The 112,214-nt window shown below is 43.5% G+C and overlaps 10 protein-coding genes, 3 long non-coding RNA genes and 3 pseudogenes across 24 annotated transcripts; 7 read left to right on the forward strand and 9 right to left on the reverse strand.

Annotated features, from left to right (window-relative positions):
- Positions 1–8,368: 8,368 nt before the first annotated feature.
- Positions 8,369–10,531, forward strand: LOC117191613. Its single transcript, XM_033396432.1, has 4 exons — positions 8,369–8,640; positions 8,705–8,841; positions 9,235–9,386; positions 10,480–10,531. The coding sequence occupies exons 1-4, from the start codon at positions 8,382–8,384 to the stop codon at positions 10,529–10,531; spliced, it is 600 nt and encodes a 199-aa protein (XP_033252323.1). The 5' UTR covers positions 8,369–8,381.
- Positions 10,532–10,774: 243 nt separating this feature from the next.
- On the reverse strand, positions 10,775–12,735 carry LOC117191356 (transient receptor potential cation channel protein painless-like; the record flags this gene model as incomplete). Its single annotated transcript, XM_033396249.1, has 2 exons — positions 10,775–10,846; positions 10,912–12,735. Coding segments are annotated over 2 exons (1,896 nt in total), but the record flags the coding sequence as incomplete, so codon positions are not given.
- A 120-nt stretch (positions 12,736–12,855) lies between these two features.
- Positions 12,856–28,741, reverse strand: LOC117191360 (myosin heavy chain, non-muscle-like). 7 transcript variants are annotated; one of them, XR_004474026.1, is made up of 3 exons: positions 27,533–28,741; positions 26,853–27,137; positions 12,856–12,895 (listed from the first exon to the last, which is right to left on the reverse strand). XR_004474026.1 is itself a non-coding variant. In XM_033396256.1 (2 exons), the coding sequence occupies exons 1-2, from the start codon at positions 26,982–26,984 to the stop codon at positions 24,554–24,556; spliced, it is 186 nt and encodes a 61-aa protein (XP_033252147.1). In that variant the 5' UTR covers positions 26,985–27,034; the 3' UTR covers positions 24,513–24,553. The 7 variants fall into 7 exon arrangements, 2 of the variants coding, with proteins under 2 accessions (XP_033252147.1, XP_033252146.1); XR_004474027.1 differs by lacking the exon at positions 12,856–12,895 and adding an exon at positions 25,319–25,713 and having other exon boundaries at positions 28,031–28,741; XR_004474023.1 differs by lacking the exon at positions 12,856–12,895 and adding an exon at positions 25,319–25,713.
- Positions 28,742–30,225: 1,484 nt separating this feature from the next.
- LOC117191364 lies at positions 30,226–33,194 on the forward strand (annotated as a pseudogene).
- A 476-nt stretch (positions 33,195–33,670) lies between these two features.
- LOC117191614 (cyclin-dependent kinase 6-like) lies at positions 33,671–34,007 on the reverse strand (the record flags this gene model as incomplete). The annotated part of the gene is made up of 2 exons (XM_033396433.1): positions 33,671–33,925; positions 33,987–34,007. Coding segments are annotated over 2 exons (276 nt in total), but the record flags the coding sequence as incomplete, so codon positions are not given.
- A 6,486-nt stretch (positions 34,008–40,493) lies between these two features.
- Positions 40,494–42,309, reverse strand: LOC117191367. Its single transcript, XR_004474033.1, has 2 exons — positions 41,536–42,309; positions 40,494–40,691 (listed from the first exon to the last, which is right to left on the reverse strand). It is a non-coding gene; the product is annotated as an uncharacterized LOC117191367 (long non-coding RNA).
- A 5,549-nt stretch (positions 42,310–47,858) lies between these two features.
- On the reverse strand, positions 47,859–48,557 carry LOC117191368. Its single transcript, XR_004474034.1, has 2 exons — positions 48,361–48,557; positions 47,859–48,229 (listed from the first exon to the last, which is right to left on the reverse strand). It is a non-coding gene; the product is annotated as an uncharacterized LOC117191368 (long non-coding RNA).
- Positions 48,558–49,260: 703 nt separating this feature from the next.
- Positions 49,261–51,571, forward strand: LOC117191359 (myosin heavy chain, non-muscle-like). Of its 2 annotated transcripts, none has more exons than XM_033396254.1 (2): positions 49,261–50,074; positions 51,284–51,571. In XM_033396254.1, exons 1-2 carry the CDS (start codon positions 49,943–49,945, stop codon positions 51,344–51,346), a joined length of 195 nt encoding a protein of 64 aa, XP_033252145.1. In that variant the 5' UTR covers positions 49,261–49,942; the 3' UTR covers positions 51,347–51,571. The 2 variants fall into 2 exon arrangements, 1 of the variants encoding a protein (XP_033252145.1); XR_004474022.1 differs by having other exon boundaries at positions 49,985–50,074; positions 51,221–51,571.
- A 674-nt stretch (positions 51,572–52,245) lies between these two features.
- LOC117191615 (cyclin-dependent kinase 6-like) lies at positions 52,246–57,421 on the forward strand. Its single transcript, XM_033396434.1, has 6 exons — positions 52,246–52,356; positions 52,438–52,505; positions 56,436–56,571; positions 56,632–56,960; positions 57,030–57,165; positions 57,239–57,421. The coding sequence occupies exons 1-6, from the start codon at positions 52,246–52,248 to the stop codon at positions 57,320–57,322; spliced, it is 864 nt and encodes a 287-aa protein (XP_033252325.1). The 3' UTR covers positions 57,323–57,421.
- Positions 57,422–57,846: 425 nt separating this feature from the next.
- Positions 57,847–59,930, reverse strand: LOC117191354 (annotated as a pseudogene).
- Positions 59,931–61,571: 1,641 nt separating this feature from the next.
- LOC117191369 lies at positions 61,572–62,070 on the reverse strand. The gene is made up of 2 exons (XR_004474035.1): positions 61,979–62,070; positions 61,572–61,847 (listed from the first exon to the last, which is right to left on the reverse strand). It is a non-coding gene; the product is annotated as an uncharacterized LOC117191369 (long non-coding RNA).
- On the forward strand, positions 61,836–77,733 carry LOC117191358 (myosin heavy chain, non-muscle-like). 5 transcript variants are annotated; one of them, XR_004474021.1, is made up of 3 exons: positions 61,836–62,581; positions 63,432–63,717; positions 64,527–64,733. XR_004474021.1 is itself a non-coding variant. In XM_033396253.1 (2 exons), the coding sequence occupies exons 1-2, from the start codon at positions 63,586–63,588 to the stop codon at positions 66,020–66,022; spliced, it is 186 nt and encodes a 61-aa protein (XP_033252144.1). In that variant the 5' UTR covers positions 63,225–63,585; the 3' UTR covers positions 66,023–66,063. The 5 variants fall into 5 exon arrangements, 2 of the variants coding, with proteins under 2 accessions (XP_033252144.1, XP_033252143.1); XR_004474020.1 differs by lacking the exons at positions 61,836–62,581; positions 64,527–64,733 and adding an exon at positions 77,694–77,733 and having other exon boundaries at positions 63,225–63,717; XR_004474019.1 differs by lacking the exons at positions 61,836–62,581; positions 64,527–64,733 and adding an exon at positions 64,863–65,292 and having other exon boundaries at positions 63,225–63,717.
- A 120-nt stretch (positions 77,734–77,853) lies between these two features.
- Positions 77,854–79,814, forward strand: LOC117191355 (transient receptor potential cation channel protein painless-like; the record flags this gene model as incomplete). The annotated part of the gene is made up of 2 exons (XM_033396248.1): positions 77,854–79,680; positions 79,743–79,814. Coding segments are annotated over 2 exons (1,899 nt in total), but the record flags the coding sequence as incomplete, so codon positions are not given.
- Positions 79,815–81,153: 1,339 nt separating this feature from the next.
- Positions 81,154–82,312, reverse strand: LOC117191357. Its single transcript, XM_033396251.1, has 3 exons — positions 82,278–82,312; positions 81,951–82,223; positions 81,154–81,885 (listed from the first exon to the last, which is right to left on the reverse strand). Exons 2-3 carry the CDS (start codon positions 82,208–82,210, stop codon positions 81,168–81,170), a joined length of 978 nt encoding a protein of 325 aa, XP_033252142.1. The 5' UTR covers positions 82,211–82,223; positions 82,278–82,312; the 3' UTR covers positions 81,154–81,167.
- Positions 82,313–98,146: 15,834 nt separating this feature from the next.
- LOC117191616 (proteoglycan 4-like) lies at positions 98,147–103,598 on the forward strand. The gene is made up of 3 exons (XM_033396435.1): positions 98,147–98,202; positions 98,273–98,982; positions 103,552–103,598. The coding sequence occupies exons 1-3, from the start codon at positions 98,147–98,149 to the stop codon at positions 103,596–103,598; spliced, it is 813 nt and encodes a 270-aa protein (XP_033252326.1).
- Positions 103,599–103,750: 152 nt separating this feature from the next.
- On the reverse strand, positions 103,751–105,440 carry LOC117191365 (annotated as a pseudogene).
- Between the last annotated feature and the right edge of the window lie 6,774 nt (positions 105,441–112,214).

The following is a 112,214-nucleotide window of genomic DNA, read 5'->3' on the forward strand; positions in this document are numbered from 1 at the left end:
ATTATACCCGATACTCAAAATGAGTATTGGGGTATATTAGATTTGTGGTAGAAGTGGATGTGTGTAACGTCCAGAAGGAATCGTTTCCGACCCATAAAGTATATATATTCTTGATCAGCATCAATAGCCGAGTCGATTGAGGGTCGATATGTTCTAGAGTGTAAAATCTCTACCAGATCGTATAACTATTATAGCCAGAATCAAGAAACAATTTCATTCTTTCTCGCTCTGTCTCTCTCTAACACACAGGTTTCATGGTCGGTTTTGTCAATTGCAAAATATGAGTTCAAGGATCTCAGAACCCATAAGAGCTAGAGCAACCAAATTTGGTATCCACACTCCTAATATATTGGACCTTGACCGTTTTGTGTCAAAATTTCGCCAGACCCCTTCCGCCCCCGCAAAGGACGAAAATCTGTGGCATCCACAAATCCCAAAGACTATTAAGGCTAGAGTAACCAAATTTTGGTATCCGCACTTCTGTTAGATCTCACTATAAAACGTATATCTCAGAATTTCGTCCCACCCCTTCTGCCCCACAAAGGACGAAAATCTGTTGCATCCACAATATTGCACATTCGAGAAAACTAAAAACGCAGAATCATAGATAACGACCATATCTATCAGATTGCTGAATCTGGTTTAGATCAGATAATTTTTATAGCCAAAAGGAACAAATCAATTTACAGTGGCTACGCAGCGCCGACATCACGCTCAGACTGATTTTCTGTAGAGGCGTCTGCCGGAGGAGAGCCATACTGACTTAGTATCGGGTATAACTGTAGAGTTGCGGTGTCCGCAGCAACTCACAACGTTCCCCTCGTTTTTTTAGTTTTGCCGCATGGTTTGCATAAATTTCCATTTGGATTTCATTGCCATTGCCATTGACTGCCTCGTTAGCTAGCCCCTTAGACCCATCAACTTTTGATTGATTTGATCGGTACGCTACGCTCCTCAGCTTAGCTAAAGATTAATTTATAAAACAAAAGATATACAAAAAGGGTAATAAAAGAGTAACGAACAAGATTAAGAACCATTAACCATAATATGTGCGTAAACAACACACACATTTTGAACCGAATCATATCAGATGCAAAAAAAAAACGAGGGGGAACGTTGTGAGTTGCTGCGGACACCGCAACTCTACAGTTATACCCGATACTAAGTCAGTATGGCTCTTCTCCGGCAGACGCAGCTAATGTTAAACGACACGACAAAGAGTGCGTGCGAGAGAGACAGAAAATCAGTCTGAGCGTGACGTCGGGCGCTGCGAAGCCAGTGCAAATTGATTTGTTCCTTTTGGCTATAAAAATTATCTGATCTAAACCAGATTCAGCAATCTGATAGATATGGTCATTATCTATGATTCTGCGTTTTTAGTTTTCTCAAATGTGCAATATTGTGGATGCAACAGATTTTCGTCCTTTGTGTGGGCGGAAAGGGGTGGGGCGAAATTCTGAGATAAAAGTTTTATAGTGAGATCTAACAGAAGTGGCGGATACCAAATTTGGTTACTCTAGCCCTAACAGTCTCTAAGATTTGTGGATGCCCCAGTTTTTCGTCCTTTGCGGGGGCGGAAGGGGGTGTGGCGAAATTTGGACACAAAACGGTCAAGGTCCGATATCACAGGAATGTGAATACCAAATTTGGTTGCTCTGGCTCTTATAGGTTCTGAGATCCTTGAACTCATATTTTGCAATTGGCAAAACCGACCATGAAACCTGTGTGTTAGAGAGAGACAGAGCGAGAAAGAATGAAATTGTTTTTCTTGATTCTGGCTATAATAACTATACGATCTGGTTGAGATCTTACATTCTAAAACATATAGTCATCCTCTACGATTCTGCGTTTTTGGTTTTATCGTATCTTTAAAAATGTGGATGCCACAGATTTTCGTCTTTTGTGGGGGCGGAAGTGGGCGGGGCGAAGTTTTGAATTATTTTTGTAGCAGTGACATATCACAGAAGTCTGGATCCAAAACATCGTTGCTCTAGCTCTTATAGTCTTTGAGCACTAGGCGCTGAAGGGACGGACAGACGGACGGACGGACAGACGGACAGACGGACAGACAGACAGGGCTCAATCGACTCGGCTATTGATGCTGATCAAGAATATATATACTTTATGGGGTCGGAAACGATTCCTTCTGGACGTTACACACATCACTTTTACCACAAATCTAGTATACCCCAATACTCATTTTGAGTATCGGGTATAAAAACTAAACTAACGAGGTGGAACGTTGTGAGTTGCTGTGGACACCGCAACTCTACAGTTATACCCGATACTAAGTCAGAATGGCTTACGGCAGACGCCGCTATATTGAACGACACGACAAAGAGTGCGTGCGAGAGAGACAGAAAATCAGTCTGAGCGTGACGTCGGCGCTGCGTAGCCACTGCAAAATTGATTTGTTCCTATTGGCTATAAAAATGATCTGATCTGATCCAGATTCAGGAATCTGATAGATATGGTCATTATCTATGATTCTGCGTTTTAGGTTTTCTCGAATTTTGAGATACACGTTTTATAGTAAGATCTAACAGGAGTGCGGATACCAAATTTGGTTACTCTAGCCTTAATAGTCTCTGAGATTTTTGAATATCCCCAGATTTTCGTCCTTTGCGGGGCGGAAGGGGGTGTGGCGAAATTTTGAAACAAACTCGTCTCGGTCCGATATATTAGGAGTGTGGATACCAAATTTGGTTGCTCTAGCTTTTGTAGTCTCTAAGATCTAGGCGCTAATGTTTTACTCTAAGCAAAGCCGCCTATGCTACGTGTGTGTTAGAGAGAGACAGGGCGAGAAAAAATGAAATTGTTTTCTTGATGCTGGCTATAATAATGATACGATCCAATTCAAATTCCGCAGTCTTAAAGATATGGTCATTCTGTCTGTCCGTCCGTCCGTCTGTCCGTCCCCTTCAGCGCCTAATGCTCAAAGACTATAGGAGCTAGAGCAACGATGGTTTGGATCCAGACTTCTGTGATATGTCACTGCTACAAGAATATTTTAAAACATCAAAACAACTTCCTCCCCCCACAAAGGACGAAAATCTGTGGCATCCACAATTTTAAAGATACGATAAAACCAAAAACGCAGAATCGTAGAGGATGACTATATGTTTCTAGAGTGCAAAATTTGAACCAGATCGTATAATTATTATAGCCAGAATCAAGAAAACATAAGAGCTAGAGCAACCAAATTTGGTATCCACACTCCTAATATATCGGACCTTGACCGTTTTGTGTCAAAATTTCGCCACACCCCCTTCCGCCCCCGCAAAGGACGAAAATCTGGGGCATCCACAAATCTCAGAGACTATTAAGGCTAGAGTAACCAAATTTGGTATCCGCACTTCTGTTAGATCTCACCATAAAACGTATATCTCAGAATTTCATCCCACCCCCTTCTGCCCCCACAAAGGACGAAAATCTGTTGCATCCACAATATTGCACATTCGAGAAAACTAAAAACGCAGAATCATAGATAACGACCATATCTATCAGATTGCTGAATCTGGTTTAGATCAGATAATTTTTTATAGCCAAAAGGAACAAATCAATTTACAGTGGCTACGCAGCGCCCGACGTCACGTCTCAGACTGATTTTCTGTAGAGGCGTCTGCCGGAGGAGAGCCATACTGACTTAGTATCGGGTATAACTGTAGAGTTGCGGTGTCCGCAGCAACTCACAACGTTCCCCTCGTTTTTTTTAGTTTTGCCGCACGGTTTGCATAAATTTCCATTTGGATTTCCATTGCATTGCCATTGACTGCCTCGTTAGCTAGCCCCTTAGACCCATCAACTTTTGATTGATTTGATCCGATACGCTACGCTCCTCAGCTTAGCTAAAGATTAATTTATAAAACAAAAGATATACAAAAAGGGTAATAAAGAGTAACGAACAAGATTAAGAACCATTAACCATAATATGTGCGTAAACAACACACACATTTTGAACCGAATCATATCAAATGCAAAAAAAAAACAAAACGAAAACAGAAAACCAAATAAAGATAATAAAACTATTATAACGAAAAGAAAAAGAAATGAAAATTCAAGAATGCATAAATCTAACATTTGCAATTCAAAATATTTACTCTGGTACAAAATGGTACATACAGTAAAGATATTCGTTTATACAATATTTACCCTCTATATAACCATTATATACTACTTACTTACTGACAACAAATTATTAAGGGTTTTGTTCAATTTCATTATTCGTATGTTAATAAAAACAATTTCAGACTAACTTAAACTTACAGTCTTGCTCTGAATACGGGTTAAATGCTAGTGCTGTGCTAGTTGATTATTACTCGTACAATAAATACTATAGCTTAGAGCCATCCTGCGTCCCTGGTCACCGGTGGATCAAGCCTTCAGAACAACAAAATCAATCAAACAATAACAATCAATTCAAAAATCTTGTACAGGCTTCTACAGCTGAAAATCTTGTACAGGCTGAAATATTCTACATTCTACAGCTGAAAATCTTGTACAGGCTGAAAATATTCTACATTCTACAGATGAAAATACATTAATTATGTAAAGTACATGTATAATACATACTACATAAAATAAATAAAAATAAAAAACAAATTATTATTATTATTATTATTGTTATTATTATTAAAACTACTACATACTACAAAATATTTTCTAACGTCTTATTTAATAATTTAATTTTTTGGTCCATTATTTGGAGAGCCATGAACACTACAGTTGTAGCATAATATACTGGGTTTCTGTTGAAATCTTCTTTAAACGATACTTTCATTATGTTTATACAAATTGTTGATAAATGCTTGCCACGTTCCTCGATGGTATTGCTGTTCATGTTGTTAAAACATATTGGTTCGTTTCTAAATTCGAAATTTTTTTCAACAGCGCGTAATAAGTTCATTATTTCATTTTTAATGATTTCTTTAACTTTATCAGACATTAGGTAGTCGGGCAAGTTGTCTACCGACTTCGTAGCCTCAAAGATAGTCTTGTAATTTTCTTTCCTGTATTCCTTGACTTACATATTTGACAACAGCACATCCTCATGTATATCATTTTTTAGGATAACCTTTTTGAGGTGGGGCAGATCCCACAATATGGGGAATTTTCCCCTTACACTTTTGCACGGCATGAAATTTGCCAAGCAGTGGTCGGATCCAACTGCCAACAGTTGACTTGACAAGCCCCCACTCTCAACCTCCCTCAATACTAAATCGAGTCCTTCCTTGACCGCATTCCTGGCTAGTGCAGATGTTTTTGGAAACGGGACAAATGTGGAAATACAAATAATGAGTTTCATTCCCGTTAATTGGGATTGCAGCGACTGCAAGAATTTTCCATTTATGTACCGGTCCTTTTTTTGCATATTGGTACCACGGCATGTGATACTCATCCATGTAATATGGAAAATTCTGAGTCGCTTAGTTTCTGTAAATTTACAGTCATGTAAATGCGTCCATTCATTATGTTTCCTTGCATTTTCAGTTCTTCCAATGCGTCCGTTACCAGATTTTCGGGGGCCTGTACCTTTGTACAATTCATTGCTCGCTTGAAGGCGACCAATATCGTTGACCAGATCATCGTTACCGACGATACCTGGAGGAAGAAAAGTCTGATTCACCTGCTCCAATGTAATTGCCACAATCTACTCACCTTCAGTGTCGTCGTCAACATCCATAGGCAATGTACTAACCAGCCGGTCCAGCGGTCCACACGGCAGATGTTCCTCTGCCTCTTTGTCCTGATACGGCTCGAACAGATTGAGTTCATTTATGTCCTCATCGAAACACGACAATTGCGACGGGCTCCAACAGATTGAGTTCATTTTATGTCCTCATCGAAACACGACAATTGCGACGTCTCGAACATATCTTCCTCTATGTCCTGATAAGGCTCGAACAGATTGAGTTCCTTTATGTCCTCATCGAAACACGACAATTTATGCATTTTTGAATCTATCTTTTTATCCATCTTGGCGCGGTTCTTGGTTACTCTTATTAACTTATTTCACTCTTTCTCTATTTTTGTCGATCGTCGAATAACTCGCCTCAGACTTATCGCAAGTATAATATCGCATAAAACCTATCGCAGTATCATATCGCAGTATAATATCGCATAAAACTAATTGCAGTATAATATCTCGATCGGTTAGGGTTAATATATGTTGCCTTACAATTATTTTATTTTTATTTTTATACATGTTGAAATCAGGAAACTAGACGCCGACTTATGTTATATTTATCGGTACGTATCGAATAGCAACAAAATATCTGTAAACGTTCTTCCTTCTTGATCGTCGTATTCGAATAAATGTGTGTTGGCTTATAGAGTAGATTGGTATTTCTTATATTACAATCGATGAGTAAATACCAAAACCATACATGCCCCGTTATTTAAAACATAAATAAAGAACACAAAATAAGACAAAGATGTACATTAATTTGGGAGGTGTAAGAATTGACGGGGTGGACAGTGCCCTTGTTAATGTATTATGCGGGATATGCTGGGACCATCTGCAAGGCCGGAAAGTGCAAAGCCCGAAAGCACAGGAAATTGCCAACATGACGTTGTCGTTCGGTGGAGCCCAAGCTTGCGACATAAGTGCAGCAGGAGTGATTAATTTGTACTTTTTTTTCTGGGACCATCAACGTAAGGGTAAGTAAATTAGTTACAATTATATTATATTCTTCTAATAATGTATTCCATTCAGCGGGGACGACGCACGCCGAAGTATGCTGAGGCCTGTTACTCCGGTGCAGAATATTTCTGTTCTGATGATATCTCAGGATATTTGAGGATATTGACAACAATATGAACGGTGATACGGAGGAGTCGGCCACAACTCAGGATATTGAGGTGACAAATATGCACGGTGATACGGAGGAGTCGGCCACAACTCAGGATATTGAGGATATTGACAACAATATGCACGGTCATACGGAGGAGTCGGCCACAACACAACGATATTGAGGAGAATATTGACAACATTTCTGACAATATTCACAATATTTCTGGTTATACAGTCAATGATATGGAGTGTACTATTTCTGATGAAATATATGATTCGTCTGAGCCAGTGCACCACGTGGAGGAGAAGCAGGAGCAGGAGGTTCGGGAGGATCCGGACTTAAGTAAGTAAATAAGTAAAATTTTTAAAAAATACATATAATAACTTCTGAAAGTTAGTACTGAAAGTGGAAAGGACAATTTGAAAACACCGATTTCCCCTAAGGCTTCGCCCCCCGTGCATGGCTGCAAGTTCAAACTATGCGGCAAAATGATTGGAAGGTTGAGCACCTTGGGAAACCACGTAATGAACCAACATTACACAGCAATAAGAGGTATGGTTTCAAGGAATTCGAAGACAATGTAAAAAATTGCTGCCGTTTTTAAGGAAAAAAAAAGTGACCGTGTTAAGACTATCAGTGGAAACTGGGGTGCCGGCCGAGTATTTGAGGGCGATAGTCATGTGCAGCGATGACTATAAAAAAAATTGGGTGCCGCTTGTGGGCCGCCAAGACAGATGCAGAGAAGCTGAAGGACATCAACCAATAACTGTTTCGTTTTTTCATTTTAATATTTTGATTTGGCTTGAGTAGACTGAACCAGAGAAGCTGAAGGACATCAACCAATAACTGTTTCGTTTTTTAATTTTAATATTTGATTTGAGTAGAAAAACTCGCCTGTTATTCGTAAATGTAACGACTGAAAATAAACTTATTGACAAAAAAGGGAGGAGTATTTATATTGTGTGGGCGCCTTTGGGCCAAGAAATCATCAAAGTTATTCACGTCGCACAGTTTTGGGAAAAAACTGGACTGGAGTGGAGTCGAACTGGAGGGACTGCAATGACACTTGCCGGCTGGCGGCCTCTTGGAAGCAGCAATTCAATGTACAAATGACAGGTTGGCTGTGAAACAAAACAGCAGATTAAGGAAGATTGTAAAAGCCAAGGCAAAAATATACCCCCCCCCCCCCCTCCACCACTCTCCTTAACCCTTAACCCTTAACTCCTTAATCCCAGAATGGTAGCCAACATTTCGGCCACACCAAGGAGTATGGTGGCATGGTATTAATCGCAAGTCCTATCCCAAACCAACAAAGCCGATCAACTATTGCAAGTCGCAGCTCTGCCCAGGGAAAGTACGTCACCTGACTGTGATTTCGAAACACAACATCGAAGTGGGCCCTGAACTATCACTTGGAGCCGTTCAGAACTGGCTCTGGAAATCATTCAGTACGAATATCTGGAGAGAGCGGCACAACACAGAGAACGGCCAGCAAATATCGAAAGCACAGGGAACATAAAGTAAATAAAAATACAAATACAAAACAAAGCCCATGAACGAATATTTCCTCACAGGTGCTGGAATAAGATGAATCCAACTATTAACAATCACGTTCCCCATTCACCCGCTCGCGGGGTATTTTCGGATCATGGATTCTTCGTCTTTACCGACCAGCAGCAGCAGCAGCCGGGGCTGCAGGTCCCCCCCGAAGGTTCCGCCGACAAGAATGGACTCAATGCGATGCCCTTCCTAGGCCAAATCCACACCAGTCCTCTGCTGTCCCGCCCAATGGGTCCAATAGGTCACGCTCACCCCCCACCATCCCTCCGATGGGGGATTCAGATGGGTGAGCGGCAGCAGCCCAGACTCCCCATCCCCCAGGACATAACTTACCCCCGGCTCCCCTGCAGATTCAATGCTGTGCCACAGATGGCTTCGATGGGACCACCGCCGTGTTGAGCTCCCTCTGGACAGGCGGCGCTTCTCCGGACAGCGCGGAGACTACTACGACGACCCCCACGAAGAGTACTCCGACTGCCGCTACGAGGTCGACTACTCGATGCCCACCGAGGAGGACCAAGAGGAGGAGTCGTGCTCCTGTCAGAGCCAGACCTGTCAGAGCCAGAGCGAGTTCAGCTCGATAGAGCGCACCGAGTCGGACTCGGAGTGGAAGGAGCTCTCCGACGGCCTTCCCCCAGGGTCTCCCCGCTGGAGTCCCTCGCGCAGTCGTGCTCTCCACAATGCAGCCGGAGCACCGTCAGCGCATGGTGGCCTTGTACCATCTTGGAGACCGCTGTGGTCAAGGTCGTGCTGGCTGGTGCTGCAACTGCTGTGCTGCGCGGTGTTCTGGCTGGTCGAGAAGACCGTGGGCTTCAACGAAACCGTCGGCTCGAAGCGCCACCGATTGTGGAACAGCAAGTTCAAGCTGCGCACCATCCAGCGCCAGTTGCTGTGGCGCATGGCCAATGCCCGGGGCGACGAGACGCTCGTCTTCTTTGCCGTGCTCATGACCACGCCCTGGCTGTTCTCTCTCAGCCTCCTGGGATTCATCCTGTCCCTGGCGGCGCTCCTGAGAAGACCGTCGAGCAGCTGGTGTTCCAGATACGCCTGCACCTCGTGCTCTAGGGGCAGCCATCGAGCAGAAAGCAGCAAGCAGTATCCAATCACACACTGACAGAAGACACACGGCACACGCCCGACACTCCACCCCTCCCCTCAGATGTTTGCACTTCCATTTGGGCATCTATTTTCGTTGATGCTGGCATCGCAATACACGGAATCGTCTCTCCGTTTTTGGCCGCAATGAAAATAGATACCGAAATATTCGAAATTCAAAGTCAATTCCCACGAGAGAGCGAGACAGGCCTTCTTCTTTTGGTTTACGGCCTTTCTTTCTTCTGCCTTTGCATCGCCCACTCCACTCTTTATTTTTCTTGCATTAAATTGGCAATAATATGAACTCGCCTTCTCTTTCTGCTTAGTAGTATTCCCCTGTCGCCGATAGCCCGCATCCTCTGCGTTCCAGAATCTGCGGAAGTTTCCAGCGGGGGCTACTGGCGTGCATCAGCCGTCGAGTAGATTGAATGGGAACGCTGCCAGCCTATATGTACTATGTGTGTGTGTGCCCAACTAACGCAGACAACTGCGTTCTAGAATGAAATATTAATTCATTGGATACGCACACACAGATCCCCCTTCATCGCTCTCTGTTTCCCTCGGAGGGTGGCAGGGTACTGGGTGTCTACGCTGCTCGGCGCTGGCCTGTATCTAATCGCGCCTGCCTTGCTGTGTACCCACTGTAGATGCATATGTACATACAGTTGTTAATCAATGTCCGTTGATTGTCGCATCGTTGCTTGGGAGGGGAATCCATCTAATATTAAAGCTGGATCATATGCCAGAGCAGAACGCAATACTTTTCATATCCCACCTTGGGTTTCCTTAACCAATCCCATAAACTTTCGACATTGACAATGAGGCTTCATCAGCATTCGTTCGCTCACAGTCATTATCATAATGATGATGATAATGATAATAATGTGCATGTGTGTGGTGTGTGACTCTCGTTTAGGACCTGAAGCTCAAAAGTGCAATGCACGGCAGAAAAATCAACACGAGCTGATTCAAGGGGATTCAAGATACATATCTTTGGCACACCGAAGTGCCGACACTCTTTCAATTCAAGCTTGTTCACAGCCCAGCGATTCGCAAGTGCGGCCAATGAGTATGTGTTGTGAGTATATAACAGCCCATCCGATCCGATCAGGCGATTCATCAGTGAAGATTTTCTCTCCTTTCGCTTTTCTGCCTAGTGGGGTCCCAAGTCTGGGAAAAGCCACGAGGGCGTGAGACTCAAGAAAAGCATGAAGAAAATTACGATTTGAACCGGTGACTAGTTCATGGTCTTCCTCGAGCGAAACCGACTGCCTTTGTTCAACTGGGGACGATGAGGTCTGAGCGTGTCCATCTCGGCCAGTGAGAACTTGCTCGTAGCGGGTCAGCAGATTGGTGCGGACAATGGCGCCGTTCAGTTCCGCCTGGGCCTTGATGGCCTGTGGGAAAAGAGGGGAGAAAACAGTTGGATAAAGCCGAGGTAGAAAAGGAAATATAAACCCACCTGAGTATCGCTGACAGCCAGACCATTCAGGAGATTGAACAGCACAATGGTCATGAAGAACGCAAAGAGCAGGAAGATCAGGTAAGTGTAGACGCTGTCAAACTTTATGTCACCGGCATAAAATTTTCCTGTGAGCATCACAATCGTCTTGATGAGCGCCTCGATGGGCACGGAGAATGTGTTGAAGTGACCATCATCTTCTCCCTCCTTTGCTGGCTCTGGCGTGCTGTCCTTCGGAGAGGAGGAATCCACCTGGGGCTTGCCAAACAGTATGTAGAAGCACAGACTAAACGTAAGCACAAAGATCGAGTAGAGAGCAAAGCTCTTGATGAAGCTGCTGGAGACGGCGCGCAGCATGAGCATGTGCGTCGAAATTGAGAGTACTGGCAGGGAGCCAACCAGCAGGCAGAACTCCACGAACACCAGCAGAATGGTGAAGACGGCCAGTATGCGCTGCGTCTCCCTGTCGTAGCTGGCTTCCATGCAGGTTAGGATCGACAAGACAATGAGAGCCACCTCCATCAGGTTCGTGATGGACCTGAAGTACAGCAGCGGCGACATGGCAAGCTGTATGACCTCTCGGATCATGAGATACACAATCCCTATCCAAGAGAACTGGCCGAAGAGGGCAGTCAGGCCCGTGTGGTCGATTTCGTGGAACTTAAGGAGCGTATGCGTGATAATGGAGGCAGTGAAGAGAGAGTAAAGTAGAAAGTTCAGATAGAAGATCACCGAGAGGCGGTGCCAATTGAGGAAGAGGAAAGTCGAGATTAGCGGGTGCTGCAGCAGGTAACGCAGCTCCTTGGAATCGGCGATGTATGCCATTGGAGTCATCTCGTCCTCCAATTGGTGAGGATGGCCAATGCTCCGCTTGTCCGACTGCCCGGGCTCTCGCTGGCGTCTCATCAGATTCTTGTAGTTGATGATGATCTCGAAACTCTGGTCACCGGGCTTCTCCCCGTTGGTGGTGATGCAGGAATCGAAGTGCTCCTCCAGCACTTTCGGGTCCATCTCCTGTATGGGAAGATCTCCGAACGCGCTTCTCGCCCCGATGTACGCTCCCTGCCGTAGAAGCTCCTGTGCCACCTTTGTGTTGCGATACTTGACCGCATAGGAGAGTGGCACCAGGCCAGCCTTGTCCGCCTCATTGATGTCGACACGATCGCTCTCGAGCAGCAGCTGAAAGCAGCGCTGGTGGTCACAGAAGTCGTCCAGCGGCTGCTCACCCAGGCGACTGATAACCGCGATCAGCAGCTTGGAATGCGATGTCAGCCTCAGCTGCGGATGCTTCAACAGCTTCTCTAGCGCCCTGTGGTTGCCCCAGATTACGGCCAACTCCACGGGGCTGATGTCGCTCAATTTTGAAGGATTAATGTTGATGCCCGTCTCGAGGATGGCCTCAAAGGCTCGCTGCTTGCCCCGCTTGATACTCTCCGCCAGCAGGGACTGATACTCCTCCTGGTTGGCATTGCATTGGTTGTCTGCGTTTCCGCTGACGTTCTGGTGGTACTCCGCGAACTGTTGCTCGAACTGGTTCTCGTCTCCGTCCCGCAGCGTGCGGAGGAGTCGCTCGCAGTCGATCTCTGCTCCGGCCTCGCGCAGCTCCGGCAACGGCAGTTCCGGATACTGATCCCTCAGCATCTGGCGTACCTGCCCGTTTCGATAGCTGTCAATGTCCAACTGTGGTTGTTTTAGGAAAAGTCGGATCAGCTCCAGCTTAGTGCCTGCCTCAATCTTTCTATTCTTCAGCACATGGTGGAGGGGCGTGAACTCGCCCTGATCCACCAAATTCGGAGAGGCTCCGTACTCGAGCAGCAGCTGAATGCAGGAGCCCACCTGAGAGGCATTCGATTGTCCTGGCGATTGGCCTGGGCACCGCTGTCCAGGGCAGTGTGGAATTCCCGTATGTCCCGATTAGCGAGGGCTGCGCTCAACTGGCCCTGCGGATCGATGAAACCGCAGTTGTTAGAGCTCATTCTGCTGTCTGCAAAGAGTCAAGTGAGAATGGGGAGGATGAGCTATGTCTATGTGGGCTTTCGTTAATCTTATCCAACCCACGCTGCGTATGAGTAACTTCTAATGCCGTTTCTATGAAAATGATGCCAGAACCCGCATTGTTAGAGCTCTGCTCTGGTCAATGGAGGGAGGTCTGACCCAACAGACCTTGAAATGGCCGAAACAAAAGCATGAGAGTGGACCGACCCCCGCAACAAACGGTATTTGACAAAGCTTCATGCTACGATGATTTTCACACAGATGACTGTCTGTCCATGGAGCTGGCCAGCAGCTGGAGGCAGAGCCACAGTCAGAGCCACAGTCACAGCCACATCCGCAGCCGAAAGCTACCCCACAGGTTTCTCGAAAAATAAAAACCAAATCTTCGTTTTGGGGGCAATTAAAGAAAGCGTCTTTAAGTGGTTTTTGTGGTACTACAGACTTAATTTGCCCTCCCGTGTAGTTATTAAATTATAACAATCCAACTGAAGACAAGGTAAGACAAGGCCTGAGAAGTACTCAGGGAGTGGCTTGATTGTTCAAAGTGATCTACAAATTTGAATCAAGTTTGGTGTTCGATCTCGCTCGCTTTTTGGTATATCAAAATTTAACGATCATAAAGAAAAATCATAAAATAATCGACACATCAATATCAATTAGCAATCAATTGGTTACGCTTTATGCTTTGAATACTGTTCCGAATGGAGCTTTAGATAAAGCCCTGGGCAGTGCTGAAATCTTGCGATTTATAGGCGGCTCTTTTCGTAAATTTCAAGGCGGCTTCTTCTGTGGGATCTGATCCCTCCAGCCGTCAGCTCAACGTCTTCTCCGCTCTGTTGTGTTCTGTTCTGTTCTGTTCCGTTCTGTCTGCTGTCTGCTTTGATGCTTGAAATGTGTGAGAAATCGGCTAATCACACATGAGACCTGGCTAATTTGAATATTCCCCCACTGATTGTTTATCAATAGCCTACGAATTGGGAATCAGGAAACATCGTCTTCTCTTTTGTAGGTAGCTCTTCGGCTAATGTTGCTTTAGTATGCAAACAAATTGAGGATTGTAAATGACGCCCATGGGGTCAAAATTTGTCGTTGATAAGATAAACAGAATCGCACAATCACCTTCCTTAATTGGCCCTTTTTCCCCATTCTGGTATTTGTTTTTCCACCTGCGTACGAGTATTTGCCCAAGCAATTGACAAACAACTTCATTGTTTGTCCAAGCTGATGCTCGACCCAAAGTCTTACTAAGACATCGGTTGACAGAATGGCGTAATATCACAATAATTAACAGAAAACTTAACAGCAAACGATTTCAAAAGTGAGCAACTCCTCTCTCAGTCGCATCTGACCCTAGCAATTAAGAGCACTACTTTCAGAAATATTGATGTAGTCAAGGTAATCTATACTTATTGCGAAAAGGTTCGGAAAACACAAATTGCCCTTAAACTCTTAAACATTTGCTTCATCTACGGAAACCAGTCGAAATCACAGAGTATACGGAGTCTGGAGTGGAATTTTATTCCCCCTTCTCTTGGAGCTCACATATGTATATACTATAACACTGGTAAAAAAAAAAGTACTCGTATCACTCTGGAATTTGAGAATAAAGTGTGTCACAAAGGAAAGGGAGTCCAACGACATTATTACTAGTTTTAAAAGAAAAATAATAATGAGATTATCTTCATTCGCGATTCGAAAACTGTTTCGACTTCTCATTTTTTCTTTGAGTGAATTTATATTTATAAACCTTTCAGCCCTGTTCTTCTTTCTGTCTGTGGGAACATCTGGAATTTGGAGACTGAGAGAGCTGGAGCCTAGGAAATTGCCCAACAAAATTGGCTCTGAGTTGCACACCGAATCCTCTACTAAAGTTCTTTGTGTTGGTGCAGCTGCAAAAGTGAAATCAGCAAATGACAACACTTCGGAAAGAGTAAGTAGAAGGGGGACAGACGTGATTAATGTAAAGTTTTTAACGCGATAAACTGAATATGTATATGTCCAGCTGCACAGGATCAGCCGCGTTTCTCCGATCGTCTGTCAATAATTTATACTATATACGTACTTTCTTACACTGCTATAACATTCTCACATGATATTTTACCATACCCTTCCCTTCGAGAGACCCTCTAGCTGCGTGGGAGGAGGAGAGCAGAGTAAACACTAAACTTAATTGCTTGTCCATAAAGTCTGTTTTTTGGCAAACTGTGCTTGGATTGTTTATCCAATTTATGGCATTATTATACCCGATACTCAAAATCAGTATTGGGGTATATTAGATTTGTGGTAAAAGTGGATGTGTGTAACGTCCAGAAGGAATCGTTTCCGACCCCATAAAGTATATATATTCTTGATCAGCATCAATAGCCAAGTCGATTGAGCCATGTCTGTCTGTCCGTCTGTCCGTCCGTCCGTCTGTCCGTCCCCTTCAGCACCTAGTGCACAAAGACTATAAGAGCTATAGCAACGATGTTTTGGATCCAGACTTCTGTGATATGTCACTGCTACAAGAAAATTTCAAACTTTGCCCCGCCCACTTCCGCCCCCACAAAGGGCGAAAATCTGTGGCATCCACAATTTCGACGATACGAGAAAACCAAAAACGCAGAATTCGTAGAAGATGACTATATCTTCTAGAGGGCAAATTCTGAACCAGATCGTATAATTATTATAGCCAGAATCAAGAAACAATTTCATTCTTTCCCGCTCTGTCTCTCTCTAACACACAGGTTTCATGGTCGGTTTTGCCAATTGCAAAATATGAGTTCAAGGATCTCAGAACCCATTCATTCGCTTCTAGCTCTTGCTTAAGCCGGTTGTGTTTTTTTTTCTTGCTCCCGCATTCTCCGCCCTTTGCCTAAATATCATACAACATTGTTGTGTCTTTGTTTTGATTTATTATCGCATCTCTTTAATTTGATTCTACTTTGTTGTTAACCACCAGTGTTTTGTTTGTAAACAAGTGTTTAATATAAATTTCAATATTGCAACGTAACACATCGACTCGTGCAGGCAATTTGTTATTGTTTTTTGCCCAGTCTGCTATTCGTTATCGCTTCTTCGGTGTGCACTGTTCTCGCGCATCAGCGCTTGCATCGCCCACACTCTCGTGAGCATAAGCGGGCTGCTCGCATTGTTGCTCTCACTCTCTCTGGATTGCCTATACTCTCCCTCTCTGTGGACTTTTCTTTTGTGTCTCTGCTTTGGTGAGTTTACTGCTCGTTTTCTGCACTTAGTTGGATCATCTGCTTTGAATTATTGCCGCTGCAGCTGATTGTCTGGCTCGCTCTGCTTTCTGCTCTCCTACTTTACCTGCGATCTCACTCCGTTCTCTTATTATTCGTGCACAGTGATTCTACTGCTGTCAATAATGGCAATCGTTTGTAGTGTAAAGAAATCTGAATTCGGTGGTGTTATCATTGGTGATTCATTCTTAGCTGCTGGCTGTGCGACAATTTTGCCCACATAAAATGTGCTGGTGGTGAAATTTTGGCCGGTCTGAATGATCTGATCTCGAAACGCATGGGCCTGTCTTGGTCATGTCTGGCTTGTCGGGAGATTGAGGCCGAAATGCGCACATTTATGAGACAGACTCGAACTGGTTTCTGGATGTCCGGAAACAATTTGTGGCTCTCAACGAGAAATTTCTTGCCCTAGAATCACAGTTTCTTGGGCTCAAACTCTTGAGCGAATCGCCTGGACGGAAAATTCCGCATAATGATACCAATCTCTTGCAACCTAATCCGATTGGTACGCCTGCTCCCACCTTCATCCATCGGAAGCATTTCCGTGTAGTCATGCCACGCCGTTGTCTGTAAATCCGCCAACGGTGGCTCCGGAGTTCTTTACACCGAGCAATGTGCTTTCCTTCGAGCACCCAACTCCCCCAACAGCATCAATCCCATCCCTGCAGTTTCTGTGGCCGTCACTTTCTGACGCGGTGAGTGCTCCTAGTGCGGGTGTGCTGGTGCTGACGACGTGTTGCCAATTCCTGCTCCAAATTCCTACTCCAATTCCTGCTACAGCCATTGCTGCCAATTCCTCTGCCCTTGTACCGAGATCTCTTTTAGGAGTGGCTCCACCATCTCGATCTCGCTCGGGACTTCAACTTAAAGCAGTGGTCCCTCGGAAAGCAATATTTGTTTCTCGTCTTATTCCTGAGGCTACAACGGAGGATGTTAAACAACATCTTGCCGCTAAACTTAACACTTCGCCTGTAGATATAGTTGTGACTAAATTTACATTTAAACAATAGCGCAACATATCATCCTTTAAAAATTTCTTCTCCCTGATTCTTTACTATCCTGTTCTCTAGAACCGTCAATAAGGCCTGAGCATACAATTGTGCATGAGTTCCTTCTCAAAGGAATTCGAACTCGAATCCAAGAATTACCGAACATGCTCCAAAAAAACTGATGTACTATTTTGATGCACTATCAGAACGTTCGCAGTTTGCTGGGAAAATTGCGTCAAATTCATACTAATAGCGCGTCCTTTGATTTCGATGCCATCGCGTTTACCGAAACCTGGCTTAACTCCTCTGTCAATGATCACGAAATTTTCATTGATAGTTACACTATTTATAGAATGGACCGCCCATCTTTAGCAGGTGGGGTTCTGATTGCAGTTAAATCTGTTTTCTCATCTGAGTTATTCCCATTCAATAACATTCATGGAATTGAATTTGTTGCAGTCAAAGTTCGTGTTGGCTCCGCATTTTTCTATTTAACCTGCTCTTACATTCCTCCCAGGTCTGATGATGAGCTTTAATTACACCACCTTTCAGCAATTAATAATGTTGTTTCTACACTAGGGTGCAATGATCGAATTATTGTCATGGGGGACTTTAACCTCCCATTTCTTTCTTGGCTGCCTTGTAATGACGCTAACCTGTTGTTTCCCAATTGCCATAATGACTTTATCAATGGGCTAACGGATATTTCCCTTGTCCAAATTAATGCCGCTAAAAACATTAGGGACAGACTTCTTGACCTCGTTTTTGTTAACGATGGTTCTCTTGCTACTGTATCTAGAGCAAGCCCAATATCTCTCCCTGAAGATCCTTACCATCCAACTTTGTTGATATCACTGGAGTGTACACAATCTGGAGGTGCTGACAGTTCCATGGCTCCTTGTCACATAAAGTGTTTTAGCAAAACAAACTTTATTGATTTAGATCTACATCTCTCGCGTGTTGATTGGTCGTTTCTTTATTCATTACCGAACATAGATGCAACTGTTAACTCGTTTTATAGTTCTATTTACTCCGCCCTTAATACGTTTGTTCCAGATATCACTGTACCTGTATCGTCCAAGCCTCCCTGGTTCTCCAAGTATTTGTCATACTTAAAAAATAATAAATCCCGGCTCTATAAAAAGTACCAGAACTCGGGTCCACTTGCCTTAGCTCTATACTCCTCCGCTCGCTCTCTGTTCCTTGCCGTCAATAGTCAGTGTTATAATCATTACCTTTCACAATGTAGTAGAAACTTTCGTAGTGATCCTAAAAAATTCTATTCGTTCGTTAATTCTAAGCGCAAGTCAAACGTTTTTCCTCCGTCCCTTCATTACCAGAACAAAACAGAACCTTCTGCTGTTGGTATTGCAAATTTATTCGCTAACTTTTTCCAAACAACGTACTCGTCTCATATTTACAACGCATCCACTCCGTATCCGTACCAGCTACCTCAAGCTAGCAGCATTTTTCTGCCCTTTTTCGAGGAAAGCGTTGTTCTGGAAGGTTTGTCATCTATGGACATATCGTTTTATGCGGGTCCAGATAAGGTACCAAGTTTCATCTTAAAACACTGTGCCCAGTCCCTTTGCAAACCCTTGACCTTTCTCTTCAACCTCTCCTTGGAACAGTCTTGTCTCCCAGTAATTTGGAATGAGTCCTACATCATTCCGCTTCACAAAAAAGGTTCAAGATCAAACATTGAAAACTATCGTGGTATCGCAAAGCTTTCCGCCATCCCGAAGCTTCTTGAGTTCCTGGTCACCCGGCAACTGCAACATTTTGTTGCAGCTTGATATCTCCGTCGCAACACGGTTTTTTCAGACATCGTTCAACATCGACTAACCTTCTTGAGTTTTCTAACCTAATCCACCGGTGTTTTCAAATTGGTTTGCAGACGGATGTAGTTTTTACGGACTTCAGCAAGGCATTCGATTCTGTGAACCACGCTCTGCTTATTCAAAGCTCTCTTTATTAGGGTTCCCAACGAATCTTCTAGATTGGATTTTGTCCTATCTCTCTAACCGTACTCAACGTGTTTTGTTTTCTAACGTGTTGTCAAATACTGTTAATGTTACTTCAGGTGTGCCACAGGGAAGTCATCTGGGCCCGCTTCTGTTTATTTTATTTGTGAACGACCTTCCTCAAGTTATAACATACTCTACTACACTAATGTATGCTGATGCTGTCAAAATCTGTCTTTCTTACTCTGATTGGTATTTGCACACACGCCTTCAACTTGATCTAAGTGAACTACTATTGTGGTGTTTAACTAATCTTCTTTTTCTGAACCTTTCCAAATGCAAACTTATGACATTTTATCGTCGCGCTCCTCATTTTGTCTCATATGTTCTAGGAAATCATGTCCTTGAGCGAATTTCGAGTTCAAATGACCTCGGAGTCCTTTTTGATCATAAGATGTGTTTCAACACCCATATAGCTGCAACTGTAAATAAAGCTAAGGGTGTTTAGCGTTCATCAAGCGTTGGTCCAAGGAGTTTGACGACCCGTACGTTACGAAACAACTGTACATCTCGTTAGTACGTCCTTTATTGGAGTATTGTTCTTGTGTGTGGAGCCCGCAGTATAAAGAGCAGCAGGCTGTTATTGAATCCGTGCAAAGCAATTTTTAATTTTTGCCCTTCGGAACTTTAACTGGGACTCGGGTAGAATCTTGCCACCCTACCGGTCTAGGCTAAATCTTATTGACCTGCCGTCGTTGCACCATCGCAGAAATATGCAATGGCGTAATGTTCGTGCACAAGCTCCTTCTTGGGACTGTGATCCCAAACTGTCTTGGGTCAGATTGACTTGGCCGTTCCATCCAGACCTACCGCTACTTTTAGGCCTATCGTCTACCCATATGTAGGTCTAATTACGCTGATCATGAACCTTTTAGGGTTTTATGCCATAATTATAACTCCCTCTGTCAAACCCTATCCCTGAACTGTCTCTTAAACTAATTGCATGCAATATTTATAATCATTTAAATTTTAGCTAACTTTTAACTTATCTTTTTCCGCCTTTAGTAACTAAGTACCATTATTAACAGATAATTTGTTAATTTAATAAATAAATAAATAAATTAGAGCTAAAGCAACCAAATTTGGTATCCACACTCCTGTGATATCGGACCTTGACCGTTTTGTGTCAAAATTTCGCCACACCGCCTTCCGTCCCCACAAAGGACGAAAATCTGTGGCAATCCACAAATCTCAGAGACTATTAAGGCTAGAGTAACCAAATTTGGGTATCCGCACTTCTGTTAGATCTCACTATAAAACGTATATCTCAGAATTTCGCGCCCACCCCTTCCGCCCCCACAGAGACGAAAATCTGTTGCATCCACAATATTACACATTCGAGAAAACTAAAAACGCAGAATCATAGATAACGACCATATCTATCAGATGCTGAATCTGGTTTAGATCAGATAAATTTTTATAGCAAAAGGAACAAATCAATTTGCAGTGGCTACGCAGCGCCCGCAGGTCACACTCAGACTGATTTTCTGTAGAGGCGTCTGCCGAGGGGAGCCATACTGACTTAGTATCGGGTATAACTGTAGAGTTGCGGTGTCCGCAGCAACTCACAACGTTCCCCTCGTCTATGATTCTGCGTTTTTTAGTTTAGTTTTTTTTTTAGTTTTGCCGCTATGATTTTCATAAATTTCCATTTGGATTTCCATTGCCATTGCCATTGACTGCCTCGTAGCTAGCCCTTAGACCCATCAACTTTTGATTGATTTGATCCGATACGCTACGCTCCTCAGCTTAGCTAAAGATTAATTTATAAAACAAAAGATATACAAAAGGTAATAAAAGAGTAACGAACAAGATTAAGAACCATTAACCATAATATGTGCGTAAACAACACACACATTTTGAGCCAAATCATATCAAATGCAAAAAAAAGCAAAACGAAAACAGAAAACAGAAAAACCAATTAAAGATAATAAAACTATTAAAATGAAAAGAAAAAGAAATGAAAATTCAAGAATGCATAAATCTAACATTTGCAATTACAAAATATTTACTCTGGTACAAATGGTACATACAGTAAAGATATTCGTTTATACAATATTTACTGTCTATATAACCATTATATACTACTTACTTACTGACAACAAATTATTAAGGGTTTTGTTCAATTTCATTATTCGTATGTTAATAAAAACAATTTCAGACTAACTTAAACTTACAGTCTGCTCTGAATACGGTTAAATGCTAGTGCTGTGCTAGTTGATTATTACTCGTACAATAAATACTATAGCTTAGAGCCATCCTGCGTCCCTGGTCACCGGTGGATCAAGCCTTCAGAACAACAAAATCAATCAAACAACAACAATCAATTCAAAAATCAATCAAACAAACAAACAAAAATTGAAACACTACAGCTAAAAATCTTGTACAGGCTTCTACAGCTGAAAATCTTGTACAGGCTGAAATTTTCTACATTCTACAGCTGAAAATCTTGTACAGCTGAAAATATTCTACATTCTACAGCTGAAAATCTTTTACAGGCTTCTACAGCTGAAAATCTTGTACAGGCTGAAATATTCAACATTCTACAGCTGAAAATCTTGTACAGGCTGAAATATTCTACATTCTTACAGCTGAAAAATACATTAATTATGTATAGTAACATGTATAATACATACTACATAAAATAAATAAAATAAAAAACAAATTATTATCATTATTATTTTATTATTATTAAAATTAATATAATTATACTACATACTACAAAATATTTTCTAACGTCTTATTTAATAATTAATTTTTGTCCATTATTAGGAGAGCCATGAACACTACAGTTGTAGCATAATATACTGGGTTTCTGTTGAAATCTTCTTTAAACGATACTTTCATTATGTTTATAAAAATTGTTGATAAATGCTTGCCACGTTCCTCGAAGTATTGCTGTTCATGTTGTTAAAACATATTGGTTCGTTTCTAAATTCGAAATGTTTTTCAACAGCGCGTAATAAGTTCATTATTTCATTTTTAATGATTGCTTTAACTTTATCAGACATTAGGTAGTCGGCAATTGTCTACCGACTTCGTAGCCTCAAAGGTACTCTTGTAATTTTCTTTCCTGTATTCCTAGACATACATATTTGACAACAACACATCCTCATGTATATCATTTTTTAGGATAACCTTTTGAGGTGGGCAGATCCCCAATATGGGAATTTTCTCCCTTACACTTTTGCACGCATGAAATTTGCCAAGCAGTGGTCGCGATCCAACTGCCAACAGTTGACTTGACAAGCCCCACTCTCAACCTCCCTCAATACTAAATCGAGTCCTTCCTTGACCGCATTCCTGCCTAGTGCAGATGTTTTGGAAACGGGACAAATGTGGAAATACAAATAATGAATTTCATTCCCGTTAATTGGGATTGCAGCGACTGCAAGAATTTCCATTTATGTACCGGTACTTTTTTTGCATATTGGTACCACGGCATGTGATACTCATCCATGTAAATGGAAAATTCTGAGTCGCTTAGTTTCTGTAAATTTACAGTCATGTTAATGCGTCCATTCATTATGTTCCTTGCATTTTTCAGTTCTTCCAATGCGTCCGTTACAGATTTTCGGGGGCCTGTACCTTTGTACAATTCATTGCTCGCTTGAAGGCGACCAAATATCGTTGACCAGATCATCGTTACCGACGATACCTGGAGGAAGAAAAGTCTGATTCACCTGCTCTAATGTAATTGCCACAATCTACTCACCTTCAGTGTCGTCGTCAACATCCATAGGCAATGTACTAACCAGCCGGTCCAGCGGTCCACACGGCAGATGTTCCTCTGCCTCTTTGTCCTGATACGGCTCGAACAGATTGAGTTCATTTATGTCCTCATCGAAACACGACAATTGCGACGGCTCCAACAGATTAAGTTCATTTATGTCCTCATCGAAACACGACAATTGTGACGGCTCGAACATATCTCCTCTATGTCCTGATTAAGGCTCGAACAGATTGAGTTCCTTTATTCCTCATCGAAACACGACAATTTATGCATTTCTGAATCTATCTTTTTATCCATCTTGGCGCGATTCTTGGGTTACTCTTATTAACTTATTCTCTCTTTTCTCTATTTTTGTCGATCGTCGAATAACTCGCCTCAGACTTATCGCAGTATAATATCGCATTAAAACCTATCGCAGTATAGATATCGCATAAAACTAATTGCAGATATAATATCTCGATCGGTTAGGGTTAATATATGTTGCCTTACAATTATTTTATTTTTATTTTTATACATGTTGAAATCAGGAAACTAGACGCGGAATTATGTGATATTTATCGGTCCGTATCGTATAGCAACAAAATATCTGTAAACGTTCTTCCTTCTTGATCGTCGTATTCGAATAAATGTGTTTGGCATATCGAGTACATGGTATTTCTTATTAATACTATCGGTGAGTAAATACCAAAACCATACAAGTTAACGTACCCAATTCTATTGAGCTCTTATAAGAGTGTAAACAATCTTTGGCTTTCCAAAACGAAAACCAATTTCAATCATGGGCCTCCGCCTAATTGATTTCTAAGATGTACAATCTCATGGGCTCCCGCCGCAATCCCAATCTTTGACACTCGCCTAAATGGAAAACCGATGTTTGCCCACACCCGGCTTCTCATAAACAATCTCACTCCCGGCTTCCTGCAGATCCTGCACTTTAGGCATTTTACAGTTCTCTCTTTGGATGACGAAATCCAATACTCGGGATGGCGAAATCAATTGAAATGTTTATAGAAAAACTATTCCCGAAAGGGATCAACGATGCAAAGATCAGAAAGTTCAAGTGAGTCTTGATCCAGAAGCGACACCGCAAAGTCGAGCTAAAAATTAAGATCGCGCAAACCCTTTGCCCGGAATCCTTTGTGACCCTCTACTTAAATCTATATCAGTGAAGTTAGAAGTAAAATAAAAACTTTTTAAAAACACAATCCGCTACCGCAGTTATTTAATTGGCGCCCAACGTGGGGCGACGTTGTATAAAAAGCACCGAATAATAAAAGTGTTGCGTCGTGTTGAAACCCGAAGGACAATTAATTAATGGAATAAATCCTTCAGATATAAAAACGCGGAGTGACTGTGAGCTATAAGATAAGAAAAAGTGAGATAAAAAGGAAACAAACCGGAGCTTAGGGTGTGCAAAAATAAATACAATATACAATACAATAACAAATACAAATACAATACAAAATACAAATAAATACAAAAAGCTAATCAAGACAATTTCAAAAATACAAAAAAAACCAAAACAACCAAAGTTTTTAAACAAAACCAACCAAACCAAAACACAAAGAAAGTGAAACTATCAGCTAAACCAAAGAAGGAAGACCCCCAGAAGACCCAGTTAAAATTCTATAAACATTTATAATCTGCACCGAGCCAACACTAGCTGACGGTACAGACGAGGGCGAACTGACGAAGTAGACGGTGGAAAACGGTCTGGAAAAAATAGAATAGAATATTGACCGTACTTTCTACCCATTCCCAGGTTGTAGATATCGTGCACTTCGTAGTTTTCATTTTGGAGCTGTTTCAGCACAATAACCTTTTTTCACCTAGTGGTGATAGCTTTTTCCACGAACGCAGGTGTCTTATTTGGGATTGTTTCTGACATCTGTCAAAAGTTAAATAGAGTTGTGTGTCAATCTTTTTGCACTTGTGACTTTTCTTGTGAAACGTATATACACGTTCCGCCGACCCACCTTCTCATCGTACTGAGCTAATCATTACAACAAAATTTTAGTTGCTTTACTTCGCATCGCATCCACATCTCGCATCATGTCTTTCCATTTTGATCAAGTTTTATATTCATATAAAGCAATGCAAAATCAGCAATATGATAATAAAGATATAAAAGGGTCATTCGTTATATAGAGCGGCTATACCACGATGCATAGTTTTGGCAATTGCGGTCAGCGTACTTTTGGGCGCACAGATTAGAACGAAGAAGGATAGATTCGAATCTGGCGGGCTAGGCCGATAGATCGACCATGGTTGCAAGTGTGTACACACAATTTTTGTACAAACACATTATATAGATAATCTCTTACGTTTTATTTGTTTGACCTTTGGGCAAAATCAAATAAAAGCAAGTATTTAAAATAAACCAGTCGAGTAGAAAATTTATTCATTAGTCGGATAAAATTATGTGGGCAGGCCTGAGTGTTCTATTTAGCTAGTAATATTCGCCAGAATATCAAAAATACGTCGGTATATTTTGAAAATAATACCGTATATTTCAGTATTTATTTGAATCGGTAATAACCGGTTGACAACAATGAGTCCCATTCCATACTTTTAAATTATGTTCTTAAATTACTATATTTGGACATCGACTTAGGGTGAATATTACCAATTATTGGGGAATATTAACACGACGCATCCTGACATTCTGTCGCAGCCGTTTCCTGCCATAATTTTCATTGGCGGAAAGCAATAATCGCGTTCCATGTTGCGGAAAAATGCAAGCAACAATGCATACCCTAGGAAAGGATATTATAGAATTGAGAAAATGTTTGTCATCCCAGGCAAAAATTTAGTCTCTGCTGCAAAAGCAAGTATTTAGAGTAAGCCAGTTAGTAAAAAAATTGATGCATAAATCGTATAAATTATGTGGGTAGGGCTGAGAGATATAGATAGCTATTAATATTCCACGGAATATCAAAAACGAGGAATATGGATTATAGAGCTGAGTTCGTCAGTAAATTTACGGTATATTTTGAAAATGCGGTATATTTTGGTATATTCCGAGGGTAAAAAATTTATAAAATAATAAAAAATTATTTCAAGCGGCGGTGAAGATGAAAATACCCGACGAGCCAGCAGAAAAAGTGATTCGGAAGGCTTTTCACAACATTAAGAATAGTCATTTTCAGAAGACCTCAAGAGAAAAAAAAATACAAAGCAGACAATAATGAATAATAATAAATAAAAATAATTGGAAAAATAAACAATTACAATGTATTACTTTTATATTAAATGCATGATTTTACGTGACAAATCATCACTTATTAAGTGCATGATATTTAGTAAAAATCATCACCTATAAAATGCATGATTTTAGTAAAAATCATCGCTTATTATGTGCATGATCTTTAGGCAAAAATCATGCATTTAATAAGCGATGATTTAAGCCAAAAAATCGTGAAAAATCATCGCTTATTAAGTCATGATTTTTTTCGGCAATGCTCGATGACAATGTCATCGATTATGCCTAGACATCTCCATGTTAATGTCATCAGCTCAGCGTATGGCCGGTCATCGACTATGTCATCGGGGGAGTGACGCGGTCATCGACGTGTCAGCAGCTGAGTCATTAATGACCCGTACTGCAGGGTAGCTAGAGCAGTACCACACACACACACAAACACACCACATGCAGAACATATTCAACACTAATACAGGGACAGAGATTACAAACTTGTTTTGCCTCGCTCTCGCTGGATCCCTGACCCTGCTCTCCCCGCTCTTTCGTTCTCTTTTGTTTGGTGTGAGTGAGTCAGAGTGTGGCTGCGATATGCAAATTGGAAAATGTTGTGCAAAACCCTTTTAGCGGCAAATTGATTTGGTTTTTGACCAACTTGAAGAACTGTGGCATCTTTTAACGCTGATGATTTCAGCAGAGAAATGAATGTGCGAATATGCAGGAGGAATATGTGGGCAAGGGTTCTTCAGTAGAACTCACTTGATTCTCGTGGGGCACCCAGACCAGGCGCTTCTGTGTCCATTCCGCCTGTGTGGCCGGATCATTGTATTGGTTCCGTTCCACCGAAAGGTATTTCAGCTCGGGATCGTTGCGATCTACTTCTTCCGACATTGTAGCGGTGTATTTACTCTCTCTCTCTCTCTCTATATATATATATATATATATATATATATATTATTCTCACTCAATTCAACTATGGTTTTGTCGTATTGAGTTTTCTCGTCGTAATGTGGGTGCTATTGAGGTTTTTTAATACACACTTTTCTGTTGAGCAGACAAACACAAAATAATGAATACGGTTTCGGTTTAATTTTCACATCGGAAACACCGGCGGCCATTGAGATACAATATTTTTCGCATTTATCTCGAGACGCGCGCTCTTTATCTTAGAAGAGCGGCACAGAACGGAGGTGGCGAGAACAGTTTCAAAAGGGAAGAGCGCAAAAGAAGAAAAAATATGGCCACAGTTTGCTCAAAGCCGGCTGTGTCTAGAAATGAACCATTAACCAGTTTGCATTCCGAAGAGTGCAGCAGGAGCAGCGGCAGAGCCGGCAGCAAACATTTTTGGTGGCTGGTTTCGGTTTCTTTTTCGAAGCAGAGCAGGTATAGCGGCCATCATTCCATTCCTTTTCTCCCTTCTCTCTTCCTTCTTTGTGTACCGCTGTTCTGCGCTCTCCACATTTCAAAGCAGTTTTCCGCATATTTTGCACATTAATATTGTTTTTTATTCTCTCGTTTCACTTTGTCAGCACTGCATTTGTGCATATTCAACTCAATTTTCACCGAAATGCACGTATTTCGATGCATTTGTTTCAACAAGCGGCGTCGGCGTTGGCATCGACATCAGCGTCAGCGTCGCCGACAGACCGGAGACTTTTGGGCGTTAAAATTATTCTACATGCATTTTATTTTTTCTTGTCGCGCTTGCTCCTCGCCTTCGGTTTTCGCTGTTTTCTCGCACTACCGATTTATTGATATATTGCTGGCAAGCTGCGTCTTGCAATGTCTTTTTATATGGAAATTGTGCGGTTTTATTTGTTTCAAGCGACAGCTGCACTTTCAGCGCACCAACACACACATGCACACACACACACACAAACACGCAGGAACTCACATTTCGACGCGTCGCACGTCGTTTCAGCGGTTGCTTTACTCACTGTTTATTGCCTTGTTGCGTTACGTTTCGCGTTCTCTCTATTTTCTCTTTCACTTTTGCCTACTCCACTATCCACTTGCTTCGTGGTCTTCGCGTTGTCTGTGTGTTTGGGTTTGACTTTTAACGATTTTAACGGTAGCACCTCTATAGTTTTCGATTTATTGTCAACGCGTACTCGCATTCAGTATATTTTCAGTATATATTCAGTATATATATACACATAATGGAAGAAAAAAAAGGGTATGAACAGCAGGCAAAACGGCCCTGAAAATGCAACCGCATGCAAGCTGAAATCCACTTTTGCTTAATATTTTCATCACACGCGAACCTCGACATTTGTCTTGGCTGTTTTTGCCCCTTGTCCTTACCCTTTTTTATAGCCCATTTTAAATTACGACTCAATTTTTCGTCGCAAGAAAGAGTGAACGATTTATCAATATGACACATTAAAATTATTAGACGAATAATTCATCAACCCCTTTTGTTACCTACATGGAATTTTTGCTTATAAAAACGAGAAAAAAGAGGATAAAAGGATAAAGTCACCCTTTTGACTTCAAGGTATATTGTTTGTCAACAACGCCGAGGTAAGGTTCGTACGAACCTTGCAATTTGCCTTGGCTGTTTTTGTTTGTTGTCCATACCCGTTTTTAAGGCCCATTAAAAAATAACGACTCATTTTTTCGTTTCAGAAGAGAGCAGAAGTCTGACCGTCTGATAAAAAAGATAAAAAAAGACCACGATATTTTTCACCTAAAGTGCTATAAAAATATTTAATCACGAATCATGCTGACTTAATTCGACTTAAGATTAGCTAAGACCTTCAGTCCTCAAAACATAATTTTATCCGATAGATGAAATCAATTTTCTAGAAGATTAGCTAGCTTTAAATGCTTAATTTAATTTTATTGTGCCTAAAATAAGGTTTGAGCAAAGAAGGTCAGAAATAAAACGTAATGAAATGGACAGTGTTGCGATGAAAAATCCTCCAGGCTTGCGAAAAAATATCGGTATTTTTGTGCGATAAGCGCAACTTATCGGCCGCTTTTTTTTTAAATTACAATGTTATAAAGCTAAACAAAATGTTTTTACATTTTATTTCTGTTGATTTTGATTTTGATTTTATGACTATAATTATTTCGACCTTGTTATATACATAGTAAATCAGCAACTGCATTTATTAATTTCGGCATCGCAGCATTCAGAAGCCGGATAGGCGTCGAGGCAACAGGCCGGATTGTAGACGAAACAGTCGGTGGTCTGGTGCACTTCCTCTGTACCTTTTTTTTTATTGAATCAATTCTCCTTCGCCTCCTTTTGCTCTTATTTCTCTCTTGCTATTTCTTTTTTATCTTTATTTAATTCAACAAATATTCCATTTTTTATTAAAATTCTATAAACATTTATAATCTGCACCGAGCCAACACTAGCTGACGGTACAGACGAGGGCGAACTGACGAAGTAGACGGTGGAAAAAACGGTCTGGAAAAAAATAGAAATAGAATATTGACCGTACTTTCTACCCATTCCCAGGTTGTAGATATCGTGCACTTCGTAGTTTTCATTTTTTGGAGCTGTTTCAGCACAATAACCTTTTTTCACCTAGTGGTGATAGCTTTTTCCACGAACGCAGGTGTCTTATTTGGGATTGTTTCTGACATCTGTCAAAAGTTAAATAGAGTTGTGTGTCAATCTTTTTGCACTTGTGACTTTTCTTGTGAAACGTATATACACGTTCCGCCGACCCACCTTCTCATCGTACTGAGCTAATCATTACAACAAAATTTTAGTTGCTTTACTTCGCATCGCATCCACATCTCGCATCATGTCTTTCCATTTTGATCAAGTTTTATATTCATATAAAGCAATGCAAAATCAGCAATATGATAATAAAGATATAAAAGGGTCATTCGTTATATAGAGCGCTATACACACGATGCATAGTTTTGGCAATTGCGGTCAGCGTACTTTTGGCGCACAGATTAGAACGAAGAAGGATAGATTCGAATCTGGCGGGCTAGGCCGATAGATCGACCATGGTTGCAAGTGTGTACACACAATTTTTGTACAAACACATTATATAGATAATCTCTTACGTTTTATTTGTTTGACCTTTGGGCAAAATCAAATAAAAGCAAGTATTTAAAATAAACCAGTCGAGTAGAAAATTTATTCATTAGTCGGATAAAATTATGTGGGCAGGCCTGAGGGTTCTATTTAGCTAGTAATATTCGCCAGAATATCAAAAATACGTCGGTATATTTTGAAAATAATACCGTATATTTCAGTATTTATTTGAATCGGTAATAACCGGTTGACAACAATGAGTCCCATTCCATACTTTTAAATTATGTTCTTAAATTACTATATTTGGACATCGACTTAGGGTGAATATTACCAATTATTGGGGAATATTAACACGACGCATCCTGACATTCTGTCGCAGCCGTTTCCTGCCATAATTTTCATTGGCGGAAAGCAATAATCGCGTTCCATGTTGCGGAAAAATGCAAGCAACAATGCATACCCTAGGAAAGGATATTATAGAATTGAGAAAATGTTTGTCATCCCAGGCAAAAATTTAGTCTCTGCTGCAAAAGCAAGTATTTAGAGTAAGCCAGTTAGTAAAAAATTGATTCATAAATCGTATAAAATTATGTGGGTAGGGCTGAGAGATATAGATAGCTATTAATATTCCACGGAATATCAAAAACGAGGAATATGGATTATAGAGCTTGAGTTCGTCAATATATTTACGGTATATTTTGAAAATGCGGTATATTTTGGTATATTTCTGAGGGTCAGGCCATATATCCGCGGGCGGATGGGCGTCCAAGAAAAAACAAACATTTGGCACTTAGAAGTATGCTTTAAGCTGAGAAACAAATAAAACAAGCGACAATGCGACGCTCAATCAGCGGAACAGAACATTCCGAATCGGACCTGTCCTCCGGCTCCACAACGGAGAGCAATTCCAGCGATTACGAGCATTTGGATAGACACCACAGCAGCAGCAGGGTCCACGACTCCACCACCGCCAAGCGAGACAATGTCATGCTGCCCAGGTGAGTCAAAGTGCAAAGTTCCCAGTTGAGTGTTAATGACGCTCTACTTAATCTTATCTTATCACCAATCCACTGGACGAACAGGCCCTGGGCGTCGAGTGGCGGTTGGATGTGCTTTCTGATGCCGCTGGCCTTGGCCTCGCGCTTTCTAAACGCTCCGACCTGCAAGGAGCAGGTCCATCTCCATCTGATGTTGACGGTGACAGCCGCTGGCATGTGCGTGGAGACACTCTGCTTCTTCGTGTACTTCTTTGCGGACACGAGCATACTGGCCAAATGCATCATCAGCCTACTGCCGGGAACATTCACCGCACTTGGTTTCGGCCTCTGCCTGGGCACTTCCGGTTGTTTGCTGTGTTCGCGGGGTTCCTGATGATAGCTGGCTACCAGCACTTTTACATCTGCATGATGCGTGGCTTCTCACGGTGCTTCACCTACGGCGAGGCCTCCATTCTATTCCAAGGTCTTATGCTGTTCGTGATAAGCGCCACTTACCGGCTCTACGAACTGTGCTCCGCGGACGCGGATGCCAAGACCTTTAGTGATTTTGACCGACTTAATCTTATAATGCTGGTGGGTTTAGGTGATCATTCATCCACATCTAATCCTGTCTAATCAGAATCAGAGCCCACTCTTTCACAGAATGCTTTGATGTGGCTGCTCATTCTCTGCGTGCTGGTGACCGCAGTTCCACGACTGCATGGGCCTATTCCTTTCTACCTGTTGCTGGGCCTCCTCGTAGTGGCAGTCACCTGTGCCCCCGTCACCAGTCCTCTGCCTATTGTGGCTCTGCTCCAGTTCATCTTCAGGAGCCCTAAGCGACTGCAAATTATAGGCTTCTACCTGGTGCTCGTTCTATTGACCGGCGCCACCATCACCTGGCAACTGCGGCACACCGTTCAAGCCAACACCCGAATCCGTAAGATAATCCACCTGTTGATAGTGCTTGTCTTCGTTCCAGGAGTGCTCTTTCAGTGCACTCTACTGTACTTAGCCACGGGCATAGCGCTGGCGCATTTGTGGTCCTGGAGCTGATGCGACTGCTAGAGATTCCTCCATTTTCGGACAGGCTGACCGACGCTTTCCACTCGTTCCGGGATGAAAAGGACGCTGGGGTTCTGGCGCTGACCCCGTTCTGCCTGCTTATTGGATGCTCCATGCCCTATGGCTGACTCCTTGCCCCTGCTCGGAAAAGATACTTTGATCCTGCTCTCGGGCATCCTGGCAGTGGGCGTGGGCGACACCTCGCGGCCAGTGTGGTGGGCTCCAAGATGGGACGCAACATGTGGGGAAGTGAGTAGTGACAGGAGAACACTCCCATTGAACTGCTGACTAATACAACGTTTTCAACTCTTGCAGATTCTCACGTTCCCTGGAAGGCACTATCGCCTTCGTGATGTCCATCCTTCTGTCCGTCTGGTTGCTGGAGGCGACCGGTCTGCTGGCCATGACACAGGCCAAGTGGTTTGCAACCATTTTCGCAGCCATCAACTCAGCCATGGTGGAGGCCTTTACCGACCAAGTGGACAATCTGGTGCTGCCCCTAGTCTTATTATATACTCGTTGGCCTGGCCTGATTCTGATCTCCTTGTGAGTGCATATACATATACATGCATATTGACCAACACTAATTATGGGACTGTACTTTTAATTTACCGTCATAGGATCTATAACAAATTATGTAGGTATCAATGCATATATGTATACTTACATACATATGTACATATGTGTATTTACAAACATAGTTTCTGCACATAGGCATAAATATTGAATTATTTCTGCTTGCTGTACAAAATTTTGAAATTGTATAATGTATTCCTGAACTTGTTGTATCACATTTCGAATGGGACTGATCTTCCCGAGAATCGTTCCACTTTTGGGATTTTGCGGCTACACGTTTTGCGCATGTTCCACACTTAACTTACGACTAAAAACATATTAAGGTATGGTATTCATTCAGCTCCTGCTTCTGCCTTAGGACCTGGACCCGGTTGCAGGGCAAGACACCTAGACTGGAAAATGAATGACATGCTGGACTGCATTTAAAGGAACATTATGACAAGAACAAAACACTGGTTGCGGCCATCCAATGCGTACGAACTCCCCGACTACGTCTGGGAGCTCTGTCATTGTACGCATCGGTGGCCCTGTCTTAAAGCGGCTCCTGCGTGAAGTAATCGTGCTCTAGCAATCCAGGGCCGAGGGGCGCATGTTTATGTGTACGACAGCATTTGCTGGATGAAGGACACGGAGGAGGCATAGATTAGTATGTTTATCCAGACGGAGAGAGCACACACAAAGGTACATTCAACAGGTCTCGGAGAACTCGCACAGGTTGGGGCAAAAGTCACGTGCCGCTTGGGAAGGCGGTGAGGGAAATGCTCCGTGCACAGAGATGGTTTTGGGCCATTGCTGATCTGTGGGTCGGCCGTCAGCCTACAGGGGAGAGATGGAAACAACAGAGATTTAGATATAAACTTGATACACATTTAATTCGATACATACTCGAATATACGATCCAGCTGGTTCTTCTCTGATGTGCACGGAAAGAGCCTTCCGGTTGAACATCTCAAAGATTATGCAGCGGCACTCCAGAGATCCACGGAACTGTTGTAGGGCTGGATAAGAAGTACCTCGGGAGCGCGATACCACAGCGTAACAACCACTGATGTCAGCTTCATTTCGGAGTTGTATGTTTTGGCCAGACCAAAATCGGCAATCTTCAGATGGCCCTGAGCGGAAACTAGCAGATTCTGCGGTTTCAGATCGCGGTGGATGATGCGATGCAAGTGCAGAAAGTCCACGCCGGTCAGGAGCTCCCGCGACAGACGCTGCCAGATGGGATCGTTTGGTTACACAGTTTGAACTAATGGAGGTATTATGCGTAATCACCTGGATTGTGGTGGGGACATGCCTGATTTGGGCAGGCGTTCGATGAGGTCAGACAAATCCTGCTCCAGGTGCTCAAAGACCAGAAGAATCATTAGTTGTCCGTCGCGCTCCAGAAACTGGCATACTTCGAACAGTCTGCAAGAAGAGGGGAAATCAGATATGAACTTTTTATACCCGATACTCAAAATGAGTATTGAGGTATATTAGATTTGTGGGTAAAAGTGGATGTGTGTAACGTCCAGAAGGAATCGTTTCCGACCCCATAAAGTATATACATATATTCTTGATCAGCAATCAATAGCCGAGTCGATTGAGCCATGTCTGTCTGTCCGTCTGCCGTCGTCGTCTGTCCGTCTGTCCGTCCCCTTCAGCGCCTAGTGCTCAAAGACTATAAGAGGTAGAGCAACGATGTTTTGGATCCAGACTTCTGTGATATGTCACTGCTACAAGAATATTTCAAACTTTGCCCGCCCACTTCCGCCCCCACAAAGAGCGAAAATCTGTGGCATCCACAATATTGAAGATACGAAAAAACTAAAAACGCAGAATCATAGATAAGGACCATATCTATCAGATTCCTGAATCTGGATCAGATCGGATCATTTTTATAGCCAATAGGAACAAATCAATTTGCAGTGGCTACGCAGCGCCCGACGTCACGCTCTGACTGATTTTCTGTCTCTCTCGCACGCACTCTTTGTCGTGTCGTTTAATATTAGCGGCGTCTGCCGGAGGAGAGCCATACTGACTTAGTATCGGGTATAACTGTAGAGTTGCGGTGTTCGCAGCAACTCACAACGTTCCCCCTCGTTCGTTATATAAATCATTGAATTAGCTGCCTCAATTGCATCTTCAATTAATATCGATTTATCTGATCACATAAATTACCCCGAAAAATGAAAAAAAAAGAACAGAAGATTGTCAGGCTTGCAACATTGTTGGGAACTGCTTAGCACGACTTAATTTCTTCCTCTTTTCTTAAATTGTTCCAGAAAATAAATTAAAAATGCCAGTAGGTCTCACACCCTCTCTTAAACTTTCTATGGATCATTAAGAGACAAAAATAAGACTCTTCTGTGGCTCAAGGCTGAGCTCTGGCAACATGTAGCTGGCGCATGTTGATAAACTGCTTGATTGAGCGGGACCTGAACCGTGGGTGTTTCTCCTCTCTTTCTATGTAACTCTATTTGGCTTCTATTTCGCTGTCCATATGGCAGCATCGTTTTTTATACCCGATACTCAAAATGAGTATTGGGGAATATTAGATTTGTGGTAAAAGTGGATGTGTGTAACGTCCAGAAGGAATCGTTTCCGACCCCATAAAGTTATATATATTCTTGATCAGCATCAATAGCCGAGTCGATTGAGCCCTGTTTGTCTTTCCGTCTGTCCGTTCCGTCCGTCTGTCCGTCCCCTTCGCGCCTAGTGCTCAAGACTATAAGAGCTAAAGCAACGATGTTTTGGATCCAGACTTCTGTGATATGTCACTGCTACAAAAATATTTCAAAACTTCGCCCCGCCCACTTCCGCCCCCACAAAGGACGAAAATCTGTGGCATCCACATTTTTAAAGATACGATAAAACCAAAAACGCAGAATCGTAGAGGATGACTATATGTTTTAGAATGTAAGATCTCAACCAGATCGTATAATTATTATAGCCAGAATCAAGAAAACAATTTCATTCTTTCTCGCTCTGTCTCTCTCTAACACACAGGTTTCATGGTCGGTTTTCCCAATTGCAAAATATGAGTTCAAGGATCTCAGAACCTATAAGAGCCAGAGCAACCAAATTTGGTATCCACACTCCTGTGATATCGGACCTTGACCGTTTCGTGTCCAAATTTCGCCACACCCCCTTCCGCCCCGCAAAGGACGAAAACTGGGGCATCCACAAATCTCAGAGACTATTAAGGCTAGAGTAACCAAATTTGGTATCCGCACTTCTGTTATATCTCACTATAAAACGTATATCTCAGAATTTCGCCCCACCCCCTTCCGCCCCCACAAAGGACGAAAATCTGTTGCATCCACAATATTGCACATTCGAGAAAACTAAAAACGCAGAATCATAGATAATGACCATATCTATCAGATTGCTGAATCTGGATCAGTCAGATAATTTTTATAGCCAAAAGGAACAAATCAATTTGCACTGGCTTCGCAGCGCCCGACGTCCACCTCTGACTGATTTCTGTCTCTCTCGAACGCACTCTTTGTCGTGTCGTTAATAATTAGCGGCGTCTGCGGAGGAGAGCCATACTGACTTAGTTATCGGGTATAACTGTAGAGTTGCGGGTCCAGCAACTCACAACGTTCCCCTGCGTTATATAAATCATTGAATTAGCTGCCTCAATTGCATCTTCAATTAATATCGATTTATCTGATCACATAAATTACCCGAAAAATGAAAAAAAGAACAGAAGATTGTCAGGCTTGCAACATTGTTGGGAACTGCTTAGCACGACTTAATTTCCTCTTTTCTTAAATTGTTCCAGAAAAATAAATTAAAAATGCAGTAGTCTCACACCCTCTCTTAAACTTCTATGGATCATTAAGAGACAAAAATAAGACTCTTCGTGGTCAAGGCTGAGCTTGGCAACATGTAGCTGGCGCATGTTGATAAACTGCTGATTTAAGCGGGACCTGAACCGTGGTGTTCTCCTCTCTTTCTATGTAACTCTATTTGCCTTCTATTTCGCTGTCCATGTGGCAGCATCGTTTTTTTATACCGATACTCAAAATGAGTATTGGGGAATATTAGATTTGTGGTAAAAGTGGATGTGTGTAACGTCCAGAAGGAATCGTTTCCGACCCCATAAAGTATATATATTCTTGATCAGCATCAATAGCCGAGCCGAGCCAGCATCAAGGTCCGATATCACAGGAGTGTGGATACCAAATTTGGTTGCTCTGGCTCTTATAGGTTCTGAGATCCTTGAACTCATATTTTGCAATTGGCAAAACCGACCATGAAACCTGTGTGTTAGAGAGAGACAGAGCGAGAAAGAATGAAATTGTTTTCTTGATTCTGGCTATAATAATTATACGATCTGGTTCAGATTTTGCACACTAGAAGATATAGTCATCTTCTACGATTCTGCGTTTTTAGTTTTCTCGTATCGTCGAAATTGTGGATGCCACAGATTTTCGCCCTTTGTGGGGGCGGAAGTGGGCGGGGCAAAGTTTTGAAATATTCTTGTAGCAGTGACATATCACAGAAGTCTGGATCCAAAACATCGTTGCTCTCGCTCTTATAGTCTTTGAGCACTAGGCGCTGAAGGGTACGGACAGACGGACGGACGGACAGACAGACAGGGCTCAATCGACTCGGCTATTGATGCTGATCAAGAATATATATACTTTATGGGGTCGGAAACGATTCCTTCTGGACGTTACACACATCCACTTTTACCACAAATCTAATATACCCCCATACTCATTTTGAGTATCGGGTATAAAAAGTAGGGGGAGAGGCGAGCAACAAAAGCAGACATGAATTTATATCCTCCTTCCCATTTAAATGCACTGCATGAAATCTTTTAGTAATTGGCTTTCTGATTTTGGTAAATTTGTAATTTTCGAACAGAAAACACTTTTGGCATAACAATTAAGAGCGGATGTTCGGGGGTTTGAGAGGGAAAACAGGCTAGAGTTAGGAATCGAGTGATTCGCTTTCAGGCGAATACTTAGAAAGAGACGAACTCGGGCTGGGTTGAGGACAGAGTTTCGCTTTTCAATAATTCCAGAAAACTTATTGGATGGAAAATATATATGTACATATGTACACATGTATTTATGCTGTTTGTTGTTTACTCTAAAGTCGTCATCATCATCACTATTAGCATCATGGTGGCTGTCGTCGTCGTCATCTTGCCAACAGTGCACAGCGGCAACTTTCAAGTCTTATAACACAAATTTGTATGATATATGTATGTGGCGTGAAGGAACCCCATTTTAGGACAGAATGTAAGATATACATTTTCAAGAACCGAGTGAACGTGCAGACCAAAGGAATAAGTTGGGTTAACCTAGACATGAGTAGATCCGATCAGAGCTTCGTTTTCGCTCGCACTTAGAATGAAGTTTTCATTGATCGGACTGGGAATCCGTTGAATTCCAGGGCGTTAATTTTATGTTTATGAGTAACGAAGGAAATATATAGTTAATACTTACATAGATCAAGCCAGAGTAGTATCTGTCTTTAATGTTGTGCAGCACGAAGCCTCGTTGAGGCACGTCAGATCGGCATATCTCGACTTTGTCGAATTTTGGCGGATTCATCTTTTGTATATCGTCGCGCAGAATCATGACCTCTTGCCGGTCTCGGCCAGTTCAACCTCAAACTCGTCGCCATGTTCCGCTTAATACTAGCGGCCACGAGCCTGCAAAAAGGAGACAAGAAAAATGTCCATTCAATAGTCACACTTGAACTTTAACCATTCTGCTTCCAGAAAGAAAAGTATGAGAATCAAAATGTTATTTGTGTATGAGTGAATGAGTATGTATGTATGAGATGTATCCACATCACGCATCATGTCTTTCCATTTTGATCAAGTTTTATATTCATATAAAGCAATGCAAAATCAGCAATATGATAATAAAGATATAAAAGGGTCATTCGTTATATAGAGCGCTATACACGATGCATAGTTTTGGCAATTGCGGTCAGCGTACTTTTGGGCGCACAGATTAGAAAGAAGAAGGATAGATTCAAATCTGGCGGCTAGGCCGATAGATCGACCATGGTTGCAAGTGTGTAACACAATTTTGTACAACACATTATATAGATAATCTCTTACGTTTTATTTGTTTGACCTTTGGCAAAATCAAATAAAAGCAAGTATTTAAAATAAACCAGTCGAGTAGAAAATTGATTCATTAGTCGGATAAAATTATGTGGGCAGGCTGAGGGTTCTATTTAGCTAGTAATATTGCCAAGAATATCAAAAATACGTCGGTATATATTGAAAATAATACGTATATTTCAGTATTTATTTGAATCGGTAATAACGGTTGACAACAATGAGTCCATTCCATACTTTTAAATTATGTTCTTAAATTTACTATATTTGGACATCGACTTAGGGTGAATATTACAATTATTGGGGAAATATTAACACGACGCATCCTGACATTCTGTCGCAGCCGTTTCCTGCCATAATTTTCATTGGCGGAAAGCAATAATCGCGTTCCATGTTGCGGAAAAATGCAAGCAACAATGCATACCCTAGGAAAGGATATTATAGAATTGAGAAAAATGTTTGTCATCCCAGGCAAAAATTTAGTCTCTGCTGCAAAAGCAAGTATTTAGAGTAAGCCAGTTAGTAAAAAATTGATTCATAAATCGTATAAAATTATGTGGGTAGGCTGAGAGATATAGATAGCTATTAATATTCCACGGAATATCAAAAACGAGGAATATGGATTATAGAGTTGAGTTCGTCAGTATATTTACGGTATATTTTGAAAATGCGGTATATTTTGGTATATTTCTGAGGGTAAAAAAATTATAAAATAATAAAAAATTATTTCAGCGGCGGTGAAGATGAAAATACCCGACGAGCCAGCAGAAAAAAGTGATTCGGAAGGCTATTCACACATTAAGAATAGTCATTTTCAGAAGACCTCAAGAGAAAAAAAAATACAAAGCAGACAATAATGAATAATAATAAATAAAAATAATTGGAAAAATAAACAATTACAATGTATTACTTTTTATATTAAATGCATGATTTTACGTGACAATCATCACTTATTAAGTGCATGATATTTAGGTAAAAAATCATCACCTATAAAATTCATGATTTTAGGTAAAATCATCGCTTATTATGTGCATGATCTTTAGGCAAAAATCATGCATTTAATAAGCGATGATTTAAGCCAAAAAATCGTGAAAAATCATCGCTTATTAAGTCATGATTTTTCGGCAATGCTCGATGACAATGTCATCGATTATGCCCTAGGACATCTCCATGTTAATGTCATCAGCTCAGCGTATGGCCGGTCATCGACTATGTCATCGGGGTAGTGACGCGGTCATCGACGTGTCAGCAGCTGAGTCATTAATGACCGTACTGCAGGTAGCTAGAGGCAGTACTCACACACACACACAAACACACACATGCAGAACATATTCAACACTAATACAGGGACAGAGATTACAAACTTGTTTTTGCCTCGCTCTCGCTGGATCCCTGACCTGCTCTCCGCTCTTTCGTTCTCTTTTGTTTGGTGTGAGTGAGAGTCAGAGTGTGGCTGCGATATGCAAATTGGAAAATGTTGTGCAAAACCCTTTTAGCGGCAAATTGATTTGGTTTTTGACCAACTTGAAGAACTGTGGCATCTTTTAACGCTGATGATTTCAGCAGAGAAATGAATGTGCGAATATGCAGGAGGAATATGTGGGCAAGGGTTCTTCAGTAGAACTCACTTGATTCTCGTGGGGCACCCAGACCAGGCGCTTCTGTGTCCATTCCGCCTGTGTGGCCGATCATTGTATTGGTTCCGTTCCACCGAAAGGTATTTCAGCTCGGGATCGTTGCGATCTACTTCTTCCGACATTGTAGCGGTGTATTTACTCTCTCTCTCTCTCTATATATATATATATATAATATTATTCTCACTCAATTCAACTATGGTTTTGTCGTTTGAGTTTTCTCGTCGTAATGTGGGTGCTATTGAGGTTTTTTTAATACACACTTTTCTGTTGAGCAGAACAAACACAAAATAATGAATACGGTTTCGTTTAATTTTCACATCGGAAACACCGCGGCCATTGAGATACAATATTTTTTCGCATTTATCTCGAGACGCGCGCTCTTTATCTTAGAAGAGCGGCACAAAACGGAGGCGGCGAGAACAGTTTCAAAAGGAAGAGCGCAAAAGAAGAAAAAATATGGCCACAGTTGCTCAAGCCGGCTGTGTCTAGAAATGAACCATTAACCAGTTTGCATTCCGAAGAGTGCAGCAGGAGCAGCGGCAGAGCCGGCAGCAAACATTTTTGGTGGCTGGTTTCGGTTTCTTTTTCGAAGCAGAGCAGGTATAAGCGGCCATCATTCCATTCCTTTTTTCCCTTCTCTCTTTCCTTCTTTTGTGTACCGCTGTTCTGCGCTCTCCACATTTCAAAGCAGTTTTCCGCATATTTTGCACATTAATATTGTTTTTTATTCTCTCGTTTCACTTTGTCAGCACTGCATTTGTGCAAATTCAACTCAATTTTCACCGAAATGCACGTATTTCGATGCATTTGTTTCAACAAGCGGCGTCGGCGTTGGCATCGACATCAGCGTCGCCGACAGACCGGAGACTTTTGGGCGTTAAAATTATTCTACATGCATTTTATTTTTTCTTGTCGCGCTTGCTCCTCGCCTTCGGTTTTCGCTGTTTTCTCGCACTACCGATTTATTGATATATTGCTGGCAAGCTGCGTCTTGCAATGTCTTTTTATATGGAAATTGTGCGGTTTTATTTGTTTCAAGCGACAGCTGCACTTTCAGCGCACCAACACACACATGCACACACACACACACAAACACGCAGGAACTCACATTTCGACGCGTCGCACGTCGTTTCAGCGGTTGCTTTACTCACTGTTTATTGCCTTGTTGCGTTACGTTTCGCGTTCTCTCTATTTTCTCTTTCACTTTTTCCTACTCCACTATCCACTTGCTTCGTGGTCTTCGCGTTGTCTGTGTGTTTGGGTTTGACTTTTAACGATTTTAACGGTAGCACCTCTATAGTTTTCGATTTATTGTCAACGCGTACTCGCATTCAGTATATTTTCAGTATATATTCAGTATATATATACACATAATGGAAGAAAAAAAAGGGTATGAACAGCAGGCAAAACGGCCCTGAAAATGCAACCGCATGCAAGCTGAAATCCACTTTTGCTTAATATTTTCATCACACGCGAACCTCGACATTTGTCTTGGCTGTTTTTTGCCCCTTGTCCTTACCCTTTTTTATAGCCCATTTTAAATTACGACTCAATTTTTCGTCGCAAGAAAGAGTGAACGATTTATCAATATGACACATTAAAATTATTAGACGAATAATTCATCAACCCCTTTTGTTACCTACATGGAATTTTTGCTTATAAAAACGAGAAAAAAGAGGATAAAAGGATAAAGTCACCCTTTTGACTTCAAGGTATATTGTTTGTCAACAACGCCGAGGTAAGGTTCGTACGAACCTTGCAATTTGCCTTGGCTGTTTTTGTTTGTTGTCCATACCCGTTTTTAAGGCCCATTAAAAAATAACGACTCATTTTTTCGTTTCAGAAGAGAGCAGAAGTCTGACCGTCTGATAAAAAAACGTACTTAGCCACTTAAACCCCTTTATTTAAACTGATAATAACTTGAACTAGACAAAAAATAATATTTACTCTTGCAGGTCTTCATCTTTATATAAAAAAAGACCACGATATTTTTCACCTAAAGTGCTATAAAAATATTTAATCACGAATCATGCTGACTTAATTCGACTTAAGATTAGCTAAGACTTCAGTCCTCAAAACATAATTTTATCCGATAGATGAATACATTTTCTAGAAGATTAGCTAGCTTTAAATGCTTAATTTAATTTTATTGTGCCTAAAATAAGGTTTGAGCAAAGAAGGTCAGAAATAAAACGTAATGAAATGGACAGTGTTGCGATGAAAAATCCCTCCAGGCTTGCGAAAAAATATCGGTATTTTTGTGCGATAAGCGCAACTTATCGGCGCTTTTTTTTTTAAATTACAATGTTATAAAGCTAAACAAAATGTTTTTACATTTTATTTCTGTTGATTTTGATTTTGATTTTATGACTATAATTATTTCGACCTTGTTATATACATAGTAAATCAGCAACTGCATTTATTAATTTCGGCATCGCAGCATTCAGAAGCCGGATAGGCGTCGAGCAACAGGCCGGATTGTAGACGAAACAGTCGGTGGTCTGGTGCACTTCCTCTGTACCTTTTTTTTATTGAATCAATTCTCCTTCGCCTCCTTTGCTTCTTATTTCTCTCTTGCTATTTCTTTTTTATCTTTATTTTATTCAACAAAATATTCCATTTTTTTTATTAAAATTCTATAAACATTTATAATCTGCACGAGCCAACACTAGCTGACGGTACAGACGAGGGCGAACTGACGAAGTAGACGGTGGAAAACGGTCTGGAAAAAATAGAATAGAATATTGACCGTACTTTCTACCCATTCCCAGGTTGTAGATATCGTGCACTTCGTAGTTTTCATTTTGGAGCTGTTTCAGCACAATAACTTTTTTCACCTAGTGGTGATAGCTTTTTCCACGAACGCAGGTGTCTTATTTGGGATTGTTTCTGACATCTGTCAAAAGTTAAATAGAGTTGTGTGTCAATCTTTTTGCACGTGTGACTTTTCTTGTGAACGTATATACACGTTCCGCCGACCACTTCTCATCGTACTGAGCTAATCATTACAACAAAATTTTAGTTGCTTTACTTCGCATCGCATCCACATCTCGCATCATGTCTTTCCATTTTGATCAAGTTTTATATTCATATAAAGCAATGCAAAAATCAGCAATATGATAATAAAGATATAAAAGGGTCATTCGTTATATAGAGCGGTATACCACGATGCATAGTTTTTGGCAATTGCGGTCAGCGTACTTTTGGGCGCACAGATTAGAAAAGAAGAAGGATAGATTCGAATCTGGCGGGCTAGGCGATAGATCGACCATGGTTGCAAGTGTGTACACACAATTTTGTACAAACACATTATATAGATAATCTCTTACGTTTTATTTGTTTGACCTTTGGGCAAAATCAAATAAAAGCAAGTATTTAAAAATAAACAGTCGAGTAGAAAATTGATTCATTAGTCGGATAAAATTATGTGGGCAGGCCTGGGGTTCTATTTAGCTAGTAATATTCGCCAGAATATAAAAATACGTCGGTATATTTTGAAAAATAATACCGTATATTTCAGTATTTATTTGAATCGGTAATAACCGGTTGACAACAATGAGTCCCATTCCATACTTTTAAATTATGTTCTTAAATTACTATATTTGACATCGACTTAGGGTGAATATTACCAATTATTGGGAATATTAACACGACGCAATCCTGACATTCTGTCGCAGCCGTTTCTGCCATAATTTTCATTGGCGGAAAGCAATAATCGCGTTCCATGTTGCGGAAAAATGCAAGCAACAATGCATACCCTAGGAAAGGATATTATAGAATTGAGAAAAATGTTTGTCATCCAGGCAAAAATTTAGTCTCTGCTGCAAAAGCAAGTATTTAGAGTAAGCAGTTAGTAAAAAATTGATTCATAATCGTATAAAATTATGTGGGTAGGGCTGAGAGATATAGATAGCTATTAATATTCCACGGAATATCAAAAACGAGGAATATGGATTATAGAGCTTGAGTTCGTCAGTATATTTACGGTATATTTTGAAAATGCGGTATATTTTGGTATATTTCTGAGGGTAAAAAAATTATAAAATAATAAAAAATTATTTCAGCGGCGGTGAAGATGAAAATACCCGACGAGCCAGCAGAAAAAGTGATTCGGAAGGCTATTCACAACATTAAGAATAGTCATTTTCAGAAGACCTCAAGAGAAAAAAAATACAAAGCAGACAATAATGAATAATAATAAATAAAAATAATTGGAAAAATAAACAATTACAATGTATTACTTTTTATATTAAATGCATGATTTTACGTGAAAATCATCACTTATTAAGTGCATGATATTTAGGTAAAAATATCACTATAAAATGCATGATTTTTAGGTAAAAAATCATCGCTTATTATGTGCATGATCTTTAGCAAAAATCATGCATTTAATAAAAGCGATGATTTAAAGCCAAAAAATCGTGAAAAATCATCGCTTATTAAGTCATGATTTTTCGGCAATGCTCGATGACAATGTCATCGATTATGCCCTAGGACATCTCCATGTTAATGTCATCAGCTCAGCGTATGGCCGGTCATCGACTATGTTCATCGGGGGTAGTGACGCGGTCATCGACGTGTCAGCAGCTGAGTCATTAATGACCCGTACTGCAGGGTAGCTAGAGGCAGTACTCACACACACACACAAACACACACATGCAGAACATATCTCAACACTAATACAGGGACAGAGATTACAAACTTGTTTTGCCTCGCTCTCGCTGGATCCCTGACCCTGCTCTCCCGCTCTTTCGTTCTCTTTTGTTTGGTGTGAGTGAGTCAGAGTGTGGCTGCGATATGCAAATTGGAAAATGTTGTCAACATTTTCCAATTTGCATATCGCAGCCACACTCTGACTCACTCACACCAAACAAAAGAGAACGAAAGAGCGGGAGAGCAGGGTCAGGGATCCAGCGAGAGCGAGGCAAAACAAGTTTGTAATCTCTGTCCCTGTATTAGTGTTGAGATATGTTCTGCATGTGTGTGTTTGTGTGTGTGTGTGAGTACTGCCTCTAGCTACCCTGCAGTACGGGTCATTAATGACTCAGCTGCTGACACGTCGATGACCGCGTCACTACCCCCGATGACATAGTCGATGACCGGCCATACGCTGAGCTGATGACATTAACATGGAGATGTCCTAGGCATAATCGATGACATTGTCATCGAGCATTGCCGAAAAATCATGACTTAATAAGCGATGATTTTTCACGATTTTTTGGCTTAAATCATCGCTTATTAAATGCATGATTTTTGCCTAAAGATCATGCACATAATAAGCGATGATTTTTACCTAAAAATCATGAATTTTATAGGTGATGATTTTTACCTAAATATCATGCACTTAATAAGTGATGATTTGTCACGTAAAATCATGCATTTAATATAAAAAGTAATACATTGTAATTGTTTATTTTTCCAATTATTTTTATTTATTATTATTCATTATTGTCTGCTTTGTATTTTTTTTTCTCTTGAGGTCTTCTGAAAATGACTATTCTTAATGTTGTGAATAGCCTTCCGAATCACTTTTTCTGCTGGCTCGTCGGGTATTTTCATCTTCACCGCCGCTGAAATAATTTTTTATTATTTTATAATTTTTTTACCTCAGAAATATACCAAAATATACCGCATTTTCAAAATATACCGTAAATATACTGACGAACTCAAGCTCTATAATCCATATTCCTCGTTTTTGATATTCCGTGGAATATTAATAGCTATCTATATCTCTCAGCCCTACCCACATAATTTTATACGATTTATGAATCAATTTTTTACTAACTGGCTTACTCTAAATACTTGCTTTTGCAGCAGAGACTAAATTTTTGCCTGGGATGACAAACATTTTCTCAATTCTATAATATCCTTTCCTAGGGTATGCATTGTTGCTTGCATTTTTCCGCAACATGGAACGCGATTATTGCTTTCCGCCAATGAAAATTATGGCAGGAAACGGCTGCGACAGAATGTCAGGATGCGTCGTGTTAATATTCCCCAATAATTGGTAATATTCACCCTAAGTCGATGTCCAAATATAGTAATTTAAGAACATAATTTAAAAGTATGGAATGGGACTCATTGTTGTCAACCGGTTATTACCGATTCAAATAAATACTGAAATATACGGTATTATTTTCAATATATACCGACGTATTTTTGATATTCTGGCGAATATTACTAGCTAAATAGAACCTCAGGCCTGCCCACATAATTTTATCCGACTAATGAATCAATTTTCTACTCGACTGGTTTATTTTAAATACTTGCTTTTATTTGATTTTGCCCAAAGGTCAAACAAATAAAACGTAAGAGATTATCTATATAATGTGTTTGTACAAAAATTGTGTGTACACACTTGCAACCATGGTCGATCTATCGGCTAGCCCGCCAGATTCGAATCTATCCTTCTTCTTTCTAATCTGTGCGCCCAAAAGTACGCTGACCGCAATTGCCAAAACTATGCATCGTGGTATAGCCGCTCTATATAACGAATGACGCTTTTATATCTTTATTATCATATTGCTGATTTTGCATTGCTTTATATGAATATAAAACTTGATCAAAATGGAAAGACATGATGCGAGATGTGGATGCGATGCGAAGTAAAGCAACTAAAATTTTGTTGTAATGATTAGCTCAGTACGATGAGAAGGTGGGTCGGCGGAACGTGTATATACGTTTCACAAGAAAAGTCACACGTGCAAAAAGATTGACACACAACTCTATTTAACTTTTGACAGATGTCAGAAACAATCCCAAATAAGACACCTGCGTTCGTGGAAAAAGCTATCACCACTAGGTGAAAAAAGATTATTGTGCTGAAACAGCTCCAAAATGAAAACTACGAAGTGCACGATATCTACAACCTGGGAATGGGTAGAAAGTACGGTCAATATTCTATTCTATTTTTTCCAGACCGTTTTCCACCGTCTACTTCGTCAGTTCGCCCTCGTCTGTACCGTCAGCTAGTGTTGGCTCGGTGCAGATTATAAATGTTTATAGAATTTTAATAAAAAAATGGAATATTTTGTTGAATAAAATAAAGATAAAAAAGAAATAGCAAGAGAGAAATAAGAAGCAAAGGAGGCGAAGGAGAATTGATTCAATAAAAAAAAGGTACAGAGGAAGTGCACCAGACCACCGACTGTTTCGTCTACAATCCGGCCTGTTGCCTCGACGCCTATCCGGCTTCTGAATGCTGCGATGCCGAAATTAATAAATGCAGTTGCTGATTTACTATGTATATAACAAGGTCGAAATAATTATAGTCATAAAATCAAAATCAAAATCAACAGAAATAAAATGTAAAAACATTTTGTTTAGCTTTATAACATTGTAATTTAAAAAAAAAAAGCGCCGATAAGTTGCGCTTATCGCACAAAAATACCGATATTTTTCGCAAGCCTGGAGGGATTTTTCATCGCAACACTGTCCATTTCATTACGTTTTATTTCTGACCTTCTTTGCTCAAACCTTATTTTAGGCACAATAAAATTAAATTAAGCATTTAAAGCTAGCTAATCTTCTAGAAAATTGATTCGTCTATCGGATAAAATTATGTGTTGAGGACTGAAGGTCTTAGCTAATCTTAAGTCGAATTAAGTCAGCATGATTCGTGATTAAATATTTTTATAGCACTTTAGGTGAAAAATATCGTGGTCTTTTTTTATATAAAGATGAAGGACCTGCAAGAGTAAATATTATTTTTTGTCTAGTTCAAGTTATTATCAGTTTAAATAAAGGGGGTTTAAGTGGGCTAAGTACGTTTTTTTATCAGACGGTCAGACTTCTGCTCTCTTCTGAAACGAAAAAATGAGTCGTTATTTTTTAATGGGCCTTAAAAACGGGTATGGACAACAAACAAAAACAGCCAAGGCAAATTGCAAGGTTCGTACGAACCTTACCTCGGCGTTGTTGACAAACAATATACCTTGAAGTCAAAAGGGTGACTTTATCCTTTTATCCTCTTTTTTCTCGTTTTTATAAGCAAAAATTCCATGTAGGTAACAAAAGGGGTTGATGAATTATTCGTCTAATAATTTTAATGTGTCATATTGATAAATCGTTCACTCTTTCTTGCGACGAAAAATTGAGTCGTAATTTAAAATGGGATATAAAAAAGGGTAAGGACAAGGGCAAAAACAGCCAAGACAAATGTCGATGTTCGCGTGTGATGAAAATATTAAGCAAAAGTGGATTTCAGCTTGCATGCGGTTGCATTTTCAGGGCCGTTTTGCCTGCTGTTCATACCCTTTTTTTTCTTCCATTATGTGTATATATATACTGAATATATACTGAAAATATACTGAATGCGAGTACGCGTTGACAATAAATCGAAAACTATAGAGGTGCTACCGTTAAAATCGTTAAAAGTCAAACCCAAACACACAGACAACGCGAAGACCACGAAGCAAGTGGATAGTGGAGTAGGAAAAAGTGAAAGAGAAAATAGAGAGAACGCGAAACGTAACGCAACAAGGCAATAAACAGTGAGTAAAGCAACCGCTGAAACGACGTGCGACGCGTCGAAATGTGAGTTCCTGCGTGTTTGTGTGTGTGTGTGTGCATGTGTGTGTTGGTGCGCTGAAAGTGCAGCTGTCGCTTGAAACAAATAAAACCGCACAATTTCCATATAAAAAGACATTGCAAGACGCAGCTTGCCAGCAATATATCAATAAATCGGTAGTGCGAGAAAACAGCGAAAACCGAAGGCGAGGAGCAAGCGCGACAAGAAAAAATAAAATGCATGTAGAATAATTTTAACGCCCAAAAGTCTCCGGTCTGTCGGCGACGCTGATGTCGATGCCAACGCCGACGCCGCTTGTTGAAACAAATCCATCGAAATACGTGCATTTCGGTGAAAATTGAGTTGAATTTGCACAAATGCAGTGCTGACAAAGTGAAACGAGAGAATAAAAAACAATATTAATGTGCAAAATATGCGGAAAACTGCTTTGAAATGTGGAGAGCGCAGAACAGCGGTACACAAAAGAAGGAAAGAGAGAAGGGAGAAAAGGAATGGAATGATGGCCGCTTATACCTGCTCTGCTTCGAAAAAGAAACCGAAACCAGCCACCAAAAATGTTTGCTGCCGGCTCTGCCGCTGCTCCTGCTGCACTCTTCGGAATGCAAACTGGTTAATGGTTCATTTCTAGACACAGCCGGCTTGAGCAACTGTGGCCATATTTTTTCTTCTTTTGCGCTCTTCCCTTTTGAAACTGTTCTCGCCGCCTCCGTTTTGTGCCGCTCTTCTAAGATAAAGAGCGCGCGTCTCGAGATAAATGCGAAAAATATTGTATCTCAATGGCCGCGGTGTTTCCGATGTGAAAATTAAACGAAACCGTATTCATTATTTTGTGTTTGTTCTGCTCAACAGAAAAGTGTGTATTAAAAAACCTCAATAGCCCCCACATTACGACGAGAAAACACAAACGACAAAACCATAGTTGAATTGAGTGAGAATAATATATATATATATATAGAGAGAGAGAGAGAGTAAATACACCGCTACAATGTCGGAAGAAGTAGATCGCAACGATCCCGAGCTGAAATACCTTTCGGTGGAACGGAACCAATACAATGATCCGGCCACACAGGCGGAATGGACACAGAAGCGCCTGGTCTGGGTGCCCCACGAGAATCAAGTGAGTTCTACTGAAGAACCCTTGCCCACATATTCCTCCTGCATATTCGCACATTCATTTCTCTGCTGAAATCATCAGCGTTAAAAGATGCCACAGTTCTTCAAGTTGGTCAAAAACCAAATCAATTTGCCGCTAAAAGGGTTTTGCACAACATTTTCCAATTTGCATATCGCAGCCACACTCTGACTCACTCACACCAAACAAAAGAGAACGAAAGAGCGGGAGAGCAGGGTCAGGGATCCAGCGAGAGCGAGGCAAAACAAGTTTGTAATCTCTGTCCCTGTATTAGTGTTGAGATATGTTCTGCATGTGTGTGTTTGTGTGTGTGTGTGAGTACTGCCTCTAGCTACCCTGCAGTACGGGTCATTAATGACTCAGCTGCTGACACGTCGATGACCGCGTCACTACCCCCGATGACATAGTCGATGACCGGCCATACGCTGAGCTGATGACATTAACATGGAGATGTCCTAGGGCACAATCGATGACATTGTCATCGAGCATTGCCGAAAAATCATGACTTAATAAGCGATGATTTTTCACGATTTTTTGGCTTAAATCATCGCTTATTAAATGCATGATTTTTGCCTAAAGATCATGCACATAATAAGCGATGATTTTTACCTAAAAATCATGAATTTTATAGGTGATGATTTTTACCTAAATATCATGCACTTAATAAGTGATGATTTGTCACGTAAAATCATGCATTTAATATAAAAAGTAATACATTGTAATTGTTTATTTTTCCAATTATTTTTATTTATTATTATTCATTATTGTCTGCTTTGTATTTTTTTTTCTCTTGAGGTCTTCTGAAAATGACTATTCTTAATGTTGTGAATAGCCTTCCGAATCACTTTTTCTGCTGGCTCGTCGGGTATTTTCATCTTCACCGCCGCTGAAATAATTTTTTATTATTTTATAATTTTTTTACCCTCAGAAATATACCAAAATATACCGCATTTTCAAAATATACCGTAAATATACTGACGAACTCAAGCTCTATAATCCATATTCCTCGTTTTTGATATTCCGTGGAATATTAATAGCTATCTATATCTCTCAGCCCTACCCACATAATTTTATACGATTTATGAATCAATTTTTTACTAACTGGCTTACTCTAAATACTTGCTTTTGCAGCAGAGACTAAATTTTTGCCCGGGATGACAAACATTTTCTCAATTCTATAATATCCTTTCCTAGGGTATGCATTGTTGCTTGCATTTTTCCGCAACATGGAACGCGATTATTGCTTTCCGCCAATGAAAATTATGGCAGGAAACGGCTGCGACAGAATGTCAGGATGCGTCGTGTTAATATTCCCCAATAATTGGTAATATTCACCCTAAGTCGATGTCCAAATATAGTAATTTAAGAACATAATTTAAAAGTATGGAATGGGACTCATTGTTGTCAACCGGTTATTACCGATTCAAATAAATACTGAAATATACGGTATTATTTTCAATATATACCGACGTATTTTTGATATTCTGGCGAATATTACTAGCTAAATAGAACCCTCAGGCCTGCCCACATAATTTTATCCGACTAATGAATCAATTTTCTACTCGACTGGTTTATTTTAAATACTTGCTTTTATTTGATTTTGCCCAAAGGTCAAACAAATAAAACGTAAGAGATTATCTATATAATGTGTTTGTACAAAAATTGTGTGTACACACTTGCAACCATGGTCGATCTATCGGCCTAGCCCGCCAGATTTGAATCTATCCTTCTTCTTTCTAATCTGTGCGCCCAAAAGTACGCTGACCGCAATTGCCAAAACTATGCATCGTGGTATAGCCGCTCTATATAACGAATGACCCTTTTATATCTTTATTATCATATTGCTGATTTTGCATTGCTTTATATGAATATAAAACTTGATCAAAATGGAAAGACATGATGCGTGATGTGGATACATCTCATACATACATACTCATTCACTCATACACAAATAACATTTTGATTCTCATACTTTTCTTTCTGGAAGCAGAATGGTTAAAGTTCAAGTGTGACTAATTGAATGGACATTTTTCTTGTCTCCTTTTTTGCAGGGCTTCGTGGCCGCTAGTATTAAGCGGGAACATGGCGACGAGGTTGAGGTTGAACTGGCCGAGACCGGCAAGAGGGTCATGATTCTGCGCGACGATATACAAAAGATGAATCCGCCAAAATTCGACAAAGTCGAGGATATGGCCGATCTGACGTGCCTCAACGAGGCTTCCGTGCTGCACAACATTAAAGACAGATACTACTCTGGCTTGATCTATGTAAGTATTAAACTATATATTTCCTTCGTTACTCATAAACATAAAATTAACGCCCTGGAATTCAACGGATTCCCAGTCCAGATCAATGAAAACTTCATTCTAAGTGCGAGCGAAAAACGAAGCTCTGGATCGGATCTACTCATGTCTAGGTTAACCCCAACTTATTCCTTTGGTCTGCACGTTCACTCGGTTCTTGAAAATGTATATCTATACATTTCTGTCTAAAATGGGGTTCCTTCACGCCACATACATATGTACATACAAATTTGTGTTATAAGACTTGAAAGTTGCCGCTGTGCCAGCTGTTGGCAAGATGACGACGACGACAGCCACCATGATGCTAATAGTGATGATGATGACGACTTTAGAGTAAACAACAACAGCATAAATACATGTGTACATATGTACATATATATTTTCCATCCCAATAAGTTTTCTGGAATTATTGAAAAGCGAAACTCTGTCCTCAACCCAGCCCGAGTTCGTCTCTTTCTAAGTATTCGCCTGAAAGCGAATCACTCGATTCCTAACTCTAGCCTGTTTTCCCTCTCAAACCCCCCGAACATGCGCTCTTAATTGTTATGCCAAAAGTGTTTTCTGTTCGAAAATTACAAATTTACCAAAATCAGAAAGCCAATTACTAAAAGATTTCATGCAGTGCATTTAAATGGGAAGGAGGATATAAATTCATGTCTGCTTTTGTTGCTCGCCTCTCCCCCTACTTTTTATACCCGATACTCAAAATGAGTATGGGGGTATATTAGATTTGTGGTAAAAGTGGATGTGTGTAACGTCCAGAAGGAATCGTTTCCGACCCCATAAAGTATATATATTCTTGATCAGCATCAATAGCCGAGTCGATTGAGCCCTGTCTGTCTGTCCGTCCGTCCGTCTGTCCGTACCCTTCAGCGCCTAGTGCTCAAAGACTATAAGAGCGAGAGCAACGATGTTTTGGATCCAGACTTCTGTGATATGTCACTGCTACAAGAATATTTCAAAACTTTGCCCCGCCCACTTCCGCCCCCACAAAGGGCGAAAATCTGTGGCATCCACAATTTCGACGATACGAGAAAACTAAAAACGCAGAATCGTAGAAGATGACTATATCTTCTAGTGTGCAAAATCTGAACCAGATCGTATAATTATTATAGCCAGAATCAAGAAAACAATTTCATTCTTTCTCGCTCTGTCTCTCTCTAACACACAGGTTTCATGGTCGGTTTTGCCAATTGCAAAATATGAGTTCAAGGATCTCAGAACCTATAAGAGCCAGAGCAACCAAATTTGGTATCCACACTCCTGTGATATCGGACCTTGATGCTGGCTCGGCTCGGCTATTGATGCTGATCAAGAATATATATACTTTATGGGGTCGGAAACGATTCCTTCTGGACGTTACACACATCCACTTTTACCACAAATCTAATATTCCCCAATACTCATTTTGAGTATCGGGTATAAAAAACGATGCTGCCACATGGACAGCGAAATAGAAGGCAAATAGAGTTACATAGAAAGAGAGGAGAAACACCCACGGTTCAGGTCCCGCTTAAATCAAGCAGTTTATCAACATGCGCCAGCTACATGTTGCCAGAGCTCAGCCTTGAGCCACAGAAGAGTCTTATTTTTGTCTCTTAATGATCCATAGAAAGTTTAAGAGAGGGTGTGAGACCTACTGCATTTTTAATTTATTTTTCTGGAACAATTTAAGAAAAGAGGAAGAAATTAAGTCGTGCTAAGCAGTTCCCAACAATGTTGCAAGCCTGACAATCTTCTGTTCTTTTTTTTCATTTTTCGGGGGTAATTTATGTGATCAGATAAATCGATATTAATTGAAGATGCAATTGAGGCAGCTAATTCAATGATTTATATAACGAACGAGGGGGAACGTTGTGAGTTGCTGCGGACACCGCAACTCTACAGTTATACCCGATACTAAGTCAGTATGGCTCTCCTCCGGCAGACGCCGCTAATATTAAACGACACGACAAAGAGTGCGTGCGAGAGAGACAGAAAATCAGTCAGAGCGTGACGTCGGGCGCTGCGAAGCCAGTGCAAATTGATTTGTTCCTTTTGGCTATAAAAATTATCTGATCTGATCCAGATTCAGCAATCTGATAGATACGGTCATTATCTATGATTCTGCGTTTTTAGTTTTCTCGAATGTGCGATATTGTGGATGCAACAGATTTTCGTCCTTTGTGGGGGCGGAAGGGGGTGGGGCGAAATTCTGAGATATACGTTTTATAGTGAGATATAACAGAAGTGCGGATACCAAATTTGGTTACTCTAGCCTTAATAGTCTCTGAGATTTGTGGATGCCCCAGTTTTTCGTCCTTTGCGGGGGCGGAAGGGGGGGTGGCGAAATTTGGACACGAAACGGTCAAGGTCCGATATCACAGGAGTGTGGATACCAAATTTGGTTGCTCTGGCTCTTATAGGTTCTGAGATCCTTGAACTCATATTTTGCAATTGGGAAAACCGACCATGAAACCTGTGTGTTAGAGAGAGACAGAGCGAGAAAGAATGAAATTGTTTTCTTGATTCTGGCTATAATAATTATACGATCTGGTTGAGATCTTACATTCTAAAACATATAGTCATCCTCTACGATTCTGCGTTTTTGGTTTTATCGTATCTTTAAAAATGTGGATGCCACAGATTTTCGTCCTTTGTGGGGGCGGAAGTGGGCGGGGCGAAGTTTTGAAATATTTTTGTAGCAGTGACATATCACAGAAGTCTGGATCCAAAACATCGTTGCTTTAGCTCTTATAGTCTTTGAGCACTAGGCGCTGAAGGGGACGGACAGACGGACGGACGGACAGACGGAAAGACAAACAGGGCTCAATCGACTCGGCTATTGATGCTGATCAAGAATATATATACTTTATGGGGTCGGAAACGATTCCTTCTGGACGTTACACACATCCACTTTTACCACAAATCTAATATTCCCCAATACTCATTTTGAGTATCGGGTATAAAAAACGATGCTGCCATATGGACAGCGAAATAGAAGCCAAATAGAGTTACATAGAAAGAGAGGAGAAACACCCACGGTTCAGGTCCCGCTCAAATCAAGCAGTTTATCAACATGCGCCAGCTACATGTTGCCAGAGCTCAGCCTTGAGCCACAGAAGAGTCTTATTTTTGTCTCTTAATGATCCATAGAAAGTTTAAGAGAGGGTGTGAGACCTACTGCATTTTTAATTTATTTTTCTGGAACAATTTAAGAAAAGAGGAAGAAATTAAGTCGTGCTAAGCAGTTCCCAACAATGTTGCAAGCCTGACAATCTTCTGTTCTTTTTTTTCATTTTTCGGGGGTAATTTATGTGATCAGATAAATCGATATTAATTGAAGATGCAATTGAGGCAGCTAATTCAATGATTTATATAACGAACGAGGGGGAACGTTGTGAGTTGCTGCGAACACCGCAACTCTACAGTTATACCCGATACTAAGTCAGTATGGCTCTCCTCCGGCAGACGCCGCTAATATTAAACGACACGACAAAGAGTGCGTGCGAGAGAGACAGAAAATCAGTCAGAGCGTGACGTCGGGCGCTGCGTAGCCACTGCAAATTGATTTGTTCCTATTGGCTATAAAAATGATCCGATCTGATCCAGATTCAGGAATCTGATAGATATGGTCCTTATCTATGATTCTGCGTTTTTAGTTTTTTCGTATCTTCAATATTGTGGATGCCACAGATTTTCGCTCTTTGTGGGGGCGGAAGTGGGCGGGGCAAAGTTTTGAAATATTCTTGTAGCAGTGACATATCACAGAAGTCTGGATCCAAAACATCGTTGCTCTACCTCTTATAGTCTTTGAGCACTAGGCGCTGAAGGGGACGGACAGACGGACAGACGGACGGACGGACAGACGGACAGACAGACATGGCTCAATCGACTCGGCTATTGATGCTGATCAAGAATATATGTATATACTTTATGGGGTCGGAAACGATTCCTTCTGGACGTTACACACATCCACTTTTACCACAAATCTAATATACCTCAATACTCATTTTGAGTATCGGGTATAAAAAGTTCCTATCTGATTTCCCCTCTTCTTGCAGACTGTTCGAAGTATGCCAGTTTCTGGAGCGCGACGGACAACTAATGATTCTTCTGGTCTTTGAGCACCTGGAGCAGGATTTGTCTGACCTCATCGAACGCCTGCCCAAATCAGGCATGTCCCCCACCACAATCCAGGTGATTACGCATAATACCTCCATTAGTCAAACTGTGTAACCAAACGATCCCATCTGGCAGCGTCTGTCGCGGGAGCTCCTGACCGGCGTGGACTTTCTGCACTTGCATCGCATCATCCACCGCGATCTGAAACCGCAGAATCTGCTAGTTTCCGCTCAGGGCCATCTGAAGATTGCCGATTTTGGTCTGGCCAAAACATACAACTCCGAAATGAAGCTGACATCAGTGGTTGTTACGCTGTGGTATCGCGCTCCCGAGGTACTTCTTATCCAGCCCTACAACAGTTCCGTGGATCTCTGGAGTGCCGCCTGCATAATCTTTGAGATGTTCAACCGGAAGGCTCTGTTCCCGTGCACATCAGAGAAGAACCAGCTGGATCGTATATTCGAGTATGTATCGAATTAAATGTGTATCAAGTTTATATCTAAATCTCTGTTGTTTCCATCTCTCCCCTGTAGGCTGACGGGCCGACCCACAGATCAGCAATGGCCCAAAACCATCTCTGTGGCACGGGAGCATTTCCCTCACCGCCTTCCCAAGCGGCCACGTGACTTTTGCCCCAACCTGTGCGAGTTCTCCGATGACCTGTTGAATGTACCTTTGTGTGTTGCTCTCTCCGTCTGGATAAACATACTAATCTATGCCCTCCTCCGTGTCCTTCATCCAGCAAATGCTGTCGTACGACATAAACATGCGCCCCTCGGCCCTGGATTGCCTAGAGCACGATTACTTCACGCAGGAGCCGCTTTAAGACAGGGCCACCGATGGGTACAATGGACAGAGCTCCCAGACGTAGTCGGGTGGAGTTCGTACGCATTGGATGGCCGCAACCAGTGTTTTGTTCTTGTCATAATGTTCCTTTAAATGCAGTCCAGCATGTCATTCATTTTCCAGTCTAGGTGTCTTGCCCTGCAACCGGGTCCAGGTCCTAAGGCAGAAGCAGGAGCTGAATGAATACCATACCTTAATATGTTTTTAGTCGTAAGTTAAGTGTGGAACATGCGCAAAACGTGTAGCCGCAAAATCCCAAAAGTGGAACGATTCTCGGGGAAGATCAGTCCCATTCGAAATGTGATACAACAAGTTCAGGAATACATTATACAATTTCAAAATTTTGTACAGCAGCAGAAATAATTCAATATTTATGCCTATGTGCAGAAACTATGTTTGTAAATACACATATGTACATATGTATGTAAGTATACATATATGCATTGATACCTACATAATTTGTTATAGATCCTATGGACCGTAAATAAAAGTACAGTCCCATAATTAGTGTTGGTCAATATGCATGTATATGTATATGCACTCACAAGGAGATCAGAATCAGGCCAGGCCAACGAGTATATAAAAGACTAGGGGCAGCACCAGATTGTCCACTTGGTCGGTAAAGGCCTCCACCATGGCTGAGTTGATGGCTGCGAAAATGGTTGCAAACCACTTGGCCTGTGTCATGGCCAGCAGACCGGTCGCCTCCAGCAACCAGACGGACAGAAGGATGGACATCACGAAGGCGATAGTGCCTTCCAGGGAACGTGAGGAATCTGCAAGAGTTGAAAACGTTGTATTAGTCAGCAGTTCAATGGGAGTGTTCTCCTGTCACTACTCACTTCCCCACATGTTGCGTCCCATCTTGGAGCCCACCCCACTGGCCGCGGTGTCGCCCACGCCCACTGCCAGGATGCCCGAGAGCAGGATCAAAGTATCTTTTCCGGAGCAGGGGCAAGGAGTCAGCCATAGGGGCATGGAGCATCCAATAAGCAGGCAGAACGGGGTCAGCGCCAGAACCCCAGCGTCCTTTTCATCCCGGAACGAGTGGAAAGCGTCGGTCAGCCTGTCCGAAAATGGAGGAATCTCTAGCAGTCGCATCAGCTCCAGGACCACAAATGCCGCCAGCGCTATGCCCGTGGCTAAGTACAGTAGAGTGCACTGAAAGAGCACTCCTGGAACGAAGACAAGCACTATCAACAGGTGGATTATCTTACGGATTCGGGTGTTGGCTTGAACGGTGTGCCGCAGTTGCCAGGTGATGGTGGCGCCGGTCAATAGAACGAGCACCAGGTAGAAGCCTATAATTTGCAGTCGCTTAGGGCTCCTGAAGATGAACTGGAGCAGAGCCACAATAGGCAGAGGACTGGTGACGGGGGCACAGGTGACTGCCACTACGAGGAGGCCCAGCAACAGGTAGAAAGGAATAGGCCCATGCAGTCGTGGAACTGCGGTCACCAGCACGCAGAGAATGAGCAGCCACATCAAAGCATTCTGTGAAAGAGTGGGCTCTGATTCTGATTAGACAGGATTAGATGTGGATGAATGATCACCTAAACCCACCAGCATTATAAGATTAAGTCGGTCAAAATCACTAAAGGTCTTGGCATCCGCGTCCGCGGAGCACAGTTCGTAGAGCCGGTAAGTGGCGCTTATCACGAACAGCATAAGACCTTGGAATAGAATGGAGGCCTCGCCGTAGGTGAAGCACCGTGAGAAGCCACGCATCATGCAGATGTAAAAGTGCTGGTAGCCAGCTATCATCAGGAACCCCGCGAACACAGCAAACAACCGGAAGTGCCCAGGCAGAGGCCGAAACCAAGTGCGGTGAATGTTCCCGGCAGTAGGCTGATGATGCATTTGGCCAGTATGCTCGTGTCCGCAAAGAAGTACACGAAGAAGCAGAGTGTCTCCACGCACATGCCAGCGGCTGTCACCGTCAACATCAGATGGAGATGGACCTGCTCCTTGCAGGTCGGAGCGTTTAGAAAGCGCGAGGCCAAGGCCAGCGGCATCAGAAAGCACATCCAACCGCCACTCGACGCCCAGGGCCTGTTCGTCCAGTGGATTGGTGATAAGATAAGATTAAGTAGAGCGTCATTAACACTCAACTGGGAACTTTGCACTTTGACTCACCTGGGCAGCATGACATTGTCTCGCTTGGCGGTGGTGGAGTCGTGGACCCTGCTGCTGCTGTGGTGTCTATCCAAATGCTCGTAATCGCTGGAATTGCTCTCCGTTGTGGAGCCGGAGGACAGGTCCGATTCGGAATGTTCTGTTCCGCTGATTGAGCGTCGCATTGTCGCTTGTTTTATTTGTTTCTCAGCTTAAAGCATACTTCTAAGTGCCAAATGTTTGTTTTTTCTTGGACGCCCATCCGCCCGCGGATATATGGCCTGACCCTCAGAAATATACCAAAATATACCGCATTTTCAAAATATACCGTAAATATATTGACGAACTCAAGCTCTATAATCCATATTCCTCGTTTTTGATATTCCGTGGAATATTAATAGCTATCTATATCTCTCAGCCCTACCCACATAATTTTATACGATTTATGAATCAATTTTTTACTAACTGGCTTACTCTAAATACTTGCTTTTGCAGCAGAGACTAAATTTTTGCCTGGGATGACAAACATTTTCTCAATTCTATAATATCCTTTCCTAGGGTATGCATTGTTGCTTGCATTTTTCCGCAACATGGAACGCGATTATTGCTTTCCGCCAATGAAAATTATGGCAGGAAACGGCTGCGACAGAATGTCAGGATGCGTCGTGTTAATATTCCCCAATAATTGGTAATATTCACCCTAAGTCGATGTCCAAATATAGTAATTTAAGAACATAATTTAAAAGTATGGAATGGGACTCATTGTTGTCAACCGGTTATTACCGATTCAAATAAATACTGAAATATACGGTATTATTTTCAAAATATACCGACGTATTTTTGATATTCTGGCGAATATTACTAGCTAAATAGAACCCTCAGGCCTGCCCACATAATTTTATCCGACTAATGAATAAATTTTCTACTCGACTGGTTTATTTTAAATACTTGCTTTTATTTGATTTTGCCCAAAGGTCAAACAAATAAAACGTAAGAGATTATCTATATAATGTGTTTGTACAAAAATTGTGTGTACACACTTGCAACCATGGTCGATCTATCGGCCTAGCCCGCCAGATTCGAATCTATCCTTCTTCGTTCTAATCTGTGCGCCCAAAAGTACGCTGACCGCAATTGCCAAAACTATGCATCGTGGTATAGCCGCTCTATATAACGAATGACCCTTTTATATCTTTATTATCATATTGCTGATTTTGCATTGCTTTATATGAATATAAAACTTGATCAAAATGGAAAGACATGATGCGAGATGTGGATGCGATGCGAAGTAAAGCAACTAAAATTTTGTTGTAATGATTAGCTCAGTACGATGAGAAGGTGGGTCGGCGGAACGTGTATATACGTTTCACAAGAAAAGTCACAAGTGCAAAAAGATTGACACACAACTCTATTTAACTTTTGACAGATGTCAGAAACAATCCCAAATAAGACACCTGCGTTCGTGGAAAAAGCTATCACCACTAGGTGAAAAAAGGTTATTGTGCTGAAACAGCTCCAAAATGAAAACTACGAAGTGCACGATATCTACAACCTGGGAATGGGTAGAAAGTACGGTCAATATTCTATTCTATTTTTTCCAGACCGTTTTCCACCGTCTACTTCGTCAGTTCGCCCTCGTCTGTACCGTCAGCTAGTGTTGGCTCGGTGCAGATTATAAATGTTTATAGAATTTTAATAAAAAAATGGAATATTTTGTTGAATAAAATAAAGATAAAAAAGAAATAGCAAGAGAGAAATAAGAAGCAAAGGAGGCGAAGGAGAATTGATTCAATAAAAAAAAAGGTACAGAGGAAGTGCACCAGACCACCGACTGTTTCGTCTACAATCCGGCCTGTTGCCTCGACGCCTATCCGGCTTCTGAATGCTGCGATGCCGAAATTAATAAATGCAGTTGCTGATTTACTATGTATATAACAAGGTCGAAATAATTATAGTCATAAAATCAAAATCAAAATCAACAGAAATAAAATGTAAAAACATTTTGTTTAGCTTTATAACATTGTAATTTAAAAAAAAAGCGCCGATAAGTTGCGCTTATCGCACAAAAATACCGATATTTTTTCGCAAGCCTGGAGGGATTTTTCATCGCAACACTGTCCATTTCATTACGTTTTATTTCTGACCTTCTTTGCTCAAACCTTATTTTAGGCACAATAAAATTAAATTAAGCATTTAAAGCTAGCTAATCTTCTAGAAAATTGATTCATCTATCGGATAAAATTATGTTTTGAGGACTGAAGGTCTTAGCTAATCTTAAGTCGAATTAAGTCAGCATGATTCGTGATTAAATATTTTTATAGCACTTTAGGTGAAAAATATCGTGGTCTTTTTTTATCTTTTTTATCAGACGGTCAGACTTCTGCTCTCTTCTGAAACGAAAAAATGAGTCGTTATTTTTTAATGGGCCTTAAAAACGGGTATGGACAACAAACAAAAACAGCCAAGGCAAATTGCAAGGTTCGTACGAACCTTACCTCGGCGTTGTTGACAAACAATATACCTTGAAGTCAAAAGGGTGACTTTATCCTTTTATCCTCTTTTTTCTCGTTTTTATAAGCAAAAATTCCATGTAGGTAACAAAAGGGGTTGATGAATTATTCGTCTAATAATTTTAATGTGTCATATTGATAAATCGTTCACTCTTTCTTGCGACGAAAAATTGAGTCGTAATTTAAAATGGGCTATAAAAAAGGGTAAGGACAAGGGGCAAAAACAGCCAAGACAAATGTCGAGGTTCGCGTGTGATGAAAATATTAAGCAAAAGTGGATTTCAGCTTGCATGCGGTTGCATTTTCAGGGCCGTTTTGCCTGCTGTTCATACCCTTTTTTTTCTTCCATTATGTGTATATATATACTGAATATATACTGAAAATATACTGAATGCGAGTACGCGTTGACAATAAATCGAAAACTATAGAGGTGCTACCGTTAAAATCGTTAAAAGTCAAACCCAAACACACAGACAACGCGAAGACCACGAAGCAAGTGGATAGTGGAGTAGGCAAAAGTGAAAGAGAAAATAGAGAGAACGCGAAACGTAACGCAACAAGGCAATAAACAGTGAGTAAAGCAACCGCTGAAACGACGTGCGACGCGTCGAAATGTGAGTTCCTGCGTGTTTGTGTGTGTGTGTGTGCATGTGTGTGTTGGTGCGCTGAAAGTGCAGCTGTCGCTTGAAACAAATAAAACCGCACAATTTCCATATAAAAAGACATTGCAAGACGCAGCTTGCCAGCAATATATCAATAAATCGGTAGTGCGAGAAAACAGCGAAAACCGAAGGCGAGGAGCAAGCGCGACAAGAAAAAATAAAATGCATGTAGAATAATTTTAACGCCCAAAAGTCTCCGGTCTGTCGGCGACGCTGACGCTGATGTCGATGCCAACGCCGACGCCGCTTGTTGAAACAAATGCATCGAAATACGTGCATTTCGGTGAAAATTGAGTTGAATATGCACAAATGCAGTGCTGACAAAGTGAAACGAGAGAATAAAAAACAATATTAATGTGCAAAATATGCGGAAAACTGCTTTGAAATGTGGAGAGCGCAGAACAGCGGTACACAAAAGAAGGAAAGAGAGAAGGGAGAAAAGGAATGGAATGATGGCCGCTTATACCTGCTCTGCTTCGAAAAAGAAACCGAAACCAGCCACCAAAAATGTTTGCTGCCGGCTCTGCCGCTGCTCCTGCTGCACTCTTCGGAATGCAAACTGGTTAATGGTTCATTTCTAGACACAGCCGGCTTGAGCAACTGTGGCCATATTTTTTCTTCTTTTGCGCTCTTCCCTTTTGAAACTGTTCTCGCCACCTCCGTTCTGTGCCGCTCTTCTAAGATAAAGAGCGCGCGTCTCGAGATAAATGCGAAAAATATTGTATCTCAATGGCCGCGGTGTTTCCGATGTGAAAATTAAACGAAACCGTATTCATTATTTTGTGTTTGTTCTGCTCAACAGAAAAGTGTGTATTAAAAAACCTCAATAGCACCCACATTACGACGAGAAAACTCAAACGACAAAACCATAGTTGAATTGAGTGAGAATAATATATATATATATATATATATATATATATATAGAGAGAGAGAGAGAGAGTAAATACACCGCTACAATGTCGGAAGAAGTAGATCGCAACGATCCCGAGCTGAAATACCTTTCGGTGGAACGGAACCAATACAATGATCCGGCCACACAGGCGGAATGGACACAGAAGCGCCTGGTCTGGGTGCCCCACGAGAATCAAGTGAGTTCTACTGAAGAACCCTTGCCCACATATTCCTCCTGCATATTCGCACATTCATTTCTCTGCTGAAATCATCAGCGTTAAAAGATGCCACAGTTCTTCAAGTTGGTCAAAAACCAAATCAATTTGCCGCTAAAAGGGTTTTGCACAACATTTTCCAATTTGCATATCGCAGCCACACTCTGACTCACTCACACCAAACAAAAGAGAACGAAAGAGCGGGAGAGCAGGGTCAGGGATCCAGCGAGAGCGAGGCAAAACAAGTTTGTAATCTCTGTCCCTGTATTAGTGTTGAGATATGTTCTGCATGTGTGTGTTTGTGTGTGTGTGTGAGTACTGCCTCTAGCTACCCTGCAGTACGGGTCATTAATGACTCAGCTGCTGACACGTCGATGACCGCGTCACTACCCCCGATGACATAGTCGATGACCGGCCATACGCTGAGCTGATGACATTAACATGGAGATGTCCTAGGGCATAATCGATGACATTGTCATCGAGCATTGCCGAAAAATCATGACTTAATAAGCGATGATTTTTCACGATTTTTTGGCTTAAATCATCGCTTATTAAATGCATGATTTTTGCCTAAAGATCATGCACATAATAAGCGATGATTTTTACCTAAAAATCATGCATTTTATAGGTGATGATTTTTACCTAAATATCATGCACTTAATAAGTGATGATTTGTCACGTAAAATCATGCATTTAATATAAAAAGTAATACATTGTAATTGTTTATTTTTCCAATTATTTTTATTTATTATTATTCATTATTGTCTGCTTTGTATTTTTTTTCTCTTGAGGTCTTCTGAAAATGACTATTCTTAATGTTGTGAAAAGCCTTCCGAATCACTTTTTCTGCTGGCTCGTCGGGTATTTTCATCTTCACCGCCGCTGAAATAATTTTTTATTATTTTATAAATTTTTTACCCTCGGAAATATACCAAAATATACCGCATTTTCAAAATATACCGTAAATTTACTGACGAACTCAAGCTCTATAATCCATATTCCTCGTTTTTGATATTCCGTGGAATATTAATAGCTATCTATATCTCTCAGCCCTACCCACATAATTTTATACGATTTATGCATCAATTTTTTACTAACTGGCTTACTCTAAATACTTGCTTTTGCAGCAGAGACTAAATTTTTGCCTGGGATGACAAACATTTTCTCAATTCTATAATATCCTTTCCTAGGGTATGCATTGTTGCTTGCATTTTTCCGCAACATGGAACGCGATTATTGCTTTCCGCCAATGAAAATTATGGCAGGAAACGGCTGCGACAGAATGTCAGGATGCGTCGTGTTAATATTCCCCAATAATTGGTAATATTCACCCTAAGTCGATGTCCAAATATAGTAATTTAAGAACATAATTTAAAAGTATGGAATGGGACTCATTGTTGTCAACCGGTTATTACCGATTCAAATAAATACTGAAATATACGGTATTATTTTCAAAATATACCGACGTATTTTTGATATTCTGGCGAATATTACTAGCTAAATAGAACACTCAGGCCTGCCCACATAATTTTATCCGACTAATGAATAAATTTTCTACTCGACTGGTTTATTTTAAATACTTGCTTTTATTTGATTTTGCCCAAAGGTCAAACAAATAAAACGTAAGAGATTATCTATATAATGTGTTTGTACAAAAATTGTGTGTACACACTTGCAACCATGGTCGATCTATCGGCCTAGCCCGCCAGATTCGAATCTATCCTTCTTCGTTCTAATCTGTGCGCCCAAAAGTACGCTGACCGCAATTGCCAAAACTATGCATCGTGGTATAGCCGCTCTATATAACGAATGACCCTTTTATATCTTTATTATCACATTACTAATTTTGCATTGCTTTATATGAATATAAAACTTGATCAAAATGGAAAGACATGATGCGAGATGTGGATGCGATGCGAAGTAAAGCAACTAAAATTTTGTTGTAATGATTAGCTCAGTACGATGAGAAGGTGGGTCGGCGGAACGTGTATATACGTTTCACAAGAAAAGTCACAAGTGCAAAAAGATTGACACACAACTCTATTTAACTTTTGACAGATGTCAGAAACAATCCCAAATAAGACACCTGCGTTCGTGGAAAAAGCTATCACCACTAGGTGAAAAAAGGTTATTGTGCTGAAACAGCTCCAAAATGAAAACTACGAAGTGCACGATATCTACAACCTGGGAATGGGTAGAAAGTACGGTCAATATTCTATTCTATTTTTTCCAGACCGTTTTCCACCGTCTACTTCGTCAGTTCGCCCTCGTCTGTACCGTCAGCTAGTGTTGGCTCGGTGCAGATTATAAATGTTTATAGAATTTTAACTGGGTCTTCTGGGGGTCTTCCTTCTTTGGTTTAGCTGATAGTTTCACTTTCTTTGTGTTTTGGTTTGGTTGGTTTTGTTTAAAAACTTTGGTTGTTTTGGTTTTTTTTGTATTTTTGAATTGTCTTGATTAGCTTTTGTATTTATTTGTATTTTGTATTGTATTTGTATTTGTTATTGTATTGTATATTGTATTTATTTTTGCACACCCTAAGCTCCGGTTTGTTTCCTTTTTATCTCACTTTTTCTTATCTTATAGCTCACAGTCACTCCGCGGTTTTATATCTGAAGGATTTATTCCATTAATTAATTGTCCTTCGGGTTTCAACACGACGCAACACTTTTATTATTCGGTGCTTTTTATACAACGTCGCCCCACGTTGGGCGCCAATTAAATAACTGCGGTAGCGGATTGTGTTTTTAAAAAGTTTTTATTTTACTTCTAACTTCACTGATATAGATTTAAGTAGAGGGTCACAAAGGATTCCGGGCAAAGGGTTTGCGCGATCTTAATTTTTAGCTCGACTTTGCGGTGTCGCTTCTGGATCAAGACTCACTTGAACTTTCTGATCTTTGCATCGTTGATCCCTTTCGGGAATAGTTTTTCTATAAACATTTCAATTGATTTCGCCATCCCGAGTATTGGATTTCGTCATCCAAAGAGAGAACTGTAAAATGCCTAAAGTGCAGGATCTGCAGGAAGCCGGGAGTGAGATTGTTTATGAGAAGCCGGGTGTGGGCAAACATCGGTTTTCCATTTAGGCGAGTGTCAAAGATTGGGATTGCGGCGGGAGCCCATGAGATTGTACATCTTAGAAATCAATTAGGCGGAGGCCCATGATTGAAATTGTTTTCGTTTTGGAAAGCCAAAGATTGTTTACAACTCTTATAAGAGCTCAATAGAATTGGGTACGTTAACTTGTATGGTTTTGGTATTTACTCACCGATAGTATTATAAGAAATACCAATGTACTCGATATGCCAACACACATTTATTCGAATACGACGATCAAGAAGGAAGAACGTTTACAGATATTTTGTTGCTATACGATACGGACCGATAAATATCACATAATTCCGCGTCTAGTTTCCTGATTTCAACATGTATAAAAATAAAAATAAAATAATTGTAAGGCAACATATATTAACCCTAACCGATCGAGATATTATACTGCAATTAGTTTTATGCGATATTATACTGCGATAGGTTTTATGCGATATTATACTGCGATAAGTCTGAGGCGAGTTATTCGACGATCGACAAAAATAGAGAAAAGAGAGAAATAAGTTAATAAGAGTAACCCAAGAATCGCGCCAAGATGGATAAAAAGATAGATTCAGAAATGCATAAATTGTCGTGTTTCGATGAGGACATAAAGGAACTCAATCTGTTCGAGCCTTATCAGGACATAGAGGAAGATATGTTCGAGCCGTCACAATTGTCGTGTTTCGATGAGGACATAAATGAACTTAATCTGTTGGAGCCGTCGCAATTGTCGTGTTTCGATGAGGACATAAATGAACTCAATCTGTTCGAGCCGTATCAGGACAAAGAGGCAGAGGAACATCTGCCGTGTGGACCGCTGGACCGGCTGGTTAGTACATTGCCTATGGATGTTGACGACGACACTGAAGGTGAGTAGATTGTGGCAATTACATTAGAGCAGGTGAATCAGACTTTTCTTCCTCCAGGTATCGTCGGTAACGATGATCTGGTCAACGATATTGGTCGCCTTCAAGCGAGCAATGAATTGTACAAAGGTACAGGCCCCCGAAAATCTGGTAACGGACGCATTGGAAGAACTGAAAATGCAAGGAAACATAATGAATGGACGCATTAACATGACTGTAAATTTACAGAAACTAAGCGACTCAGAATTTTCCATTTACATGGATGAGTATCACATGCCGTGGTACCAATATGCAAAAAAAGTACCGGTACATAAATGGAAAATTCTTGCAGTCGCTGCAATCCCAATTAACGGGAATGAAATTCATTATTTGTATTTCCACATTTGTCCCGTTTCCAAAACATCTGCACTAGGCAGGAATGCGGTCAAGGAAGGACTCGATTTAGTATTGAGGGAGGTTGAGAGTGGGGGCTTGTCAAGTCAACTGTTGGCAGTTGGATCCGACCACTGCTTGGCAAATTTCATGCCGTGCAAAAGTGTAAGGGAAAAATTCCCCATATTGGGGATCTGCCCCACCTCAAAAAGGTTATCCTAAAAAATGATATACATGAGGATGTGTTGTTGTCAAATATGTATGTCTAGGAATACAGGAAAGAAAATTACAAGAGTACCTTTGAGGCTACGAAGTCGGTAGACAACTTGCCCGACTACCTAATGTCTGATAAAGTTAAAGCAATCATTAAAAATGAAATAATGAACTTATTACGCGCTGTTGAAAAACATTTCGAATTTAGAAACGAACCAATATGTTTTAACAACATGAACAGCAATACCTTCGAGGAACGTGGCAAGCATTTATCAACAATTTTTATAAACATAATGAAAGTATCGTTTAAAGAAGATTTCAACAGAAACCCAGTATATTATGCTACAACTGTAGTGTTCATGGCTCTCCTAATAATGGACCAAAAAATTAAATTATTAAATAAGACGTTAGAAAATATTTTGTAGTATGTAGTATAATTATATTAATTTTAATAATAATAAAAATAATAATGATAATAATTTGTTTTTTATTTTATTTATTTTATGTAGTATGTATTATACATGTACTATACATAATTAATGTATTTTCAGCTGTAGAATGTAGAATATTTTCAGCCTGTACAAGATTTTCAGCTGTAGAATGTTGAATATTTCAGCCTGTACAAGATTTTCAGCTGTAGAAGCCTGTAAAAGATTTTCAGCTGTAGAATGTAGAATATTTTCAGCCTGTACAAGATTTTCAGCTGTAGAATGTAGAAAATTTCAGCCTGTACAAGATTTTCAGCTGTAGAAGCCTGTACAAGATTTTTAGCTGTAGTGTTCAATTTTTGTTTGTTGTTTGATTGATTTTTGAATTGATTGTTGTTGTTTGATTGATTTTGTTGTTCTGAAGGCTTGATCCACCGGTGACCAGGGACGCAGGATGGCTCTAAGCTATAGTATTTATTGTACGAGTAATAATCAACTAGCACAGCACTAGCATTTAACCCGTATTCAGAGCAGACTGTAAGTTTAAGTTAGTCTGAAATTGTTTTTATTAACATACGAATAATGAAATTGAACAAAACCCTTAATAATTTGTTGTCAGTAAGTAAGTAGTATATAATGGTTATATAGACAGTAAATATTGTATAAACGAATATCTTTACTGTATGTACCATTTTGTACCAGAGTAAATATTTTGTAATTGCAAATGTTAGATTTATGCATTCTTGAATTTTCATTTCTTTTTCTTTTCATTTTAATAGTTTTATTATCTTTAATTGGTTTTCTGTTTTCTGTTTTCGTTTTGCTTTTTTTTGCATTTGATATGATTTGGCTCAAAATGTGTGTGTTGTTTACGCACATATTATGGTTAATGGTTCTTAATCTTGTTCGTTACTCTTTTATTACCTTTTTGTATATCTTTTGTTTTATAAATTAATCTTTAGCTAAGCTGAGGAGCGTAGCGTATCGGATCAAATCAATCAAAAGTTGATGGGTCTAAGGGGCTAGCTAACGAGGCAGTCAATGGCAATGGCAATGGAAATCCAAATGGAAATTTATGCAAATCATGCGGCAAAACTAAAAAAAAAACTAAACTAAAAACGCAGAATCATAGACGAGGGGGAACGTTGTGAGTTGCTGCGGACACCGCAACTCTACAGTTATACCCGATACTAAGTCAGTATGGCTCCCCTCCGGCAGACGCCTCTACAGAAAATCAGTCTGAGTGTGACCTCGGGCGCTGCGTAGCCACTGCAAATTGATTTGTTCCTTTTGGCTATAAAAATTATCTGATCTAAACCAGATTCAGCAATCTGATAGATATGGTCGTTATCTATGATTCTGCGTTTTTAGTTTTCTCGAATGTGTAATATTGTGGATGCAACAGATTTTCGTCCTCTGTGGGGGCGGAAGGGGGTGGGGCGAAATTCTGAGATATACGTTTTATAGTGAGATCTAACAGAAGTGCGGATACCAAATTTGGTTACTCTAGCCTTAATAGTCTCTGAGATTTGTGGATGCCACAGATTTTCGTCCTTTGTGGGGCGGAAGGCGGTGTGGCGAAATTTTGACACAAAACGGTCAAGGTCCGATATCACAGGAGTGTGGATACCAAATTTGGTTGCTTTAGCTCTAATTTATTTATTTATTTATTAAATTAACAAATTATCTGTTAATAATGGTACTTAGTTACTAAAGGCGGAAAAAGATAAGTTAAAAGTTAGCTAAATTTAAATGATTATAAATATTGCATGCAATTAGTTTAAGAGACAGTTCAGGGGATAGGGTTTGACAGAGGGAGTTATAATTATGGCATAAAACCCTAAAAGGTTCATGATCAGCGTAATTAGACCTACATATGGGTAGACGGATAGGCCTAAAAGTACGGGTAGGTCTGGATGGAACGGCCAAGTCAATCTGACCCAAGACAGTTTGGGAGTCAACAGTCCCAAGAAGGAGCTTGTGCACGAACATTACGCCATTGCATATTCTGCGATGGTGCAACGACGGCAGGTCAATAAGATTTAGCCTAGACCGGTAGGGTGGCAAGATTCTACCCGAGTCCCAGTTAAAGTTCCGAAGGGCAAAAATTAAAAATTGCTTTTGCACGGATTCAATAACAGCCTGCTGCTCTTTATACTGCGGGCTCCACACACAAGAACAATACTCCAATAAAGGACGTACTAACGAGATGTACAGTTGTTTCGTAACGTACGGGTCGTCAAACTCCTTGGACCAACGCTTGATGAACGCTAAAACACCCTTAGCTTTATTTACAGTTGCAGCTATATGGGTGTTGAAACACATCTTATGATCAAAAAGGACTCCGAGGTCATTTGAACTCGAAATTCGCTCAAGGACATGATTTCCTAGAACATATGAGACAAAATGAGGAGCGCGACGATAAAATGTCATAAGTTTGCATTTGGAAAGGTTCAGAAAAAGAAGATTAGTTAAACACCACAATAGTAGTTCACTTAGATCAAGTTGAAGGCGTGTGTGCAAATACCAATCAGAGTAAGAAAGACAGATTTTGACAGCATCAGCATACATTAGTGTAGTAGAGTATGTTATAACTTGAGGAAGGTCGTTCACAAATAAAATAAACAGAAGCGGGCCCAGATGACTTCCCTGTGGCACACCTGAAGTAACATTAACAGTATTTGACAACACGTTAGAAAACAAAACACGTTGAGTACGGTTAGAGAGATAGGACAAAATCCAATCTAGAAGATTCGTTGGGAACCCTAATAAAGAGAGCTTTTGAATAAGCAGAGCGTGGTTCACAGAATCGAATGCCTTGCTGAAGTCCGTAAAAACTACATCCGTCTGCAAACCAATTTGAAAACACCGGTGGATTAGGTTAGAAAACTCAAGAAGGTTAGTCGATGTTGAACGATGTCTGAAAAAACCGTGTTGCGACGGAGATATCAAGCTGCAACAAAGATGTTGCAGTTGCCGGGTGACCAGGAACTCAAGAAGCTTCGGGATGGCGGAAAGCTTTGCGATACCACGATAGTTTTCAATGTTTGATCTTGAACCTTTTTTGTGAAGCGGAATGATGTAGGACTCATTCCAAATTACTGGGAGACAAGACTGTTCCAAGGAGAGGTTGAAGAGAAAGGTCAAGGGTTTGCAAAGGGACTGGGCACAGTGTTTTAAGATGAAACTTGGTACCTTATCTGGACCCGCATAAAACGATATGTCCATAGATGACAAACCTTCCAGAACAACGCTTTCCTCGAAAAAGGGCAGAAAAATGCTGCTAGCTTGAGGTAGCTGGTACGGATACGGAGTGGATGCGTTGTAAATATGAGACGAGTACGTTGTTTGGAAAAAGTTAGCGAATAAATTTGCAATACCAACAGCAGAAGGTTCTGTTTTGTTCTGGTAATGAAGGGACGGAGGAAAAACGTTTGACTTGCGCTTAGAATTAACGAACGAATAGAATTTTTTAGGATCACTACGAAAGTTTCTACTACATTGTGAAAGGTAATGATTATAACACTGACTATTGACGGCAAGGAACAGAGAGCGAGCGGAGGGGTATAGAGCTAAGGCCAACGTGGAGCCCGAGTTCTGGTACTTTTTATAGAGCCGGGATTTATTATTTTTTAAGTATGACAAATACTTGGAGAACCAGGGAGGCTTGGACGATACAGGTACAGTGATATCTGGAACAAACGTATTAAGGGCGGAGTAAATAGAACTATAAAACGAGTTAACAGTTGCATCTATGTTCGGTAATGAATAAAGAAACGACCAATCAACACGCGAGAGATGTAGATCTAAATCAATAAAGTTTGTTTTGCTAAAACACTTTATGTGACAAGGAGCCATGGAACTGTCAGCACCTCCAGATTGTGTACACTCCAGTGATATCAACAAAGTTGGATGGTAAGGATCTTCAGGGAGAGATATTGGGCTTGCTCTAGATACAGTAGCAAGAGAACCATCGTTAACAAAAACGAGGTCAAGAAGTCTGTCCCTAATGTTTTTAGCGGCATTAATTTGGACAAGGGAAATATCCGTTAGCCCATTGATAAAGTCATTATGGCAATTGGGAAACAACAGGTTAGCGTCATTACAAGGCAGCCAAGAAAGAAATGGGAGGTTAAAGTCCCCCATGACAATAATTCGATCATTGCACCCTAGTGTAGAAACAACATTATTAATTGCTGAAAGGTGGTGTAATTAAAGCTCATCATCAGACCTGGGAGGAATGTAAGAGCAGGTTAAATAGAAAAATGCGGAGCCAACACGAACTTTGACTGCAACAAATTCAATTCCATGAATGTTATTGAATGGGAATAACTCAGATGAGAAAACAGATTTAACTGCAATCAGAACCCCACCTGCTAAAGATGGGCGGTCCATTCTATAAATAGTGTAACTATCAATGAAAATTTCGTGATCATTGACAGAGGAGTTAAGCCAGGTTTCGGTAAACGCGATGGCATCGAAATCAAAGGACGCGCTATTAGTATGAATTTGACGCAATTTTCCCAGCAAACTGCGAACGTTCTGATAGTGCATCAAAATAGTACATCAGTTTTTTGGAGCATGTTCGGTAATTCTTGGATTCGAGTTCGAATTCCTTTGAGAAGGAACTCATGCACAATTGTATGCTCAGGCCTTATTGACGGTTCTAGAGAACAGGATAGTAAAGAATCAGGGAGAAGAATTTTAAAGGATGATATGTTGCGCTTATGTTTAAATGTAAATTTAGTCACAACTATATCTACAGGCGAAGTGTTAAGTTTAGCGGCAAGATGTTGTTTAACATCCTCCGTTGTAGCCTCAGGAATAAGACGAGAAACAAATATTGCTTTCCGAGGGACCACTGCTTTAAGTTGAAGTCCCGAGCGAGATCGAGATGGTGGAGCCACTCCTAAAAGAGATCTCGGTACAAGGGCAGAGGAATTGGCAGCAATGGCTGTAGCAGGAATTGGAGTAGGAATTGGAGCAGGAATTGGCAACACGTCGTCAGCAACCAGCACACCCGCACTAGGAGCACTCACCGCGTCAGAAGTGACGGCCACAGAAACTGCAGGGATGGGATTGATGCTGTTGGGGAGTTGGGTGCTCGAAGGAAGCACATTGCTCGGTGTAAAGAACTCCGGAGCCACCGTTGGCGGATTTACAGACAACGGCGTGGCATGACTACACGGAAATGCTTCCGATGGATGAAGGTGGGAGGCAGGCGTACCAATCGGATTAGGTTGCAAGAGATTGGTATCATTATGCGGAATTTTCCGTCCAGGCGATTCGCTCAAGAGTTTGAGCCCAAGAAACTGTGATTCTAGGGCAAGAAATTTCTCGTTGAGAGCCACAAATTGTTTCCGGACATCCAGAAACCCAGTTCGAGTCTGTCTCATAAATGTGCGCATTTCGGCCTCAATCTCCCGACAAGCCAGACATGACCAAGACAGGCCCATGCGTTTCGAGATCAGATCATTCAGCCGGCCAAAATTTCCACCACCAGCACATTTTATGTGGGCAAAATTGTCGCACAGCCAGCAGCTAAGAAATGAATCACCAATGATAACACCACCGAATTCAGATTTCTTTACACTACAAACGATTGCCATTATTGACAGCAGTAGAATCACTGTGCACGAATAATAAGAGAACGGAGTGAGATCGCAGGTAAAGTAGGAGAGCAGAAAGCAGAGCGAGCCAGACAATCAGCTGCAGCGGCAATAATTCAAAGCAGATGATCCAACTAAGTGCAGAAAACGAGCAGTAAACTCACCAAAGCAGAGACACAAAAGAAAAGTCCACAGAGAGGGAGAGTATAGGCAATCCAGAGAGAGTGAGAGCAACAATGCGAGCAGCCCGCTTATGCTCACGAGAGTGTGGGCGATGCAAGCGCTGATGCGCGAGAACAGTGCACACCGAAGAAGCGATAACGAATAGCAGACTGGGCAAAAAACAATAACAAATTGCCTGCACGAGTCCGATGTGTTACGTTGCAATATTGAATTTATATTAAACACTTGTTTACAAACAAAACACTGGTGGTTAACACAAAGTAGAATCAAATTAAAGAGATGCGATAATAAATCAAAACAAAGACACAACAATGTTGTATGATATTTAGGCAAAGGGCGGAGAATGCGGGAGCAAGAAAAAAAAACACAACCGGCTTAAGCAAGAGCTAGAAGCGAATGAATGGGTTCTGAGATCCTTGAACTCATATTTTGCAATTGGCAAAACCGACCATGAAACCTGTGTGTTAGAGAGAGACAGAGCGGGAAAGAATGAAATTGTTTTCTTGATTCTGGCTATAATAATTATACGATCTGGTTCAGAATTTGCCCTCTAGAAGATATAGTCATCTTCTACGATTCTGCGTTTTTGGTTTTCTCGTATCGTCGAAATTGTGGATGCCACAGATTTTCGCCCTTTGTGGGGGCGGAAGTGGGCGGGGCAAAGTTTTGAAATTTTCTTGTAGCAGTGACATATCACAGAAGTCTGGATCCAAAACATCGTTGCTATAGCTCTTATAGTCTTTGTGCACTAGGTGCTGAAGGGGACGGACAGACGGACGGACGGACAGACGGACAGACAGACATGGCTCAATCGACTTGGCTATTGATGCTGATCAAGAATATATATACTTTATGGGGTCGGAAACGATTCCTTCTGGACGTTACACACATCCACTTTTACCACAAATCTAATATACCCCAATACTGATTTTGAGTATCGGGTATAATAATGCCATAAATTGGATAAACAATCCAAGCACAGTTTGCCAAAAAACAGACTTTATGGACAAGCAATTAAGTTTAGTGTTTACTCTGCTCTCCTCCTCCCACGCAGCTAGAGGGTCTCTCGAAGGGAAGGGTATGGTAAAATATCATGTGAGAATGTTATTGCAGTGTAAGAAAGTACGTATATAGTATAAATTATTGACAGACGATCGGAGAAACGCGGCTGATCCTGTGCAGCTGGACATATACATATTCAGTTTATCGCGTTAAAAACTTTACATTAATCACGTCTGTCCCCCTTCTACTTACTCTTTCCGAAGTGTTGTCATTTGCTGATTTCACTTTTGCAGCTGCACCAACACAAAGAACTTTAGTAGAGGATTCGGTGTGCAACTCAGAGCCAATTTTGTTGGGCAATTTCCTAGGCTCCAGCTCTCTCAGTCTCCAAATTCCAGATGTTCCCACAGACAGAAAGAAGAACAGGGCTGAAAGGTTTATAAATATAAATTCACTCAAAGAAAAAATGAGAAGTCGAAACAGTTTTCGAATCGCGAATGAAGATAATCTCATTATTATTTTTCTTTTAAAACTAGTAATAATGTCGTTGGACTCCCTTTCCTTTGTGACACACTTTATTCTCAAATTCCAGAGTGATACGAGTACTTTTTTTTTTACCAGTGTTATAGTATATACATATGTGAGCTCCAAGAGAAGGGGGAATAAAATTCCACTCCAGACTCCGTATACTCTGTGATTTCGACTGGTTTCCGTAGATGAAGCAAATGTTTAAGAGTTTAAGGGCAATTTGTGTTTTCCGAACCTTTTCGCAATAAGTATAGATTACCTTGACTACATCAATATTTCTGAAAGTAGTGCTCTTAATTGCTAGGGTCAGATGCGACTGAGAGAGGAGTTGCTCACTTTTGAAATCGTTTGCTGTTAAGTTTTCTGTTAATTATTGTGATATTACGCCATTCTGTCAACCGATGTCTTAGTAAGACTTTGGGTCGAGCATCAGCTTGGACAAACAATGAAGTTGTTTGTCAATTGCTTGGGCAAATACTCGTACGCAGGTGGAAAAACAAATACCAGAATGGGGAAAAAGGGCCAATTAAGGAAGGTGATTGTGCGATTCTGTTTATCTTATCAACGACAAATTTTGACCCCATGGGCGTCATTTACAATCCTCAATTTGTTTGCATACTAAAGCAACATTAGCCGAAGAGCTACCTACAAAAGAGAAGACGATGTTTCCTGATTCCCAATTCGTAGGCTATTGATAAACAATCAGTGGGGAATATTCAAATTAGCCAGGTCTCATGTGTGATTAGCCGATTTCTCACACATTTCAAGCATCAAAGCAGACAGCAGACAGAACGGAACAGAACAGAACAGAACACAACAGAGCGGAGAAGACGTTGAGCTGACGGCTGGAGGGATCAGATCCCACAGAAGAAGCCGCCTTGAAATTTACGAAAAGAGCCGCCTATAAATCGCAAGATTTCAGCACTGCCCAGGGCTTTATCTAAAGCTCCATTCGGAACAGTATTCAAAGCATAAAGCGTAACCAATTGATTGCTAATTGATATTGATGTGTCGATTATTTTATGATTTTTCTTTATGATCGTTAAATTTTGATATACCAAAAAGCGAGCGAGATCGAACACCAAACTTGATTCAAATTTGTAGATCACTTTGAACAATCAAGCCACTCCCTGAGTACTTCTCAGGCCTTGTCTTACCTTGTCTTCAGTTGGATTGTTATAATTTAATAACTACACGGGAGGGCAAATTAAGTCTGTAGTACCACAAAAACCACTTAAAGACGCTTTCTTTAATTGCCCCCAAAACGAAGATTTGGTTTTTATTTTTCGAGAAACCTGTGGGGTAGCTTTCGGCTGCGGATGTGGCTGTGACTGTGGCTCTGACTGTGGCTCTGCCTCCAGCTGCTGGCCAGCTCCATGGACAGACAGTCATCTGTGTGAAAATCATCGTAGCATGAAGCTTTGTCAAATACCGTTTGTTGCGGGGGTCGGTCCACTCTCATGCTTTTGTTTCGGCCATTTCAAGGTCTGTTGGGTCAGACCTCCCTCCATTGACCAGAGCAGAGCTCTAACAATGCGGGTTCTGGCATCATTTTCATAGAAACGGCATTAGAAGTTACTCATACGCAGCGTGGGTTGGATAAGATTAACGAAAGCCCACATAGACATAGCTCATCCTCCCCATTCTCACTTGACTCTTTGCAGACAGCAGAATGAGCTCTAACAACTGCGGTTTCATCGATCCGCAGGGCCAGTTGAGCGCAGCCCTCGCTAATCGGGACATACGGGAATTCCACACTGCCCTGGACAGCGGTGCCCAGGCCAATCGCCAGGACAATCGAATGCCTCTCAGGTGGGCTCCTGCATTCAGCTGCTGCTCGAGTACGGAGCCTCTCCGAATTTGGTGGATCAGGGCGAGTTCACGCCCCTCCACCATGTGCTGAAGAATAGAAAGATTGAGGCAGGCACTAAGCTGGAGCTGATCCGACTTTTCCTAAAACAACCACAGTTGGACATTGACAGCTATCGAAACGGGCAGGTACGCCAGATGCTGAGGGATCAGTATCCGGAACTGCCGTTGCCGGAGCTGCGCGAGGCCGGAGCAGAGATCGACTGCGAGCGACTCCTCCGCACGCTGCGGGACGGAGACGAGAACCAGTTCGAGCAACAGTTCGCGGAGTACCACCAGAACGTCAGCGGAAACGCAGACAACCAATGCAATGCCAACCAGGAGGAGTATCAGTCCCTGCTGGCGGAGAGTATCAAGCGGGGCAAGCAGCGAGCCTTTGAGGCCATCCTCGAGACGGGCATCAACATTAATCCTTCAAAATTGAGCGACATCAGCCCCGTGGAGTTGGCCGTAATCTGGGGCAACCACAGGGCGCTAGAGAAGCTGTTGAAGCATCCGCAGCTGAGGCTGACATCGCATTCCAAGCTGCTGATCGCGGTTATCAGTCGCCTGGGTGAGCAGCCGCTGGACGACTTCTGTGACCACCAGCGCTGCTTTCAGCTGCTGCTCGAGAGCGATCGTGTCGACATCAATGAGGCGGACAAGGCTGGCCTGGTGCCACTCTCCTATGCGGTCAAGTATCGCAACACAAAGGTGGCACAGGAGCTTCTACGGCAGGGAGCGTACATCGGGGCGAGAAGCGCGTTCGGAGATCTTCCCATACAGGAGATGGACCCGAAAGTGCTGGAGGAGCACTTCGATTCCTGCATCACCACCAACGGGGAGAAGCCCGGTGACCAGAGTTTCGAGATCATCATCAACTACAAGAATCTGATGAGACGCCAGCGAGAGCCCGGGCAGTCGGACAAGCGGAGCATTGGCCATCCTCACCAATTGGAGGACGAGATGACTCCAATGGCATACATCGCCGATTCCAAGGAGCTGCGTTACCTGCTGCAGCACCCGCTAATCTCGACTTTCCTCTTCCTCAATTGGCACCGCCTCTCGGTGATCTTCTATCTGAACTTTCTACTTTACTCTCTCTTCACTGCCTCCATTATCACGCATACGCTCCTTAAGTTCCACGAAATCGACCACACGGGCCTGACTGCCCTCTTCGGCCAGTTCTCTTGGATAGGGATTGTGTATCTCATGATCCGAGAGGTCATACAGCTTGCCATGTCGCCGCTGCTGTACTTCAGGTCCATCACGAACCTGATGGAGGTGGCTCTCATTGTCTTGTCGATCCTAACCTGCATGGAAGCCAGCTACGACAGGGAGACGCAGCGCATACTGGCCGTCTTCACCATTCTGCTGGTGTTCGTGGAGTTCTGCCTGCTGGTTGGCTCCCTGCCAGTACTCTCAATTTCGACGCACATGCTCATGCTGCGCGCCGTCTCCAGCAGCTTCATCAAGAGCTTTGCTCTCTACTCGATCTTTGTGCTTACGTTTAGTCTGTGCTTCTACATACTGTTTGGCAAGCCCCAGGTGGATTCCTCCTCTCCGAAGGACAGCACGCCAGAGCCAGCAAAGGAGGGAGAAGATGATGGTCACTTCAACACATTCTCCGTGCCCATCGAGGCGCTCATCAAGACGATTGTGATGCTCACAGGAAAATTTTATGCCGGTGACATAAAGTTTGACAGCGTCTACACTTACCTGATCTTCCTGCTCTTTGCGTTCTTCATGACCATTGTGCTGTTCAATCTCCTGAATGGTCTGGCTGTCAGCGATACTCAGGAGGTTCTTTATTTCCTTTTCTACCTCGGCTTTATCCAACTGTTTTCTCCCCTCTTTTCCCACAGGCCATCAAGGCCCAGGCGGAACTGAACGGCGCCATTGTCCGCACCAATCTGCTGACCCGCTACGAGCAAGTTCTCACTGGCCGAGATGGACACGCTCAGACCTCATCGTCCCCAGTTGAACAAAGGCAGTCGGTTCGCTCGAGGAAGACCATGAACTAGTCACCGGTTCAATCGTAATTTTCTTCATGCTTTTCTTGAGTCTCACGCCCTCGTGGCTTTTCCCAGACTTGGGGCCCCACTAGGCAGAAAAGCGAAAGGAGAGAAAATCTTCACTGATGAATCGCCTGATCGGATCGGATGGGCTGTTATATACTCACAACACATACTCATTGGCCGCACTTGCGAATCGCTGGGCTGTGAACAAGCTTGAATTGAAAGAGTGTCGGCACTTCGGTGTGCCAAAGATATGTATCTTGAATCCCCTTGAATCAGCTCGTGTTGATTTTTCTGCCGTGCATTGCACTTTTGAGCTCAGGTCCTAAACGAGAGTCACACACCACACACATGCACATTATTATCATTATCATCATCATTATGATAATGACTGTGAGCGAACGAATGCTGATGAAGCCTCATTGTCAATGTCGAAAGTTATGGGATTGGTTAAGGAAACCCAAGGAGGGATATGAAAAGTATTGCGTTCTGCTCTGGCATATGATCCCAGCTTTAATATTAGATGGATTCCCCTCCCAAGCAACGATGCGACAATCAACGGACATTGATTAACAACTGTATGTACATATGCATCTACAGTGGGTACACAGCAAGGCAGGCGCGATTAGATACAGGCCAGCGCCGAGCAGCGTAGACACCCAGTACCCTGCCACCCTCCGAGGGAAACAGAGAGCGATGAAGGGGGATCTGTGTGTGCGTATCCAATGAATTAATATTTCATTCTAGAACGCAGTTGTCTGCGTTAGTTGGGCACACACACACATAGTACATATAGGCTGGCAGCGTTCCCATTCAATCTACTCGACGGCTGATGCACGCCAGTAGCCCCGCTGGAAACTTCCGCAGATTCTGGAACGCAGAGGATGCGGGCTATCGGCGACAGGGGAATACTACTAAGCAGAAAGAGAAGGCGAGTTCATATTATTGCCAATTTAATGCAAGAAAAATAAAGAGTGGAGTGGGCGATGCCAAAGGCAGAAGAAAGAAAGGCCGTAAACCAAAAGAAGAAGGCCTGTCTCGCTCTCTCGTGGGAATTGACTTTGAATTTCGAATATTTCGGTATCTATTTTCATTGCGGCCAAAAACGGAGAGACGATTCCGTGTATTGCGATGCCAGCATCAACGAAAATAGATGCCCAAATGGAAGTGCAAACATCTGAGGGGAGGGGTGGAGTGTCGGGCGTGTGGCCGTGTGTCTTCTGTCAGTGTGTGATTGGATACTGCTTGCTGCTTTCTGCTCGATGGCTGCCCCTAGAGCACGAGGTGCAGGCGTATCTGGAACACCAGCTGCTCGACGGTCTTCTTCAGGAGCGCCGCCAGGGACAGGATGAATCCCAGGAGGCTGAGAGAGAACAGCCAGGGCGTGGTCATGAGCACGGCAAAGAAGACGAGCGTCTCGTCGCCCCGGGCATTGGCCATGCGCCACAGCAACTGGCGCTGGATGGTGCGCAGCTTGAACTTGCTGTTCCACAATCGGTGGCGCTTCGAGCCGACGGTTTCGTTGAAGCCCACGGTCTTCTCGACCAGCCAGAACACCGCGCAGCACAGCAGTTGCAGCACCAGCAGCACGACCTTGACCACAGCGGTCTCCAAGATGGTACAAGGCCACCATGCGCTGACGGTGCTCCGGCTGCATTGTGGAGAGCACGACTGCGCCGAGGGACTCCAGCGGGGAGACCCTGGGGAAGGGCCGTCGGAGAGCTCCTTCCACTCCGAGTCCGACTCGGTGCGCTCTATCGAGCTGAACTCGCTCTGGCTCTGACAGGTCTGGCTCTGACAGGAGCACGACTCCTCCTCTTGGTCCTCCTCGGTGGGCATCGAGTAGTCGACCTCGTAGCGGCAGTCGGAGTACTCTTCGTGGGGGTCGTCGTAGTAGTCTCCGCGGCTGTCCGGAGAAGCGCCGCCTGTCCAGAGGGAGCTCAACACGGGCGGTGGTCCCATCGAAGCCATCTGTGGCACAGCATTGAATCTGCAGGGGAGCCGGGGGTAAGTTATGTCCTGGGGGGATGGGGAGTCTGGGCTGCTGCCGCTCACCCATCTGAATCCCCCATCGGAGGGATGGTGGGGGGTGAGCGTGACCTATTGGACCCATTGGGCGGGACAGCAGAGGACTGGTGTGGATTTGGCCTAGGAAGGGCATCGCATTGAGTCCATTCTTGTCGGCGGAACCTTCGGGGGGACCTGCAGCCCCGGCTGCTGCTGCTGCTGGTCGGTAAAGACGAAGAATCCATGGATCCGAAAATACCCCGCGAGCGGGTGAATGGGGAACGTGGATTGTTAATAGTTGGATTCATCTTATTCCAGCACCTGTGAGGAAATATTCGTTCATGGGCTTTGTTTTGTATTTGTATTTTTATTTACTTTATGTTCCCTGTGCTTTCGATATTTGCTGCCGTTCTCTGTGTTGTGCCGCTCTCTCCAGATATTCGTACTGAATGATTTCCAGAGCCAGTTCTGAACGGCTCCAAGTGATAGTTCAGGGCCCACTTCGATGTTGTGTTTCGAATCACAGGTCAGGTGACGTACTTTCCCTGGGCAGAGCTGCGACTTGCAATAGTTGATCGGCTTTGTTGGTTTGGGATAGGACTTGCGATTAATACCATGCCACCATACTCCTTGGTGTGGCCGAAATGTTGGCTACCATTCTGGGATTAAGGAGTTAAGGGTTAAGGGTTAAGGAGAGTGGTGGAGGGGGGGGGGGGGGTATATTTTTGCTTGGCTTTACATCTTCCTTAATCTGCTGTTTTGTTTCACAGCCAACCTGTCATTTGTACATTGAATTGCTGCTTCCAAGAGGCCGCCAGCCGGCAAGTGTCATTGCAGTCCCTCCAGTCGACTCCACTCCAGTCCAGTTTTTTCCCAAACTGTGCGACGTGAATAACTTTGATGATTTCTTGGCCCAAAGGCGCCCACACAATATAAATACTCCTCCCTTTTTTGTCAATAAGTTTATTTTCAGTCGTTACATTTACGAATAACAGGCGAGTTTTTCTACTCAAATCAAATATTAAAATTAAAAAACGAAACAGTTATTGGTTGATGTCCTTCAGCTTCTCTGGTTCAGTCTACTCAAGCCAAATCAAATATTAAAATGAAAAAACGAAACAGTTATTGGTTGATGTCCTTCAGCTTCTCTGCATCTGTCTTGGCGGCCCACAAGCGGCACCCAATTTTTTTATAGTCATCGCTGCACATGACTATCGCCCTCAAATACTCGGCCGGCACCCCAGTTTCCACTGATAGTCTTAACACGGTCACTTTTTTTTTCCTTAAAAACGGCAGCAATTTTTTACATTGTCTTCGAATTCCTTGAAACCATACCTCTTATTGCTGTGTAATGTTGGTTCATTACGTGGTTTCCCAAGGTGCTCAACCTTCCAATCATTTTGCCGCATAGTTTGAACTTGCAGCCATGCACGGGGGCGAAGCCTTAGGGGAAATCGGTGTTTTCAAATTGTCCTTTCCACTTTCAGTACTAACTTTCAGAAGTTATTATATGTATTTTTTAAAAATTTTACTTATTTACTTACTTAAGTCCGGATCCTCCCGAACCTCCTGCTCCTGCTTCTCCTCCACGTGGTGCACTGGCTCAGACGAATCATATATTTCATCAGAAATAGTACACTCCATATCATTGACTGTATAACCAGAAATATTGTGAATATTGTCAGAAATGTTGTCAATATTCTCCTCAATATCGTTGTGTTGTGGCCGACTCCTCCGTATGACCGTGCATATTGTTGTCAATATCCTCAATATCCTGAGTTGTGGCCGACTCCTCCGTATCACCGTGCATATTGTCACCTCAATATCCTGAGTTGTGGCCGACTCCTCCGTATCACCGTTCATATTGTTGTCAATATCCTCAATATCCTGAGATATCATCAGAACAGAAATATTCTGCACCGGAGTAACAGGCTCAGCATACTTCGCGTGCGTCGTCCCCGCTGAATGGAATACATTATTAGAAGAATATAATATAATTGTAACTAATTTACTTACCCTTACGTTGATGGTCCAGAAAAAAAAGTACAAATTAATCACTCCTGCTGCACTTATGTCGCAAGCTTGGGCTCCACCGAACGACAACGTCATGTTGGCAATTTCCTGTGCTTTCGGGCTTTGCACTTTCCGGCCTTGCAGATGGTCCCAGCATATCCCGCATAATACATTAACAAGGGCACTGTCCACCCCGTCAATTCTTACACCTCCCAAATTAATGTACATCTTTGTCTTATTTTGTGTTCTTTATTTATGTTTTAAATAACGGGGCATGTATGGTTTTGGTATTTACTCATCGATAGTATTATAAGAAATACCAATGTACTCGATATGCCAACACACATTTATTCGAATACGACGATCAAGAAGGAAGAACGTTTACAGATATTTTGTTGCTATTCGATACGGACCGATAAATATCACATAATTCCGCGTCTAGTTTCCTGATTTCAACATGTATAAAAATAAAAATAAAATAATTGTAAGGCAACATATATTAACCCTAACCGATCGAGATATTATACTGCAATTAGTTTTATGCGATATTATACTGCGATATGATACTGCGATAGGTTTTATGCGATATTATACTGCGATAAGTCTGAGGCGATTTATTCGACGATCGACAAAAATAGAGAAAAGAGTGAAATAAGTTAATAAGAGTAACCCAAGAACCGCGCCAAGATGGATAAAAAGATAGATTCAGAAATGCATAAATTGTCGTGTTTCGATGAGGACATAAAGGAACTCAATCTGTTCGAGCCTTATCAGGACATAGAGGAAGATATGTTCGAGACGTCGCAATTGTCGTGTTTCGATGAGGACATAAATGAACTCAATCTGTTGGAGCCGTCGCAATTGTCGTGTTTCGATGAGGACATAAATGAACTCAATCTGTTCGAGCCGTATCAGGACAAAGAGGCAGAGGAACATCTGCCGTGTGGACCGCTGGACCGGCTGGTTAGTACATTGCCTATGGATGTTGACGACGACACTGAAGGTGAGTATATTGTGGCAATTACATTGGAGCAGGTGAATCAGACTTTTCTTCCTCCAGGTATCGTCGGTAACGATGATCTGGTCAACGATATTGGTCGCCTTCAAGCGAGCAATGAATTGTACAAAGGTACAGGCCCCCGAAAATCTGGTAACGGACGCATTGGAAGAACTGAAAATGCAAGGAAACATAATGAATGGACGCATTTACATGACTGTAAATTTACAGAAACTAAGCGACTCAGAATTTTCCATTTACATGGATGAGTATCACATGCCGTGGTACCAATATGCAAAAAAAGGACCGGTACATAAATGGAAAATTCTTGCAGTCGCTGCAATCCCAATTAACGGGAATGAAACTCATTATTTGTATTTCCACATTTGTCCCGTTTCCAAAACATCTGCACTAGCCAGGAATGCGGTCAAGGAAGGACTCGATTTAGTATTGAGGGAGGTTGAGAGTGGGGGCTTGTCAAGTCAACTGTTGGCAGTTGGATCCGACCACTGCTTGGCAAATTTCATGCCGTGCAAAAGTGTAAGGGGAAAATTCCCCATATTGTGGGATCTGCCCCACCTCAAAAAGGTTATCCTAAAAAATGATATACATGAGGATGTGCTGTTGTCAAATATGTAAGTCAAGGAATACAGGAAAGAAAATTACAAGACTATCTTTGAGGCTACGAAGTCGGTAGACAACTTGCCCGACTACCTAATGTCTGATAAAGTTAAAGAAATCATTAAAAATGAAATAATGAACTTATTACGCGCTGTTGAAAAAAATTTCGAATTTAGAAACGAACCAATATGTTTTAACAACATGAACAGCAATACCATCGAGGAACGTGGCAAGCATTTATCAACAATTTGTATAAACATAATGAAAGTATCGTTTAAAGAAGATTTCAACAGAAACCCAGTATATTATGCTACAACTGTAGTGTTCATGGCTCTCCAAATAATGGACCAAAAAATTAAATTATTAAATAAGACGTTAGAAAATATTTTGTAGTATGTAGTAGTTTTAATAATAATAACAATAATAATAATAATAATAATTTGTTTTTTATTTTATTTATTTTATGTAGTATGTATTATACATGTACTTTACATAATTAATGTATTTTCATCTGTAGAATGTAGAATATTTTCAGCCTGTACAAGATTTTCAGCTGTAGAATGTAGAATATTTCAGCCTGTACAAGATTTTCAGCTGTAGAAGCCTGTACAAGATTTTTGAATTGATTGTTATTGTTTGATTGATTTTGTTGTTCTGAAGGCTTGATCCACCGGTGACCAGGGACGCAGGATGGCTCTAAGCTATAGTATTTATTGTACGAGTAATAATCAACTAGCACAGCACTAGCATTTAACCCGTATTCAGAGCAGACTGTAAGTTTAAGTTAGTCTGAAATTGTTTTTATTAACATACGAATAATGAAATTGAACAAAACCCTTAATAATTTGTTGTCAGTAAGTAAGTAGTATATAATGGTTATATAGAGGGTAAATATTGTATAAACGAATATCTTTACTGTATGTACCATTTTGTAACAGAGTAAATATTTTGTAATTGCAAATGTTAGATTTATGCATTCTTGAATTTTCATTTCTTTTTCTTTTCGTTATAATAGTTTTATTATCTTTATTTGGTTTTCTGTTTTCGTTTTGTTTTTTTTTTGCATTTGATATGATTCGGTTCAAAATGTGTGTGTTGTTTACGCACATATTATGGTTAATGGTTCTTAATCTTGTTCGTTACTCTTTTATTACCCTTTTTGTATATCTTTTGTTTTATAAATTAATCTTTAGCTAAGCTGAGGAGCGTAGCGTATCGGATCAAATCAATCAAAAGTTGATGGGTCTAAGGGGCTAGCTAACGAGGCAGTCAATGGCAATGGCAATGGAAATCCAAATGGAAATTTATGCAAACCGTGCGGCAAAACTAAAAAAACGAGGGGGAACGTTGTGAGTTGCTGCGGACACCGCAACTCTACAGTTATACCCGATACTAAGTCAGTATGGCTCTCCTCCGGCAGACGCCTCTACAGAAAATCAGTCTGAGCGTGACGTCGGGCGCTGCGTAGCCACTGTAAATTGATTTGTTCCTTTTGGCTATAAAAATTATCTGATCTAAACCAGATTCAGCAATCTGATAGATATGGTCGTTATCTATGATTCTGCGTTTTTAGTTTTCTCGAATGTGCAATATTGTGGATGCAACAGATTTTCGTCCTTTGTGGGGGCAGAAGGGGGTGGGATGAAATTCTGAGATATACGTTTTATGGTGAGATCTAACAGAAGTGCGGATACCAAATTTGGTTACTCTAGCCTTAATAGTCTCTGAGATTTGTGGATGCCCCAGATTTTCGTCCTTTGCGGGGGCGGAAGGGGGTGTGGCGAAATTTTGACACAAAACGGTCAAGGTCCGATATATTAGGAGTGTGGATACCAAATTTGGTTGCTCTAGCTCTTATGTTTTCTTGATTCTGGCTATAATAATTATACGATCTGGTTCAAATTTTGCACTCTAGAACATATAGTCATCCTCTACGATTCTGCGTTTTTGGTTTTATCGTATCTTTAAAATTGTGGATGCCACAGATTTTCGTCCTTTGTGGGGGAGGAAGTTGTTTTGATGTTTTAAAATATTCTTGTAGCAGTGACATATCACAGAAGTCTGGATCCAAACCATCGTTGCTCTAGCTCCTATAGTCTTTGAGCATTAGGCGCTGAAGGGGACGGACAGACGGACGGACGGACAGACAGAATGACCATATCTTTAAGACTGCGGAATTTGAATTGGATCGTATCATTATTATAGCCAGCATCAAGAAAACAATTTCATTTTTTCTCGCCCTGTCTCTCTCTAACACACACGTAGCATAGGCGGCTTTGCTTAGAGTAAAACATTAGCGCCTAGATCTTAGAGACTACAAAAGCTAGAGCAACCAAATTTGGTATCCACACTCCTAATATATCGGACCGAGACGAGCTTGTTTCAAAATTTCGCCACACCCCCTTCCGCCCCCGCAAAGGACGAAAATCTGGGGATATTCAAAAATCTCAGAGACTATTAAGGCTAGAGTAACCAAATTTGGTATCCGCACTCCTGTTAGATCTTACTATAAAACGTGTATCTCAAAATTCGAGAAAACCTAAAACGCAGAATCATAGATAATGACCATATCTATCAGATTCCTGAATCTGGATCAGATCAGATCATTTTTATAGCCAATAGGAACAAATCAATTTGCAGTGGCTACGCAGCGCCCGACGTCACGCTCAGACTGATTTTCTGTCTCTCTCGCACGCACTCTTTGTCGTGTCGTTCAATATTAGCGGCGTCTGCCGTAAGCCATTCTGACTTAGTATCGGGTATAACTGTAGAGTTGCGGTGTCCACAGCAACTCACAACGTTCCACCTCGTTAGTTTAGTTTTTATACCCGATACTCAAAATGAGTATTGGGGTATACTAGATTTGTGGTAAAAGTGGATGTGTGTAACGTCCAGAAGGAATCGTTTCCGACCCCATAAAGTATATATATTCTTGATCAGCATCAATAGCCGAGTCGATTGAGCCCTGTCTGTCTGTCCGTCTGTCCGTCTGTCCGTCCGTCCGTCTGTCCGTCCCCTTCAGCGCCTAGTGCTCAAAGACTATAAGAGCTAGAGCAACGATGTTTTGGATCCAGACTTCTGTGATATGTCACTGCTACAAAAATAATTCAAAACTTCGCCCCGCCCACTTCCGCCCCCACAAAAGACGAAAATCTGTGGCATCCACATTTTTAAAGATACGATAAAACCAAAAACGCAGAATCGTAGAGGATGACTATATGTTTTAGAATGTAAGATCTCAACCAGATCGTATAGTTATTATAGCCAGAATCAAGAAAACAATTTCATTCTTTCTCGCTCTGTCTCTCTCTAACAGACAGGTTTCATGGTCGGTTTTGCCAATTGCAAAATATGAGTTCAAGGATCTCAGAACCTATAAGAGCCAGAGCAACCAAATTTGGTATTCACATTCCTGTGATATCGGACCTTGACCGTTTTGTGTCCAAATTTCGCCACACCCCCTTCCGCCCCCGCAAAGGACGAAAAACTGGGGCATCCACAAATCTTAGAGACTGTTAGGGCTAGAGTAACCAAATTTGGTATCCGCACTTCTGTTAGATCTCACTATAAAACTTTTATCTCAGAATTTCGCCCCACCCCTTTCCGCCCACACAAAGGACGAAAATCTGTTGCATCCACAATATTGCACATTTGAGAAAACTAAAAAGGCAGAATCATAGATAATGACCATATCTATCAGATTGCTGAATCTGGTTTAGATCAGATAATTTTTATAGCCAAAAGGAACAAATCAATTTGCACTGGCTTCGCAGCGCCCGACGTCACGCTCAGACTGATTTTCTGTCTCTCTCGCACGCACTCTTTGTCGTGTCGTTTAACATTAGCTGCGTCTGCCGGAGAAGAGCCATACTGACTTAGTATCGGGTATAACTGTAGAGTTGCGGTGTCCGCAGCAACTCACAACGTTCCCCCTCGTTTTTTTTTTGCATCTGATATGATTCGGTTCAAAATGTGTGTGTTGTTTACGCACATATTATGGTTAATGGTTCTTAATCTTGTTCGTTACTCTTTTATTACCCTTTTTGTATATCTTTTGTTTTATAAATTAATCTTTAGCTAAGCTGAGGAGCGTAGCGTACCGGATCAAATCAATCAAAAGTTGATGGGTCTAAGGGGCTAGCTAACGAGGCAGTCAATGGCAATGGCAATGGAAATCCAAATGGAAATTTATGCAAACCATGCGGCAAAACTAAAAAAACGAGGGGGAACGTTGTGAGTTGCTGCGGACACCGCAACTCTACAGTTATACCCGATACTAAGTCAGTATGGCTCTCCTCCGGCAGACGCCTCTACAGAAAATCAGTCTGAGCGTGATGTCGGGCGCTGCGTAGCCACTGTAAATTGATTTGTTCCTTTTGGCTATAAAAATTATCTGATCTAAACCAGATTCAGCAATCTGATAGATATGGTCGTTATCTATGATTCTGCGTTTTTAGTTTTCTCGAATGTGCAATATTGTGGATGCAACAGATTTTCGTCCTTTGTGGGGGCAGAAGGGGGTGGGACGAAATTCTGAGATATACGTTTTATAGTGAGATCTAACAGAAGTGCGGATACCAAATTTGGTTACTCTAGCCTTAATAGTCTTTGGGATTTGTGGATGCCACAGATTTTCGTCCTTTGCGGGGGCGGAAGGGGGTCTGGCGAAATTTTGACACAAAACGGTCAAGGTCCAATATATTAGGAGTGTGGATACCAAATTTGGTTGCTCTAGCTCTTATGGGTTCTGAGATCCTTGAACTCATATTTTGCAATTGACAAAACCGACCATGAACCCTGTGTGTTAGAGAGAGACAGAGCGAGAAAGAATGAAATTGTTTTCTTGATTCTGGCTATAATAGTTATACGATCTGGTAGAGATTTTACACTCTAGAACATATCGACCCTCAATCGACTCGGCTATTGATGCTGATCAAGAATATATATACTTTATGGGGTCGGAAACGATTCCTTCTGGACGTTACACACATCCACTTCTACCACAAATCTAATATACCCCAATACTCATTTTGAGTATCGGGTATAATAAAGCAATGTTCCGTCCTCCATACAAATGTGCTTCATTATCGATCCAATAGCAAACATCTATTGTATCTATCCCATGTACAATTTATATGTGTATAATATGCAATTAATTACGATATTATTTTAATTAGGCATAGACCGGAATCAAATCCCCTCTTCCCCTCGCCACCACAACCCCGAAAGCTTCAACAGAATCCAAAGCAGGGGTTCACGTTCACCCGCAAAATGTTTGTTGGCTTAAGTTCTACATATTTGGTTCTCAAATTGCCTATCCCCATTCAGTAGCCATAGAATATCTAGATGGGTTCCCGAAACAAAAGAATATTTGTATTTCTTAATAAAAATAACAACAATAAACGAGGGGGAACGTTGTGAGTTGCTGCGGAGACCGCAACTCTACAGTTATAACCGATACTAAGTCAGTATGGCTCTCCTCCGGCAGACGCAGCTAATATTAAACGACACGACAACGAGTGCGTGCGAGAGAGACAGAAAATCAGTCTGAGCGTGACGTCGGGGGCTGCGTAGCCAGTGCAAATTGATTTGTTCCTTTTGGCTATAAAAATGATCTGATCTGATCCAGATTCAGCAATCTGATAGATATGGTCATTATCTATGATTCTGCGTTGTTAGTTTTCTCGAATGTGCAATATTGTGGATGCAACAGATTTTCGTCCTTTGTGGGGGCGGAAAAGGGTGGGGCGAAATTCTGAGATATACGCTTTTTAGTAAGATCTAACAGGAGTGCGGATACCAAATTTGGTTACTCTAGCCTTAATAGAATCTGAGATTTTTGAATATCCCCAGATTTTCGTCCTTTGCGGGGTCGGAAGGGGGTGTGGCGAAATTTTGGAACAAACTCGTCTCGGTCCGATATATTAGGAGTGTGGATACCAAATTTGGTTGCTCTAGCTTTTGTAGTCTCTAAGATCTAGGCGCTAATGTTTTACTCTAAGCAAAGCCGCCTATGCTACGTGTGTGTTGTGAGGAAAGGTATTCCCACACGTAGGGGGCAGTGCAGGGTTAAGCGCTAACGGCCGTTATCCGGGGATATCCGGAGGCGGCGAATTCCCGAGGAGAGCTCTCCCGGGGACCCAAGATGAGAGGGGAGGACCCCTGGAGAGAGAGCCGCGGGATGACGGGATCGGGCCGGCAGTGGCCCAGCGCACGACCAAATATGGTCATGAGATCACGCCACCAGCCAGGTCCCGTTGGAAAGCGACAAGGGAATGAAGGAACGCCGATGGAAAAATACGGGCACCGCATGGCGGAAAGTGCCGTTAGCGCCAGGCGGCATCGGCGGCGCTGACGCAGAAGCGAGCCTATAAGAGGAGGGCCGCGACCAGGAACAAGGGAGAGTCAGCAAACGGAGCTAGCGAGAGTGAAGTGCACAGTGAGTGACAAGAGTGAGACCAAGCGAAGGGAAAAGAGCGTTAGAAAGCGAACACGTTGTGTGAGGATTGAGAGGCGGACTCGAGCGTGCAGCCAAGAGCCAAAGACCCCAATCCCTTGAACCAACGGTGCCACGCTTGACGCGCAACCCACCAGGAGTGAGGCACCCTCGGGCCGAAAAGCCAAGGGAGTCGAGTGAGAGCGAACGCGTCAGGCGCCTGACTGAGAGGCGGATTTGGGCCGCGTGCCAAGAATCGCTAGCCCCAGTCAGTAGAGCCGGCGGTGCCACGCTCGGCGACGCCGTGGGGGGCCCAGGGAGCGCCACGCTCATCGAACCACGGAGGAAAACCACGAGGAGAACCCGCACCGGAGTCGGAATAGCGTAAGATAGACTTAAGATACCAATAAAGCATACTAGCATACCAGTACAAGACCCAACCCGTGCCTTCTTACTTGTCGTCGGGGCAACATACAAATATTGTTGCAGCGAGCCTACCGACCGCTGAGCCAGCCCAGCTGCATCAGACGGGAAAAGAACGGATCGTAACAACTGGCGCCCAACGTGGGGCCTCTCGACAAGCAAAAGACAAAGTGCATTTGGGAAGGGCGGTATTGAGTTTGGTATCGCTAGGGCATAAAAATGAGGAGCCGACGATGGGTTCATTCATTGAGGAAAGAGGACTTGGTCCAGTGCGCGCGGGCGTGCGGTCTTCGATTGGAAGGCACGCTGACCGAGATGCGCCGAATCTTCAAGGAGTGGATAGAGAAACACGGAGAGGAACCGGAGTATGCGGACGCGCTCGAGGCCTGGGAGATGAAGGCGGGAGGAGCCGCGACCGCGGCCCAAATGGAGGACGGGGCGGATCCATACGAGCGCCTGACGCTGCCGGCCAGTGCGGAGCAAGTAACGCTGTGGAGACGGCCGTCCGAGACCCCAGAGGAGCTCATCGCGAGCCTGGCGGTCCCGGTGAAAAGCCGGTCGCCTAGCCGACCGCGGGCAGAGAGTGGGGAGAGGCCAACCAGGCCAGCACAGCCGGAGCAAGGGGGCGCGAGAAACCCACAGGGATTGGAAGAAGGGAGAGCAGGGGAGGATCGTCGACGGGGACTAGATGGTCAAACCACGAGACCGCCCAGTTCGAGTTTTGCTCACGTCGCCAAACAGGTCAGGGAGTGGATCGGGCGCTCATGTGGTTTGTAGCCAACAACAGGCAGTGGCAGACATGGGACGCATTTGCGCGTAGCTTCCAAGCATACTTCCTGCCGAGGGGGTATTTTGAAAAATTACTCCAGGAGGTGAGGTTGAGGAAGCAAAGATGGGGAGAGCCATTCAAGGACTACATGGTGGAGATGCAGACCCTTATGCGGCCACTAAAATGCACGCCCGAAGAGCAGTTGGAGCTCATTAGAGACAACAGCATGCCCGATCTGAGGGTGTTCATCCGGCCACATAGGTGCAGAGACCTTGATCACATGATGACGCTGGCCGACGAGTTTGAGGCTCTGGAGAGGGACCGGCTGGAGTTCCAACGGGAGTGTCCGGCGAATAAGGCAAAAGCAAACAATCCGTTCGCTCGTCCGGCAGTAACGGAGATATGTCGCCGCTGCCAGGGCGACACGACAGCCAACTCTGATTCGACAAGGGAAAAAAGGCCGGTCCCAACGCGGCGGGACGACCAAGCGAACACGAACATAGAGGCTGGGTTCGTGAAAAACGCAGCCCAGGCGTGTCGACGATGTGGAAGTGACCGCCATTGGGCACAAGCATGCGATGGCCGACCTATAACATTCTGCTGGAGGTGCGGCAAGGTAGGAGCCCCGACATGGCAGTGCTGCCAGAAAGCGGGAAACGCCCCGCGACCCAAGCCGCGAAGGGCCATGCCAGGGTCGCAAGACGAAGCCCCCCAAAGCTCATAGGAGAACTCACGGAGGAGGATGTCCAGCTGTCGGCGGTAGTGAGGATCGCGGGCAGCAACTGGAAAGCAACGGTCGATACCGGGGCGACAAGCAGTTTTATCAGCTGCGAGGCGGCGAGTAGACTGGGGGAAGAGGGGCGACAGAAAGAGACGAGGAAGCTGGTGCGGCTGGCTGACGGACGCAGCCGAGAAATCAATTCCCAGATCGAGGTGGAGCTGGCCTTCGGGGACAAGATCGTTACAATCCCGCTTCTCGTGTTGCCCGGAGTAATAGATGAGCTGGTTCTGGGATGGGATTTCCTCGCCGCGGTCGGAGCAGAGGTGACCTGTGCGGGACACAGGATTGTGATCCCGGCGAGAGGCCACCGCCAGGGGCGGGTGGAGGAGAAGCTGTCAGTGGCGGTGGTAGCGAACACGGGAAGGTCTGTCGAGCCCGCATCCGACGGAACGCAAGCGGAGGAGGGGTCGGTTGAAAACTTCCTGGCAAAGGAGTTGGAAGAGTTCCGAGAACTGAAGGGAGTGTCGAACATAGCTACACACACGATCTCTATGAGTGATGCACAGCCGGTCAAACAGCGCTACTATCCCAAAAATCCCAAGATGCAAGCCGAAATCAACCAACAGGTTGACGAACTGCTGGAAAGAGGGTGTATTGAGCCATCGAAGAGCCCGTACAGTTCACCCATCGTGATGGTCAAAAAGAAGACGGGAAAGTGGAGATTATGCGTGGACTTCAGACAGATAAACGCGAAGTCCATCAAGGATGCGTACCCCATGCCAAGAATAGACTATATTTTGGACCAGCTCAGGGAGGCACGGTTCATCAGTAGCTTGGACTTAAAGGACGGATATTGGCAGACACCACTGGAGGAAGGCAGTAGAAAGTTCACCGCGTTCACGGTGCCCGGCAAAGGGCTGTTCCAGTGGAAGGTGATAGGGGGAGAGGGCATTGGACCAGGTGATAGGCCCCTAGATGATGCCACACGCGTTCGCGTACCAAGACGACATCATTGTCATCGGCCGTACCGAGGAGGAGCACAAGCGCAACCTCGAAGAAGTCTTTCGACGGTTAAAGAACGCCAACTTGCGCCTAAATGTGGACAAGTGTCAATTTTTTAGGAAGGAGCTACGTTACCTGGGGCATTTGGTAACGGGAGACGGAATCTGCACCGATCCCGAGAAAGTGGCGGCCATTAAGGAGTTGCAGCCGCCAGCGAGTGTCAAAGAGCTACGACAATACTTGGGCGTGGCCTCCTGGTACCGGCGTTTCGTAAAGGGATTCGCCACGTTGGTGCAGCCCCTCAGCACTTTGCTGAAGAAGAAGGCCAAGTGGGAATGGTCAACGGAACAGCAACAAGCGTTCGAGGACGTAAAAAGTCGGCTGACAGCAGATCCGGTGTTGGCATGCCCAGATTTCTCAAAGAAATTCGTGCTCCAGACGGACGCCAGCGACTACGGACTGGGGGCGATCCTGACGCAAGAGACGGAGAAGGGCGAGAGGGTCATCTCATACGCCAGTAGGACTCTGAATAGCGCAGAAAAGAACTATTCGGCGACTGAAAAGGAGTGTCTGGCCATTGTATGGGCTATAAGAAAGCTAAAGCCCTATATGGAGGGATACCATTTCAAGGTGGTCACGGATCACATGGCGTTGAAATGGTTGAACAGCATCGAGAGCCCAACAGGGAGGATCGCCAGGTGGGCGCTGGAGCTACAACAATACGACTTCGAAGTGGCATATAGGAAAGGGCAGCTGAACGTAGTGGCGGATGCACTGTCCCGACAGCCATTGGCGGAGCGATGACTGAGAACCACCGAGGAGGAAGCAGAAAAGGGACACGAACCGGAGGCAGAGTGCGGATGGATTCAAAAGGTCAAAGAGAGGATGAGGACGGAACCGAGGAAATATCCGGATTACGTCGAGGAAGCAGGCCGGATATACCGGCACATCCCGCACCGGGCTGGAGAAGAAGAGATAGCATCATGGAAGTTATGCGTACCGAAGGATCTAAGAGAGAGAGTTATAAGAGAGAATCACGACTCGGCGGAGGCGGGGCACGCGGGCGGCAGAAGGACGATGGCCCGAGTAGCCGCCCGATACTACTGGCCGGGGATGCACCGAGATGTGAGGACATACGTGAGAAAGTGTGAAAGCTGCATACGCTACAAACCAAGTCAACTGCAGGCGGCCGGGAAAATGCTGACACAAGTGCCAGAAGAGCCGTGGGCAACGGTGTGTGCCGACTTCGTGGGCCCTCTGCCCAGGTCAAAGCATGGGAATGCCATGTTATTGGTGATGGTGGATCGGTTCTCGAAATGGACCGAGTTGGTCCCCTTGTGAAAGGCCACTGCGGAAGCACTAACGAAAGCGTTCCGAGAGCGCATCGTGTCCCGGTTTGGCGTGCCGAAGGTGGTGATCACGGATAATGGCGTCCAGTTCACCAGTAGAGCTTTTAAGAGGTTTTTGGAGCAGATGGGTGTACGGCATCAGTTCACGGCGCCGTACACGCCGCAGGAGAACCCGACGGAGCGAACTAATCGGACAGTGAAAACTATGATAGCTCAGTTCACCGAAGGGAACCAGAGGAACTGGGATGAGAAATGGCCAGAGATAATGTTGGCCGTCAATTCAGGGGTGTCCGAATCCACCGGGTACTCGCCGGCGTTCGTGGTCCAAGGGAGAGAGCCGAGGCTACCAAAGGCTCTATACGATGACGAAACGCTTGGCACAGGACAGGGCACGCACACTCTGGACGAGAACGCGGCCAAGTTGAGAGAGGTGTTTCAACTGGTGAGGCGGAATCTCGAAAGAGCGGCGCAGGACCAGGCGAGGTATTATAGCCTGAGGAGGAGAGCGTGGAAACCCACGATTGGAGACAAGGTATGGGCCAAGCAACACCATCTATCCAACGCGGCCGAAGGGTTTGCGGCAAAACTGGCCCCGAAATATGACGGGCCCTACACCATAATGGATTTCGTGTCCCCGGTCGTTTGTAACTTAAAGAAGGACAGCGAGAAACGGACGCGGACCGCGCACATAGGGGACCTGAAGCCACAACCCGGGGAAGGAACCCCCAAAACAGGCCCGGGAGCCGAAACGTAGACGACGCACAAGGAGGGACAACGGGCAAGGCATACGGAGAAGGGTGGACGAGCACGGAAGACAGAGACTAACGGCAGGGGCAGAAAGGAGAGTCCCAGCTGGATGCCACGCAGGACAAGGTCGTACGAGTTACTCTTACAACTAAGGTTCAATAAAACTAAGAACCACGCGTGTCACGCAGGACATGAATCGCCCACAAGGGAGGAGCGGGTGGCCCAACTTGATGCCACGCAGGACAAGGCCGTACAGGATGCTCTTACAACTAAGGTTCAGTAAAACGGAGCAGCAGACGGCGGCCGACGGACCAATACAGCTGGACCTACAAGAAAAAAAAAAAGGAGGATCAGCTCGTCAGCCAATTGGAACTGATCAAAGGCAAAGAAGGTAGAAGACACCCGGGTTACCACTATCCCGGGGGGGGGGGGGGGGGGGGGCTTCGACGGACGAGGGGGCGCCCGAGAAGGGGGTTCCGAGATGAGCAGAAGTTCGGGTCCGGGTCCAGGGCATAGAAGCCAGCTGCTAACGTCGGGGATGGCGGGACAAAAGCGGATGCCGCCCATGCGCGGTCTACCGGCTGGGAATCGGATGATCCTGGGTCCGAGGCGCTGCACGGGGGTGACATCCGCGTCTAAGCCGATCCAGAGACGGGCGGAGCTGGCCACGGGGGGCGGGCCGATGTTTGGCAGCACGGGCGAAAGGTCGGAGGACCTATTGGTCACGGGCTGGGAGATCGGTCAGCACCCTGGACTGGAACCCAAGGACGGGCTGGAAGAAAGGCAAGGTGAGATGAGGAACCCAAGAACTCAGGAGGCTTACCAGATCCGAGGTGAGCCGGGCAACACGTCGCCAGACCTGAAAGTAGAAAGGGCCAAATAAAAAAAAAAAAAAAAAAGGGGAAAAGGAAGAAAAGTGGGAACCGGAGGAAAGCTAACAAAATTAGGGGGCACCCTAGGGTTAACGCGGCGAGAGGCGCGGATAACTTTCAAAACGGGAGCGAGCGAGAGAGCCAGCTGGAAGGCAAGAGAGAGCCGTCCCACGGGCCCATGTAAGGCACCGTTACATGGAACGGTGAACACCGGCCTTATAAAGGCGGGAGGGGAGCAGCGCTCGATCAGGTCTTTTCAAAAGTTGACCACGTGGAAAAAAGAAAAAGGGTAAGATGCAGCAGCATTTAATGAGGTACCTAGCGGAGCAGCGAAAATGGATTCGCCGCGGGTATCAGGCTATGTATATCATATGTGTATCAGGATATCGCCGGGGTACACCGAGGCGGAAAGTGACCTAGAATTGGTGAGCTGGGAGCCGGCGCCACGGAGAGAACGCAGACGCGAGGAGCCCCACCCAAGCGCGAGGAGCCCCGGACCAGCAGTAGCAAGGAGCCCCGCACCAGCAGACGCGAGGAGTCCCGCACCGGCAATCGCGAGGAGCCCCGGACCAGCAGGCACGAAGAGCCCCGCACCGACAAGCGCGAGAAGCCCCACCCCAGTAAGCGCGAGGAGCGGCCTGAGGGAGGAAGGAGGGGGCGCACGGAGACGCGGAAGGAGGAGCCCAGTGAGCGGGCCTCGAAGCGGGCGTCCACGCGTTCGACGCGTACGGCCAAGGAAGAGGAGTCGTCGGCACGCACAAGGGGGAGGTCGACGGCGCGGCGAGGGGATCAGCGGCCGACAGACCCACAGGTCGAGGAGCCGCAGCCAACGCCGGCCGAAACCGCGGTCAAAGAGCCGCAGACAACGCCGATCGAGACCGCGGTCAAAGAGCCGCAGTCAACGCAGGCCGACATCGCGGAAGATAACGCGGCCGCTGAGGCACGACGCCTCGCGGAATGGCACCGGCGGTTCGCGCTGGCCGCGGCGGCGGAGGAGCGGAGACAACGGCGTGTATGGGAGGACGCCTTGACGCTGGCAAAGAGGCTGAAGGCCACGCAGGAGGCTGAAAAGGCGGCGCAAGAAGCGGAGGCGGAGCGCCACGAGCGAGACGTCGCGCACCAATGGCGGTGTATTAGCCGGGTCGACGCAGCGGAGCGAAGGGAGACGGCGCGTCTGCGGGCGGAAGCGGAGAAGGCAAGGGCGACGCGGGCGGAGGGCGCGGCCGGCGGGCTGGCGGTGATCTCCAGCGACGAGGAGGAGGCGGAGTGCCCACCAGCGCCAGGAGAGGCTACGACGAGCCGAGGTGGAGGAGGAGGAGCTCTGGCAGCCACCCCCTGAACACGTCGAGTCCGAGGAGGAGCCACGGCCGCAGGCCCCACCGTCACCGGGGGCAGAGGAAGAGCTGTTCCGGCGTCGGCCGCCGGCTGACGACGCGCGCGGCCAAGGGGGTCAGCAGCAGCAGCATCAGCAGCAGCAGCAGCAGCGTCAGCAGCAGCAGCAGCAGCAGCAGCGTCAGCAGCAGCAGCAGCAGCAGCGTCAGCAGCAGCAGCATCAGCAGCAGCAGCACTGGCACGGGCCACAGGGAGCCGCCATCGGGCCGTTCGTCTCGCAGGAGGTGCGCTCCGCGGTGCGAGACGGCATGATGTGGCACGTGCAAACGCTGCACATATCGTGGGCCTCTGGGCCCGCGCCCCAGCAGCCCGGGCAAGAAGCGAGGAGGCTCGACTGTGGGAGGAGGCACCACGCGCCAGTGACGAGCGGGACCCGAGGCGGCGGGCACGGCCACAGGAGTCGACAGGCCCAGCGGTGGCACCCACCGCCGAAGAGGTGCCCGAGGAGGCGCCCGGGAGGACGGCAGAGGTCGAGACGGAGGGCACGACGAACACGCCAACATCACTGACGGCGGAGGGCCCAGCGGCGGCGCCCGAAGCCGAGGTGGCGGCCGACGGCGAAGCGGATGACGGCGCAAGAGCAACGGCGGAAGCGAAGAAGGACGAGGCCGCGGAACAACACTCACCTGAGCCATGGGAGAGAGGTCCTTGGCGATGGCCGGAGCCCGGCCAGGGCGAGCGTCCGAAGCTGGGCCGACAGGCGTCGTGCCCAGGGGAGCGGGCGGAGGCGCGCCGGCCCGAGCTCCAGCGCCAGGCATCGTGGCCCCAGACGAGGTCGGCGGACAACTCACGGTGGCGGGCCGTCAACCGCGAGGAGTGGCCGGCCGTCGTCACGCGCTCTCTGGCGCGGATAAAGCCAACCGCGAGGAGTGGCCGGCCGTCGTCACGCGCTCTCTCGCGCGGATAAAGCCAACCGCGAGGAAGGTGAAGCGTCTGGTCAACGACGGGGGCGTCCGGTACCGGCTATTGGTGTCCACCGACCGGCAGGAGGTATTCCGGGCTAGTTATTGAGGAGAAAAGAAGAGTAGAGAAGAAGAATGGAGAAGAAAGTAACTTAAAACAAGAACAAGTAAAAAAGGGAAAAGACCAAAAAAAAAAAGGGTGTTTTAAAAAAAACGAGGGGGAACGTTGTGAGTTGCTGCGTACACCGCAACTCTACAGTTATACCCGATACTAAGTCAGTATGGCTCTCCTGCGGCAGACGCCGCTAATATTGAACCACACGACAAAGAGTGCGTGCGAGAGAGACAGAAAATCAGTCTGAGCGTGACGTCGGGCGCTGCGAAGCCAGTGCAAATTGATTTGTTCCTTTTGGCTATAAAAATTATCTGATCTGGTCCAGATTCAGCAATCTGATAGATATGGTCATTATCTATGATTCTGCGTTTTTAGTTTTCTCGAATGTGCAATATGTGCAATGTGTTGTGGATGCAACAGATTTTCGTCCTTTGTGGGGGCGGAAGGGGGTGGAGCGAAATTCTGAGATATACGTTTTATAGTGAGATCTAACAGAAGTGCGGATACCAAATTTGGTTACTCTAGCCTTAATAGTCTCTGAGATTTGTGGATGCCCCAGATTTTCGTCCTTTGCGGGGGCGGAAGGGGTGTGGCGAAATTTGGACACGAAACGGTCAAGGTCCGATATCACAGGAGTGTGGATACCAAATTTGGTTGCTCTGGATCTTAGAGGTTCTGAGATCCTTGAACTCATATTTTGCAATTGGCAAAGCCGACCATGAAACCTGTGTGTTAGAGAGAGACAGAGCGAGAAAGAATGAAATTGTTTTCTTGATTCTGGCTATAATAATTATACGATCTGGTTGAGACTTTACACTCTAGAACAGATAGTCATCCTCTACGATTCTGCGTTTTTGGTTTTATCGTATCCTTAAAAATGTGGATGCCACAGATTTTCGTCCTTTGTGGGGGCGGAAGTGGGCGGGGCAAAGTTTTGAAATATTTTTGTAGCAGTGACATATCACAGATGTCTGGATCCAAAACATCGTTGCTCTAGCTCTTAGTCTTTGAGCACTAGGCGCTGAAGGGGACGGACGGACGGACGGACGGACGGACGGACGGACGGACGGACAGACGGACAGACAGACAGGGCTCAATCGACTCGGCTATTGATGCTGATCAAGAATATATATACTTTATGGGGTCGGAAACGATTCCTTCTGGACGTTACACACATCCACTTTTACCACAAATCTAATATACCCCAATACTCATTTTGAGTATCGGGTATAAAAAAAACATGGTCTTACCTTGCAGCAGAGGAACAGCGGGGAATCGGGGGAGCTTGAATGAAGGCGGCGGAAGGCGTCAAAGCGGGAGGAAAACTTACCCGAAGCATCCAGAGGGCCGGCGGAAAGCAGGCGGCCCAGCGAAGGGTAGTAGGAAAAACCAGACGCGCACAAGGTAAACAAAGAAAACACCCGGCATCGCGAGAAAATGGTACGTTTCCAGTCCATTGAGGAATTCGCGATCCGGAAGTAGAATACGCACGCTGCGACATATCGAGTAGAGCACAGAAACGACCCTACGCTGTATCGAGTGGAGCGTAAGGGCAACGCTGTGTCATATCGAGTAGGTCAGAATAGCGACCGTACCCTATACCGGGCGGGGCAAAGAAAAAAAGCTCCTATGCGAACTATCGGTAAGGGGGAATCGAATCGATCGCGCTCATCGGAGAGGTACGGCAACACCGCAAGGCGTGAAGCCGAAAGAGGGCGCCAGGGGGCACCCGGGTCGAGAACAAAGCACGCGCACCGGTCGCGCGGGGCTTTTGAAGCATCCCAAACCTGGGACGCGGAAAACCGGGTTTTCCGCCAATAAAAGAAAGGGGGAAGTGTGAGGAAAGGTATTCCACACGTAGGGGGCAGTGCAGGGTTAAGCGCTAACGGCCGTTATCCGGGTATATACGGAGGCGGCGAATTCCCGAGGAGAGCTCTCCCGGGGACCCAAGATGAGAGGGGAGGACCCCTGGAGAGACAGCCGCGGGATGACGGGATCGGCCGGCAGTGGCCCAGCGCACGACCAAATATGGTCATGAGATCACGCCACCAGCCAGGTCCCGTTGGAAAGCGACAAGGGAATGAAGGAACGCCGATGGAAAAATATGGGCACCGCATGGCGGAAAGTGCCGTTAGCGCCAGGCGGCATCGGCGGCGCTGACGCAGAAGCGAGCCTATAAGAGGAGGGCCGCGACCAGGAACAAGGGACAGTCAGCAAACGGAGCTAGCGAGAGTGAAGTGCACAGTGAGTGACAAGAGTGAGACCAAGCGAAGGGAAAAGAGCGTTAGAAAGCGAACACGTTGTGTGAGGATTGAGAGGCGGACTCGAGCGTGCAGCCAAGAGCCAAAGACCCCAATCCCTTGAACCAACGGTGCCACGCTTGACGCGCAACCCACCAGGAGTGAGGCACCCTCGGGCCGAAAAGCCAAGGGAGTCGAGTGAGAGCGAACGCGTCAGGCGCCTGACTGAGAGGCGGATTTGGGCCGCGTGCCAAGAATCGCTAGCCCCAGTCAGTAGAGCCGGCGGTGCCACGCTCGGCGACGCCGTGGGGGGCCCAGGGAGCGCCACGCTCATCGAACCACGGAGGAAAACCACGAGGAGAACCCGCACAGGAGTCGGAATAGCGTAAGATAGACTTAAGATACCAATAAAGCATACTAGCATACCAGTACAAGACCCAACCCGTGCCTTCTTACTTGTCGTCGGGGCAGCATACAAATATTGTTGCAGCGAGCCTACCGACCGCTGAGCCAGCCCAGCTGCATCAGACGGGAAAAGAACGGATCGTTACAGTGTTAGAGAGAGACAGGGCGAGAAAAAATGAAATTGTTTTCTTGATGCTGGCTATAATAATGATACGATCCAATTCAGATTCTGCAGTCTAAAAGATATGGTCATTCTCTAAAATTCTACGTTTTTGGTTTTCTCATATCTTTAAAATTGTGGATGCCACAGATTTTCGTCCTTTGTGGGGGCGGAAGTGGGCGGGGGGCGGAAATTTTTGTAGCAGTGACATATCACAGAAGTCTGGATCCAAAACATCGTTGCTCTAGCTCTTAAAGTCTTTGAGCACTAGGCGCTGAAGGGACGGACAGACGGACAGACGGACAGACGGACGGACGGACGGACGGACGGACGGACAGACGGACAGACAGACAGGGCTCAATCGACTCGGCTATTGATGCTGATCAAGAATATATATACTTTATGGGGTCGGAAACGATTCCTTCTGGACGTTACACACATCCACTTTTACCACAAATCTAATATACCCCAATACTCATTTTGAGTATCGGGTATAAAAAGAAGGCTATCCTCCAACGGATCGAAGCATTGAACTCCCTTTCCGAAACGGAGTTAGTTAGTTTTCAGAAAACCCAATAGCAAGTTTTCAAAATAATAAATACATAGACATAAGTATGTATCAATTAATTAGATGGCTGAATAGACACGGAAGTATTTCTTTCTAGGAGCGTTGCAAGCTCCTGGCCAAAACGTTTCGACCCTCCTCAAGGGCATACAAAACCACAAGGTACACAGAGCAAGAAGAAGCTGAAGAAATAATGACAACGAAAAGTTAAATGTACAGATTGAATAAAGCGCAAAATAAATCTTCCACTTGGTACGTGCCCAAGTTTTCATTGTCATTGCGAGCTGCTGGAACTGAGCTCAATCACAACCTAAATCAGAGACTATTTGACAGCCTCATCAGAAACTTGGCCGCATTGCGTAAGGTGGCGATCTGTTGTCGGAAACACCGTTTCAAGGCAGGCGTTTGTGGTGCCGCGATTCGGCATGGGTATGTTTGACTGGAAGCGGTACTTCTCGTTGACAGGTATGCCTGTCGTGGGCTCCATCAGGATGAACGGCTCGTGCTCCTCGGCATTCGGATTGTAGCCTTCGTAGTGCTCGCTCCAGTTGTAGCTGCTGCCATAGAAGTGTGGCGCAGAGAACGCCGATGGGGCATCATCTGCAACCGATGCAAAATCGTGAGAAATAATTCAAAAAATGTTGTGAGGGAATCCCCCGATCGACTTACTTATCACACACTTGGAGACGTCAAACATCCCTTTGTGCAATTTGATGCCGTATGTAGTGTCCATGCACATTGGGCGCTCCTGGCCGGGCTGCAGCAGCAGGTATCGGTAGGTGTCGAGGCCGGCCGTAGCGCTCTGGACGCGGCAGGACTCGATGGCCACGACGTTAAGCGGTGTTTCTGGCTGCAGGAAGGGCGAGAAAAGTGAGTTGGCGCCGCTCACGTTGTAGGGGCAGGCGTCATTGGACCACTCTTCGCTGCGCGGCAGCTGCTCTTTGATGACCTGCTGGCCGTTGAGGGTCTCGATGCGAAAGAAGTTGTCAATGCCTTGCTCCGGGCCAATGTTCACCGTGTAGACCTCCTCCTTATCCTTGAGAGCCTACGGGTGGAAGCGTATAAGAATATGGCCAGATGAGATGGAATCGAACCGCTTACATTGTGCAGCGGTCCGCAGTTGGAGGACAGGGCGAAGGGCAGTAGGTTGGATACCAGCTGTAGGAGGTCGTGTGAACTCCCAGAGGAAGTAGTAGACGGAGCCGGTGATGAACAAGTCCTCGAACCTAGTGATGGCATCGAAGCCAAGGACCGAGAACGGTGCCACGTGCTTGAACTTGCCGCCGCGCCCAGTAACACGTTGTTGGGCGAGGTGATGGTCCAGTTGAGGACATCGGGAGCAACGCTCTCCTCTGGCAGGAACTCCACATGGCGGTAGCGATTTTTTCGGTACGGCACATTGTTTTCTGTGCGACTAAGGATGTCGTTGTAGCCCACTATTTTGTAGGTGATCGGTCCGATCTGGTCCACTTTCAGCCGCTTGTCGCGCCCGCTCTCAAACTCGGCGGCGCTCGTCACGTTGAACAGGTAGCTCTTGAGCTTACCAAACGGAGAGTTCACCCAGCTGTCCATGGTGGGCATCTCCTGGCGGAAGCGGACATGTTCCCGGGCCACCACTACGCGATAGTCCCAGATGCAGGACAGCACAAACAGATAGAGACTCGTCAGGACGAGAAACACATAGAGAGCTACTCTCAGCTTCTGTCCAGGCATCATCTCTTAAGAAAAGTTCAGAGATCTTGGTACTAAGACGAATAGTCAGATGGAGACAGCAACTGGCCGGAGAAAGAACCACGTCTGTTCGGGAGATAACACGCGATCCGTTTGACTCGAAATCTAAGCGCTTTGGACACTGGTGTTGCACCTTATCACGACTCTTGGCCAGCGGAACGCAATGAAATGAAAACAAAATATATGAAATCAAAATAACGGAAAGGCTATAAGCTAAGCCCTCAAGCTGGAGCTAAATCTGAGGCTCATTCGGCTGCCCGGCTCCCGACTTACGGCTCCCGGCTCCCGGCCGCTCTCTCCGTTGCTCCCACTCTGGTAATAGCAGCGATAATGGGCGATCTCTGACCCGATCATACAATTCACGCACATTCCAATTAAAACTTTATGTTTCAGATAAGCAGTACTTAAGGGTACTTACTGTAAGTCTGCACGGAGCACTTTCTTTTGTTATTCAGGAGCGCTGTGCGTCCGAATGACGTCTTCCATTTTGATCACCTGTTGCCATTCAGGTGGTGGCAGTCCCCCTGCGTGGATTCACGGCTAACCTCGGTCGTTGGCAGGTGAGATTGCCTGCACTTGACTGGGAGACGCCGCCTGGGGTCGCCGCAGAGGCTGTCTAATCAGGCACAGCCAGACGCAGAACGTGCAACGAAAGAAATGACTTGCCATTAAAGTCTGTCCCGGATTGGTCTTAGTCTGCTCTGACTCTGACTCTGATCCAGGCACAGTGATCCGCAATAACAATCATGGAATCCAGTATTAATAGACGCTTTAATGGCTGTGGTGCAGAATCCGGAATCGAAAGTAAACAAACTGCTATATAACTGAATTCCTAAATCTGGCATTTTGAGATGAGTTCAGCTGATAGGCGGGCTTCCTAATTCATTGAATTTTTTTTATACCCGATACTCAAAATGAGTATTGGGGTATACTAGATTTGTGGTAAAAGTGGATGTGTGTAACGTCCAGAAGGAATCGTTTCCGACCCCATAAAGTATATATATTCTTGATCAGCATCAATAGCCGAGTCGATTGAGCCATGTCTGTCTGTCCGTCTGTCCGTCCGTCCGTCCGTCCGTCCGTCCGTCCGTCCCTTCAGCGCCTAGTGCTCAAAGACTATAAGAGCTAGAACAACGATGTTTTGGATCCAGACTTCTGTGATATGTCACTGCTACAAAAATATTTCAAAACTTCGCCCGCCCACTTCGCCCCACAAAGGACGAAAATCTGTGGCATCCACATTTTTAAAGATACGATAAAATTAAAAACGCAGAATCGGTGAGGATGACCATATCTTCTACAGTGCAAAATCTGAACCAGATCGAATAATGATTATAGCCAGAATCAAGAAAACAATTTCATTCTTTCTCGCTCTGTCTCTCTCTAACACACAGGTTTCATGGTCGGCTTTGCCAATTGCAAAATATGAGTTCAAGGATCTCAGAACCTATAAGAGCCAGAGCAACCAAATTTGGTATCCACACTTCTGTGATATCGGACCTTGACCGTTTCGTGTCCAAATTTCGCCACACCCCTTCCGCCCCCGCAAAGGACGAAAATCTGGGCATTCACAAATCTCAGAGACTATTAAGGCTAGAGTAACCAAATTTGGTATCCGCACTTCTGTTAGATCTCACTATAAAACGTATATCTCAGAATTTCGCCCCACCCCCTTCCGCCCCCACAAAGAACGAAAATCTGTTGCATCCACAATATTGCACATTCGAGAAAACTAAAAACGCAGAATCATAGATAACGACTATATCTATCAGATTGCTGAATCTGGATCAGATCGGATCATTTTTGTAGCCAAAAGCAAGAAATAAATTTTCAGTGGCTACGCAGCGCCCGACGTCACGCTCAGACTGATTTTCTGTCTCTCTCGCACGCACTCTTTGTCGTGTGGTTCAATATTAGCGGCGTCTGCCGCAGGAGAGCCATACTGACTTAGTATCGGGTATAACTGTAGAGTTGCGGTGTACGCAGCAACTCACAACGTTTCCCCTCGTTTTATTTCCATTTAATGTTTCATGTATTTTTGGTTTGTTTGGGTTATGTTGGATGACCTCGCAGCCGCTGGAATCCTATATTGAAAGGGAACTCGGACATTAAATCAACTGATGGATAGATAGGGCTTATCTGTCTCGATTGCCTCGATTCTCGATTCTCGTTTTCGTTTTCACTTGATCTCGATCCAGCTAAGGCCCTTCGGAAGCATACTTTTGGGATCAATAGGAGATAGATTCTACAATTTTTAAATCTAAGCATCAAAGGCCCACAGGAGAATATTTGCTGGGATATTATTCCAGAGTTCATCAGAGAATAATATTCTGAAACATCCTTCGTTGCATACTTTCGGGTCTAGTACCGATTGCATTCCGGAAAAGGAAGCTGCATGTCTATAAACACTGAAATGGTCAGCCATTAAGCAATTATCGATGGCAAAACACATTTTCAAATTTGATTTTGTTCTCCCGCTAGGTACTTTTTATACCCGATACTCAAAATGAGTATTGGGGTATATTAGATTTGTGGTAAAAGTGGATGTGTGTAACGTCCAGAAGGAATCGTTTCCGACCCCATAAAGTATATATATTCTTGATCAGCATCAATAGCCGAGTCGATTGAGCCATGTCTGTCTGTCCGTCTGTCCGTCCGTCCGTCCGTCCCCTTCAGCGCCTAGTGCTCAAAGACTATAAGAGCTAGAGCAACGATGTTTTGGATCCAGACTTCTGTGATATGTCACTGCTACAAAAATATTTCAAAACTTCGCCCCGCCCACTTCCGCCCCCACAAAGGACGAAAATCTGTGGCATCCACATTTTTAAAGATACGATAAATTAAAAACGCAGAATCGGTGGGTATGACCATATCTTCTACGGTGCAAAATCTGAACCAGATCGAATAATGATTATAGCCAGAATCAAGAAAACAATTTCATTCTTTCTCGCTCTGTCTCTCTCTAACACACAGGTTTCATGGTCGGTTTTGCCAATTGCAAAATATGAGTTCAAGGATCTCAGAACCTATAAGAGCCAGAGCAACCAAATTTGGTATCCACACTCCTGTGATATCGGACCTTGACCGTTTTCGTGTCCAAGTTTCACCACACCCCTTCCGCCCCCGCAAAGGACGAAAATCTGGGGCATCCACAAATCTCAGAGACTATTAAGGCTAGAGTAACCAAATTTGGTATCCGCACTTCTGTTAGATCTCACTATAAAATGTATATCTCAGAATTTTGCCCCACCCCTTCCGCCCCACAAAAAACGAAAATCTGTTGCATCCACAATATTGCACATTTGAGAAAACTAAAAACGCAGAATCATAGATAATGACCATATCTATCAGATTGCTGAAGCTGGATCAGATCGGATCATTTTTTAAAGCAAGAAATCAATTTTCAGTGGCTACCCAGCGCCCGACGTCACGCTCAGAGCGGCGTCTGCCGGAGGAGAGTTATACTGACTTAGTATCGGGTATAACCGTAGAGTTGCGGTGTCCGCAGCAACTCACAACGTTCCCCCTCGTTTATTGTTATACCCGGTACTCAAAAATGAGTATTGGGGTATATTAGATTTGTGGTAAAAGTGGATGTGTGTAACGTCCAGAAGGAATCGTTTCCGACCCCATAAAGTATATATATTCTTGATCAGCATCAATAGCCGAGTCGATTGAGCCCTGTCTGTCTGTCCGTCTGTCCGTCCGTCCGTCTGTCCGTCCCCTTCAGCGCCTAGTGCTCAAAGACTATAAGAGCTAGACTTCGCCCCGCCCACTTCCGCCCCACAAAGGACGAAAATCTGTGGCATTCACATTTTTAAAGATACGATAAAACCAAAAACGCAGAATCGTAGAGATGACTATATGTTTTAGAATTTAAGATCTCAACCAGATCGTATAATTATTATAGCCAGAATCAAGAAAACAATTTCATTCTTTCTCGCTCTGTCTCTCTCTAACACACAGGTTTCATGGTCGGTTTTGCCAATTGCAAAATATGAGTTCAAGGATCTCAGAACCTATAAGAGCCAGAGCAACCAAATTTGGTATCCACACTCCTGTGATATCGGACCTTGACCGTTTCGTGTCCAAATTTCGCCACACCCCCTTCCGCCCCCGCAAAGGACGAAAAACTGGGGCATCCTCAAATCTCAGAGACTATTAAAGCTAGAGTAACCAAATTTGGTATCCGCACTTCTGTTAGATCTCACTATAAAACGTATATCTCAGAATTTCGCCCCACCCCCTTCCGCCCCCACAAAGAACGAAAATCTGTTGCATCCACAATATTGCACATTCGAGAAAACTAACAACGCAGAATCATAGATAATGACCATATCTATCAGATTGCTGAATCTGGACCAGATCAGATAATTTTTATAGCCAAAAGGAACAAATCAATTTGCACTGGCTTCGCAGCGCCCGACGTCACGCTCAGACTGATTTTCTGTCTCTCTCGCACGCACTCTTTGTCGTGTCGTTTAATATTAGCTGCGTCTGCCGGAGGAGAGCCATACTGACTTAGTATCGGGTATAACTGTAGAGTTGCGGTGTCCGCAGCAACTCACAACGTTCCCCTCGTTTATTGTTGTTATTTTTATTAAGAAATACAAATATTCTTTTGTTTCGGGAACCCATCTAGATATTCTATGGCTACTGAATGGGGATAGGCAATTTGAGAACCAAATATGTAGAACTTAAGCCAACAAACATTTTGCGGGTGAACGTGAACCCCTGCTTTGGATTCTGTTGAAGCTTTCGGGGTTGTGGAGGCGAGGGAAGAGGGTATTTGATTCCGGTCTATGCCTAATTAAAATAATATCGTAATTAATTGCATATTATACACATATAAATTGTACATGGGATAGATACAATAGATGTTTGCTATTGGATCGATAATGAAGCACATTTGTATGGAGGACGGAACATTGCTTTATTATACCCGATACTCAAAATGAGTATTGGGGTATATTAGATTTGTGGTAAAAGTGGATGTGTGTAACGTCCAGAAGGAATCGTTTCCGACCCCATAAAGTATATATATTCTTGATCAGCATCAATAGCCGAGTCGATTGAGCCCTGTCCGTCCGTCCGTCCGTCCGTCCCCTTCAGCGCCTAGTGCTCAAAGACTATAAGAGCTAGAGCAACGATGTTTTGGATCCAGACTTCTGTGATATGTCGCTGCAACAAAAATATTTCAAAACTTCGCCCCGCCCACTTCCGCCCCCACAAAGGACGAAAATCTGTGGCATCCACATTTTTAAAGATACGATAAAACCAAAAACGCAGAATCGGTGAGGATGACCATATCTTCTACAGTGCAAAATCTGAACCAGATCGAATAATGATTATAGCCAGAATCAAGAAAACAATTTCATTCTTTCTCGCTCTGTCTCTCTCTAACACACAGGTTTCATGGTCGGTTTTGTCAATTGCAAAATATGAGTTCAAGGATCTCAGAACCTATAAGAGCCAGAGCAACCAAATTTGGTATCCACACTCCTGTGATATCGGACCTTGACCGTTTCGTGTCCAAATTTCGCCACACCCCCTTCCGCCCCCGCAAAGGACGAAAATCTGGGGCATCCACAAATCTCAGAGACTATTAGGGCTAGAGTAACCAAATTTGGTATCCGCACTTCTGTTAGATCTCACTAAAAAACGTATATCTCAGAATTTCGCCCCACCTTTTTCCGCCCCCACAAAGGACGAAAATCTGTTGCATCCACAATATTGCACATTCGAGAAAACTAACAACGCAGAATCATAGATAATGTTCCTTTTGGCTATAAAAATGATCTGATCTGATCCAGATTCAGCAATCTGATAGATATGGTTATCAGATTGCTGAATCTGGATCAGATCAGATCATTTTTATAGCCAAAAGGAACAAATCAATTTGCACTGGCTACGCAGCCCCCGACGTCACGCTCAGACTGATTTTCTGTCTCTCTCGCACGCACTCGTTGTCGTGTCGTTTAATATTAGCTGCGTCTGCCGGAGGAGAGCCATACTGACTTAGTATCGGTTATAACTGTAGAGTTGCGGTCTCCGCAGCAACTCACAACGTTCCCCCTCGTTTATTGTTGTTATTTTTATTAAGAAATACAAATATTCTTTTGTTTCGGGAACCCATCTAGATATTCTATGGCTACTGAATGGGGATAGGCAATTTGAGAACCAAATATGTAGAACTTAAGCCAACAAACATTTTGCGGGTGAACGTGAACCCCTGCTTTGGATTCTGTTGAAGCTTTCGGGGTTGTGGAGGCGAGGGGAAGAGGGGATTTGATTCCGGTCTATGCCTAATTAAAATAATATCGTAATTAATTGCATATTATACACATATAAATTGTACATGGGATAGATACAATAGATGTTTGCTATTGGATCGATAATGAAGCACATTTGTATGGAGGACGGAACATTGCTTTATTATACCCGATACTCAAAATGAGTATTGGGGTATATTAGATTTGTGGTAGAAGTGGATGTGTGTAACGTCCAGAAGGAATCGTTTCCGACCCCATAAAGTATATATATTCTTGATCAGCATCAATAGCCGAGTCGATTGAGCCCTGTCCGTCCGTCCGTCCGTCCGTCCGTCCGTCCGTCCCCTTCAGCGCCTAGTGCTCAAAGACTATAAGAGCTAGAGCAACGATGTTTTGGATCCAGACTTCTGTGATATGTCGCTGCAACAAAAATATTTCAAAACTTCGCCCCGCCCACTTCCGCCCCCACAAAGGACGAAAATCTGTGGCATCCACATTTTTAAAGATACGATAAAACCAAAAACGCAGAATCGGTGAGGATGACCATATCTTCTACAGTGCAAAATCTGAACCAGATCGA

The sequence above is a fragment of the Drosophila miranda genome, assembly GCF_003369915.1.
Source record: "Drosophila miranda strain MSH22 chromosome Y unlocalized genomic scaffold, D.miranda_PacBio2.1 Contig_Y1_pilon, whole genome shotgun sequence".
NCBI lineage: Eukaryota > Metazoa > Arthropoda > Insecta > Diptera > Drosophilidae > Drosophila > Drosophila miranda.

Excerpts from the sequence above, each read along its gene's own strand:
- LOC117191616 (XM_033396435.1), top strand. The coding sequence starts at position 98,147 with ATGCAGCAGCATTTAATGAGGTACCTAGCGGAGCAGCGAAAATGGATT. Across the intron at positions 98,203-98,272 it reads CGAAAATGGATTCGCCGCGG|AATTGGTGAGCTGGGAGCCG; the intron begins GTATCAGGCTAT and ends AAAGTGACCTAG. Across the intron at positions 98,983-103,551 it reads CGTCGCGCACCAATGGCGGT|TATCGGGTATAAAAAGAAGG; the intron begins GTATTAGCCGGG and ends ACTCATTTTGAG.
- LOC117191357 (XM_033396251.1), bottom strand. The coding sequence starts at position 82,210 with ATGAATCCAACTATTAACAATCCACGTTCCCCATTCACCCGCTCGCGG. Across the intron at positions 81,886-81,950 it reads CCGATGGGGGATTCAGATGG|ATTCAATGCTGTGCCACAGA; the intron begins GTGAGCGGCAGC and ends GCTCCCCTGCAG.
- LOC117191613 (XM_033396432.1), top strand. The coding sequence starts at position 8,382 with ATGAATCCAACTATTAACAATCACGTTCCCCATTCACCCGCTCGCGGG. Across the intron at positions 8,842-9,234 it reads ACTCCGACTGCCGCTACGAG|CGCCAGTTGCTGTGGCGCAT; the intron begins GTCGACTACTCG and ends CGCACCATCCAG. Across the intron at positions 9,387-10,479 it reads AGAAGACCGTCGAGCAGCTG|CTTGTTCACAGCCCAGCGAT; the intron begins GTGTTCCAGATA and ends TTTCAATTCAAG.
- LOC117191359 (XM_033396254.1), top strand. The coding sequence starts at position 49,943 with ATGTCGGAAGAAGTAGATCGCAACGATCCCGAGCTGAAATACCTTTCG. Across the intron at positions 50,075-51,283 it reads GGGTGCCCCACGAGAATCAA|GGTATGCATTGTTGCTTGCA; the intron begins GTGAGTTCTACT and ends ATCCTTTCCTAG.
- LOC117191358 (XM_033396252.1), top strand. The coding sequence starts at position 63,586 with ATGTCGGAAGAAGTAGATCGCAACGATCCCGAGCTGAAATACCTTTCG. Across the intron at positions 63,718-64,925 it reads GGGTGCCCCACGAGAATCAA|GGTATGCATTGTTGCTTGCA; the intron begins GTGAGTTCTACT and ends ATCCTTTCCTAG.
- LOC117191360 (XM_033396255.1), bottom strand. The coding sequence starts at position 26,984 with ATGTCGGAAGAAGTAGATCGCAACGATCCCGAGCTGAAATACCTTTCG. Across the intron at positions 25,651-26,852 it reads GGGTGCCCCACGAGAATCAA|GGTATGCATTGTTGCTTGCA; the intron begins GTGAGTTCTACT and ends ATCCTTTCCTAG.
- LOC117191615 (XM_033396434.1), top strand. The coding sequence starts at position 52,246 with ATGAATCCGCCAAAATTCGACAAAGTCGAGGATATGGCCGATCTGACG. Across the intron at positions 52,357-52,437 it reads ACTACTCTGGCTTGATCTAT|ATCAATGAAAACTTCATTCT; the intron begins GTAAGTATTAAA and ends TTCCCAGTCCAG. Across the intron at positions 56,961-57,029 it reads CAGCTGGATCGTATATTCGA|GCTGACGGGCCGACCCACAG; the intron begins GTATGTATCGAA and ends TCTCCCCTGTAG.